Below are 138,186 nucleotides of genomic sequence, written 5' to 3'. Positions count from 1 at the left end.
AATCCAAGCAAACTTCTAGCATTCATAACTGCACATGACAAAGCTCCAGAGCTGAAACACATGCTGTGTGACAAGCCTGCTCCAGCTCATCTGCAAACCTGCCATTTCCAGGGCTCACTTGCTGCTCTGTAGTTCTTGGACTACAAGAGTGATCAGCTTTTCCCTATCCTCTTTCTCCAAGCAAGTCCTGACCCTACAGATCTCTTCCACACTCTTCCTACCATCCCCTCTTCCCACACCCACATCCAGAAGCTCAGTCCTCGTACTGGGGCTGTTTCAGACCTCTTGCCTGTGCTTGCTTAGTTTGGACTTTGTTCCACCAGCACCACAAAACTCAGGACTATGCAAATATAAGGCTGAATGAGAGGTATTTGCAAATCCACCTTCTTCTAACTGATCAGCTGGTAGCAACATAAACATTATTAATAATGTCCATTTCAATTAAAATAAACAAAAGAAAAAACATATCAATGGCAGATAGTCTGGGAAATTAATCTTCAGAAGGTCAGTGCCAAAGCAAGGTCACAGAACCAGAATGAAAGGCAAATCCACTGTGCTGTGGGTCAGGCTAAGAAAGGGGAGAGCACATTAAATACCAAAGTTGGCATATGATCAAGGAAAGCTGCTTAGTGAAATCTACTGACCCAAAGAGCAAAGGAAAAGCTTTGTCCAGAAGCCTGAGCATGTTCCTAAAACTGACAGGCATCCTAAATACATTTAGAAGCTTGCACAGTGATTTCAAAGAAAGACCATCCTTCCATTTAAACAGACAACTGAAGCTATTCCCATGTTGATTTCTTTTCTTCCAAAATCTCCATTTTACCAGCATTCCCATTTAAAATAAAGCTGGCTGTTTTTCCCCCAAGAAACATTCCAAATAAAAACCAAACCAAAACAAAACCCCAACTTAATTCAACACTACCACACAAACAAACAGCATCTGCCTTTTTCAGCAGCACTGCTCCTCTCCAGCACAGTGTGTGCATGTTCCTCCAGGCACCCCCAGGAGGTAACACACACCAGGGTTATTCCACTGCAATCTGATCACCATGGTCAGACTCCAGCTGTTTTTCTTCATTTTTCAAACCCCATCTCTGCAACAATCTTATTTCCAATGCCTGCTACACAAAGTCCCAGGCAAGCCCCATGTACCTGAAGGGGCCTGGCTGAGGCACAGGAATCCAGGTGGACACAGCAAAGAAACCAGGATCCTCACGGTGCTCTCCAGACAGGATGAGCCAGGGGAGCCAGAGGAGACAGCTCCTGGCTGTGCCTCTCTCTCCAGGACTGCTGCTGGCACAGCAGGGAAAAGGCAGGAAGTCCAAGGAGAAGAGGAGCAGTAGGGTTTCAGTCTCATGGCTGCCAATAAAACCATCTAGCATGGATCAGACCCAAGGAGTTACAAACAATATCCCAAACACCAAGCGTGAGCCAGCCCTCTGAAACAGGCCAGATGGAGGGGCTGAGGGCAGGCAGGGACAGGGAAGGTGTGACAGGCCACTCTTGGGGAAAGCTGTTAAGGGCACAGCAACATCCAAGCTTTGGCTGAGCCCACCACCACTGCCCACCCTAAGAAAATACCTGAGAAATTAAACAAAGCCCAGGGAGGGCCCGGGGCCATCTCCTGCTTTCCCAAGGCTGGCTGCTGAGCTGGGAAATGCTGCGAGGCTTTGCAGACCCACAAGCTGCCACAGCAGAAGCTGGGTGTGAGCAGTCCACGCAGCTCTGAGCAGCAGCCTGGCAGAGCTGTGCAGACACACTGCCCTTTGAGCCCTGCCCTGCAGGCAGCTGGCAGCACTGCCATTCCCACACACACCCCACTGTCCCTCTCACTGCTCTCTGCCATGCACGAGCTCTGCCTGAGTGCTGCTGGAGGCTGATGGCACTTCCAAGAGCCTGCACCAAATCACACAGGTAACAGCTCCTCAGGGCTCTGGCTTCTGAGAGCAAACCCATCTGCCAGCAAGCCCAGGGAGCAGGCTAGCTTTACTCCACTGAGCCACTACAAGGTGTTTTACCAGCACAAACTAACCCTAGTAAATTATTTCCTGTTGATCTGGCAGCCTGAAGAGGATCAGACAATTTCAGATAAGCCCTGTGCAACCCAGAGAGGAAGGGTAGGACCAGCTCTTCAGTGATGGCTCAGCATGACAGCAGCTCAGGTGAGACATCAAATACAGCCCTGAGCTGTCATCCCCTGCCTGTGTGAAACTGTCCTACTCCATTCCCACTGGGGATCTCACCATGAACCACTTCATGGAATTAGCTGAGAAATACCAGCTGAAACTGCCTGGTTTGGAAGAGGCCAGGCAGACCCCTAGACAGGAAATGGGAAGCTACATTGGGTCGGTATTTCATGCCAAGCCTTGCAGAGGGATGGTATTCAAAGAGGCACAGCAGGAGAGCAAAGCTTCAGCTGGGACCCACTGAATTTGGAAAAGGTTCAGCTGCATACACAGACAGAAGGTTTTAAGTACAGGTAATGAAAACATCCACCAGTGAAGTCTGAACCTATGTGAGCCAATCCCATGATCAAGAAAGGAGTCCTGATATCCCTTTGAACAACTGATTTTCTTGATTTTCAGAAAAACATGAAGGTTATCATGGAAATCAAACAAAAATTAGTTCCTACTTGAACACCAGCATTAAAAGCTTTCAGAGCAGATTCACCTGGGACCTGAAGGTGTGTTGCCCTCATATAGCAGAGAAAGGAAAAACAGGAAGCTCAAAAACCTCTTCTGATTTCTGTTAGTCCCCAGATCTGTAGTTGAACGCCTTCAAACACAGGTTAAAAGATGACCCCCAACTGCAACATGCAAACACTCACAAGCAACAGGCTGATCTTCAAGGTCCTTTTGTTGCAGCAGTCAAAGGGCAAAACAGTAACAAGAATTTGGAAACCAATGCTTAGAATTCAAGCTAAAAAGATGTCTTAAACACTTGAAAGAGATGCAAGCCAACAGAAGAAGCAGTGACCCAGCCCTGTGTGCTGCCCTCCTCCTCCTGCTGGCACCAGCATCCCCACAGCTGTTGGGTGATGCACACTGGGAACCGACCCACATGAGCTCAGCAGAGAAAACGGCTCGTTCCAGCCCCAGCTCCTTCCCACATGGCTCCACAAACACTTGTGCCAGCAGAAGGAGAAGACACAGGAACAAACGGAGCAGCTGGAGCCAGATGACTGGACTGCTTCTCAAGGCAATATAGTTTGAAGTGGTTGTTGAAAACATGGCCAAAACTCAGATTTGTAGCGCTGTGGGAAGCCAATAATTATCCCAGGGAGGTGGTGGCTTCAGCATCCCTAATCTTCTGAGAAGCACCCTCAGTGCAGGTGTTGAGCGCAACAGCAATAAAGCACTACTGTACCACCAGAGGCAGAGTGAATTTTTTCGTGGGGTCATCAGATGGAAAAATACCCAAACCATCCACAGATTGCTCCAGAGCTGACAGCCAAGCCTCACACCCGGGCAGCTTCCACAGAGGGGCTCCCAAGGGAGGAGCTTCCCCTGCTCACCCATGGCCTGGAGCACCCAGAAGGAAGCAGGTGAAGGGAGCCAAGCAGAGCAGGCTGGGCAGAGGGGCCTTTTCCATCTCCTCAGCACGTGTGGCCCAGATGACAGGGGCAGGGCTGCAGCACCCAGGTGATGAGCGATCTCCAACTCCACCTTCCAGAGCAAATCCAGCCCAGAGCCATCTACAGCCTACTGAGACACCAGTAAGGGCAACAGCCTGCACATAAACCAACCAACAACGAGGGGGGAGCAGTGGAAAAGCTTCTGGAGCCCTTTGGCTCTTCACCCTGTTTATGTTTCTGCGTGACACACCCTGCGGCTTTGCCACCACATCCAACAGCCACATTTCCAGCAGCCACATCCTAAAAGTCTGGTCACAGCCTGGCACTTGCAAGCTCCATCAGGGCACAGCATGATGAGATACCTGCCAACAGCTCCAGTGATGGCACAGCAAGCTCTGAGCAGCATTCCCATTCCTTAGGGAAGCCAGCAGAGCACTGCCTGGTCCTCCACAGGAGCTGTTTCCACCAAGAGATCCATTACCAGCTACCAGAGGAAGGATCATCTATGCAAGCCTTGTTCCTGCACCCTGGTTGAAGATAACCACAGCTGCCTGTTGGCTCAATGGTGCCTGGGCTGAGCCAGCAGAGCCCTTTGGGTCCCCAGCAGCCTCCAAGCACAGTTGTCTCAGTGCTCTGCATGGGTCTGCACCTTCTTCAGGAAAGAGTGATCACAGAAACTTTTGCAGTGCACATTTAACTCATTTAAACGATTCAATGGGACTTCAGAGGACCCTGTTCCAGACTTATTGCCATTACTAGTGAAACAGATGCCTGGTTAAGTTCTGGCTGACCCACAAGTACCATGGGCACAGTCACTGCCTCAATTATACAGCAAGGTGAGAGCCACAAAAAGGCTTTTGTCAGTGCAGCCATGACCCCACATTAGGAAACAAAAGACAAACCCAACAAAGGTTTTCTTTTCATTGAAATTTTGCATTTTGAAATTTTTTTTTCTACCAGCTCTCACATTCATCACAAGTACTGTAAGGGTCCAGGACACAAGGCAAGCTGGGATGACACTCAGGACAGAAGTAAACACTGGCTCCAGTTGATTTTGGAACAGCTGTCTGTGCACCCAGCTCAAGAGCAATTTTCTTGGTAAAGCAACGTGTCTTAGCGATTACAACATTGTTCATTTAGAAAATACAATATCAATAAACAATTGATGGAAAAGCAACTCCCCTAAAAAGATCACAATAAGCCAAACCAAAAACTGTTAGACCAAAAGCTACTCATCCTCTACAGCAAAGACTCTGGGTACTAAAAGCAGCTAAGAATCACTGTTTGTTGTGCTAAATAAAAACATTTCAATGGCAAAAGAGATCAAAACTGCCACAAATGACAACATTTCCTATGGAAAGTTACATAAAACCACTCTGAATAGCAACCTAAAAAAATCTTAGAGGAAATAACAATAACAAACGCTGGAGCCACCAGAAGACAGACTTTATATTCAGGAAGGATGGAAGTCACAGAGCCATTCAGAACAGCTTTCTTGGCATGTTCCTTTGAAACTCAGAGCATCCTCACTCCTCATCACACTTGCTTTCTCCAGCACCACCACTGTTCTGCTCACCTGGGCACAAGTGAGAGAATAAAAAATGCCCACAGCAGCCAAGGCCCGGGGGAGATCCTTGAAAGGACCAATTAAACAGCCAAGAATTCAGAGCACAGCTGGTTTGACTGCTGTCCCTCACAATCAGCTGATGTAGCCAAGGACACAGGAGAGCCACTCTGGCACTCTGATTTCTCCCCTGGCTCGTGCTTGATGGCCAGGCACTCGCCATCTCCTGCTGTGTCCAACTGGAAATAGCTGCAGGAAGAGCTTGTCTTGCTCTGCAGGTGTGTGCACACCTCTGCACATTCATCGTGTGCCCAGTGCAACAACTCATTCATAATGCAAATAGAAGTAATCATAATTCTAGCTTGGTTTAGCAAAAAAAATATTCAAATTCTAAGCGAACCACACTCCTTCAGTCTGAGTGAATGGCGCATTCTTGCTCACTGTTCTCCCTGAAATTATCCCAGAATAGCCAGGGAAAAGGAAGGTACACTCACACTTTTTGGCAAAACAACTCACAGTTTTCTAAAGTTCACTTCAAGGCTTTGAATTTAAGCAACAGAGTAACAAATCTGCCCTGTGCTGATTGCTACAGGGCAGTAACTCGCGAAATGCAGACGCTGCATTTGTCAACCCAGCCATCTGAGCCCTCCAGATTTTAAAATCCAAGCAGCTCTAACTTTCACTGAGCCAAAGCCAAGTAAGTGCCAGACCTGAAGGACTGTAAAGGCAGCGTCCTGTGCAGTTTCAGGATGACCTCATAGGGATTGTTCCTTTTTAAAGGAAAGCAAACCTTCAAAGCAGGGATTGCTGCTGACCAGCAGAGCAAGGGGCTGGCTCTGAAAAGAATGGAAACAGGAAGGGGAGGAGGTGGCAAAGGTAAGCTTTCCAGAAAAGGCAAGATCAGGCATGGCTTGCTATCTCTTCTCCCCCTGGGAAGGCTCTACCGCGCCAGGGAAGTATTGTGCAATGATACTTCAGACTTCACTGAGAAGAAATTGCATTTCCTTTAATAAACACTGTGCTTTAGAGATGCTCTGATTACTAAGGCAAGGTCTGTTTGTTGCTGAAGGCCCCAGAATTTACGAACATATCCGCTGCTCAGGTCTGCATCACCACACTTCCAACATTTCTTTGCTAGGCAAAAAGGAGTTGTAATTATATTTGAAATAAATTGTTTACCTAGCTAGTTGAAGAGTGCATCCAAAGGAAATTACAGTAAAAACAAGCCCTATGTCAATCTGACATTTGCTGTCTGTGCAGCAAGTAGAGCACACAAGCAATGAAATGTGCAATCTTACAGCTCTTGGAGATAGGACCACTAAGATAAATGTGAAGAATAAGCTCTCTGTCTTCACCCAGTGGGAAACAGACACTGTTACTCAGAAGGATTTGACTGTAGTTTGGATGATTTGGTCAAAAACTCAGCTGCTAATTTGCTCTTTGTTGCATCATCCCAACACACATGAAAAAAAAAAAAAACCCTCCTCATTCCTACAGCAGCATGGACTGAAACAAGGATGAGAGGTGTGAGCTGAAACTTCAACTGGTCAGGGACAGCAGCAAGATGGGTAGGACCAAAAAAAGGAGCAAACAGTCAGAAATCCCTGAAGTTCAACTAACAAGGATATGACAACAGGCAATCTCAGCACAGACGTATTTCCACCTCTCCCTGTGGAAACCTCACTGCCAGTGGCACAGACATTCTGCCTGGGAAAACAGAGAGGCTGCTGGCAGGCCAGCCCTGCCCAGCTCAGGGTGCACTGCAGGAAGGGTCTCCACAACTCCAAGCAAGCAGGCCTGGATGGTCTGAGCACACATCACACACCAAATCAGCTTGGGGTTCTTCGAGGACATGGAAACAGAGCTGCCAGCATGACCATGGGAAATGCTGCCAAACAGATCCATTTCCTTCCAAGGTTAAATCTTGCCTGTTGCCTGCCTAATCTCTTGGGACTAAGAGCTAATACTGTCCCTTTGACATGTTATTCTCTCAGAGGGCAGTTATTGAGCACTAGCAGAGTAAACAACCTGATGCCCATTCAGGTCTGAACAAGGCAAAAAATAAACAAACAAAAAGAAAACAAAACAAAAGAACCAACCACAAGGCTCAAAAAAACCCTACCACTGGGGAGAGAACTACCTGCACAACCCTGGACATCATGGCTTCCCCTGCTCTGTAGAAAGAAACCATCTTCATCCTACTTTCCAGCAGCATTAGGATGTTTTACCCATGACCCAGACAAAAACGCCATTAAATTCAGGCTGCAGCACCCACAGCACACACTGAGATGTTTTCACACAGCAGAGGATGCAACACAGCTCCCTGAGCAGGCAGGCAACACATGCATTCTATGGGTCCTTAAAACTCCAACATGTACATACCCAGCAGCTGGGAGTCAACCTCACAGCAACTGTGTGAGATCTGCACAGTTCTTGTTTCCTTCCAACTAGATGATGATAAATGTTAAACTTGGAGTCCAGCACCTCTTCAACTGAAAAGAAAGGAAACTAATCCACATCTGAGCTCAGGGAAAATGTTAAGGAAGGAATCCATCCTTGAGTTTTAAGTATTTCACTGAAATGTGTCATATACAGACGACAGGCTGGCGGCTGCAGGAACAGCAAGAGAGGTGTCATGTCAGGCCACAATTAATGCTGGAAACTCTGAGAAAGATGCATGTTCTCCACGGGGTGCCAAAGCCTCCAGAGATAGCTATGGAAGAAAGGCAGCAACCACAAGGGAAGAATCTTATCAAAAGACTGGTGTGCTGGATAAAAGCTGGAGAGTGACAGATAAAGCAATGTCAGGATCTTCAGCTCACAGCCAGTCCTGCTTGGCAGGCACATCCCCAGCAACACGGGGTTCACACAACACACGCTCTGCTCAGCTTCTTGCTGGACACACTGAATGGAAGAGGAAAACAAGCTGGTCATCCTGGCCATGTTTCCCATCTCAGGCCTTCAGCACTAACCAGGCTGTGTTTGCAATGCAGAGAGATCCAACACACTGAAGAGAATCAAACCTTTGCTAATTATATCTGAGCATGAGGGCTCTGCGCCCAGAATAAACTGTCCTATCATGCCACACTCAGCAGACCCTGCCTCTTTCAAGGGAACATGTTGGGACTTGCTGGCTACTTTCCGGGGCTGGATTCCAGAGGAACAGGACTGATGACCCCAAAAGGAATTCCTATTCCTGCCTGGCGACCTCGTGCAGCTGCAGCCCCGTCGCAGTCCCTGCCACGAAAGTGAAACGAGCTGTCTGCCAAGTCCAGTGACGAGGTGCTGGCCCTCTCTGAGGGACATAATTCCTGCCTGAGGTGACACATCGGGGCCACACGGTCTCAGTACCAAGACACAGAGAAGACAAGCTTGTGGGAGAAGAGGTTTCTGCTGTGCTCTGCAGGCCAGCAGCACTCTCCACATTCAAAGCTCATCCCCCTGGCTGAAGCCTACCCAGCACAGAGCAAGACATTCCCGAGACCAGGGCCAACCCATGGCTTTCCCCAGAACCTGAAAAGCCAGTTTGTAGGCAGATCTCTTGCAAGTGGATTGCTTAAAAAAAAAAAAAAAAAAAAAAAAAAAAGCCTGTCATGGGAAGTCCCAGAGCAGAACTAGTTTTGTGGGAGTTGCTTTTACACTGCACAGCATCAACCTCCTTTCATGGGAACACACAGAAGCAGGAACAGCACGGACACACGTCCACAATGCCAGAGCTGCTCCCTTCCTGGGGGCTCAGGACAAATGAGCACAGAGTCCAGCATAAAGCTGGGGACCTGTTCCAAATGCACAGCACCTCCTGGAAAGCTGGCAGTATCCCAGCTCAGAAATGGCACCGGTTCCCAAGAGCCTGCACACACAGGGGAGACCTGGGCTGAGCAGCAGCAGCAGCCATGAGGATTTAAGGACATGAGGGATGCAGTAGGAGGGAGAGATGATAGCTGTTATTCGAGCAACTGAGGGTTAAAAAAAAGGCAGACAAGCCCTTTCATAAAGTCCATTTAACAATCAAAGCTTAAAGGAAGTATCTAAAGTTCACCTCTTTCTTCCAACTATATCAACCAATCTAACACGAGTCATCATTGCCTCCTGCAAACCTGCACCACTGAGACAGAACAGCTGGAGAGCAACATCCTTCATACACTGGAGTGGAAATGCAATTCTTCCAAGGGTCTGCTCCCCAGCTTGTCCCAAGTGGGCCATTTTTATCCCCGTGGTCACAGCCCAGAGGCAGCTATTTGTCCTTGCTGCCCTATCAGCGCTACTGCAGTTAACACCCTGTGCTCCTTCCTTGTCCCATGCTTCATTCAGAAGCTTTGCTGCCTTGTCCCTTCCCGTTACGTGTGATTATTTTTTCCCTTTACTGCAGAATGCACTTTTCTTCCCAGAGGAAATTAGCAGGCATGGGGACAAAAACAGGAAGAAAGGAAACAACTTCCTGCTTGCTCCGAGACCCGGCTTGGAGACATCCCTGACCGGCACCGTGCACCCCGCCACGAAGCCAACCTGCAAGAGAAGCAGCAGCCACGGAACCGAGCCGGGCACCAGGACGAGCACGGGACAAAACTCATCTGTGCTGCCACTCACCTCTCCTGAGTTACACCGGCGAAAAACACAGGGCAAAATGTACACGTGGGGCACTTTGGCACCGCAGGGATGTGTGTGGCAGGATGGGGCTGCCGGCTGAGGAGCCCAAAAGGACTTGGCACTGAGGGTGCGATCCTGCAAAAGCTTTGGTCTTGCTCGCGTCAGGCTGCCGCGATCCCCTTGCTTCGTGCCAGCAGAGCACGGTGTGAGAACTCAGTTCAGGGACTCGATCCGGCAGGAAAACTAACCTCAACATGTAAAAAGTCATATCTTTTCCACCAGATCATCTCCCAGAGTCGCTGCCAAAGCGCGGGTGCCAGCATCAGGGGAGGGACGGGTGGGAAAGCGTGGAGATGGGGTGGACTCGGATCAGCCGAAACAAGCCGTGAACGCGCACCTCCACCTACAGCCGAAAGCACCGAGATCGCCAGGCTCCCGACATCCGAACGCGGGGGTCGGGGGCAGCACCTGCCTCCGGCCACGCTCGTACCCCGCGGGCCGCCGCGGGCCGCTCCCCGCCCGGCCGAGCGGCGCGGTGCCGGTCCCCCGGCGGGGCAGGAGCGGCCCCCGCGGGATGCCCCTCCCGGCCAGCCCCCCCTCGTCCCCCGGCCCCGCACTCACCGTGCAGGCGGGCGAAGCGCAGCGGCCGCTCGGCTCGAGCCGCCCCCCGGCGCGGCTTAAGGGACCGGCGCCGCCGAGCTCGGCCCGCGGAGGGCGCGGAGACTCCTCCCCCGTGCCAGGGGCCGCCCGGGCGGGCACGCCATTCACAGCCTCGGCATGCAAATAGCAGCCGGGAGCCGAGCGGCGCTCGGCTCTGAGAGTCCCGGCGGGGAGCTGCCAGCGCCCGGGGCCGCGGGACGCCGCATCCCGCCGCGCCGCCCTGACTCACGGGGTAGGAATGCGCCGCGCCGGGCGGAAGCCACCGGCCCGCCCGCGGCCCCCGCAGCCCCCGCCTTCCCCGCTGCCTCGGCGGTGGGCAGCGCCCTTTGGCCCCGCCGCTGCGCTGGGGTGGCGGGGTTGAGCGCCGGCTCCCGTTAGCATCGGCTCTGCGGGTGCTGGGATCGCTGCCGTGCCTGCGGCGAGCCGCGGCGATTCCCGTGCCGGGAATCCCCTTGGCTGGGCACCGCTGAGCTGCCAAGCCCTGGCCCCTCTGCCCCCCACGGGAGCCTTCCCCACTAAGCCTCCCGCGCACTGGGCTGCGATGCTCCCGGTCCCCTCACTCTTTCTCGCTGTTTCACTGTACTTCACCTTCTCCTCGCCCATTCCCCTACGCTTAGTACCGTGTTGCCACCAAGTCTTCACACCTCCTCTTCCAGCCATGTGGTTAGCGTATAATCCCTCCTCTTAAGCTGATTCTCTCCTCCCAGTTTAAACATTTTTCCCTTCTGTAGGGCATCCTCCCACCTCGATTGCTCAGCCATCCTCTCCTTTGTCCCGGGATTGCTGCAGAAGATTTCTCCATCCATCCTCCAAGGAGCATCAGTCAGCATGCATTGCTCACACAGAGCTTTGCTGGAGCTCCAGAGGCCTGCAGGGTGCACATCCCTCTTGAGCAGGTCCCCAAGCCACAGCTCCAGATGCTTTCAATGTTAGTAATAACTGGGGGGATGATGTTCCTTTCCCATGTCACTGCATCTTCCCCGCCGACCTGCGTGCTCCAGCCGAGCTGAGCTCATCGGTACCGCACCCAGCCCTGCGCGTGCCCACGGCAGCCTCACGTCGAAGGCAGCCCCCAGAGAGCCCTGCTAACGATATCATGTCTCGTTAGCTAATGAGCAAACGCAGAGCAGCCCCGGCTAGTCCTGGCTGAGGTGGAGAGCAAATCGCACGCAGAACCCTGACTGTCCGCAAAGCTTAACAGGCACAAATTATTTTCAGATGTTTCTACCACATAAACAAGGAAAAGAAGCATCCAGTAATGCACTCGCAGGGCCCTTCAGCATCTCCCGGGAGGAACGCTCTGGAGCTGGAGTAGGAATCTGACCCATCCCTGCTCGTTCTTTGCCTCCTGCCAATAGTATGTGCATTTTGCAAGAAAAGCAAAGCTCTTGTCACTGAAACGTGACTTCTTGCTCCTGTAGAAAACTCTTGCACACAGCGCTGCTAGCCCCATCCCACAAATTCCTGTTCCCCAGTGCTTCCCTGCCCAGCTCCCAGACTCTGGATTCTTTTACCCAAGCTGCAGGACCCTGAAGAGCTGGATAAAATCTACCCTGTTGGTAAAGCATACACCTCCCTCGCTGCCAGCACCAGCCAGAGTGGTTCTCCTTCAGTGCACTGGGTCCTCCTAGCCTAAAATAGATGGAATAAGGTGACTTAAGGCCAGGTTCTGACTGCTCAAGCACAAGATGGTGAATGGCAGCAGTTCAGTGTTGAGCACCCACCATTCCTGGCCTGGAGCAGCTCATCTAGCCCAAAAACCTTGTTTGTTTTCTCCCTCTTCAGGGAATACTTCTATTTGAAATGTGGACCAGCTGAAGGAGAGCTCTTTCCTGGTGCTTGTTATGTTTAAGGTGAACATGTGATTACATGAATTTGTTTCATTCTTCTCTGCTGGAAACTGGAATTTCCTCCCTACTTGAAACCCATGAGAAACTGTGATCTTGCCACAAGACGTGGTTAAAGACCCAATGAAATAGATATCCATCAGCATGTGAATGCAGCACTTTCACTGCTGCAGCTTGCTAAAACTGCTTCAAGGCCTGGTGAGCCACACACCTGCCTGCTTCCAGCCAGGCACTGCTGGGTCTGCACCAGCCAGGAGTGGTGCACAATGGCCCTCAGGTACTGGACAGAATTGTTCAACACCTCATCTCCTGCTGCATCCCCTCCTGCATGCACATTTGTACGCAACACTCCTTGCAGCACTGATCCTGTGTCATCAAGTGTTAAATTGTGGCTCCGCTGAATATGGATTATAAACCAAGCAGGGAAATGGTGGTGTTACAGCCTGTGTGCCTTGCCTTACAGATTTGTGAGGACAGCTAGGACACACCAGGAGTACAGAGGTCTGTTTTTATCAGGATCACCAGTTCCCTAGACAGATGATTCTATCCCAACTTGCTTTGTTCAGTGTTTGGGCCAAGAAGGCATCCCAGTACCTGGCAAGCACAGCAAAGAGCATCAGATTGCAGCCTTGACCAGTAGAAACAGAGCTCCCCTTGCCCTCTGGAAATGCATGGGCTTTGCAGTGCCTCCTGTGCTGACATGAAGCAGCAGCACAGCCCTGGCAGCTGTCCTAGCGAACAGGGAAGAGGTCCAGAAAGGCCTGGGATTTCTTCTGGGGAGGATTAATAACACAGAAACCCAAGCGAAGTCCCACGGAGTTTCAAACGCAGGTGGCCTGGCCAGGAGCCAGAGAGGGAAGTGCCAAGAGGGAAAGGAGAGGGATTCCCTTTGGGAAATGCCTTTCCAGGGTGGATGGCTGGACCTGCAGCCCCTTGCTGGGGAGCAAACCAGGTTCCTGGGTACCAGCAGCTGATCAGGTTTTCACCCCCAGCTGCACACGTGTGTGTGGGATCCTGTGAACAGGAGAAGTGGGGATGGTACAGCAGGATCTGTTCAGCAGAGCTGCCGCAGAAATATCTCCTGTTTCTCACTAACCTGCAGCTCCTGGTGTGCAGCTGGCCCAGGGAGAGCAGTGAGGGCTGTTCTGAGCAGTTCTGCCCCAGGGAGAGCAGCGAGGGCTGTTCTGAGCACCCAGCCTCAGCAGTGCCCTTCCTCACACACCGTGGGAGTGTTGTTTCAAAATGCTTGGAGTGCAGATGCCCCCAGAATGGATGCCAAACTGGGAATGGTGCTGCTGACCTGCAAAAAAAAATATTGACATTTTTTGGAGTGCAAACCTTTCACTTCCCAAAAAAAAAAAAAAACCCAAAGAACCAAACAATGTCTATTAACAAGCAGAGATGTTGCAACTTCCATTTCCTATAACCCACTCAATTTACATGAAGTTCAAAAACCTCAAACTGGGTGGAAGGTCTTTTGAAGCCTCAGTCGCCCTCAGGCAGCAGCAGACAGTGCAGACATTATTGTGTGGGATCACACCCGTGACAAGGAGGGACACAGAGGTGGCTTTGGCCTGGCGGTTCCATGCACCTGCTCAGGTGCAGGATGTGCCAGGGGCTGAGCAGGCAGCAGGCCTGCAGGGATTGGGGGTTTAAGCCCATGGAAGAGGTTCAAAAATAAAGCCAAGCCCCACCATCCTTGCCTGTAGGGTATTCAGCCCAAATCAGATAATTCCCTTCACAGACATCATCAATGAGTCCACCTGGGGCTGGGGAGCAGGAGACAAGCAGGGAGAGGAGCCAAAATGTTGATCTGAGAAGATGGTGGTACCCCAGACCACTGACAGCCACAGGAGCTGCTGCCCAGCAGAGCACAAGGAAATCACATCAAAACTCAGGCCCTTCATTTTCTGCCCAGATTAATTGCAATTGATCATTCCTGGCTCTAGCCACAGGGAATGTGTGTGCTTGCAGTGCCAGGAGGAGGTGGAGGAGTGGAAATGAGATACAACTAGGATTTCATGGCTAGCCCATAAAGAAGTATTTATTTCCAATTGTATTTTACCCAGAAAATCCACTCAGATCAAAATGGCAGTTTTCATTTAGGTGAACTCATTGAGGGAATTGGCCAAAAAAAAAGGGAAAAGAAAAATTAAAAAAAAGAAAAGAGCATGTGTAAAGCAAGCTATGATTCCCAAAATATTTAGGAAATGTCACTTAGCAAAATAGCTTCTTTCTCCCCAGTTTACTTCAACACAAAAAGGTGCTTTTAACATACATATACGTGTGTGTTTCATATGGAAGGAATAAAAATGTCATGGAAGAAGTAAGATAAAACTCCCAAAATATCTCTTATGCAGCCTGAAAGACTCTTATCATTTTCCAATCCGCTCTTGGCAAGAGATGAAATAATATTGCTTCAGAATTTCAAAACTGGGCAGATTTATTTCCAAGAGGCACACAAGGACTCTTATAAAGCAGTTAAATACAGAGAGCAGTGGCCAAGGGTGTGATCAAACCTTCCCTGTTGGAATGCAGGCCTGGGAGAGCCTGAATCCAAATTGCACAAATTACCTTTTAGTTGTTGATCTGTAATTCTGGGCTGCCTGGGTTTTGAGCAGGGACTTTCATTTAAATGTCCAGGTTCTACTAACAGGGGAGGGGTGCCAGAAGGAAAAAATGAGCCCCAAGGAATGTGAGCTGGATGTCATGGGGCCATTTGGGGTCTTTGTTTGTGTCCTACCCCCAAGGCTGGGTATCAGCTACTGGTGTCACATTTGATACCAGTACTAAGAGTCACTCCTGTTGATGAAGAAGAGGAGCACAAGAGGAGCATGAGAGGAACATGCCCATCAGCCTGCAGGTGCCAAAGAATCCCCAAAAGCACTGTGAGACATTGTCAGGTGGAGCAGCAAGGTTTGGTACCCTGCTGCCATTAAGGACATCCTCCAGGTTAGCCCGGGTGGCTTCTAACCTGCTGCATGGACAAGCCTTGAAGGAGAACATTCAAAATTGGCAGTAAGAGTGATCCAGTTCAGACAGAACACTGCAGAAAGGACTCAAACTTGGCATTAGGCACAGTGAAGCTCACCATCTCCTAAATTCCTTTATTAATTAAAAGGGAATTGAATTGAAAAAAAAAATTCCAGTTCAGTTATTCATAAATGAACTGAAGGAGTTCATAAAGGAGCTGAGGAGTTTTGGTTTGTCTATCAGCAATAAGCTACATTTTTGAAGAAAGAGCAGAGATATGCTATCTTGATAGCAGAGATATGGTCCCTGTAAAAATATGAACTCAGTAATAGGAGAAAAAATAATTCAGTTACTGACAACAAGCTTGTAAAGAACTTGCTCAGCTAAAATAACAAGGCTTTGTGTAAATCCAGCAAATCTTTACACAAATCTCTAAGAATAGTTTTGGCATAAGCAAGTAACAAAGTAAGAAGCTGAAATTTCAAAGTAAAATCAACTCTCTCTGGGAGTCAGTAACAGAGATCCTATCTGCAGCAAAAAATTAATTTAATCATGTCACCCTGCAGTTAGTTAGACTTAAAGAACAATAATATTTAGTGTAAAAACTATTCCAAACAATCTAATTTTATGGGTTTTGATCTAGACTTTGTCAATCCCCCTGTGCTGCCAGGAAATGGCTCCTCTTCCCAGTGTGTCACAGCTTTGCTGGTTGGTCCCTTCTGCACTATTCCTGATTTTTCAGGTTGAAACAGGAGCCATGGAAGAGGAGGGGGTTACCAGCTGCCAAAGGTGTTATGAGCTCTGTCTCTGGCATGTCTGGAGTGTGGCCTTGCTGTTGGATTTTGAAGGCCTCCAAGGACAGAGCTCCCACCACCTGTCTGGGTGCTGGGTCCTATCCCAGACCTGGGCCACTCTTTCAGGGACAGGTCCCATCCCAACGTTCCCCTGTCACTCCTGTGGCCCCCTGCCCTTGCAGGGCCCCTGGGTTTCAGCTCTCTCCACCTCATCCTGCAGTGGCCCTTCCTGGGCTCTCCAGTGCCTCTCCCCGTACAGAGGATGCGAGGCAGGATGCCATGGTGTGCACTGAAACACTGGTGCTATGCAAACAGGAACAGAAAGATTATTTGTACTTTAACCCCACCAGCAGCGAGCCTACAAACATCTGTCAAACACGCTGAGCTGTAAAGGCTCCCTGTTTTCCAGCAGGACTTTCAGAGCAGGAACTGAGGAAGCTGAAACTGACCTTAGATGAGGAAGTGCTGGTGGAGCTGTCTCTGCCTTTCCAGACCTTCTGCAGGACATGGCAGAAAGAGGAAGCTGCCAGCAAAGTTTTTAACAAATACTCTGTTTATGATTGTCATAAGATGCCGAACAGGAGGAAGGCAAGAAAGGAATGAAAGCCCAGAAGAAAGCAACTGTTAATCTTGACTCCTACCCAAGCCTACTGCATGTATTACATTTTATTACAAACATTTCTTACAAAAAGTCCACACGTGGATCAAATGATCCCAGTGCAATGACATGGTTTAGCGCTAGCCAACCTACTAATATCTGTCTTGGTTAGTTTTCCTTTTTCCTGGCACATGAAGCATTTTGAAATCATCTGGAACTTCCTACTGCTTCAGGACTTACAAGGTCCCAAAGCCAATGATTCAGAAGACTCCTAAGTCACCCTTTAGAAAACTTTTGGGTGTATGTGTGACCAAGCTTTTCCCTTGGAGCCTTGGCTAAAGCACACTGGCTGTCCCAGAGACCCATTCCCTATGTCACTGGATGTGACAATTGCACCAGTGAATACGGTCAAAGCTTCAGCTAGGCAGAAGGCAGGCAGCCAACATCCTGAAGGGTTTGATAAAACAGAGTGTGTCTTCATTCCAAATTACGACAGAGCCCCTGGATTTCAAGTTGTTCACAAAGGAAAGATCTGTATGAAATATCTAAGCCTTTCCAAAAATAAAAACAAACCAAATCCCGCAAATGCTTAGACACGGTCCATTTTTTCATGTAATATACAGAAACTTCTCAAAAACTGGGTGGGGAATTGTTTCAGAAAAGGGCAAAACCTTCCAAATTGCTTGCTTCCAAAAGCCCTCTGAGCCCTGTGGAGGAGGCAGTCAGATATTTTGCTGAAGTCCGACTGGAATCACCTCAGGGCGCACATGATTTGACAGAAAAGGGCAGATCTGGAGTTTTGCTGCCCCAGTCCAACTTCTTCCCAGCCAGGCTGCAGCAGGAGGGACCAGTGGGTCATCCCTGGGCTCTGCAGTTCCCTGGAGTGGGGTCTCTCCTGTGCTGCAGCATCGACAGTTTGGATCACAGCCCTCAGTGCCAGAAAGAGAAAGAAGCTGCTCACTGTCTCAGTCCTATTCTCCCCCGAATAAAGCCTTGCAGGAAAGGGAAGGGATCATTTCATTTCTTAAAGGGCAGCTGAATCCCCTCTAAATGGCCACATTCTTGTCCCTTTTGCAGAGCGTGACTGGTGCCAAACATGGTCACAAAGGCGTATTCACAGCTTTTTCCTTCCTACACATTCAGGAGTTGAAAGCCAGTTTGGTACAAACTCCCCAAAATGACTTATTCAGCAGCTGCTTGCCAGCTTCCTGTTTGCAGAGCAGGGGGGATGGAGCAGGGGCACAAGCCCCAACACCAGGCACGCTGCTGTGGGCACCCTGTGCCCCTGGAGCTCCCTGAGCCTGGCAGAGCATCAGCCACTATTGACCAGGCTTGGCTTGGGCAGAGACCCCATCACCAGACTGGCCTTTTCACCTCTGCTCTTGGTTTCACCAGCAAATTTGCTTTTTCTTGAGGTCACTGGTCCCTGGGATATGTTCCAGCTCTAATGAGGATCTTTTCCCTGGTAAATAATTCCTCCTCTCACCAAGGGAATGGAGCAAATGCTCAGCCTCAAGCTACTGAGCACGGAGGGCAGCCAGCTCCTACCCTTGCCAACAGCCATGGAAGTGATTATCCTCCCTGGGATCAAGAGCCTCAATGTCTTGTCTAAAAACCTACAGGAAGACATTGAGGGAACAGGGACAGGGACAAAGCTGTCCTTCAGCTCATAGGTTCACTTACAGCAGGGAAATCAGGAAAAATGGACAAACCTTGCTCACCACAATGCCACCTTCATACTGGCAGCCACAGATCCTTCCTCATAGCCTCTCAGCTCCATCATGCTTTGGAGAAGTGTAGGAAATACCAGGATAAGGATCATCCAGATGTTTTTTATCTGGGAGCTGAGCTCTCAGGAGTGCTCTGGGGTGGCAGGGTATCCCTGCTGGGCAGCCATGGGTTTGCCAAGGAGAAGGAACCCCTGGGTCTGTGCAAGCTCACAGAAAAAAGAGTGTCAGCTGTGAATGGCTCAGTGGTGACTCCTGCTTGCAGCGGGAGGTGATAAGGATGTTTTCTCAAGGCTGGCTTTTGGTTCTGTGGTTTTTTCACCATCTGTGACTGCCAGCAGTATGGTTTCCCTTCTCAGCCTCCTATATGGCCTTTTGCTGGAAAACACCCATGTAGTGTCTGCAGCCACGCTCACTGCTCAGCTCCCAGGGAAGAACCACAAACTTCTTCATGTCCATGACATCTCCAGTAACACAACTTGCCTCACGCAAGGGACAGCCTTCCCAAGAGCAGGCCACAGCCCATGGAGAAGGATCACTGTGCTGGTGGATAGAGGTGTATTTCTTCCACGGCGCCACCATCTCTCCAACTCAGGTGCTGTAACTGAGCTAGCTGGGACCTCGTGCCCTTTCCCAGCATACTGGTGGTATGAGCCAGCAGGATTTCACTCCAGTGGCCCCGTGCCCTTTCACAGGAGCACACACCACACTGGTAGCCAGGGAGGGGTTGGGCTATGCTCCCAGGCAGGACGAGAGGACACAGCAACCAGCAACCAGCAACAGGATGAGAGGACACGGTCTGAAGTGGCACCATGGTAGATTTATGTTGGACATTAGAAGGAATTTTTCACAGAAAATATGATTAGATTGCAATGGACTGTTCAGGTGGGTGGTGGAGTCACCATCCCTGGAGGTGTTTAAGGAAAAACTGGATGCGGCACTCGGTGTTCAGTGCTGGGTTACAAGGTGGTGCTTGGTCATAGACTGGACTCAATCTCAGAGGTCTTTTCCAACTAACTGATTCTGTGGTATGCTCAGGCTGTCTCAGCTGAGCTATTTAATCAGCATTGTGCTGATAAGCTGGCCACCAAAGCTGCTCAGTGATGATCATTAGTGGCAGGGCAGTGGTAAATGAGTTCAGATGTGCTTTCCTGGCAGCAAGGGACCCTTTCTGCTCACTGAGCGTTTGTTCTTTCAGCAGTGTCTATTTGTACATGCCAGCAGTGTTCACACCTGAGCCTGGCTGCAGACCATAAACACTGCCCTGCTGCAGCAGCGACAGAGGCAGAGGAGCCTGGGGCTGTCTGCACAGGGCTCCCGTGCCAGTCACAGGAGTGGGACAGGCACCTGGCCACAGGGCTGCATCCCACTCTGCCACGGTGTGCTCCTGAGGGGCAGGCATGTCCCTGGCAGGAACAGCAAGTACTGCTGAGGGTGGATTAGGTCAGGAATGTGGAAGGATTTGACAGCTCAGACACCAGAGATGAGGACAGGGGTGCTGCAGGCAGAGAGCCAAGGCATGTTGGTACTCACACCTCCTGGATCAGACCTCCTGCCCCAGCAGAGAGGAGCCACTCCAGCCTCATTTGTTTGGAAAGTGTGCATCCCTCCTTCCTGGAAATGGGCCTATCCCCACCATCAGCCCTTCTGTGTGTTGCCATGGAGAGAACAAATGTTTTTGTGTGTTTTCTGAGTTAAGTTTGGATCTAGCTGCAAGTGGAATTGATTAGCAAACATGACTTGATATATTGCTCGGTGGATCCAAGGGTAATGCTCCAAGTCCCAGGTGTGCACACATCCTCTGGGCTCACGGCATCAGCCCCATTGGCATTCCAACAGGAGCATGCCTAGGACATGTGGGAGGGATCCCAGGCTACTGGGACAGAGCTCCTGGATGGGACACATCTCCAGCATAAGCTCTTCAGCCTTGGTGCTGAGCTGAAATTCACCTGCAGCATCTTAAGCACTGATCCTGTATAAACCACTGGCTGAGATACACCCTATGCTGTGCACAGGAGCTGCTGCTTCTGATTCCAAATAGACATTTCCAAGGAAAAATCAGCATCCCCAGAAACAACAAAACCAAACACTTAAGAAACTCTTCCAGGAGAAGCATTTGAAAGACAGGAGAGTGCCAGCACAGCACTCTGGACATGTCAGGGACCAGGGAAGATGGAGAGACCACAGCATCCAGTGCTGCTGACTCAGAGTCAGCCCTCACTGCGTCTAATTTAATTTTGTTGCACATCATCACCCCCAAGGAGCCTCGGTAGGTGAGTGGTGGTGCAAGTGAGGCCAGGTTTTCATGGTATGTGCTGTATTACAGCTACTGATTCAGCTCTTCCGCCCTGGGGCTGGGCAATTACAAATTTAGCAGCTCTAGTTCTAGGTCCATAAATATCTTTGTGGTAACCTTTCTCATTGCATCTGGGAAGGGCCCAAACAGGAAATCTCAGGTAGAAATGGGAAACGAAATGTCATCATTTGAGTCATCAATCATACGGTAAAGTTAGGAGAGGAGTTAGCCTGAGTACAAAGGAGCTTGTCCCTGGCAGGGCTTCTAGAAATAGAAGCAGCAATTTCTTCTGCTTTCCTGGAAATCTTGTATCTGAACTTGCTCTTAATTTTCCTGCTGGAAAAGGACTAAAATCTGACCTACTTTTGAGCAAAAGAGCCATTGGGATCAGAGTCCCAAAATAGGCCTGGTCATAGATGCTCCCTTGGAGCCCACTGAGGTTGGTTGTTTACTGCAATGAGATAATGCTTCTCTGGAAGGATTTCACACAAAGAGATTCTGTAATCAAGGCTTCAAATAAAATTATCTGCCTTGTTGTTCAGGGCCAAAGAGTCCATCTTAATATTGAAAGGCATTTGTGTTTTCTGTCTTGAGCTTGAGTTTTGTCATAAATTTAAAAAAAAAAGCCTGACCCTGGTAACCAAACCGCTGAGGAGCCACTGCTCAAAGTGAGGTCAGACTCTGAAATCAGCCCTCACAAACAGTTGGTTTTGTGGCCTTTTGAAAATAACTCTTTTCAGATGTGCAATTGGGAATTTGCCAGGCTGCTCCAGATATTTCCCCAGAGGTCCAGATGGTACAAAAAGACATGGAAAATAAGATATGTCATTCTTAAATAAGATTAGTGACACTCTGCCTTGCTGTGCTCTCATTGTATCAGTGTGGGTTTGGGGCGCACGACCCAAAGCTCTGCAGCCCTTTGCAAAGTCGTGAGGGACTTGTGCAGGGCTCCATGAACACACCCCAAGCAGCCCAGTCTCACTGGAGAAGATGAGAAGCATCTTTCACACCAACACAGCAATATTTTTTTAGCTATAACACTCAAAAGACTGCTAGAGTGAAAAGCCAATCAGCCTCAGAGCACCCAGTGAGCCTCTGCCTCAGCCTCTCAGGGATATCCTGAGAGATGCCCTGGGACAAAATGCTTGAAATCTGCTCTTCTCTTTGGGTGAGAAATTCCAAGGAAGGGGGTTTGGAAAATGTTGCCATTCCACTTCACAATGAGGACCAGATTTTCAAGAATTCCTACTGAAAGAAAATTCCACCACATTTGGAAACTAATTTTGGACAACAGAAATATTTCCATCCGTTTGGGAGGAGGGAGGCAATGCATGTGCCACACAGAGCATAATCCCAGCACAGCTCTGAGCCCTGGGGTGTCATTCTGGAGGACAGGGGGTCCTGGCCAGCTGAGGACACTTCCCAGTGCCCTGGGAAGCACAGGGAGGAGATGTCCAAAAAACCTCTGCTAACTTGGTAGCATCTGCCTCGCATTTTTGTTTGTGTATCCGGTTTCAGTCTTGAATAAAAAAATGAAACAAGACTCAGCCCTGGAGAGCACTTGCTCAGGGTGTCTGGGCAAAGCCATGGTAAGCCCAGCTTGGCAGGCTTTGAGAGGGAAAGCTAAGCCACTCTCCAGCCTCCCCATTTCTCCAACAGAATGTTCTCCATGATCCCTAAGGATGTGGGATTGAGCAGGACTTCAGGAGCCACCTGTGGATTAGGAGCTGCCCAGCAGAGCCAGCAGCTCATCCAGACCTCTTAGACTTCATCACCTGCACCAGAGCTCCCCAAACCACAGTCCCTGATTGCTCTTTGGGAATTGTGGGAGGATCTGGACCATTCTCCAGCTACCAGAGTGGCAGAGCAGAGGGCCTGACTCATCTCCCTCTGCAGGATGGAGCCGCGATGGAGCTGGGGTGGTGGCCAGCCTAAAGGCCACTGCTGGCCTCAGCCCCCATGCCCCACTGCAGACACAGGAATGTTTCATGGGGTAATGATAGCCCAGTGGAATCTGACTGCCCACTGGACCGCTGCGTGCTGCTGCTTGCAAAATACTATTTCTGGCACCATCACCATCTCAAACCCCAAACTGTAACACTGCAGCCACAGTCTGCTTGATTCCCAGAAATTCCAGCAATGGATGAGGCAGGGGATTTTTCTCACACACCCACACAGGAACTTAGGGAAGGAAAAGCTAAATGTATATGCAGAAGCTGTTGATGATGGTCACCTACGTCCTACCTAAGCACCCAGCCACGAGACGCTGTGTCTCCTGAGATATGAAATGCTCCCAGGGCTTTCTCAGGAATTTTCTCCTGGCGTCTCTGACTGCAGCCTTTCCTCATCCAGGTTGATCCCCAGTCACTGACTGAAATGTGCCTGCCATGTTGTGAGGAGAACAACTCACAGTGCAATTAAAGAATCTGAGTTTTCTCCAGGGATTATTCTAATTAGACACCAACTATTTTTACCCCATATCATATGTTGGAAATACAACTTTAAAACCACACTGGAGCAGCCAAGTTAAATACTGTAATAACCTTGAAAATAGGGTTAGCGACTTTAATGGCTAACAACAACATATCCAGCAACAGCTCCAAAGCACAGGGAATAACTGCCATGCTTCTTGGCACAAGCTGGACTCTGGGAGAGTCAGGGATCAACCTGCAACCCTTGACAGGAGCTCAGGGCTATCTAAGTCCATCAGCAGAAGCTCTGTCATAACCACCGCAAATGATGGGTGCCTGAAGTGGCTCAGATAAAGAGTGTCAAATCCTAGAAACAAATTACATTTACAACAGCTTCTGTATTCATGAATATCACTACAGCAGGTCTCATAAATTTTCCAGCAACCCAGTGATTATGGCTAACGGGAAGGAGGCCAGTGGCTTAGTGCCCAGAGTAGCCTGGGAATCCTGGGCTCCCTCACAGCTCACGCTGGGACCAGAGCAGGAAGGAGCAGCACCGAGTCCTGCCTAACCACACTCCCGCAGTGCCATGGTGCTGGGCAGCTCAGCAAGCCTGGCAAAGCCATGGGCCTGCAACCATCCACCACCACTGGGCTTCATCCTGGTTTACTCTTCCTAGGCCACGTAGAGAGCTCCTGTACCAGGACCCTGCTGCCTAAGCTACATCCTCATGCTCAGAAACTGAGGTTTGGCAAAATCTCTGGGGAAAAAAATCCCTTCTTCTTCCCAAAATATCACACATGGTCTACAGTGGGCTAGTCTGGCAAATCTGCAATTACGTGGGCACAGGTTTAGAAAGACTGGAGTTAAACTTAGCTCCAAATATACACAGAGTGTACATCTTATTTTACAGCTGCAGGATGCCAGCTCAGTTTGAGTCACAAAGCCCTTTCACTGCCCCACACCCTGTCCCTTTTCAAGTGGGGGCCTGGTGGTCCCCAAGGGGCACAGAGATGCCCTGTCTCTACAGCCAGGTGAGTGATGGCACCCCACCAGCTGAAGGCCTGTGTCCAGTTTGGGATGCTGGATGAATTTTTTGGACAGATCATTGGGTATGGGCCCATTCTGTTTCCCCAGGGACACCCAGGATAGTTCCCTGGCACTGGGGATCACTTGCACATGGGTTTCCAGAGCTTCCCAGGCAGACAGGCTCCTTGAGAAAGCCCCTGGGATGCTCAGCTGCAAAAGCCCCCCGCACACAGCTTCCAGGGGATGCATTTCACCAGTGTTAAAACTTGTTTCACCTTGAGCACAGCCCTACACAGAAAACTGAGAATTGAAAAAACATATTGTCCAGGCAAATGACCCTCACCTGTGCAAGGTAACATCCTCCTGTGCTGCCCATTTTGCAAACCTCTTAGAAAATACCTGCTGGCTAATGCAAGAGCAGCCCTGGAAAGCCCCAGGCCTGGCCTGCTATGTGCACAGCTCATAACGGGTTCCAGACATAAGGGATTTTCCTGTGCATGGACCAAGCAATTTTGACAGCACTGAGATGGTTAAAAATAAAGCTTGGACTTTGGAGGGTTTTTGGTTTTTGTTTTGCTCAGTTTCCTGTGGTCTACAATGCCACTTCAGCACCTGCCTTTGGCTTTGGGAAGACCTATCCCATGGACACCAACTGGGTAAAATGTTGCTCAGCAGTTTCTTTAATGCCTCAGGTTTTTGGTCACTCCAGCCCACTTTGCCAATGGCTCACTTGTTTCTCATTGTGGAATATCTCCATACTCCAGGCTTGTGGCTGCAGTCCACATCACTGGTCCCACCCCCCTCTGCTGGCATCCTGCTCTTTCCCCATAGCTCTGAGACTCCATAGACATTCCTCCCTGCAGTCCTTAAAATAGTTTAACTCCTTTCCATTTTTAGAGGTCAGTCTCAAAATCTGTGGTGGATTCCAGCAGCAGAGACCCAGGTGCCAAAGTAGCCTCACTGGGAGCACCTCACCATGCCACGGCCAGGAGACCAGGGGAGAGGGTTGGCATGGAAGCTCAGCTTCTCTGGTTCCCACCCACAGCAAATCCCTGGAATATACATTATCCCAAAATAGTGGGATCAGCCACAAGGATGTACTTCTCCTGGGAAAGGGCAGACAAACAGCACGCTGTAGGGTGACAGGGCAGGACAGAGGAGTTACTCACAGAAGCATTTCCTTTCTCATGATCACTCCGTTTATCTCTGATTAGAGCAGGGGTTTTTTAAACTTCAATCAGTCAGCCTGGGAAAATAGGATGGCAGTTCCTCTAACTGTCCAGCAAACTGCTTGTGGAAAGCATTTGTGAGAGCTCAGCTAATCCACAGAAATTGCTCCAGACAGGCAGCACCGGCTCCAGAAATTTGTTATACAACATTTAACTTCTAAACCTCTTAGTCAAAAAACCTAAACTCAGTTCCAATAGGAGCTGGGTTGTAATGAATTTGGTGTGGATGCCAGTGTGAGGTGTGTAAATAGCATGTGTAAATAACACCTCAGCTATTTGGCTGTAGTCACTGCAGCAAATACATCAGGCTATTGTGCTTCCCTTCCAAACCTGCCATAACATGCACCACCCCAGCTGCCAAAGCTTCTCCCTTTTTTTTTCCTCCCCAGATGTTTCAATCTCCAGTTTGAAGCTGACATCTGGAGAAGTGATGTTGTAGAAAGGCTACACATCAGCAGGCCAAATGTGGGATATTCTATGGAAATGAAAATGACAGAAGTGACAGAACAAAATTAATGGGCATCCAGATGCAAGTCAATAAGTGATAAAGTGCCTGTCAGGAGCCTCCTAATGCAAAAACAGGCAAGAAACCTTGTTGTATGCAAGCCCTACTGCAAGCATCCTAGGAGGGATGTGACATCTGGCCAGTCACAGTTTCTGGAAAAAAGGCACACTCTGCAATCTGAGTCCCCCAAGTGACTCAACAATTCCAGGGCCCCTCTCTGCTCCTCACTCCCACATGCTTGTTAAGCCACCCTGGTCCCCTCCCGTCCTCTCACCCTTTGCAGCCATTTCTGCCAAGGCAAAAGGACCTCTGAAATACCTCCTCCATGGTGTTTTGGGGCCTTGAGCCATCTCAGGAGATGAGACTGCAGGCAGGAGACATGGGGCATGGAGGTAGGAAAACCTCCTTTAAGGAAGAGTTTCACAAAGAAGGGCTTAGAATAGTCCCTCAGGCAATAGGCAACTGTTCTTTGAGTTCCACTGTGGGCAGAAAGAGCAGATTTTCTGTGCATTCTTCGTAAGAAACCTGTACTCATCAGGCTTGTGAAAGATGAACATTTCTGCTGGAGCAGCAGCTGCCTTTTTGGTGAAATCAAGCAAACCACTACTGGTGGGATTCTTGCAGCAAAGGGCCTGCAAACTGCAAATTTGTGTGCTTTGAGTTGGGCAAAGTGGTGATTGTGGCTGACAGCAGTAATGACAGCAGCAATGGACTGCTCTGCAAAGCCAAAGTTGGTCAGTGCCTTGCCCAGTTGAGTTAAAATCTCCAGGGATGGAGGTCCCACCACCATTCCAGGCCCTGTCTGGTGCTGACAAGCAGAATTTCCTTGGTTACTACTAGTGGCTTCCTGCATTTATGAGGTCCCCGTAAGCTCCAGAAGCAGCTCAAGGTATGATTTGATCCCCCTCCCTCACCTCCTCCGGGGTGACCAAAACAACTCTCCCAGTGGCTACTGAACTCCTAATTTTGTCCTCCTCTCTCCAGTACTGGTTGGTTTACTGTTCAGAAAGGTGAAGAGAAAAGTGAAACAAATGTGTTGACTGCACTAAGGCAGTTTTAAATTTTTCTTTTCCTCTGTAGACATGCTGAAGAATTCTCCAGCAGTTCAGACCAAAAAAGAAAACCCCAAACCCCAACTCTGGTCATTTTATATACACAAGGAGGAATGCAGGAATTCTAACTTACTCCAAAGTATTTCTGGTTACTGTGTGTCACTACAAATTTGTTAGGAGTAGAACTAACCCACAATCCCACTAAAGACACAACTTCAAGTTTTGATTTAAATGGCTACTGCAGCCCACAAAAGTAGCAAGTCACAGCTCTTGTTGCACTTTCTGAAACACATCAGCAGAGAGAAAACAGGTAAGTAGGAAAAAGCCATGAGCTAGGCAAGTGTGATAAATTTTCAGGAAGCAGGAAGAAATAAATTGGGAGTTTAGCTCTTTTGAAAGTAATTCCTATTTTTTCAGTGAATATTTATATTGGCTCTGTGTTCCTATCTTTCCAGTCAAAATTCTATTTCTCACCATGTGATGATGTATTTTAACATGAGGCCAAAAGGGATTCATATTCCAGCTAAAGTAACATGGATGTGCACATTGTACCCACATGATCTGCCTTCAGTGAGGCTGCCCAGAGAACGGCAAGAAAGTTTCAGATCATTGCAAGCAGATGTGGTGTCGATCTCAATCAGCTCCTGGACCAAAAAGGGAAACCAAGCTCTGATGGGCAGCAATGTGCAGTAGGGGAAAGGGATTCCTGCTTGGAAAGAGAGCACAGTTTACATCCCATATGGAAATTCACATATTCAGCTATGGGAATAAAACCTGCTTCTGATGCCAGTTCTTACATATCCTCTTTGGCCCCCCCGACACTGGAAGGACAAGCAGATGGGGAAGCAGCAGATTCAGCAACACTGGTTAAATTGGCTGCTTCACGCATTTCAAGACCTCTGGTTAGGGTAGATATGCCCCAGGGAATTGATGATTCCAGTATAATCACCCCAAACTGCACAGGAATGCCAGGAGAGGCTGCCTTAGCCTTAGCTTTGCTTGGCAGAGAAGGTGTCTTGGGTTTAATCTTGGTAACCTAGACAAGGTCATCTGAAAGTTGATTGCAGAGAGGCTTGGATGGCCCTCAAGAGCTGGAGCCCAGTCACTATCTCTGCCCAATATCAGGAGAAATCTCATCAGAGATTATTCCTTAGGCACTTGATTTACCTCCGAAGCTGGATAAAATCCACTTACACAGAGATCAGGCTTATACTGCCAAGAAGCATTCCTGGTTACTTTGGAGGAATTAGTACCTCAAAGACAGTAAAATCCCTTGGCAAAGGACTCATTTTTCATTATCAATTACATTTATGCTGGGGCTTTACCAACACAGTTTTATTGGTAAGGATATGATATTTTCTTTCTTGTTTTTTTAATTTATTTTTTACATTTCTTAAGTAAAAGACAGCTTTGCTGTCTTGCAAAGCCACAACACAGACCCATCGTGACTGAAGCAGCGGGTGAGGATGGAGATGTTAAGAATGAGTGAGCACTGCAGAAAGTATTAGTGATTTACATGCAAAAGCAAACTTTACCTATATTGTATTTATGTCCCTAGACCCTTTTTTTTTTCCCTGGGAATATGTGAGTTCCCATCTCTTCAAAAGGAGGAGTTTGTTTTCTGTGGCAGTTCTTGGAACTGGAACATTAAGTCTGATGCCAACTGAAAAATTGATATGCAGAGGGTGCACCCTGCTGCTTTCCAGTTACTTGAATTCTTACCCTGGAGCCCTGGCTGCCTGTCCTTTTCTGGGAAACAAATAATCACATCAAACCTAAGGGATTTGTTTGAAGACAGATTTGAGGGTTCAAGAACCCTTTTGTTTAAATGAGGCCTCAGACAGAAACTGGAGATCCTTCATGTTTAAATTGCTCTTTGAGCAATGGAACAAAGTACAGTTTCCTAGGCTCCTCTGTCCCATTTCCTCTCCCTTCCTTTCCACAATAACCTCTGTCTCCTCTTGCTTTCCTGAGGACCTGGTGATGCTGACAGGTCCCCTGTCCCCAGCCCTCCCACACCATCCACCTCCTGTGTCCCACAGGCTGCATGCCAATGCATGCACTGGCTGGCCAGTTCTGATCACCCAGAACACTTCAAACAGCGCAGGGAACTGCTGAGCACGTTCTTGTTTCTTTTTGGAAGGAGGGTGTGATTCCAGATCTTTTCCCTCTTACCCAGAAACCCGGTTTTATTACAGAAACTACAGGAACTTAACCTACAGATTTATGAGAGAAGGAGATAGACAAGGTGAGTGTGTAAATTCTCTTACCCTGAGAAATAAGGTTGACAGGGAAATGTAGCAGCAATTTAAGTTACAACAACTGGACTTGAATGCAGACCCCAAGAGAAGGGTTCTCTGTCTTTTGCTCTGCCTTGTGAGTTTAGATGAGCTTGTCTCTTGCGGCATTTTAATTTTTCTTTTAACCTAAGAGGACAAGCAGGATGGAGTTACAAATTACTCTAACTATAATTAACTTGCAGTGTATGCAGAGCTAATCTTTGCGTTGCCAGTATGGACACAGGCAGGAAAGCCTTTCTCAGACCAGGTCCTGTGTGCCAACAGTTCTGGTCAATGATTATCCCTTGCAAAAAGCCTGTGACATACTCCCTCCAGTCACCTGTTTACATCCCAAATGTTCTCAAGTTCTGCTATTTCAAGCTTAACTCTTGTGACCTTACTCAATGATATTCAATCCAAGTCTCTTTACCATATCCTGCAAGGCAAACAACTTCAGGTCAGTTTTAGTAACCAGTGCTATGTCATGCCTGTGGTCAATGACTCTAAGTATGCCCACGCCCATGTGTTTCCTAAATTTGGATGTCTGTGATAGCAAACACCAGGGGCTGGGGGGGGCAGTCCTGTTTCACCAAAGAAGAATTTGGGGCGTTTTCGCTCTTTGAGCATTCTCTTTCACCTTCTGAGCATTTCCTGAATGAATTCAGATTTACTAGAAGATATCAGCTAAGCAGATGAGCAAACCAATTGTGACTCCTGCAAAATGTTTCTAAGAGGTGGATGAGTCAGATAACAGATCCACAGAGCAGAAGATATCCACCCCCTACAGCAGTCAACTGTCAAAGCTTACAGACAGTATGAAAACAGATCATGTACGGAGTAATATTTCTCCTAAATACTCCACCAGACCCAGTGGTTTGTGGCTCAGGGACTTCCTGAAGCAGAGATGCTATGTCTGTGTGTAATAGCCTGGACAGACTTTTCCTCCTGGTATTTCTTCAGTAGGTTCTTGAACCCAAACATTTTAGTACTCACAGCGTCCTGTTGAAATAAGCTTCTCAGTCTATGTGTAAATTGTCCCTTTCTTTTTGATCCTGGCACTTTCTAGGCCACTTTCTTTCCTTTTCAGTCTTTGCCCACTCTCCATGAAAAATTTTGTAATGAACCTCTGAGACAGAGAGTGAGCACTCACTACTTAACTTCTGGTCTCCTTTGGAAAATGCTCTGATGTTTTATCCCAGGGGAGCCAGTAAGTACGTGACCAATTTTTATCCCAGTACACTCATACACATAAGCATCATCTTTCAAAATTCCCTCCCAGCAGCATTTCTGTATTTCAAAAGGTACAGGATTACTCCTGTAAAAAGAAATGATCACCATCAGCTGAACTGCATCCTAATTTGCACAATTTTTCTTCTGTTATGAGACACTGGTGGAGCTTATCTGCACTGCTGCTATCTGCTGCCATGCTGACATTGCACAGGATGCAGAAAAATGGTGATTCCTCAGTGTATTACCCTGACCTCAGGTTTACACCCCATTTATGCCTGTTTCTGCTCTTACTGCTCCAGGCCATCCATGTCAAAGGCGAGGTGTTGCTCAGTCCAGAGGGCACAGACGCGGCAGCAGCAGCACAGAGAAGGGATGTGAACCTCCTCCAGCTCAGGGACCTGGTTTAAGCACAGCTCTGCACAACATTACTGGACTGGTAAACTGGAGAGGAAACTGTTCTGAAGGAGAAGCAAGAATAAGTAGTTGAGGACAAGGAGCCAGAGGAATTCCTTTAATTGGCTTTTTCCCTGCATCCAGCACATTCTGAGCACCGTCAGTAGAAGGGCAGAGCTGGAGATGGCAAACAGCTCTGAGGCTTGCAATGCTCTGACTGGACAGACATTTACATATTTCTCCACAAACCCCTCCAACACTCTCATGTATACCCTTTCTCTGTTCTGACTGATTTATAAGCATGATTGCATCTTGAGCTAGAAAATACTGAATGAACTGTCTTTAACCCTTTCAGAACAGGAAACTACCATGTTTTAAAAAGCTTGGTAGATTGTTGGTACAGCTTCCTCACCTCAGCTAGTTTAGCTGAACCTTTGGTCTCACTCTGCAGCTTCTCATTGCTCCTGTGCAGTTAGGAGAGGCTCCCAGGCATGGCTGTGCTATGTAAGCTGTCAGTCCTACAGACACAGGGAGCAGAGCCCAGCAGCCCAGCAGTTTGCCCCGCTCACTTGGGTTTTTAGCTTTTGTTCTTTTTTGATGGTTTAGGTTGGAAGGAACCTTACAGCCCATCCAGTTCCACCTCTGCCATGGGCAGGAACACCTTCCACTGTCCCAGGGTGCTCCAAGCCCCGTCCAACCTGGCCTTGGACATTTCCAGGGACAGGACAGCCACAGCTTCTCTGGGCAACCTGTGCCAGGGCCTCCTCACCCTCAGAGGGAAGAATTTCTTCCTAATATCTAACCTATTTGTTTCTCTGCATTGAGCAATCTTGTGAAGCCAACCATTTCTGTCTTGTCAGAGAACAAAAATGTCTTTCACACATAGCAAACAAACAAATAAGACTGAGTAGAATCCATTAATAGGTTACTGAATAGGACTTGCTTGCCCTCTCTGGTCCAGAGCTGATGCTCCCAGAAGCTGTGTTGCTTTACTGGGTTTCCCATTGCTTGCAGTGCACTTGGAAGAATTCCCTGCACACTGAGTGCAAAGCAGATGGACCGGTACCTACCATGGATATCCCCAAATTTAGGATAATACACACACATCTGCTTACATAACGAATTGAATGGGCTCAGTTTACAGAACCGGACATTTGATCTGTGGCTCAGCTTGGGTGTGGGAGATACCAAAGTAGCCACAAGCACCTCTCCCGCCTAGCACCGGGTTTTGGAGTGCTGTATGACCTCAGACGCTGGTTGGAAATAGCTCTGGATAAGACACACTGGCAGTTGCGGATAAGTAGGAAGCAGCAGCCAAGACTGGATGTCAGGAGAGGCCAGGAGGGGATGTCATAAAAACCCTGTGCTGTTTGGAGTGCTTTCATCCACGGGAATTCTTCAAGAGTTGGCTCATGAAGAGTTGCAGCTGTCCCGTGCTGCTGGCAAGAGCAGCGTGGCCACGTGAAGTGTCCAGGCGATGGCCGGTGGGGAATTCCGTGTCTCTTCCTAACGGGACAGAGGAGGCTTTCAGCAGACACCGCTGAAGCTTCATTTGGCACCATACAAAGAGAAAACTTGAAAATCTGCCCCTACTGCTTTGTCCTGCTTCCATGCTGCTCTGCTGTCCTGGCTGTAAAAGGATGATAAGTCAGGGCTCTGCACAGCCTGGGAGCTGTAGGGAACCACTCTGCAAACAGTTTTTGCTCCAAGAAAAGCCTGGCGCGCTGTATGCAGCCATTGTGCCACAGACCCCAGGGTCTCCACCAGCCAGATTTTCTAACCGCAGATTCCAAGTCATTCCTCTCACATTAAAAAGTTTTTGCCGCACAGGGAGAGGAACTTTAATCTTCTCAAACAGATCTGCTTTTACAGGAGGCTATTTTAGGCGTTGATTCTGTAACAGTGAAGTTATTGGACAAATGAAGAACATGGCATATGCTGTCGCTTGGAGCAATTTGCATTCCTCAGGTGCTAAAAGCTTTAAATACTTCCTTTGGGCATGAAATAGATCTGCTGCCAAAGAAGCCAGCATCCTGAGAGTGCCTGTCCCACAGACTCCCACAGGGGAAATGTCTGCAGAGCTGAACTAGTCTGACCCCAGGAAATCCTCCCCACAGCTCCCGTTATTGCTCAGTTTCTCCTTTAAGTTTCATAATTCGCTGAAAGATCAGTTTGGTGTTTGATTATCTTCCTTTTCACGCACTTTCATGGTCTTCCTCTTTTATATTAATACCACATTAAAGCTGGGATGTGAACCATGCAAGTCAGGAAGTCCGAGATGCTCATTCAAAGACACTCAGTCAACATTGTTAATCATTTTTAAATGATTGTTTTCTTTGCTAATACACAAACGGCTCATTTCAGACTAGAGCTAAACACATCTGTGCAGCCAGCAGGTAATATCCCTCCAGGGGTTTCTCACTCTTGTGAGCTTATTTTTATCTATTTTAACTAAAACATCATACAGAGATCTCTAGTATCAATACCTTTAAGATTTATTCATGTTTCCTTCCCTTTTTTGTTTTTTTTTTATGCCATTACACTAGCAGTGCTATCGTGCTTTACAATGATTTAAGGGCTTTTCAGTGCATTCTTGAAGTTGCTTTGGGTTGCAAAGTATATCAGTTGCTTTTTCAGAGTCAAAAAGAATGAATATTGTGTAACAGACTCTGTGTTTGTTCCACTCATGGTTTGTTTGGGTATTTTTTTACACCTTCTTTTTTCCCCTGGCCTGCTCACATTTGAGCATGACTCCATGCTCAAAGTACCTGGTGTCTGTTTCTGCCTTCGTAAGAACCCTTAGCTACTCATACTCCTGCCTGCACCTCCAAAGCTGTCAATATCCCCTAAAATTATAGTCAGTAATTTATTCTTTTCCCTTCCAAATTCGCAAAAGGGGTAGACAGTGAATGCCTATTCTCTGCATCACTGGATCCTAGCTGGTGCTATCGTGGTATGAGTATTTTATTACAAAAATGGGAATAAACCCACTTGGATTCATCAGACGTTCCCTCATACCCTTTCTGCAAACTCTTGTTTATGAATCAATGGCCCCAGCTTCATGTCCCCAGAATGTTGTGAGGAAAAATCGTATTTTGCCCCCATTTTTACCATATGCTCCATCTGGATAAAAGCTGAAGCCAAGAATTTTTTCTGCAGGCCAGATACTTGTTATTTGGGGAACTGAGGGAGTAATTAATGTAGCTCTCTGTCAAGCCAGCTTGTGACCATGCATGCTCATTGGAATGCATGTTCATGCCTTTTTGGAGTAGAACTACTAAAAAATTTGGGTCGGAAAGAACCTTAAAGATCACTCAGTTCCACCCCCTGAAATGGGTAGGGACATCTCCCATTACTCCAGGTCCTGTCCAACCTGCCCTGGAACACTTCCAGAGACGGGGCAGCCACAGCAGCTTTAGGCACCCTGTGCCACTGCCTCTCCAGCCTCACAGGGAAGAATTCCTTCCCAATACCCCCTCAGTCAGATTGAAGCCATTTCCCCCCGTCCTGTCACTCCAGGCCCTTATCTAAAGTCTCTCTCCAGCTCTCCTGAAGGCCCTTTAGCCACTGGAAGGGGCTCTAAGGTCTCGGCACACCTTCTCTAACCCAGGCCCAACACCCCCAATTCTCTCAGCCTTTGCACTGACGAATTAATGATTCACATGAAAAATCGCGGATTGGATGCCGAAAACCAGCGAGAGTTCAAACGCTGTTTTACAGAGGGTCTGTGCTCCAGAAAGCAACACCCACGAGGAGACACCCCTGAAGACGAAGAATCTTTACACCGGGGCCGCAGCGATCCCCGCGCTGCCAGCGGCTCTTCCCCCTCACGGCCGCGCCTGCGCCCCTGGCCCGCCCCTCACGGCAGCTGCGGGGCTTCCGCGGGGCCGCGGCAGGGGCTGCGCGCGCCCCGCCCGCGGCGGGAACGGGCCCGGCAGGTGCGTGAGGGGCAGCCCGGGAGCGACCGGGAACGACCGGGAACGGCCGGGAACGGCCGGGAACCACCGGGAACGACCGGGGCGGGCGGAGGAGGGAGCTCGGGTTCCTGGGGCTCGGCCGCGGCCACGGCAGCGCCCGAACGGGCCCGGCCGGCCTTGCCCAGCACTGCCGGGCGCGCCGTCCGCTGCAGCCCTGGGTTCCGCTCCAAATCACGAGTGTCCTCAACCAAAATGTAATTCTGCTGAGAAGGCTTTTTTTAAAAAATTTATTTATTTGGTTTTTTGTCATTGCTCGTTGTTACCTTCTTTATTCTTTAGAGAAGGATGAGTTAGGTTTCATCCCAAAAAAGCTTAAGATGCCCGGTAGGGAGTAGGAGCGAGGACTTGAATTGCAAGGAAATAAGATCCCCAGCACTTAGTAAGGTGAATAAAAGCATCCCTTTTGGGTTATTTTTGCGGTATTAGGATTGCACGTGCTGTCAGAATCTTGCTGGAGAAATTGACTCTATATTTACGGTTATATTAGCTCATGCCTGCACTCTTTTTCAGTGGGTTTTTGGGGTTTTTTTCCTGCTTCTCACACTGTTGTCCAGAAAACTATACGTTATTCACTTACTTCTGGTTACTAATAGGGTCGACTAGACAGGAAAGGCAGAGAGACATCATTCATGCTGAGAACTCATTGAAGGATCTGCCTTAAAATGTCTGTTTAAGAGGTTATGGAACAAAAAAGACAGGAATAACTGGCAGGAATAAGTTGCTAAACTGGCAGAAACAGGCAGGAATAAACCACCAAACCAGATGTAGCCCCCAAGGACAGTGTTGCTAGTGATGGTTTCAGCAGCAAATGTGTCACTAGTTTTTAAAGAGGGTTCTAGGGGAAATCCGAGGACTGCAGACCTGGAAGTTTGACCACCAACAAGTGAATTAATAGCAAATGTAGCAAACAAGGATTATTGGACAGCTGCATAAGTATATAGTGGGGGAAAATCAATGTGGCTTAAAAATCATGCCTCAGAAAAATGCTGGAATTTTCTGCAGGTCTAAATAAGCATGTTGAGGTCTGGCTCACAGTCTGTACTCAGATTTCAGGAAGATTTTAAACAGGAACCCTTTACCTGGACATAATAAGGGAGTTCCCCTGTCATAAACACACAGCCGTTGCCAAGATAGCAAAGAGGATGTGAGTAAATGGGCAGCTCTCCTGGTGCCTGCAGGTCACCGCTGGGGTGCTGCAGGGATGGTTTGTAGATGACATGGAAAATCAGTGTTTCCAGCTGGCTTTGCCTTATTGAAGGTGGTAAAGAGGGCTGAGGGGGGTGAAGTGCGTGTGTAAACTGATTCCTGTGGGTGAGGAGCAGTGCAAATTCCCCACACAAAGTGAGGGAGTTTTTGGAGCAGTAATAAGTAATTCTGTGAAGTTTTCTTTCTTGGTCAAGTCTCCCTTTGGCTGGTGTTGCAGAGGTTCAGGGAAAACTGTGCCTGGATCAGAAGGTTCCAGGCCAGAGTTGTGGAGGATGTGTGGAGGACCACTGGATGTTTGTTCTGTTCTTCCCCAGGCTCCTGCTCTTGACCTGAAGAGCAGGATAAGGGACAGGGATCCTTTGGTCTGACCCAGCGCTGACCTAGCATCTGTTCCCACTTAAAATCTGTACAATTGGGAATTGCCGTGAGGAATTGTCTCTCTGGAACTGGCAGTGTTTTATGTACTCTTCATTATTGTGTCAGAAAAAGTGATGTACCTGAGGAAGGTTGTGCAGGTATCTGAACCTGGGAGCCAAAAGTACATGCAAATTGCCAGAGGGATATATATACACATGGGGTTTTTTCCCTTCTTTTCATGAAAACTCATTAAATACCTAAGGAAATGCCTGCAAATGCAGTCTTGTTAGAAGGATTAAAGAATCCTCTGTAGACTCTGTTGTGCCTTGAGTACAGGGTGTATCTGCAGCTGAGCTGGGTTTTGCATGTATTTGCAGTGCTCTCCAATTCGGGCTTGCAGGCTTCTGAACCACTTGCCTGAGATGAGCCCAGCAGCCCTGAACACTCCAGGCACTTGTGCTGATTCTGCTCTTGATCTTCTTTTTCTGACTTCCATACCCTTTTTTTTCTGTTTTTTTTGGATGTTTTTCCCAGATGTGCTCAACAACTTGTAGTTAATTTGGTTACCACAGGATTAGTAAAAAGTGATTAAACCCGTGGCTCATTATTTGAGGCCCAGGAGTTGGATTTGTTTATTATACAAGCAGGAAAATCTAGATAGAAATGAAGAGCTGCAGAATTTGTATGTATTCTTAGAGAAGTTGTTGAGCCTCTTGCTTCCCAAATGCAGGGGGCTTGGATCCGTGGTGTGTGTTGCCTTCTACAGTGTGGTTTTTCTTGGGCAAGAAGAGCTTTGTATTTACAAGCAACATCCTTTCCAGAAAGTGTAGATAGGCTTTGAGGCACAGAGCTTTGTGTTTCAGATCTTGCTATGAGCGAGCAGGGGGACAGAGCATAGAATGTGGGTTTTTTTCTGGGTTCCTGAGCTGGTGTTGCAGCCCCTCACTCTGCGCTCGTGTTCTGTCCTGACCCATTTCTCCTGGCTGCGAGGCAATTTGCTGCTGCTGTTTCTATTGAAGATGCTGGGCTGTGTCAAGGATCAGCCCGTAGCAATGAAGTTGCGAGTGCCCTGAGGCAGCTGCTAGAACGTGTCAGTAAGAGCCCTTGGAGATTTAGGAATGATTTAATTGGAAGTGCAGTAGGTGCCAGGCAGCTCAGATCCTGTTTCTGATGTCGCATTCCATAAGAGCACAAATTACCAAATGAGTTAATGCTCCACTCGAGTCAGCCATGTTTGCAGCATGTCTTTATGTGTGGCTGATGAGCTGGAAGTTCCAGTTAATACTGTCAGAGAAGTCTGGAGGTGTTGTCTTCAGTGGGAAGTACTGCCTTGTCTGAGTGTTTCAGAGGGTCAGTCTGAAATGGCGAGGTGTTCCTCCTCTGGCCCTTCCTTCCTGCAGCTCTTTCTCCTAGACAGGACTCATTTGCCCAGGCCACCAGACACTTCTGTCTAAAGCAGGCTGGTGAGTTCTGACAAAATTTTTAAGAATTCCCGCCAGCTAAAAGCCACAGTTCAGAGCAGGGTACCTGGCATGGAGCTGGTGGTTCTGTGGCAAGTCTCTAACACCACTGAATTATTGCAATAAAGAATTAGGTGTTCAGAAAAAAATAGAACCATCCTACCTCTCTGCCAGTCATGCCAGTGGGATTTGATTTTTTTCCTCCCTATTTTTATGTTTGTGTCTGGATTCTTCTGAAGTGAAACGTAACACTGTTGGACAATTGGCGCTGGTGATTCAGATTGTAGCAATGCTGAATTTGTTTCACTGTAGTGAAAATAAACTGTTGCTGGTGGAACTTCATTGTGAGAATCATCAGATCAAGATAAAGATTGCTTTTGATGTTGAAAATTTTTGTAGTAATTTATAAATGCTGATGATCTGGTGAAAAATGAGTGGCAACAGTTAAGTACTTGTGTATGTACTTGCTTGCAGGTTCAGCTATAGGATTCTTTCTCCATTTCTAAATCTGTATGATGATGGACCCTTACATCTACATGGGGATCAATTTAGAGTTGATGTCTTTGCATTCTCTTGTAAAAGTCCTTTTTTTGAGGATGACACTTTCCAAATTTAGTGCCAGTGGGGGCATTTTAAAAGTTTGGTTTCAGCTTTCTGTGTATTCAGTACAGGAAAAGCGTATTCCCCACTGAATAACAAAGGCTTAAGAGCCTCTCCAGCACTGCCCATCTGGGAAATGGGCTTTTACTGGACCAACAGAAAACTGCAAATTATTCAGGAGTTTGATCTAATGGTGTGCTCTTGGTATCAGATCTCCAGAATCTCTTGGCCTGTTTCAAAGCACTTTATCCAGTGAATAAATGCTTGTACCTGTTCAGCAGGTGTAAGGACTGCAGCACTGAAAAGGAAACACCAGCTCTGTGGAGCTCATGTGGAAAGTGGTGACAGACCAGGAGAACACTTGCACGATTGTGATGTAGCTGCCTCAGGTCCATGCTGTTGGCTGGAACAGTAGGTTGAATCTTTCTGGTGAGTTGAATCATTTTGGGGAGATTCTAACACAGACACTTCTACAGCACGATAAACAAGTTTGTGACTGTGAATAGGGCATCTCTGAATTTCCTGTGGAGGTTTAGATTCTGATCCAGTTACATTACCTTTGAAAATGATTGATATACAGCTTCTGTGAGCTTTCTGATGCAGCACAATTTTTGAAGTGCTTGTTTTCTGTTTTTTCTTTCTGCTTAAAAGATTTTGTTAGCTTTAGGTAAAAAGTACGGAGTGCTGGTTCATCTTTGCTTTTACTTTCTGAATTTTCTAACTGAACAGCAAACTTATTTTCGATGCTTGGTGGAGCAGAGTTGCTTTTATCTGCAGTCCTTAAAAGATGGATACTCAAACTGCTGTTTGCTGTTTGCTCATCAGTAGAGCCCAATATTTGCCCAGCCTGGTGCAAACAGAGCTAAATCTGTCACCTGCTGCTGCAGTTTGCATAGGCTGTCCATGTAGTCATAGCTTTCAGATCCATTGTTGTGGAGAGATGTGTAAAAACAGAAGTTTGTGGAAATGAGTTGCTTTTAAATAAGCTTTATAATCCTAATGATACTTATATCCATCTTTTAGAACTATGCCAAGAAAAAGAAAGTTGTTGGCTCAATTAAGTGCTCTTCAAAACACCAGCAGCTTCCCTCAGATCAATGCCGTGGAGCAGCTGAACACTACACCTGGAGCAGATTCTTCTCCAAAAAGCAGCAAATATTTTATGATAGAGAAAAAAAATTCTCCTCAGCTACAAGAAGATTTTTTCAACCAGCCCTGTGTTAGTCTGGCCAAGTCCTTTCTGGGACAGGTAAGGCATGAGCACTGAGATTCTTGTACTGCATTATGTGCTAGCTAATGCATTATGTGCTACCTAATAACATAGTGTAAAAGGATGGAATTCTTTTTCTGCCATTTGACTCCTAGGCTTGGCTATTTTAGGGATACAGCTCTCATTCCTTCTCTTGCTAAGTGCAGTGGAATTTAAAGACCAGTAGCTGAATCTATTCTAGATGAAGTCAGAGGAGTAATTTTTCAGATTTTTTTAGTCTGTCACATTTTTAATTGGGGTTTTTCTGGTGGAGTTTTCCTTCCTTTTTTCTGTTTACTAAAATGTTCTTAGCTGCTTGTGGTTTGAAGGCTGTTTCAGGCCCATTATCTTCCTTTCAGCAATTGCTTTACTTGTTTTTGTTTCTTGCTTAGCCCAGTGGAAAGCAATGCTCTGCAGTCAGCAACATCTTCTTTGCCTCCATTTTACTGTCTTGTTATGCTAAGGATTGCACAGTCCCACAGTCAGGCTCTTTTCACTCCAAATATTGCTATTCCTATCTTTTGTTTCTGAGTTTCCAAGTCATTACCTGTTCATGCAAGGACTTCTCCCTTAGCCCATTGCATAAACTTTGAGGAGTCTTTGGACCTTGCTGAAAGCCTTTGGAAATCAGAGTGGTGGGGATAGACTCTTCTGCTTAGTGAGTCCTTCAGAAAGCTCTCTGGCTGTTTCCAGGGGAGGGAGTTCCCTTAGCATTTTCCCTATAAAAAGTTCCAGTCCTGGACCTTCTAAACTCAGCTGCAAAATGTGTGTTCAGTTTCACTGCTATGGTCTTATCTCCTCTGAGTCTTTTTTATACCTTTATTGTCTGCGGGGTGAGCAGACTCTCTGGGTTCTCATGGCTTTAGATAACTCCAGGAATTTGTTCCACAAACTGTTGGTTTTGGCCTGTTTTGCTGCATCCAGCCTTTTTTATTTTCTAAGGATATCTTGCTTGTAAGTGACGCCTTTGCTCTGCCTTTTAGCCCTGCTGGGTTTCTTTCTGGTCTGCCTTCACCTCTTTGTGATACTCCACATGTGTTGCTATCTTTGCAGACATCCTGCTAGAGACTTGCCTTTCAGGCCCTAACCTTTGGCTGCCTCTAAAGTTCTTCCCAACAAGCTCCCTCACTTTACGTAGTTTCCTCTTTGGGCTGCTAGGCAGGACTCTGGTAGATTATTTTTGGACTTTAATGCTTGTGAAAAGACACTGAACTTTATCCTTCACGGTCATGGTACTGAGTTGTTTTTCAGGAGTAAATCTTTGGAAAAGACTTTTGTTTTGCTCCAGATCTGAGAACTGAGTCTTTTGCTCATGAGGTTCCTGATTCCTTGCTCTGCACAACATTTGATGGTGTCTAAGCAAACATTGCACATGTCCTGCTCTGTCTGAGGATGTCTCCCTTTACTGATACATTTTTGTTGTCTTCATGGCTCCATCCCCCTCATGTGCTCAGTTACTCAGGGCAGATGATTTTTGAGTCCTAATTCTGTATTTTTCCTGTTTAGGCCTAGTATTCCAAACCACGTGATTTCTATCTTAATTTTACCTTTTCTTTAAAGTATAACCCCCGTTTCCCATGACCCAGCCTGTTCTCTTATAAAGGTAATTTAGTGTTTCCTTCATTACACCAAGATTTTGGAGGCACCTGGTATATTAATCCTGCTTATCTTCATGATACCTGAGTTCTTGGAAACAAAAAAGGTACATGCAGTGAATGGCCTTTGACAGGGAACTGCCAAAACATCAACATACATCCTCAATGAGAAAAATAACCTTTATGAAATGGCTTACTGTGAGGTGTTGGGAATTATCACCATTTTTAAACTTTTTTTTATTCAACAGAATATTTGGTGTGTCTGAAGAAAGAGAAGTGCCTGGATGCTTTTAAACCCATAACCTAACCATTGCATTTCATCATACTGAGGGAGAAATGAGGCCACATGGGTCTGATTTTGGGATGTTCCCAGGCACTTCTGAGCACCAGTGCTTTATTTTTCATAAAAAATAATAAACAGATTATTTTCAACAATTTGACAAGTGCTGTAGGGAAACTGTGGTATACTGGAGCTGCAGCTTTGGAAACCAACTCCTGGAGCATCCGTTATGGATCAGATCAATATCTGCATTAGCAATACAGCACAAACATCTGTTAGGAATTAAGCTTTGTTTTCTGAAGGTCATTTTTGAACAGCTGCATAATTAAAGTGTTATAATTAAACTGATTGCTGGTGCCCAAAAGAGACTGTGCTGCAGCATTTGATACACGTTAAGTAAAGCACGAAGTTCAGAAATCAGGTCAAACCACAAATTCCTTTGTACAAAGTCTAGTGGTTGTTTTATTTTTAAAGAGAATCTTTTGACTGTCATGTTTCGTTTCCCCTGCATCTGCTTTGTTTTACTTAAGGAGGTACCAGCAGCAAGAACACACTGTAATAACAAAGATCTGTTGTTGTCTGCCTGAAGCCAATTTCCATCTCTCCTGCACTGCCCTTCTCTGTGGTGCAGAAAATACTGAAATAGCATTGATGCCCTCTCTAGAGCTGATTATCTCTGTGATTTGGGCCTGGGACTTGTTTGAAACATCTCTAGGGAGGGAAACTGTCTAATCACAGCCGTTATTTAATTGTGCCACTGTCGTATTTCTTCTGGTGTAAGGATTATACAGTCATGATGCTTCAAAGTTGATATCAGCAGTGCTTTTTGCCTTAAACCGGATGGATTGGAGTGGAGAATACAGAAAATAACCTCAAAAGCACCTCCATGGGCTTTAGTATATTAGGGTCATAGATTGGTTCTGTTCCATACTGCCTCATCTAGACACTCCAGGCTTTAGTGGGGTGAGGGACAGGTGGGAACTCCTTGTACTGGGCTGTGGAAGCTGAAAAAGTTGTTGTTAGCTTATAGACTGCTCACTAGAGAGGATTTAGTACCATCAGGTCCTTTCTTTCCAACTTCTCTGTTTCCACAGCTCTCGCTGTGGTTATTTTGTACTGAGGGCTGGTAACTGATGCACTCTGACCTCTCTTTCAGATTTTAGTTCGCAAACTTCCTGATGGCAGAGAGCTCTGGGGCAGGATTGTTGAAACAGAAGCTTATCTGGGTGGGGAAGATGAAGCTTCCCACTCGAAAGGTGGGAAGCAAACACAACGGAACGCAGCAATGTTCATGAAACCAGGAACTCTGTACGTGTATCAGATCTACGGGATTTATTTCTGCATGAATGTTTCCAGCCAAGGTAAGCTGAGGCTGAAAGAGATGGAATGCCAGCAGGATGGGGCTGACATTTCAAGCTACAGTCGTGCTGCAAGTCACTTGTGAGCTCTCTGGGGGCTCTCTGATGGCAGTGATTGCTGTCACCATCCTCCCTTGGGACCTGGGCTTTGCCATGGTGATCAGGGTGTACCTGTGGACAGGCAGCACAGCAAGCAGGGCTCATCTCCAGCTGCCCCGTTTGTCCCAGCTGGGAGCTGTGGGAGCTGTTCAGGCACACAAAGATTGAGAAATTAGGGAGAATCTGGGTAGGATTCTCTGGAGCTTTCAGTTTTGATGACCTGGGCTGCTGTCTCAGTCATAAGATTCAGTGAACCTTGTTCCTCAAAAGTGGTGATGTAGAGAAAAATTGTTGCCTGAAACTCCTCTGTCTCCTGCCTTTATCTTCAGGGGCTGAATGAAGTGTTGGGGAAAACAAAAAGTCTGAGATGTCCTAAGTATAAACAAGGAGTCAGTAGAAGCATTTTAGCTATCTAGCTGTATCTAAAAGCCAAAAACATCCACCCAAATCAAAATACCCAGATGTTACAGAATCTCCAATCTTCTTTCATTATTATCAAGAAAAAATAATCAAGCTCTAATTAAATTATTCTGTAATTCACTGAAACTGTCCTTCACATTTCAAGACTCTTAACAAGCGTTCCTGAAAACTTCCTTCTTTTTCCTGTCCTGTAAGAATGACAGTATTTGCCTTGCAGTGAATCTCTTGTTTAATTAGACACCTTGAAATGGCAGCAGGTGTTTCCTAGGTAACTACTCTGTTGGAAAAAATCTCAAACCCAGTTTACTTTCTTTTTCACTATTTCAATGCTAAAGGTTAAAAAGCTTGTGTATTCCTAAGTGGAAAGCAAATGTAACTGTGACCATTAATGCTCAGGTTTTGGCCCTTGGACAGAAGCCAGACAGAGAAGTAGTGCCACGTAATAGTGTGGGGAAGAGCCTGACATTCCAACTGGGGCTGTGAGTCTGGTGGATGAACACATGTGAACTTCATTACATTGGCTCTGCCACATCTGTTCAGATTATGAAAGCACATGGTTCACTTGTCAGGATGGGATTCTTGTTGATTAAAATATTAAGAATAATACTTTTTATTAAAAAAGATGTTTAGCCTTTGAATTCTAGAAAGATTTCTTTGAAATACACACTTTAGGAAATTTTTCCTTATATACCTGTTTTTAGTTTTGTAGCAAAGCAGTGAGAGGGCTCCCTGTGGTGATGGAATTCATTGCATTTTTTGTTACAAGCTCCCTCCCCATCATCCTGTCCCACAGGAGTGACAGCAGGCTGAGCTGTCACTGCCAGCTTTGTCCGAGCACTGCAGTCAGCACCGTGGCTGTGCACGTTGTGCACCACCGATGCAGCTGCACAAACTGGAGCTGCCCCTCCTGTGTATTTGCCCACGTGCAGAAGTGTTGAAAGAGAGAATCTGGGGAGGAATCACACCCGAGATGTTTTTCTCCAGTTAGGGGAAGAAGGAGTTGTTTATTGTGCTGTGGTTTAGTCTGAGGGAAGGATTGAGGAAGTCATCTTCATGGTGGCACCTGGGTAGAGGGCAAAAGCATTTCATTCTCTGGGTATGGGATAGATCTTCAAAACTTTTGTTTTGACTCTGGCTGTGAAAAAACACAAAGAAACCCTGACAAAAAAAAAAAAAAAAAAACCAAATAAAAAACATCTCTTGTGGCATAGCTTGGTCCTTCTTCATAGCATGCTCTGAAGGCAAACAGCTCCAAGAGACAAGTGTATCCTCTGAAGCAGTGGAGCTGTGACTCTTTAGGGATCACTTGTTTTGATACACAGCCTCACCACCTCTGGCTCCAGGTGGAATAAACCTTCTCTGTTCATTGGTTTATGCTGAGGTTCAGGTTCCAGTATCACTCAGGGATGGGAAGACTGTGTCACCCACAGCCTTGTGTTCATAAAAGCAGAATGCGATGAGGGGGGAGGATCCACTGTTCTTTGTCAGTGAGGAAGGGGAAATCTTCATGCACATCACTGAGATAAAGCTACATTGTGGGGAATTTTACTGTGAGGGGTCCTCCCATCAGTGAGTGAAATACTGCAACTGCCTGAAGCCACAGCTGGCATCACTACATTTGGAGAAATCATGGGTGGTAGAGGAGAAGAGCTTATAGAAAACATATAGCCAAAGTCTTTTACTGTGCATGAATCCTACAGTGTGTCCTGAGCTGCACAATAATCTCAGTCCTAAGAGCTTTCCCTAGAGTTAAGAGAGATGTGGGGCTTCCCTTGCCTCAGGAAGAGGATAGATGCCAGTCATGCCTCTCTTTGATTTAGCTGTGATCTGTTTCTCTGGAATTTGCCAAGGTCTGTATTTTGCTGCCAGATCTGAAAGAACAGCTTGTAAAATCAAGAGCCTGGTGATGCACAGCCCAGGGTCACACTGCAGGGACTTCTCCCTAACTGTCAGCTCCTAGACTAGGATTTTGGAGGAAGTATTGGGGAGCACTGAGTCAGGTGGGTGAATGGAGGAGAAAATTCTCTTCTCTGCAGTGGCCAAGAGCTGTTTCCGAGCCTGGGAGCTGGAGCTGTTTCGGGGAAGGAGCAGGAAGCTGCGCTGTGGGGGTGTGGGACTCCTCTGTCACGTTATGATTTCTAGCTGCTCAGGGGGAGAATTGGCCTCTGCAGTGTTGTTAGATCCCAGCTTTTAGCCCTGAATGCTGCTCATTATATAGAGTAACTCTTAACAGGAGAGATAAATACTCAGCATCCCCAGCTGGCCCTGCTGCTGCTGGTGTGTGCACATTGATGCTGAACTCAGGTGACCCTTGAGAGTGAAATGCTGCAGGCTGGGAGGGGGAAGAAGCCAAGCTGAAGCACTCTGGAGTTGACTCAGCCACTCTTTGGAAATTGAAATTAAATTTCTAATGTGGAGGTTTGCTCAGGAGGAACTAGAGGTGTGAGGGGAAGAAGGCAGTAGCCCATCATGGTAACCCTGCACTCGTGTCCTGCCTGCCGTCTCCACCTCTTCGCAAGGCTGTTCTCTGGGCACAGTGGAGTGTGTGTTGCACACGGCTAGAAAGAACCTGGAAACTTCCAGCTGGAAATGCAGAAAGAGCAGCCAGAGACAGAAATTGTCAGTACCCCCTGGCTGGGCTCTGTGCTGCTCTGGGAGCACCTGCAGATTTCCAAGGGCTCGTCTCTCTTCATGTGAACTCCCAAGGACTCGGTTCAATTCAAGTGTGACCACCATTTCCACTTGTGGTTGAGATGGGTGAAAGCAAGCAGTGTAATGAGAGATTGCTCAGAACCCTGCAGTTGTTCCTGGCGAGGGAGGCAGCAGCATGATGGGGAAGGATGTTTCTTTGTGCATTGATAAAAAGCAGAATTAGGACATGGAACATGTTCTTAAAAATCTGAAATGACCTTTGAGCGCTAAATCACTGTTAGGCCAGGGAAGCGGCTTTTGGCTGCCAGATTAGCATCAACCCCCCTCCTTGGAGAAGGGAGTGCCTGGGAACAGATTGCTGACAGCTGTTGGAATTCGGGCTGTTGGCTTCACCGAGCTGTAGTCAGGGCAGCAGGGGTTCCGAGATGGTTCAGGACAGCAGGCACACCTCAGAGAGCCAGGAACCCGGACCTCACTGGGAGCCCAGAGGCGCAATTTAGTGTGGGATTTGTATAAAACATGAGAGGGATTCTATTTTGGGAAATGACAGGTCCTTAGGGATCTGCCAGTGCCTACAAAAAAAGCCTTTGCCAGGCATGAGTGTGGCTCCAGATGTTCGAGGCTGGAGAGGGAGAGGGGACTCTGGGGAGCAGCACTGTGCAGATGCTGGTGGGAGGAAAGCTGTGGGTGGCCAGCGCAGGGGGAGCTGTGTAGGGCTGCACACAGGCCCTGTGCCAGTGCTCTCCTCACCCACTTAGGGGCAGGAGGAGACCTGGGCCCCTGCTGACCACTGGAAAACACCAGGGAAATGTTTCTGTCCCATTTAGGCTGGAGATCCTTGTCTGACAGGGAATGTCTGCTCAGAGCTCCATCTTTGCTTCGCCGTCACCTGGCTGCAACAGCTGGGAGGGCAGGAGACCCAAGGCTTCTGACAAGGTGGCAAATCACATTTGAGAAAAGAATTTTTCCATTTTGTTCAGTTTTTGTCATAGAAAGGTCTCCTCTGCTAAGTGCTGCTCCCAGAGCTGTGCATCCCACAGCCAGACTGTGCAGCCCTGTCCTGCCTCAGGTCCCTGCCTTGGGAGAGCTTCCCTGGCACATGTGTCCAGATCACACTCTGCTGGAGCTGTGCAGTGACCCAAGGTTGTGCTCCTCCCAGCTGTTACACCTCCAGAGGGAGTTTGGATTGGTTCCCTCAGCTCCCTGGCTCCCTCAGCAGTGTCTGCTCCCAGTGCCTGCAGCTCCATCCCAGGTTTCTCTTTGTGCAGCCTCCCTCTGCAAGCTGCCTCTTCCTGCTGGCAGCATCCAGACTCATTCCTCCTTGCCTTTGTTAGCTGGAGTTCTTGTAATCAGAGTTTATTAGAAATCCCCTGGGTTTGGGAGCTGAGCTTTGGATACCTCTGCCAAAACTGAACCAGATGTATGTTTATTCCTGTACATTGTGCTGACATAAGACAAAGCTCTTGCCCTCTGGCAAGCCTTGGAGCAGCAGCCAGACTTGGCAACATCAGGTGGAGCTGGGAAGAGCAAGTCAGCACTGCAGAATGAAGGGCACAGAGCTACAGGAGGACATTGGAGGAGGAAGGGAGTGCCCTTGGAGCAAAGGACAGGCCCCGTGGTTGGATGCACCAGGCCAGTCTCTCTTCCACTGGGCTGAGCCACAGGCTCAGAGCTGAAGTGCTGCTGGAGGTGGGCTGAAAGGTGAGGCATTCCCCAAAACCAGCCCCTTACTAACACCCAGCTCTTGTTCTGCACAGGAGAAGGGGCTGCAGTGCTGCTGCGATCCTTGGAGCCTCTGCAGGGCTTGGATGCCATGAGGGAGCTGCGCAGCGCCTCCAGGAAAGCTCCCAGCAGGCTGCTCAAGGACTGGCAGCTCTGCAATGGGCCCTCCAAGCTCTGCCAGGCATTTGGCATCGACAAGGCTTTTGACCAAAGGGACCTGACTCAGGATGCTGCCATCTGGATGGTGCCTGGACAGGACCCGCCGGGGGAGCAGGACGTGGTGGCCACCACCAGGATTGGCATTGGCAACAGGGGAGAGTGGGCACAGAAACCACTCAGGTTTTATTTACGAGGAAACAGATTTGTGAGTGTTGTAGACAAGAAAATAGAGAGAGAGATGGCAGCAAGGGCACACTCCCCTGGCAGCTGACAAGTGTTGCAGGCGTCGCAGGGACCTGGACTTGAGCTGTGCTCTGCACAATGGCCTCAAGCTGCATCATGGCAGATAGAGGGGCTTGGGGGGTTTTTAACAATAAATGTACTTTGTCACAATGAATGGGGCAAGGTGGAGCTTTATTTGCAGGAGACTGGCATGGGCCTCCCAGCCAGAACTGAGGCTGGTTTTGGACACTTGGGCCACTGAAGGCCACTTGCTCCCTTGCCAGCGGATCTAGGCTTAATTAGGGTGGGTGAGAGGAGGGGTCACAGCTCTGGGCTGCTGCCATCACTTCAGCCCCCAGCAGAGGCCGGTGCTTGTTTGCTGCAGGGAAATAGTTAAAAAATTGGGTGGCAGCAGAGCAGACTGAAAGGATGGGAGCTGGGAGAGAAGGATGTAAAGGGAGGATCTTACTGTTGTCTGCAGCTACCTCAGGGGAGGGGATAGAGAAGACAGCCAGGCTGCTCTCAGACAGGATGAGAGGCAACAGGCCCCCAGCTGGAAAACAGGAAGTTCTCATTAGCTCTGTGGAAAAAAATTTCCCCATGGGGGTGGTCAAACACTGGAACAGGGGCCCAGAGAAAGCTGTGGGCCATTCACACCTCCACAGACAGGGTCCTGAGTGACCTGAGCTAACACCTTTCATTTGAGCAGAGTCCCCTTCCAACCTCTACCTACCTCTAATGTCCAGCTCAGAGAACAAGAATGGGTTTTTCTTCATTTTCCCAGCTGATTTTGAAACCAGTTCAGAACTTAGCACTGTGTGAACTCACCCAGTTGGTGTGGGCAAGTGAAGCTGCTCCTGAGAGCTCTGGGAAAAGGTCCAGCCTCACACAGGCAGGGGTGAGCTGGCACAAGCTCCTGCTGTCCCCAGGCCCTGGCATGGCTGGAGGAGCAGTCCCAAACCAGAGCAGGAAATGTATCCCTGTTTCTCACTTTCCTGCTGGATAGCTTTAACCCAGGCCAGGATCCCTGTCTGGTTCCCTGCAGCCACAGCCATGCTTGTGGGAGAGGGACTGGAGGGACAAAACAAGCCCTGGAGGACAAGCCTGAGCCTGAGTGCCCCCAGCACCAGGCTCTGGGTGGAACAGGTCCTGAACTTGCAGCTTGGCCAGCACCTTTCAGTCCTGCTCAACAAGCAAGGTCCCACTCCCAGGCACAAAATGGAAACATGGAAAGCCAGGAACACAGAGGCTGCTCGGTGCCAGCCCTGCTCCAACAGACACTTGGGAATAAGGATATTGGGGCGAGGAAGGAATGAGCTGTGACACAGTGACTGAGTCATTCATTCATGGTTTCATGTTTATTTGTGATACTTTGCCTTCCCACCTGTCCTCGCTGCTGTGAGACCAAACAGAATTCCTGGTGCCCAGGGTCCTTTCCCTAGGAGCCAGGCCAGCTCCCTCGTGCCCTGGAGCAGGGCCATGCATGCTGTGCCATGGGGACAGGCTCTCGTGGCCGAGTGTCCCAGCAGCCAGGCTGGAGAGCACAGGAAGCGCTCCCAGTGTCCCCCCCAAAGTTCTGCCAGCAGTGCCACAGCAGAACGCTCCTGTCCCACTCTGAGGATCCCTGGGGAGTAGCAGGGCCAGGGAAGGGCTGTGAGCTGGCAGGGCAGGAATCCAGGCTGAGCAAGCACGTGCTGTCCTGCAGCAGCCCTGGAGCCTCGGGGAGCAGCTGGGACATCGAGGCACGGACAGGGACAACCTGCTGTGTGTCACGTGGCGAGAAGGAACTAAACCGCCTCCTGCAGATTTTAGGCATCCTTTAGACTCTCAGCATGGAGAGCGTGGCAGGCTCCTCCCTCCCCTGTGCCAGCAGAGTCACTTGAGGAGCGACTGGAAGACGGAGATGACGGGGTCCTCGTGGCTGGTGACCACCAGCACGCTGCGGAACTTGTCAAACAGCATCAGCAGCTGCGAGCGCCGCATGTTCTCGTTGTACATGATCTCCTCCAAGTGGTGCCGGCCTCGGAAGTAGTGCAGCAGCCTGCAGGGAGCAGAGCAAGGGAGCACGTGGGCCAAAAGCAGCTCAAACTCATACTGCACCCCCAAGGTCTCCTCTCCCATGAGATGCAAATCACAAGGTTGTTTGGGTTATGTCCCTCATTTGCATGACAAGGGAATTAAATCATGCCTAGCACAGAAATCCCCTGGAAAAGGATGGGACTCGCCTGCTGTGGGGCTTTGCCAAGGTTCTCCTTGGATCAAGAGGTTTGCTGGTCTGGGGCACGTCCCAAGACTGTCAATTTTCCACTTAGTTATAATTCCAGAAGGTGAACAAACACAAGCAAAAAAGAGCCTTGAGAAGTCGGGACATGGCAGATTTATTCTGCGCTCTCTTAGCTAAGCCTACAACTGCCCTTTGTCACAGCTCTGCATCAGGGGCCTGGGTACCTGCACTGCCTTTTAGAATTAAGAGCTATTTCCCTCACAGCAGCCCAAGGGGCTTTGTAACTACAGGTCCTGCACTCTGGGTTTGGGCAGCTTGGGTTGGGTGGAGCAGTCACAACAGGGAGATGGAGATTTTGGTGCTAGGCACCACAGAGAAGCTGTGGGAGTTACAAATCCCCTGAAGCCCAAGCTCAAACCATGTTGGCTTCTTAAATTCCCTGTTCTCTTTAAACAAAGACAGCAGAGATACCCCTTTGCTGGCCACCAACATGCTACAGCCATCAGAAAATCTTGACCCTGTACAGTCAGTCACAGCAGGGTCCACAACAAACAGCAGAAGTCCCCAGTGGCTGAGGACTCCTCCCCAGAGTTCCCTCTGAGCCATAACACCAAGGCAGCCCCCCACATGAAGCCTGAGTTTGCGGCTCAGTCTCTTGTCTCAACACCCTCCCAAATGTCACAGCCGTGCTGTGACTCAAATACTCCCCACCCCATGAGGGCCCAAAGGCCAGAGTCCCTTCCCAGCTCCACAGCCAGCTGTGCCTGCACATGTGTTCCACATCACCCTCTGTGCTCCAGCAGCCTTTGCTCATGTTCCATTACCCATCTGCAGCTTCGTGCCAACTGACTGTAAAAAGAGTGGAGATTACACGATCTGTTTTCCAATCCATTCATACAGCCCCCGTGCAGGAACAGCCCTCAAAATATACCCAATATCCACTGGAACACTCCAGCCTGTTCTGGAGGATGGGGTGGCTCCTGCTTTCCCTGCAGGACCAACACCTGCCTGGCTGCCTCCTGCTGCTCAGGCTGGGCACTCCTGACACCCACCACCCTCACAGGTGACTGGAAAGGAGTCACCATGCAACAAGTGTCCCTCCATCACATGTCCCACTGCAGAGTTTTCACCTCTAGCCCGGTGCCACATGTGTTTCTCTGCTTTCCAGCTGGCCACATCCCTCCTCTCCCCCACGAGCTGTCTGTGGGCTCAGAGCAGGATCCTCACTGGCAGCCTGGGCTGGGCAGCCCCAGCTCCCTGCCTGCTCCTCCTGCTGTTCCTCTGCCAGCTCTCAAGCTGGCACCAGGATGGAGCAGGTCACTGCTGCCTCTCTGTACCTGCAGCACGAGCAAACAGAGACAAGCTCCAGTCTTTGCCATATCTGGGCTGTGCCTTTTGCACTGTCTCCCCCTGGGTACTGACAGGAGGCTCGCTGGCCACCTCCCCCGGGCCAATGGCAACTGTGTGCACTAAAAAGTGGTCACTCACAGGGACAGTGTCAGTTCTGGGTGTGTCAAAGCCAGACTGTTCCCGCAGGTGTGAACAGAAACCTTTGTATTTTACAACTCATCTCACAGTTCACAAAGTGACTTTGGGGATCCCCTCCCCTGTGCCAGGTTCTTGTGCCCATGTGCTCACACCCTGGCTCAGCTCCCTCCTGTGCAAATGGCACGACCTGGCTTTCCACAGCAGCACAGACTGAGCAGTTTGCCAATAAATAAATCCATCTTTTATATTCAGAAAGAGTCTGGATTTGTAACTGGTCAAGACTAAATACTTTCCACTCCAATAAAAGCTAGAGAGGATATTAAAGAATATCACAAAAATGCCAGCTGGAAGACACCCCCAAAGTCTAGCCCAGCATCCTGCTCCAGGAGGACTATTGCTAATGCTGCAGAGCTTTTTCAAACCCTTCCAAGATGGAAATCCCTCCACATGCTTGGGCAATCTGTCCTGGGCTACAGCATGCTCCCAGGGAGGAGGTTCCCCCAAAAGTCCAGCTAGAATCACAAGGCTGTCCTTGGGGCTCACAGCTCCAGAGAAGGTGGGCACTGCCTTCACCTTTTTGGGGAATGAACACTTATGGGACACAGTCTGCATGAGATGGCGCTTCTTGGGGCACTAGCCCTGTGTCTGAGTCCCTGTGAAGCTGCACAGGTGTGTCTGCTGACAGATGTACACATCCAGATGCAGTGATGGAAGATTATTGCTTTCCATTGCTCGTCACTGTTTTCCCCTCCTCAAGTTGCAAGAGTTGCCCCTCTAACAGCACCGGAGTGTTCCTACACACTAAAAAGAGAATTCTCTCAGACTAGCAATTCAAATAGAATTAGCTTGTTTCTGGCCAAGGAGATGTCCCTGCCACAACTGCCTGCAACCAGAGCAGAAGTGTCCACAGCTCAGTGCTGCCATTGAGCATTCCTCAGTGAAGGGAAGGATCTCACCTCCCAATCTCAGAGCAAGACAAATAAGCTCTGAAAGCAACTCCACACCCATGGCTTGGGAGAGAAGCCATGAGTAAAGCCTCCAGCTTCTTCAGGCTTCAAAAGCACTGCCTAATGTGCAGTGAGGAAGGCTTGGTGTACATTACTGAGGATTTAGCTCAAAAAGAACTTGTCTCCTTCTCAAGCTTCCTCCTGGATGGACATTGCCAGCCCTCCTGCAATTGCACCTTAGGAAAGAACTTGGATTTCAATTCCCATTCAATGTTATGAGAGTTAATACAGCCAACGCTGGAGCCAAGCTTTAGTAATTCCTTATTTCCCCTTAAGGTTTCTGCCTCCAAACACGGGCTGTGCACAGCCCTGGACAGGCACCAGCACTCTGGGCTGTCTGTGTAACAAGGGACAGGCACGCAGAGGCACCAGCACAGGAAAATGTGCCAGGCTGAGCTTTATTGCTGTGCTGGAAATAGCCCGTCCCTCTGTGTGCACACACAGCATCCTGGGAAGGGCAAACACCACAGGATATTTGGGACACCAGTTGTGCTTTTATAGCACTATGCTCTGGAGGCAGCTGTGAGAGCAGAGCTGTTGGCCAGGGCTGGAGCAGTACCTGCATGAGGGTAATGAGGGAGATCAGCTCCTCCAGGCAGCTTCACCATGGCTTTTCTCTTTCATTGGGAGCAACAGATTTACTCACTCATCTCTGATGGTTATGACACAAAAAGAGAAAACACACCTACAAGTTGTGGTGTGTAAAACCAGCAGTAACCAAGAGGGTCTGGCATGAACATTCCTACATGTGCACTGCAGCATCTGCCCACAGGACCCATCTGTTTATTGTTTATTTATTGTTTGATCTGTTTGTTCCTCACTGTTGCCTCAGAGCACTCTGCACTTGTCAATTCAATCTGTAGTAGACTGGAAATTCTGACCTGGTAGGCCTGGGGATCTGCAGAAGAACCTGGGGCAGGAGCAAACTGCACAATAAACATCACTCAGCTGGTTTCACAAAGAAAATGCAGGTGCAAAATTGCATCTGCAATTCCCAAGCTTCCAAATGGCTCTTTTACCCAGCTGAGGGTATGAGAGGGGAGCAATCACCACATCCTTTCCTCTCACTAGGATAACTAAGAATCTGCATCGCCACTGAACTGCTCCAAGGAGTCCCCCACAAATTCTGTCCTAAGATATTATATATGATTTTGTTGTTACTTTCCTTCCTCAGTGGTTTTGTAATGACTTAGCTGGTAATAAGGAGAAAAACACTTCAGAGTTCTCAAGAGGCCAGTGTTGCCTCCCAGTCAGGGCATATTCTCTGAAGAGTTACAGAAGATGAAGGAGATGAATAATTCAGAGAGCAGTAACTACCCACAAGTTTTGAGAGCTCTGTCAAAGTCCCTCAGCTGTACTCTGCCACAGACAAGGAAAGCATCTTCCTGCTATTACAATTTCCCTGGGCTACCTGCCTGTACCCATCGTAGGGCAAGAACCAGGGTATCACCAACTGAATCCAAAATATGGAACAGCTGCAGTCCTTGCCTCAGGTGGTTTTCTGCTCCACAAGTTTGAAAATCAGTGGAAGTTGCATTCCAGTGATGCCACTGAGTTTTGAAATCCTTTGGAAGAAAAAGTATTTCCCTCCCTCCCTGCTTCCCAGATGGCTGCTTAGGAAGTCATTCTGCTTTTACCACGTGCAGAACCACACAGTGCCTGGTTTTGTTGAGTGCAAATGTGTAACAACAAAATGTGTGCTACTGATCACACATCCTAATGCCTTTAGCTTAACGAAGCTGAGCAGTGAGCTCTCATCACTGCTAAACGCACCTTGGGACACTCTGTAAAAGTATTCAGGCTGGCTCGTGTCTCATGTTTCCATGGAGTTTACAAACCATAAAATTAAGGAGAGCTGGCTTGGAAATACCAATGGACACAAAATGGCAGCATCAGCATCACTGGTCTCTGCTCTGCCTGCTTAGATGGGCTTTTTAGGCCGTGCAGTTTTGTGTCTGCCATGTGTGGACAAGGAAAACTGGCAGGACAGTGAAGTGCCCCCATACTCCCTGGTGCTCCCTCACACACCCAGGACTCTTGGTTACCAAGTGTTCTTGTGCCACAAGTATTAGTTTGTATTACAGATGAAATACAGGAGCAACCCCAAAAGAATTTCTCCTCCAAATCCCCAGGGTACCAGGATTTGCTCAGACTCCACACCAATCCTTCCATAAAGCAGGGAGGATAAGGAACAGTGATTGCATCCTGCCCTGCTCACCTTGCAAACATGCGGAGATCCTCGGGATTCTGGGCAGCTGGGACATTCAGGATGGCTTCTCGCTCGTGTTCCAACAGGCTTGCCAGGAGATTCTCTGTCATCCTCTTATTTAGGGGTGAGTCCCCACCAGGTATCAGCTCAGCACTGGAATTATCCATGCTAGGGCTTGTCAGAGTCATGTCATCACTACTGGCTATCAGGACAAGAGAGAGACACACATACACACTAAATTTTTGTATTCCTCAGCAAAAAGATGCAAAGTTTATCAATTCAGGCTGTTTTGTGCAGCCTTTCCAACTAATCCCTCTTCTCTGGAGAGCAGAGAAAGTGGCTCTCCAAGTGCTCCATGAATCTGCAATTAGTCATATGACAACACAGCGATTTTCTCAATGGGAAATTCAAATGTTTCAACAGAGTCATCAATTTGTGTGGAAAACTGTACTTCTGGAGACCATAAACAGTCCATAAAAAAACATTTGAAAAGAGAATTCCCAGACAGCTGTGCTGGAATACCGTGAAGTGGTAACATGAAAAGCCTAACAGCACAGAAGGTGGGAGCAGGCAGAGAGGCCAAGAAGCAATATCCTCTTGAGAGGGAGCCAGAAAAAGCAGATCACAGACTCATCTGACTCACGTTCCAAGATTTCTGCCCCAATTCATGACTCCTGTAAAGCTCAGAGTTGTACAGAGGATGTCTCCCCATATCCAAGCCCAGTGGTGTTCTGAGAAGGCTGCTCAGAACAGCCCAAGCAGGAAAGTTTGGTGATTTCAGCATTATATCTGACTCATCCTCTTGAAAGAATGCTTTCCTGGAATCACCCTGAGAAGAATGGCACTGGGGAGATTACAGAAATCAGGGGACACAAACAGCAATCAATCATGTGTGAGAACAAAGCCAGCTCTGTGTCTCCTCAGGTGGCTCTAATGGCTCTACAGCCCACAGGAACCAATGCTGCTTGAACAAATTCTTTCATTTTCTTTCTGTTCTGAAAACCAAAATCTGCCAGAGGAACACAGGGGATACTTCTGAGTGCAGCAAGGGAAGACAAAGCTGCTTTTAAAAAGAAGTACCTCTCATAAAAATCTTTTACACGACCAGATGAGAATTTGGCAAATTACACAGCATTACTTCTTTCTAAAAAGAAGTCTGATAGCCCCTAGAATTTCACCAGTGCCCAGCTCTAAATTTAGGAAAAGCTGGACCTAAGTAGCAAGAGGAGATGTCTCACTACCAAGGCCTGATGACCCTTGGCAGCACTAAGGGAAGCTCTAGAAGTGAGGTGGAGTCTGAACAGCAGAGAAAAGTGTGCTCATACTTGGGGAGCCAAAGCTGAGAGCGTTGGGGGTGCTCAAACTTCGTCCCCCAACCCTGGCAGTGAAGGGCATGTCCTCATCCTGGGCTCGGAACTCCTCCTCGTTCGGGGGCACCATCAGGCACACGTAGGTGTGCAGCTGGATCAGCAGCCGGTGCTGGAGCATCCAGATCACCATCTGGATGAGCTGGGTCTGCAGGGGGAGAAAAGAGGGGTTAAACGGCTGGGAAATGAGATGCAGGAGGAAAACAACACACAAAGGGTACACTTGGTGAGTAATGAGTCACATGGAAAATGCTTGTAGCCCCACACAAGAGTTTATCTCTTTCCCAGTCACAAAAAAAAGTGGCCAGACATAAAACTTCTTCACACCCAGAGCCTCTGTGGGTGCTTAGGCTGCAGTGGAGCCTTTCATGATTCACATCTTTATGCAACACTGCCCAGCTCAGCCTGAAGGAACCTGCCCTGCCCCTGCCTCAGCTCCAGACCACTTTGCTGGTTTCTACACAAGCACCACTAAAATAAATCACCAAAGGGTTGATCCCACATGGTCAGGTTGAAGTGCAGGCTCCTTTAGAGAGCCAGAGAGAGGGTAAGGTGATGGGGCAGAGCTGAAGCAACCAGGGGATGTGCCAGGAGCCCTTTGCTGTCAGGTGGGAAACTGCTGATTAGCCATGGGAGAGCCTCGAGATCAGAGCCTGACAGGGCTGGGCAATACAGAAGCAGCAGCAGCACAAGCCCTGGCAGGGGACAGCAGCCTGAGCTGCCAAGGAGTCCCCTCTCCATGCAGAGTCACCATCCCTCATTTCACCTCCCTCTGCTACGTAGGGCCAAGCTAATAAAGGCATCTGGGTTTTCAGGCAGGCAAGAGACTCAAAAGCAATGAGATGTATTAAACATTGTCCAACACCTGCTGGAGACCTGCACCATGGGCAGAGCGAGGGGCAAGTGTTTGTAGGGTCTGCTTTCAGAAAGCTGGGAGGAGCCTTCAAAACGCATCACTGTGTCTTGATTTCTGCATAAAAAGCCTTTTCATATCACTGCAGGCAACTCTCGTAGCAAAGGGCTCAGAACACAATCCCTGACAAGGCTGCTTGGGGATTTCATAGCAACCACCACTGTTTTGGTGAGACAAACACATGCAGCATGAGCTCAGGCTCAGAAGGAAGCTCACTCTGCTGCATTAATCATCAGGGTAGCCCGCCAAATTGCAATAAAAGCCCCAAACCCAAGTTCATCAGCCCACATAATTTTCCTTTTTCCATAAATCTGGTAATTCTCAGTTCCTCCTCTGCTATCAAATCACAAAAGAAACCTCTCTGTTTGCAGCCAGACCCACACCCTGTCTTTTCAGCGATTACCACTTCTGGGGGCTCAGTGGATTTTAATCTTAAAACTTTTTATCTGGGATCACCTTCAAACATCTATTTTTTGGAAAAGCCATAATTCATTTTACATGTTTAACAGAAAATCTACAGAAGAGGAAGGTTGGCAAGAGACACCAAAGACATAATGCTTTGCTAACATCTGAAGCCAGCCTGGAAGAGTGAGGTTTACTCCAGCAATTATGTTGCTGAAATCCTTCCTTCCAGATGCAGGCCTGGATGGAACGATGGCTCATTTATTTTACTTAAATTTCCAACCTGTTGGCACTCAGCGACATCTGATTAGCAAATGAAAGAGGTCTGCACGTTTCAGAGCACAGAACAACCGTGGAAAAATCCAAGGAGACAGGAAGATGGGCTCTACCAGACCTACAGAAGCAGTGGGGAGGGCCTGACCCAGACCAGCCTCCCCTGGGCACTCTGGTGCTTCCATGAATTACAAAAATAGCCAATTCCTTTTGTTACAGCTCCATGTGCATGGAGAGTCTAATCCTGCACGTGCACCATCACCTCCACACCCTCGTGGAAATACCTAGAAAGCCACCCTGAGCCAGCAGCTACGGGCCAGTGGAACAAGAAGCCAGGCAGCAGTGGTGTTACAGCTTTACAGCCACGACCTCGTGCAGACAACCCCTGCCAAACACCTTTGTGCCATCTCTGGGTGGGAGAGCTGGAGATCTGGGACTACCCTGAGAACTAGAGGGAACTCTTCTTCCATCCTGAAGTAAACTTGAACAATCATCCCTAGACCAGAGATTGACGAGCCCTGACATTTTCTGTACAAGCCAATCTTCAGCAGGAATTTGGTACCTCTCAAAACCCAGTCCTAGAAAAAGCCCAGGTGCTGCAGCATCCTGCACTGGCCCCATCCATGTGATGAGCTTTGTGCCACCACTGCAAGCGCCTCACAGCATTCCCACTTCCTCCAGGTTTAGACCCATTTCTTACCAAAGGCAGAAGTGTTTCCACAGATCAGCTCTAGCAGAGGCTTTGCTAACACATTCTGCTGCCTGTGCTTCTGGACACCAGCACTGCATTTCCATCCATTCTCCATCTGCTGCTCCCAAGCTCCCATGGAGCTCACCCAGGGCTGCAGGAGCAGAGGCTTCCCTGCACCATATGTGCTGTGCTGGCTGGAAATGCTGCTCTTCCCCAGAGGTGCAGGGTTCTCCCTGTGCCTGCTCTCAGGGCACTTCATTAGAGCTGGGCTCCTTGCTGAAGCCACATGGGCTGGGAGCAGCTTTCCAGGCAGGGATATACTTCATCACAGGCCTGCCTGCCTCAGTTGTGCTCTGGCACAGCAGGAATCCAGAGCCAGCCTTTTTTGGCTGAAACATCAGGACTGTGATGGAAATATAAAGTGAAACATTTTCTGTTGCTTAATTTAACTACCAATTCAATCTAAATTTTATCCATGTTCCTTTCATGCTTCCTGTCTGCCCGTGCTGCCTCTTTCCAGCCTGCTCAGAGGGGGTCCTGTCTGCTGCAGCAGCCACATCTGGCTTGTTCCTGCTGGCACAGAGTAGCCCAGGGCTATTCCTAGAGCAGTGCCAGGGTGTTGTCATGCAAGGCACTGGTACAATGCCCTGCTCTGTGCTCACTGGCACAAGCAGAGATGCTGCCCTGGCTTCCAAAAACACAGCGCTGCACATCAGCCCAGCTGGGCACTTCAGGATGGCCAGAGGAAAGCTCAGCCCCAAGTCTTGGAGGAACAAGATCCAGCATTCCTTATTCTCTGGGACCATTTGTAAAACTCTTGAGAAATGTTTTAAATTTCCTGCAAGGATTTTTTAAGGCTGTTTTCTTTCCCCAGCCTAAAAAGTGAAGGATAACTGGGAGCAGCAGCAGGTTCAGGAAAGGGAAGGGAAAACAGCAGCCTAGAAGCACTCAATCCCACTTTGTTTCTCACTGTGTGAGGAGACAGTGAAAATACAGCTTGTTTTGCCTACTGAAGCACACAAGCCCCCTTTCTCCAGCCTGGATTATCCAGTTATTTGATATAAATCCTCTTCAAGGTCTGACTGCAGAACTGAGAGCTGCCTTGGCTCAGGGTGATGACACCTTCAAAGCCACTGGGGTGCAGGGATGTTTGCTGAAATGTATTACCTTCCTTCAGCATTCAAACCATGCTGTTTCATGGAAAACACATAAGCTATGAAAACTTCTCCCTGTTTTACAGGAAACAGACTCTGCAAACTCCTCCTGATGTAGGATGAAACATTTACTGTCTAATATTGCCATTTTAATCATTAGTTACCAGCTCTGAATTCTGAGCTTAACCATTCCCTCCATTCAGGCGTAGCATGACATATTCTTTAACTTACTGCGCTAAACCCCTGATTTTATACCCAGTCCAACTGACTAGAAATGCATCTTAATCCCACTTCCCTAGTTCTGCCAACAAAAGCTCCCTAATGTCTTGCAGCAGAGCAGCCCCATGTGCAGCGTGGCTCCCTGAAGACACAGCTGCTCATTCAGGGTGTGCAGGCAGCTCAGCTCCCCTCCCACTCCATCCCCTGACACATTTTCCTGCCTCATTTTCCATCAGCCCTGCACAAAGCTCGACATGTTTTCTGCAGGCACAAGGCAAAGGCCTCATCTCCCTGTGCCTGGCTCCCAGCAGGATGGCCCAGACTGAAACAAAAGTGAAAAGTTAAACAGATTTTGTTCAGCAGCAGCTGTCCTGCTTTCCCATCTGTTGGGTATTTTTTTTTTCTGCAGTTATCCACATCCTATCAAGAGAGAATTAAAGAACCAAAATAGTAATGACAACGTGCATTATGATAAAGGAGATGCAGGAAGGAAATGGGATGCCTAATTCACCTAGGAACATTGCTTACAGGCGAGAAGATCCCTCCTGCTAGTCCATGTTTGCTCAAGGCAGGGCAGAGAGGTGTTACAGCTTCTGAAGCAGATGAATTGGCTGAGGTTACAGTGCAGAGGAGGGGAAGCCACAATCATCATCCCTAACTCTGGTTTGCAAAGCACCTTCGCGCAGAGTAGCTGGGTAAAGAAATCCGAGGCTGGACAAAGAAATCCTAATCCTGAACTGCAGGTCAAAGCCTACCCCTGCACCAGCAGCAGTGCCTGGTACAGATCCTGCCAGTGAACACGTGCTGGCCTGAAGGCTTTGGGTCACCAGGTGCTCCTGTGCTTTCCCAGGAGGTTTGGAAGGGGTGTGCAACCCCAGAGCTCCAGCCCAGCGTGCCCTGCACTCACAGCAAGGCCCCTCAGAGCAGGAGATGAGCACAGGGGCACAAGCCAACAGCCACAGGCAGCAGAACAAGGACAGCTTCTTTGGGCTCGGGGTAGAGGAGATGCAAACTGCTTCTCTTCCAGCAAAAACACCAAAAGGCAAGGTGAGTTCCCTTTGGTGTGAGCTCACAGGATCTCCCCACCCTGTGGCTGCACCCTGGTGAGATCCAGGACAAACCCAGGCACTGCAGCAAGTCCTGGTGACATGACAAGTCACAGTGGAGCTAAGGGACAGCTCACTGTGAAATGGGGAGAACAGCTTCTGCTTCCCTCAGCCCCCAGCTGCACAAGCTCTGCAGAAATCACCTCCCTCACTCTGTGCCAGCCCTGGAGCTCTCTGATCTCCCCAAGTGAATTCCACCTGCTCACCTGGCAGAACACTTCTGCAGCTGAAACAGGTTAAATGAACGGAGTCAGGCTGGACAGGGTCAGAGCTCTAGGAAAGGGAAGAGGGAAGGGAGGAAGGCTCACATGTGCACACACCTGGGAGGGGGAGGGAAAAGCAGGACCTCAGCTCAACAGCACTGAGATCTCTTGAGGTCAGCTGAGCTGAGGGCATGGGCTCATCCTCACCCTGCTGCTGTCCCAGGGAACCCAAGGGAAACACAGGGAAAGGAAAGCAGCAGGGAGCACTGCAAGGATACCAAAATCAGGTATACACACTGACCAGGGTTCCACTGCAATACACTGCTCCTCACCTCAGGCAAGAAAAGAGATCAAGATGACCCAATGAAGACTCAGTCTGTGGCAGAGGGCATAGCTGAGAGCACTGGCAGGCCTGGCACACACCCCTCACCTCACACCTCCTACCTGCTTGACAGGCAGACAGCAAAAGCAGCACACAGCCAAGCACTCCCAAGGCAGTCCTGTGCTTGCTCAGGTTGTTCATATCTCCTACCAGCCACAAAATACCACAGCACCAAGTGAAAAAATGAGTGTCACTTTTTTTTTCATCTACCCAAAGGGATAAAGGAATTCCACTCATGTAACGGTAACTGAACAAAAATAACTTCGTCCCCTTTCAAATCAAGCAATATTTTTGTATAAAAACAGGAAGGGCTCTGAGAGCTCTCCTATTTCCTATGGAGGGCTTTGTTAATGCCTTCTGTATTCTTTACCCATCCAGAAGCACGTGCCAAAAGCAGGGAGCCAAGCCCGTGCTTAAGAGAAGACTCAAATGGGATGGATGCCATGAGGCCACGGCAGTTTCTGCAGAAGATACACCCCCTGCCACAGTGCTGACCCTCAGCACAGTGACCTTCAGCAGCACAAACAGTGCCCTCAGCCCGGTGAAAAGCACGAGGTAACAGAAAACCACTGGAAATCTTTAAAGGTAAAAAACCTCACATCCCCTCCTGCGCACACCAAGAACAAAACTACAGAGACAAGTCCCACCTTTGCTATTTTTTTTCAAAGGCAAAGCGAATACATTTTGACAATATTTACAGTTCAGAGTACAACATCTTTTATCACAGCACAGTGGAACAAAAACCCACCCACATTTCATTAGATTAATTGCTGTATTGATTAGATCTTTTGTAATTACAACTGGAGCCTGACCACTTCAGGACAGGGACTGGAGTCACATCTCTTAAAAGACTGAAAAATTAAAAAACAATACAAGAAGTCCTACATAGGTAAATCAGAGTATAAGAAAATGTACTGATACGAAAATACATAAAAACTGGCCCTCATCTAAACTCCCCTAAGAACTGTCACACTTTGCTTTATCAAAAAGCCACAACTTTTTACAGCATCATCCTCCACCCTTCCAATAAGGCTGAAAGGAGGATGAAAGCAAGCTGTGCTGGTGATCCTCAGGGCTCCACCACAGAGAGGTGAGCAGCAGAGGGAAAGTACACACTCTAAAAACACTTGAGCACTCCATCAGCTCTGGTAAGCATTTACTGCGCCCTTGTTTCAAGGCACAACTGCAGCAGCGAGTGACAGACACTTATTTATGTATTTTAAACAAAAGTAGGACGTCTGAGAACAACCAGAACTATTGAAGGAGAAGTATTAAGGCAAGTAATTAATTTTAAAAGGATTACTGAGAATGTCTCCTGAAGCTACTGCAGCTATAATAAAATTAATGCTATGACTTCAGCTTCAATTTTCAGGATACTTATTTGTCTGTAACTAGAGTGGAGTCCTGCTCTTCCCCTGCCTCCCAAGGTTGCAGCTGACCAGTACATGCTACTGGAATTAGACCTACATCATCACTTATTTTTATCTCTGATCATCATCTCTGTGAACCTGTAATTGCAGCCAGTTCTTCCCTCCCAGCTGTGCTGGAGTGCACAGGTGATGGTAATCTCTAGATCTGAGCAGGGCTAAAGCCATGGAGCCACCAAGGCACCCAAGTGTGAAGGCCAGAAACAAACACCAGGAGAAGGCAGCCACAGAACTCTGCCTGGGCTTCCTTTGCCACACTGAGCCACAGCCAGAGGTCCAGGCTCCTCCACCAGGGAACAGAGCAGAGTCAGCCAGGAGACCTCACGTTACTGAGCTCCTTCCTGTGTTCCAGCAGTTCCCAGAAATGCCACAAGCCATGATCGATGCACAAGCAAAACAGCTTACAAATCCCAAATCCATATTTTATTAGCACAGTTCTTTACTCTCAGAAGCTAATGCAGTGACACGTGGACTTCTGCTGACCCCATGCTGAGCCTACTTCCTCCAAAAGCCTTTTAACAATTCCAGTTTTACAGCAAAACCAAGTGAACAGACAGATTGCTTTTAAAAACAGATTGTGAGCTTGGAGCAGATGGAATAGAATAAAATCAAATGTGATTGTGAGGAATCCACAAACTTGATTCAGCCCTACCAATTGGTAACAGCTTGGAACAGACCAAATGGAGTTTCAGTTTTCCCTACTACTTCACACCATGAAAAGACACACTCTAATACTTCTTTTAGGACTGTGCTTTTCCAGCACAGAGCATCCTCTCACCTTGAACATCCCCACAGCTTTTTGGCACGAGGACATGAAACAATAAATCACAAGGCTGGAAACACAGTAACTGGGATCTCCTAAATGTGCAACAGCAGGTTCCAGAGCCAGTGCTCCGGGAGCAGCACCATCCCCAGGGAGCAGCAGAACAAGGAGCCCAGGGCAGTGCCCAGCTCACCTCCTGCACAGGCGGTGCCAGCGGGTTCTTGAACTCGGACAGGGACACCGGGAGGGAGAACTTGGCCAGCATGGAGGGCAGGTTGTGACCCCGGAACTGACAGGAGAAGGCATCTGCCAGGGGAGAGTACCTGCAGCAGAGAGGCAAAGGCACAGATCAGCCCTGTAGTGCTGCTCAGGGTAACTGGGATCCAATTAAGCGGTGCAGAAGTGCCAGTTCCCAAATGTAATATTCCCTGTGATCTAGAAAACCCCAAGCATAGTTGATGGCATGTTGTGTCCTGCAGAAGCCAGCCAGGAGCTCATGCACTTTCACCTCAGCCTTACATTCAGCTCCAGCCTTTCATTCAAGGTGTGGAGGGAATCCAGAGGAGAAAAATGAAAGTGATAATAAGTCCAGACCTGTGCAGCCTCTGGTGAAAGGGACAGAGCTCAGGCAGGGCTGGGCAGGATACACACACAACCTCTGAATGTGCCAACTGCAGCTGCAGATGTGGCTGTGCCCCTTCCCCATGCCGACAGGTCAAGAAATGACTGAGCAGAAGTGAAGGATAGACAAGTCAAATATCAGGAAAACTGTCTGTTCCATCTCCAAAAGTCTTTAGGAACAGCATTGCCATATTTGATACAGGCACAGTTGTTGCTGAATGACCTCAAGGTCCCTTCCAGCCCTATTTTTATACTTCCATCACCAAAGTTTTGATTTAAAACTATTTTCCTATAACTGAGTTCCAACACAGAGTCTAAAGCAATCTCAAAATCCAACAGAGGAAGGGTTGCCAATCTTCAGCAGAGCAAAAATACCCACCCCTGCCTCCACATCTTCCTTGAAGTGGCTCTGCCTGCTCTCCAAATGGCCATGGTGCCTTCTGTCTGTGACAAGGCACACAGCATGTGAAACAACAGAATGGCAACTTCTGCTACTTTTGATTCATGTCAGAGAGCCCTATAAACCACTCCTTTAACTTCATCATAAAGTATTTTAGTTTGTAAATGTTCCCATATTGGACATTCAGTGAGCAGCACAACCTATAATACTGACAGCAGCTCCACAGGGTAAATATTGCTTCCAGGACACCACAGAGGAATATTGATCTGCTCTGCTGCTCCTCCCTGCCCACACTGGCTGTGCAAGTTCAGGCTCATGTCATGGTTTGTGTTTAGCACAGTCTCTACACATTCATGAAGAAAGATCCCACTCTGTATCCAGTCAGGGAAGGAAAGTGCATCTGCACTCCTCAGCCCTGTGCTGCCACCAACACATTTTCCTTCTACTTACAGGCAGACACTGGCATTTGGAGAAAGCATGTAGACATTGTTTTCACAAAGAGGATAAATAATAATTGCTTTGCCCCAGTAAACAAGATGTGCTGCAAGCTGGAAAACCTGTATTGAGAAAACAGAAAATTAGGGGAGCAAAATCAATATACAACCTCTCACCAAGCGTTGCATACAACAACAAAAAAGTCTCATTTGAGTTGAAATGAAAGAGAAATGTTCCATCCTTTCACCCAGCCTTCAGAATAAAGTCATGGTTTAATATAACATGTGGCAGATCAAAAAGCATTTGACAAGGTTATGAATTTCCAGAGATTCGCTTCACATTTCTAAGCGACTTAGTATTTCCTGCCTCAAAGGAATTCCTCCAAACTGTATCAATACACATTAAGTTTCTTTTCATGCCTCCAAAAACTATTTTTCTTTATGCACAAAATGCATTGTGTTATACATGAAAAATAAAACAAAAGAATTAGCTTCTACTATGACAGAAACATAAAGGAAACCAAACACTGCCTTTTTACTGCACGGAGGTATTTCAGTAATGAGCTACATAAAGTATTTTAATGTGTTAAACAAGTCAGTGGTTGCTAATGGCTCTGGAAAAGCCACATAAATAGTGTCTACAAGACATAAAATCCAGCCTGTATCATTAGATGCATTTAACTGTGCTTTTTTGTGGAGAACAAAACTACAGAAGCAGTAGGGAATTTCCAGAGTTCATCCCATAGCCAAGTAACACCACAGACCACTGCAGGCAGACCTGGAGTTTTATTACAAAGCAGGACCTTTCCCTTGGAACAGGAGAAGGCACTGACCTATGACCAGGAGAACATGTGATGGTGAGCTGTGTTTCCCCTCTGTGTCACACAGGGCACAGGCTGTGTGCCCGGGTCTGGACTGACCCTTGGGAGCACGGAGCAGCCCTTCCCTCTCTGGGATCATCTCATGTAATCATCCCAAATGATCACAGTCATCCACAGGGGTCTCTCAGTGGCCTCACAACTCACGTGAGAGCCAAAGTCTCATCCCTCCCCTGGCACAAACCTCCCTTTCCAAGGGCTCATCACATCACCTCCAGCAATTCATTTGAGAGCTGGCTGTCACTACTGGAAGGGCATTTGGAAAGAGCTGCTGGCTTGGGGAGACTGGCTCAAAATCTTTGCCCAAGCCTAAAATAAATCTTCTTCCCATGACTGCCCAGTCTGTGCACTAATGGACTAAGGGAAATGGATGGGAAGGTTTGTACAGGCATTCACAATCTTCAGTAGAGAGGATCTTGGCAGCTCCAGGGGTATTTGGCCATGGCAGCTGTAAACCTGCACTTGCATTTTGGGTGCTTCATTTCCATGTAGACATCAACATGGCAGAACCAAGACAGGCCACGGTGGTGTCAGTCAGGAGCACAACCTGCTCTGGTTTTAACTACCAAACAGGAGGCACAGAGCAGACAGGGCCACTCTCCTCACAGGGACACAGGGACAGGTCCTGAGGCAACATACACAAGGAGAACAATAGGAAATTCCTATTAGATAAGGGAAAAGGTTTCACTCTGATGCTGGTCAGGTGCTGGACCAGAGAGGCTGGGGGAGCCAGCCCTACAATGAGGTGCTCAGAACTTGAAGAGAAGTTTTTCATCAGCCTGCTTTAATGGACTTGTCCTGAGCAGTGGTGAGGACTAGAGAGCACTGGGATGGGGACCAGAGACCCCTGGGATGGGGACCAGAGAGAGACCCCTGGGATGGGGACTAGAGAGCACTGGGATGGGGACCAGAGACCCCTGGGATCAGGACCAGAGAGCGCCAGGATGGGAACTAGAGACCCCTGGGATGGGGACCAGAGACACCCAGGATGGAGACTAGAGACCTCTGGAATGGGGACTAGATACCCCTGGAATGGCGACCAGAGAGCCCTGGGATGGGGACCAGAGACCCCTGGGATGGGGACTAGAGAACCCTGGGACGGGGACCAGAGAGCCCTGGGACGGGGACCAGAGAGCCCTGGGACGGGGACTAGAGAGCCCTGGGACGGGGACCAGAGACCCCTGGGATGGGGACCAGAGACCCCTGGGATGGGGACCAGAGACCCCTGGGATGGGGACTCCCATCTGAGACAGGATGTGGCTGCAGGGCACCCCTGCCCTTTGTTTCTCCAGCCTTTCCCCAGGCTCCAGGGCTGGCACCTTCTCCCTGCTCTCTGCTCACACCGAGGGAGCTGCCATGCTCCTGCCCCACACAAGCCCACAGGCACACAGGAGAAAACACCTCGTGATTTAAAAAGCTCTCAGCAGCTGCTGACAGCTCCTCATACCTGCAGCAATGCCAAGTCAGCATCTTGAGCCAGTTGCTGCAAATTCTTCACAGCAGAGGTAGTTTTAATTACTCTCACCAGGGCAGGAGAACAGTCCAACGGGAGCTCATTAAGCAATGACTTCTCATCATTTAAAAGTAATAAGGCATGGTAAGGCCTGCAGAAAAATAGAATACATTTGCACAGTAAACTGCACCTTTTCCTGAAGGCTTTGTTATTCCTACACCACAATACCTGGGGTCAAAGTAATGGTAAAAAAAGAATTTCTAATATCATTCTTTTGCTCTAACCGGGTTCAAAATCAGCTTATTTTTATGTTATGGCATAAGAGGCTCCCTGTGAAAAGGAGACAGAGGCTTATATGGTAACTGGATACCCTAGTGACAAGGAAAAAAGACTGCACTGCATTGGCACACAATTGAGAACAAGTCTGAAAACTGCTCATCTGCATTGCTGAAATACAGAATGGAGTAGAGGAAAGGAAGAAAGCAGAAGTTAATTACTTTTGCAGGTAAACAAACACAGGAAATAAGGTACTGCAGGACCTGGGCTCTCTTTCTTCCAAAAGCAGAATTACTTTTGGGCCAAGAGATTAAAATGAACACACAATTCCTGGCTGCAAACAGTCAGGCCACTCTTGCAGCATCCCCTCAGTAGAACCATCTAAAGTGAACACCAAGGCTGTGGTTTCCAAGCACCATGAATCCAGCAGCACCACAGAGCCACAGCAGCAGCTCCAGGGAGTCCTGTCTGAGCCCAGGGCCCCCCTCCTGCACTGCCCAGCCACACCATCCCCCTGCCTGAGCCACCTCAGACCTCTGCAGCATCACCCTTGGAACAGGAGCAGGACTGGCCACACTCTGAGGGGCAGAGCTTGCTCTTACCTGATGGATTTCAGACTTCTCTCAATTGCTTCTGGGGGTATGAAGTTGGTGGCAACATAGTGGATTTTGTGAGGAAGGCAGAAGCTCACTTCCAGCCAGTTGTTGATGTGTAAACGAACCACCCCTGTGGTGCAGAGACTAAAACAGGAAGGCAATCAATCCATACAGCATTTACCCTGAATCACAAATGAAAACAGTGCTCCAGGGTCACCCCTGCACAGAAATCAGATCAGGAAAAGACTGAATGAACCCTGTCTGTCCCCAGGCTGGCTGAGGACCAGCTGACTGCTAACTGCAAGGGCCCCACACAGCTGGACATACACAGCACCATCCCCTGGAGCATTCTGAGGGAGATTTGAAAGACTTCACCACTGACCTTCTGCTCCTTCTGCCCTTAACACTGCAGCAGTGTCTCAAAGTTTATTCAAGATCTACTGCAAGGCAAAGGAAAATGCTCTAGGCCAAAGCTGCAAAGGGCAAAGATGAACTGGGCACACTGTTTTCACCTCCAATTTCCATCTTCTCCTCCAAGCAAAAAGAAAAGAGGATGTCTGTACTGGGCAAGGGCTCTCCCAAGCAGCACATTTCCACAATAACAGCCTCCTTGGGTTCTGCTTAGGTTGTTTGTTTCCTTACTAACCTGTTCCTGCTTGTCACATGAAATCACAAACGTGCCTGTTACATGGTTTCTTCACTCTAGGAAACCACAGGGACTGAGCTAAGCCCTTCAGCTGACTGCAGACAACAGGACTGGAGTGGAAGCAATGGATGTCCCAGGAATAATAAGGACAATAAAGTCAGACCCTGGCGCTCAGCCTGAAAGCAACAATAAGCCTCTTTTACTGAAAGAAAAAACAAAAAAGCTGGAGATTAGAGCCAGGATCATAATTCAGGTGCTGTTACAGAAGTCTGCAAATCTAGACAAGAGGTGGAATCCACCTCAGGAGGGAACTATACTTACTTAAAATGGGGAATGTACCATAAGGAGCTAAGCCAGCATCACCCTGCAAATCCTCAACAATATTCCCATTCCACAGGCAGGGGATGCTGGCCTGGGAACAGCTGTGCTGGGAGGAAGCAGCAAGGCCCACCACACATTTTCATGAGTTGGGAACACATGAACTTATCAATCTCAAGCCCTACACCTGAGAACTGAATTTGTCAATGCCCTTCGATTTTAAACTTTCTTCCCTAAGAACGCTTTTTGGCTTAAAATCAAATTTCAAAATTTGCACTCTGAAAATTCCAGCCTGAATTTTAAATTCAAAGTGTGTTGAGACTCGCAATTTGACTTTTGTGTCAATAACTGCCATAAATTTCCCCCTCTACACAAAACAGATTAAAACACATGCCAGGAACAGGCCAGGAGCAAATACACTTCTGGAAAAGTCTTTATGTGGTGAGTTAACCATTTATAACCAGCATTCAACAAGGTCACAAACTAACATGCTCTTTTTCAAGCTCATCTGGCTGTGTAGAGGGTTTGGAGAGAGCAGAAATTTCAGCTTTAAACAAAAACACTGGGTAGTTTTGGCTGCTGGTGCAACTACTCACCAAACCACAACAGAGTGGTGAGAGAGCAAACAGCATCCCCTCCCACCTCGCACATGATCAGACTCATTGGCAACATCTCACTGCAGACAACACTGCTCAAAAGGTTTTGTTCTCAAATCTTGCATGGAACTCTGGAAAATGCTGATTTTTCAAGCTGCAAATGGAGTTTTCCTCCTTTTAAAAGGCACTGGGAGGGTGAATCCAGTGTCTCTCTGGCCCCACCAGCTCTGATGTGCTCAGAGGCTCCCAGCCCTGGAGGAACATGCAAAGCACAAACACCTCTGGTTTAGTTCATGAAATGCTGCAGCTCCAGTAACACTGCTTATCCCACCACAAACAACTGACAGATAAAGCTGGATTCCTCAAAATACATCAGGGAAAAGGGCTGAGGCTGTGGTTATCCACACCATCTCCCAGGCCAAACCCTCACAAGGGGAAACGTGGCAATACAGGAATGGGACAAGAGGGTTCAGAGACCACCTGAAAGCTCTAGGGTTGTAAAAACGGGTTACCCCAGAGCAGCAGAGATACATGAAAGCATGAAACACTTGCAGGGACATTTTCCCTGCAGAGTTTAACATTCAAAGATCCAGTTGGTTGCTTTCATTGTTTGGTCCAAGTGCACTAAGGCAAAAGCTTTCATTACATAATTACACTTTCCACAGCATAATTTTGTCTACGGTGCACTGTACAACAAGAGCCTAGAATTAAATACAAGAAGAAAACCAGATTTTCAGTCCTGATCTGGATCTTAATTTTATTCTTCTGCATTTGCATTCAGCTGTGCAATTTCCAGCCTTCATTATAGCTTTATACACAATTTCTCCTTCACCTGCCCCTCCTTGGGTGGAAAATAATTAAGTGTCTGTAATTTGACAGGGAACAAGCTGCACCCTCCAGCAGCAACACTTTCAACTGCCCTTAGCCAGACAGCAGAGCCAAATAATGTCCTTAGTATAGACACAAACATTCAGGCAATAGGATATTGAACCCTCCAAGACATTTTATTCCATAAAAACTTTGTTCCAACACTTTTTTTTTAATCTCTGGTTGGTAACACCTGATGAGTGATCTGAAGGATACATGGCCAAGGATCAGGATGATCAGATAACAGAGTTTAAAACTGAGACAGGGAGAGGCAAACAGGAAAAAGCTGTTTAATGTCTCTCCATCATAAGGCCCATGAGACATCTCATGATACAAGAAGGAGCAAAGTTCAGAAGAAACAGAAAGAAACACAAAAAGTAGTTAAAACCATGGACCTCCTTATCAGAGGATGCTGTGGTTGTTCAATATTTGCTCTGGCTCACAGGACTGTAGGCTAATTCTGGGAAGTGAGAGCAGCTGAAAGCTGCTGAATGTACAGACACCCCCCCAGAGCTGCAGGAAGCTGGGGAATATTTTAGGGACTATCACTGCTCTTTTGCTCTATTGTGCTGTGTCCTGAACTGTGAGCTACTGCCCCAAAATGAGAACACAAAAGTTTGCCAGCATCTCCCAGAACTGCAGCCTTTTCCATACCTATTGGCAAAACAAAGAAATCCCACTTCACATTTGTAAAAGAATTATGAATGTTTACATATCCACACCTCATATCACATCCATCCCATTTATGTCAGAAATTAGCCCCATGTTTTTGAGCGTGGTGGAGGTGAGCTTGGAGCTTTGGAGTTTGTTTTTCCTAGAGATTGTGACTACTCAGAGCTTTGAAATGATTTCACATTTCCTTATGAAGGACAAAGGGCTGTGCTTTGATAAATAACTGTAGTTGGATTCTATTTTACAGCATAGCCACAGAAATAACATTAAGTCTCACAGAATTATTTCCTGAGCTGAGATGGGTTAGATCTACCACACAATAGAGTCCCACTGGCTAAAAATTTATAAAGGCTCTTTCTGTACTAAAACGAAGATACAGACAATCCAAACCTCCCCAAAAGCTTCTCCATACTTTCACTTTCATTCCAATGCAAAGCTAAGAGAAATTTGCTAGAACCAGACAGGCAGTTAGTAACTATCAAGCTCACATATTATCTACAGTTGCAGATAAAACTATGTGAAAGCTCCTCAAAAGAGACACATATTGCAACACCAGTAAGTTTTTCAGCACTGGAAGTCCTGAAAACTTTCTTGAGCCTAAAAACCATTGCTTTCTGTTCCACACCAATGCTTCAGTTTTGGGAGGAGATGGATGAAGACTCTCCATTTTCTGAATTAATCAAAAAGAAACATTCTAGTTCTCTCCATTAGAGACAAAATGTACGTGGAAGTAGAAGCTGGAAAACCTCTGAGCTGTCAGTGTAATACCACTCCATTGCTAGTCAAGATGTCCTGGGCACTGATCCTGCCTTATGGAACACAGGCATCTCATTCAAAACCAAGGAAGACTTCGAATGACAGAAATATTCCTCTACTTGTGGTTTTGCACAAACCAACTTGCTCGGGGACGTGCTGGGTCTTGCCTGAAATACCTCAGCACCATCTACAGGAAGCCAAGGGCTCGACAGCACCTCTGGAGCAACCCTGGAAACTGGGGTGGAATTGCAGAAATCAGCAGGCACTTGGAAATGCTGGTTGGAGCAAATCTCAAAAGGAGAGCTGGGCTCCATCTGCAATTCAAAGTGCTCCCTCCACTCCTCTGGCTGTTCTCCTACAGCCAAAGGCTATGCCAGAAGTCTCTGTAAATTCAGAACAGCACTTTGTCACTGCATGCATCTGAAGGTTTACCCTTCCCAGCACTCCCTTCTCCTTCAAAAGCAACAGAGCAAATCTTTCCATCTTCCCTCTGAGGTCATTCACACTCCTCCACACTCTCTAGGTGGCCTAAATCCCTCTTGAAATGTGGTGTCCAAACTGGATAAAATATTCATTACAGCAGGAGTTTTACAACTGTGAGCAGGATTGGTGCCTATCATACAGACAAGATTTATTTTATGCATTCTTGTCTATCTGGTTTTTTTGTAAACCCATGTCACTTATGAATAACCCTCACATCACAGAAGACCACCCAGACTTCACTCCAGAGCTGCTGCCACACAGGAATAATTAATTCATCCTGGAGAAAATCGTATTTCCAGAACCCTTTTTCTACCTTACTAAAAAATAATTTTAAATCCATGCCTGCCTGGCAAGGTGCTGCAGCTCCTCTCAGCTGATCTGACTGCAGGTATAACAAGCATATTTCCTGTGCTTTCATATGAAGTATTAATAGAAAAACCCTGCAGAACATCTCCTTATCACCCAACAACACTGTCAGCTCCTTTTCAAGTACAACTTTCCAATCAAGCACACAGGCACTTCAGATTTTTGCCAACACCTTATTTCTTACATTTGCTTTTGACAGTGTCATACAAAAGTGTCAAAATCCAACTTGCACCACTTCTTCCCCACTCACAATGCCTAAATGAGGGAGAAGCTGCCTTGTTTTACAGCTGGGGGCAGCACAAGTGCATTTCTCCATGGTCTGTCTGTTCCTCCTTATCTCTGGGAAGGCTCGCATCAGCACAGTCCATGAGCTCGGGCTCTGTGTTGCTACAGTCACAGCTAAATGCCACAAGATGTCACTGTGTCCCTAAAATATTTGGAAACATGATTAGGGTTTGCCCAGTCATAAATACATAGCCCTAGAGGAACAGAAAAATATAATTGGAATATTAGAATTACGGGCTGCATAAAAACTGCCTTGCTTAAAAGTTTAAGACTTAAACTTTAGTACTCAGGTTTTGCACAAGGTGTGTGGAACCACATACCACATTTCTTCAAACAAGATGAAATTCACAGCTCTTGAACACAAAGAGCAGCTTAGCAGAAGTTTTCTGATGCTCTTTGCAGCCACTATATCATTTAGGCTCCCAGTGCCTTCCCTTACAGAGCTCTGATCCCCTTTGTACCTGAGAAGCCACAACCCAGGGAGGACAAAGGGTTCCTGAGGAACTCCAGCCTGATTCCCTGAATCCCTGACAAACACCCCAAGCAAGGGCCACAGCATCTCACCCCCCACACAGAGGTGCTGTGTCCCTCTGTCCAGGGCTGCAGGAGCCTCTGGGCCCCAGGAAGCAGCACTGACAGGCACAGGCTCCTGCTAAAGTGCAGCAACAGCCCCACACTGCTTTGAAACCTTTGCCACAACTTCTGACCCAGTCAAGAAACAGCATGTTACACTTTCCATTCTGCTGGAAGTCTCAGCATCTCATCCAAATTTGCTGTCCAGACATGCACAAATGGGGCAGGGCAGTACCTGACTTGCCATCAGTGCTCCTGCAGCACTTTCCCCTTAGCTGCAGGTTTAGAGCACTTCCCCAGGGCTGTGATGCCCCTGGTATGACACTTGTCAGTCCTACACTTCACTTGTCAATAGGTGGCCCTGTGCTAAGGAAGAAAATAATAATTCTTAAAGCTGTGACAGAAATCATCAGCTTCTAAGAACAAGACACCAAAGACAGACCAAGGTAATGATTAGGATAGCAGTTCTACAAACATTTCACCTGACTTCCAGGCTTCACATTGCTCTGCCTGGTTTAAAACCCAAATCCCAATGATTAACAGCACGAGGAAGTGGATAATATTCTTAGGAGCAAAGCCAAGAGATTTCAATGAGAAACAGCACACTATGAGCTAAGACTAAAATCCAACTTACCTGTCATATGTCTCTTTGAGATCTCTGGCCAGTTTGCACTTGGGTAGGATGTGATGAAAAGGTGACTGGGGCCCTTCTGTGGCTATAGAAAGATTCAAAACAAGAAAGTAAATAACTGACTTCAAATCAAAGAGTTTCCTCTTCCCCCACTGGATATCAACCTGTATCTTAGGGACAGAATTTGTATCATTTTAATCTACAATTATCTTTCAAATCTTTTACAATAACTCAAGTTACACGTTAAAATGATAATAGTGAATTATTGCCAGCTTCTACTAAACCTCAACTCAGTTAAGCACATGTAACCAAATTTGACAAATGATGACTTTAAATGCTTTGTTTTTCTAGATGTTAGCTTTAATTTTTAATGCTTGCAGCAAGGTAATGCATCACTGTCAGAGTTCACCTTAAATAGCACATGTTGTTATGAGCATTACAGTTACAGAGCATTTTCCAAGTACAGGCTATAAAAATGCTCTGTACCTGTTTGCTAACCAGGTAACAGCACATAAGAGTGAAGCTTCCACATAAGGAGTCTGGTGACTCAGCAGACAGATTAAAGCATGTAAAACTTGCTCTAGGTTGGGTGAAGCAGGCCACACAGGAGCTCTTCCATGTCAGCCTAACAGGGAGAGGCAAACATGATGGCTCGGTGCACAGTCTCCAGGGATTGTGCTGAATCTAACTAGCAAAGAAAGCAAAGAAACCACTTCACCACTAAAACTCACATCTCTGCATAGGGATAGTGAACTTGGCTGAGGCAAAATGCGGGGAAAAGCTGTCAGAATGCTACAGAGCACCAAAACTTGTTCACAGTGATCCCAGGCACAAGAGAAGCACGAAGCACGACCTGCACCTCTCTGGAAGAGTGTTCGGGTTCAGAGCCCCTGCTGCTGGAAGGACTCACTCTCTGACATGGCAGACACCTCGTCCTGGATGGCCAGGATGAGCTTGGCCTCGCGGGTGAGGTACTGGCAGCGGCGCTCCTCGTGCTGCAGGACGATGGCGATCCTGCGCGACAGGTTGTGCAGGCAGCTGATCACGGACGGGTCCGCGTTGGCCTGCGGGGAGCACGAGCAGCCACTGAGCCACGGGCACCTGCAACTACAGGCACCATGGGGAACAGGCAAATGGCTTCCCATTGAGACTGAAACTCAGCCTCTTGACTGGAAAATGAACTGAATTCTGCAACCAAGCAGAAGCTCAGAGGTGTCCAAATGTAATTTGGATTTCTAAGCTCATCAAAGTGCATGAAAGGAACACCACACCTGAGAGGGATAGCTCTGTCTGGTTTGTTTTTCCAGTTGTTAACAGGCCTTCTACCAGCAGAGAGCAAAGACATCAACTTCACACGGTGGGACAAGAAAGTGTCAAGGTTTATGAAAAGGCAGAATATCCCAATGTTCAGGTTAAACTCACGGGCAGCACAAGGGCTGCAGTGCCTTTAACATGTCCCACTAACTCCATGTTGCCACACTGGTGTTTGTCCCACATCCTGACAAGGCAGTAACTAGGTGACAACTACCAGCTCATGACCAATATTTTCATCCCAAGTCTGTATTAATTTGGATCTATGCTCCCAAAAAATTCACAAATATAGCTTATTACTAACACTGCATTTAGGAAAGTCCCAGAAAGAAAGTGCTGGAAAAATCTATCACATCAGTACAGCTGCCAAGGGGGGTGAGGGGGAATTCACCAGTTCCAGCATGAGTCAGCAGCTGCTTCATGTTTGTTAAGACATTTAAAGGAATTTAAAGTTCTGGCAAGTGACCACTTGGCACGGAAAGCAGCAAACCGTGACTCATCAGTTTTTTGACTCTGCTGTTCTTGCTGAGTCACGCCACGCTGGTAGCCCTGAAGCTCAAACACAGCAGGATCAGTGCTGATTATCACACTTGGGCCTTTGCCTGCTCTGTCTGCCCACTGCAGATGGACACTCATCTTTATCTCTGAGGGCCTCCACCCACCTGCTGCACTGCACTGCTCCATCCTAGGAAAAAATTTCCCCTTGCTTCTTGCCCAACACTTTCCAGAAACTGACTGCTCCCTGTGAACTAAGAGTGTCTCATTTGGCAAATGGATTTTGTGCTGCATCACACACACAATTACATCAGTATCATCACATGGCTGAAGGGCAAAGAAAGCAAGTTTTCCTAGAAGCACTAGAAATTAGATTCCAGAAAAATGTGGGCTATTCTTCCCTGTGAATGAAAGAGCATTGGTTTCCACACTTCTGCTGCCACATGGCTCAGTGTACATCAGTGTGTGTTTCCAGGTGCATCTACACACACTTCCCTGCAAACAAAGCACAGGGCTTTAACAAATCACCAAAACAACATCTCTTAACATGTGAAATCTAAAATCAACTCCTCCATTGCAAATTCAGCACTCCCTGACCCAGGAGCATCCTAAAGCACAGGAACATTGGATTCCCAGCAGAGATCTGTAAACAATTTCTGTCTTGATTCAGGTACTTGCCCTGTGTGAAACCTTGCTCCTCATCTGAGGACAAGCCATGCAGGCTGGGGCCACATCCATGTCACCACTGCAAAGCCAGTGGTAAGAAAAGTACTAGTGCTAAAAAGAAAAAAAAAAGTTCCCTTCATAAGCAGGGAGCTGGAGGTTTTTAAATCATGCCATTACATCCAGTTGAGCACAAATCAACCATTTCCACAAAGACGACTATTCCAGCTCCCTCTTTTATTTTTAAACAATCTGTGGGCTGGGAAAAGAAAGCCAGAGCTCAGAAATCAAGTAATGCTTGAACATAATGAAATTTCTAGGGCTTTATACACCTAATTAGCCAAGCCAGGATCCCTTAACACCAGCACCTAGTTAATAGAGGAAGCCTGAAAAAAATTCCAGGCAGAAACTATGTATTTGTTCCAGGTTTTTGCTGAGCATTGAAACCTCTTTATTCTTCACTTGTACCTTCTTCTCATTTAGCTGCTCAGCTGCTGCTCCCTGGCACTCTCCCTTTACAGTGACCTCACTGCTGAGAGGAGGCAGCTTTCAAACACTGGCCATTAATCATAAAACAAGCCTGGAGTGTGAGCCTACAGCATTGTCTCATGCATCCAAGGCACATCCCACTGTCAGATGGAATGGAGACAGTCCTTACCCTTAGTGCAAACACCACGTTGAACAGAATCATGGTGGGCATCTCTCTCTTTGGTGAGGGGTCAGTTTTGGATACCTGAAAAATATTTTTTAGAAAATTCCATCAGCTAGTGTCAGCTGGAGACAGTAACAAAGGGAAAGTAATAATTTATTTTTTTTTAAGTTAAATAAGCTGAGAAAAAAGAGCGGACAAATCAATATGTAACATCAAACATGATGGGCAAAAAATAGAACTATGCTTTTGTTTTTAATTGGTGTGTCACAGTTACTCTACAACACTGCCTTTGCTGAGCAGCTGTGAAGACTTAAACCAAAGCCTTTTAGTCACAAGCATGGAAATGAGAAATGAGTGCCAGTTAAGACAGCACCCTTACTTAGTGTCTCTGTTATTACATTTAGCATCATTAGGACCTTAGGTTTCAATTCTTTAGCACCACTGTCAGATATATTGTCAACACAATTCCACAGATCTCAGGCCACACCTATTCCTTCCTTTCCTAAAATCCCCATTCAAATTTCATCTTGTTACAAGCTGCTGCTTTTATCACACAAAACATGCTCTAGAACAGCAGTACTAAAATAAAAGGTTTGATTTTTCCCTTCCTGCAGGATTTCAAACACATTATCCAGCCCCTCTATTCTCTTTGTAGCAGAGAGCTCCATTTCTAAGGCAGATTCAAACTTTCCAGTGAGAAGAAACAACTGGAGCTGAGACAGGCAAGTGGAATTCGCACAGGCAGATCAGCTCCAAAGGGAGCACGTGTCGCCACAAGATGGAGCACAAAATGCAGAGGACATTCCCACCTCCCCTGCTCAACACCCACCCAATCCCGAGTGCAAACAGCTGGAACCTGCCAGGCCAAACAATAGCTGGTCTCTGCCCAAAGTATGTGCAGCACCTGAGCCAGGGCAAACACAGAGCAGCATCTGCCCTTCCCCACAGGTTCCAAGCACCAGCAGTGAACTGCTCGGGGCCGAACGCCAAAACCTGGCTGCTTTCACTCAGGGGTCTCAACATTTAGAAAACTAAGAGGTGATACACATTTTGGGTTTTTTTTGTCCTGAAGTGAAAATTATATTCTGTCAGAAAGGCAGTGATGGGAGAGTGGTAAAGGCAGTTTACTGTGTTTATCTGTTCTGGAGTTACAGGTTCCAGGACATCTTGTGAATTTCCAAGTGTAAGGAGTGATCCTGTTCCTTCCTTAAAATCAGAGAAACTACCACCACTAACATCAGTTGGGATGCAGGCTAGATTTCATATCAACTCATGTCCAGAAAAAAAGAAGACTGAGCTGGGAAAGAAAATGCTGAAGGAATTTGAAGAATTCAGAACATTGCTACATAAAAAGCAACTTGGCACCCAGGATTAAATGTTTGTGCTCTCGTAACTCCTGAATCTCACTGGAGTAAAAATTTGCTGAGCTGTCCTGTGGATTAATTTCCTGCAGTATGAACTCTGAGGAAACTCAAAGCAGAGGCTGCTGGGTTACTCCAGACACTGCCTGAGCTCCATGGAAAAGCAGCTCCATCTGGCTTCCTCCTAACTGCAGGAGGGTCCCAGATTTAGACCGACACAAACCAGCAGAGATGGCTGCCACATCTAGAAGATTCTGGACTCTAGAAAGTTCTGGGCGCCTCCTAGGGTGGTAAGACACGCCCAAAAAGAAGCTCCTTCAGAAGTAACAAAAAAGTGTTTACAGCTCCTTATAACTTTATTTGCCCAGATGCAATTTTATTTAGAGAAATTGAAATGAAGTGACATTTCATGCAATTAGGATTAAACTGATTGCAAAGAATGTACAGTAATAAGTGGTGAAAAAAATGCAAATTTTCAACCTCGTTTAGAGCACATTTAGGAAGTTGAACCTTTCAGATGAGATTAATAAAATAAAGAAAAATTATCTGAGGGAGAACAGGCCGTTGCTGTCAGAGCCTTGAGGGCACCAAAAGATCTTAATGGCCCTGGCCAGGACCTGTTCCCACACAACTTCCCCCAAGAGTCCATGACCTGGGAACCCCATCGGAGCGCAGCCCAGGACCTGGAGCTGTGCCTGTGCCCAGGATGGACCTTGGATCTGTGCCTGTCTCTGGGACAGACCCTTGGTCAAGTACATCCCACCCTTGTCCTATCCCCTTCTGCTCCTGGCTGGGGTCCCAATACAGACCCTGGGCCTGGTTCCCCACTTGCCTTGGCTGGAGCTGCTGATGGGTTTGCACAGCTTGGGCACACTTGAATCCTGCCTTCCAAGACAGTTTAACATTTCAGGACTGAGTCTTGGTGATCCTCCGTGACATTTCCTGCAGACTCACAACTGAGTTCCCAAAGTAGCATCTTTTGATGCTTTAGGGCAGCTCCTCACTGGGATTAAAGCAGTCTGGTCCTCTAAATATCATCCAACAGTTACCAACAAGCTGTTTCCACCTCTAATTATAGCCAGAAAGCAGGATAGAACTGGCAAGCAAACTTCTTTTTCCCCTGAAAAAGGAATGACTTAGCGAATTTGATGAAACATGAGACCAAAGCAGTTCAGTGACAGGGATCAGTGTTGGATTCAGAAATTACCAAAACCTAGGTCATTCCTACAGTTGAGCAGGAAGAAGGAACAGGACAGGGAACATTAGGAACACAGAAGCAGGTGAATTCTTTCCTGGATTTAAGCAGGGCCTTTTACATAACCGAGGTAGCAAACTGCTCTCATTCTAAGCACCTAAAACAGAGGCCATGGAGGAAGGTCTCAATGTGAACAGCAGCCTGATTTGGTCCACAAGAAAATTTCAGATCTCTCTCAACATCCTATATATTCCATCTAAGTCTTGTGGATCATCTTCAGCCTCAGGAAAAGTTAAAAGCCAAACAAGGCTGACGCAGCTTTTAGCATTTGTGAAGGGTTTTGGTGGTGTTTTTTAACTGCCACGCTAATTAGAGGTGCTAAAAGCTAACTTGCAGTAACTAAAATAGTGAGAAACAGCTTTTTGAGTTGGAGTGCCCAGTTTTACTTCTCTTTACTCACACTGCTTCCCTACAGTAACCAGAAGAGTTTCTGTGATCACTGACAGCTCCCTCAGTCTGCCGCTCACTCCACTGACCCAGAAGTAAGTAAAAGACAGCTTGGAGCATCAGGAAGTAAAAGCAGGGTCAAAAGCCAACATGCCCATTCTGAATTGCAGGTTTCCTCACTAAAGCCAGGCAGTTTGTGAAGAAGGCAGGTCCCCAGAGGGGATCTCATACCTACCTGCCCGAGGGCATGCTGGAGCAAGGTGGGATGGCCGACAAAGCGAACATTATCAATCTTCAGTTCAAACTTTTTGCCACACATATCTGACTTGGTAGCCAAAATCGTTGCCAGGATGACATCTGAAAACCTTGAAGAGCAGAAAGAGAAGTTATTACAGTTTTCAAAAAGCACACCCCTAAAATATTCCTCCAAATACAGATATATTTAACTCTGAAGTTTTTAAGGCATTGTAAATTGTGACTAGATTGCTGTACCTGGAGTACCACCAATTATGTAAAATTAAGGACCCCTAAATTACATCCCTCAGATCATCACAATTATAAAACAGGAAGCGTTCACAACAAAGACTGCAGGGTCATGCTCATTTAATTACATGCTCAGCAAAATACATTGAAAAGATTAGATGCAGTTTGCTTAAATATAAAAAGAGCTGGAGTTAGCCATTGCCTGGATTTAGCAGGTTAATGAACTTACTAAGCAATTACATATTGACACAGCCTGTCACTCAAGCACAACAGAGATCTTTAAGCCACCCGGTATGGCAGAGGGGAAGGCAAGAAAGAGCTGATTCAATTAAAAGAAACACAGCCAATGCTTGTCCTTCCTTTCCCAAAGCTCATCAGTGACATTCCAAGTTCCTCATTTAACAGATCTCAACCTGTGCTAAGCAGACCACTGGCACCTTCCAAGAGCTGCCTGGCCTCACCTGGGCTTTCCCATTTGATAAATCACATTCATGACAGGCCAGGCCCTTCCCAGGGCCCAGCCATGGGGTTACTGAATTGCTCTGGACAGGTGAGGGCAAGGCAGCAGCTCTGAGACTGGAGGACAAGTATCCACGAGGGGTCTGCCCTGTGAAACACAGCCACTGCTACAAAACCAGCTAAAAATCCTCTGGGACAAGGGAAGAATTCCACAACTGCTCTTTCTGATGGCCTCACAGCATTGGTCTGGTCTCTACCAACACTTGTTTTCCTCAAGGTGTCCCCTGGGACAGTGAAGCCCAAACCCACAGGGAAGAGGACCTCAGCTGCTAGAGTAAACTTGTTGCTCTAGAATAGGAGCAGTGCAAGGCTTGTTATTGACAAGTTCTCTCCTCATTTGTTTTACAGAAGCTCCAACTTGGCCAAATGAATTTCAGACCACTTTCTGATGAGAGCTGGTTTTTAAGAATGAAAATGTTTATTGCATTTTGTGTATTTACACCCAAGGATGTGTGTCCCTGCCACACCATCCCCCTAGAGCAGGCAGGTATCCCAGATAACCCAGTATCACTCAGAGAGGAGGGCAGGCATGGGTGTGTGCTGTGCTCACCTTATCTCTTAGCCACAAGTGAGCCCTCCATGCCCAGAGAAGCAATTAATGCAGCTTAGTCCTGCTTCCCTCTGAGTCATGGACTACTACAGAAATTATGACAAATGCACTCAAGGACACAGGGGGAATTCCTTTTATTTACAAATACTGGAGATGAAGGACCACACAGGTCCAAACTGCCAAAGCCCCTGGTGCTTGTACAAACAGGTCACTCCGACCACAGCACAATGCTTATGTTTGGTTTGTGGAAGGAGCAGCTGTGTACAAACTTCCAAATCCCTGGCTGCTCTGCTCCAAACTCCAAGCTAAGGGCAAGCAAAGACTAGCCAGAGACTCCTGGGGCCACTGAACCCACACTCCTCAGCCATTGGGCTGCTCAACTTGGGAAGTCTGGGAGGAAAGGGCAAAGCACTGGAACAGGACCTGGACTGACAGTCCCTGGAGATCACATCCAAAACAGGAAAAAAAGTCACCGTGACAGCAGTGAGCTTCTCCTCCTCTTCTTGCCCTGTTCAGCAGCTTACTGATAGGCTCATCACGGAGCCAGGAAGATGGGAACAGCAGTGGATCCAAAAGGAGCATATGTTTTGGGGGGTGAAGGGAGAAGGAGGGCAAACTAGAAAATGTTGCCTTCCTGGTAAGAAATTAGTTACCTTTCCCTCCTCCAGCCTTGGCAAAGGATACCTGGGAGCTGATAAACTGATCATTCTGATAACTTCCACAAGGAATTACACCAGCAGATCCTTTAACAGATAAATGTGGTGCTAAAGGTGGGAATTCAGCAGTTTCCCAGGGGAGCTCTTGACACCAACAGCCCTGACTGCCCTACCTCACATGTGGCTCTTTGGGGAGGAAGAGATTAAAAGGCTGATTTTGGAAAGTCCTCAGGATCTTCTCACTAGCAGGGTCTTCTGTGTCTGAGAGTACTGAATTGCAGCCAGAGGACATGCTCAGGGACAGAATCCTGACACAGGTGCACCTCCTATCAGCACAGGCTCTCCCCAGAGTCACCTGGAATCCAGCCCCATTCTCCTCCTCTGACAGCCTGGATTTATAGTTTTGCTGTCTGGGTTTTTTTAACTCTCAGTGCTCTACACAATTTTGACATTTCTTAGGCCTCGGGATAATAGGGAAATCAAGGAACAGCAGATTCAGCGTTATTCCCATTCCTTCAGTTAGTCACCTCATCTTCAAAAATGACACTTCAACTTTAAATGTTTCAGCACACATTTTCCCATCTTTGGGGTATGTAAAGATGACCTAAAAACACTGACTTCTCAGAGCCCAAGAGTTTGTTAGAAGCAGATTAGGTTTTACAGTTGGGCAGTAACCTTTCTCCTTTTATGAGATTAATCTGAGCATTGTGAATTCCAGGGGGAAGCAAACCTCTTCTGTACTAAGGAATTCAGCAGGCAGAAAGAATATACAATAAACAAAAGCTTTGATTTGCCCAAAATATTCTACCACTCCTCTCCAGAGCACAACATAGCAACAGCACATTGAAAAGAAGGGGGGGAGGATTCCAACATGAATTCATTTTTTTCCCCCAAGAATGGATCATAACTTTTTACATGCCACAGGAATTCAAAGCAAGGCTTTTATTAAGAATTTTTCTTTGAAGTAGTTCAGAACAGGATCTGAGTATGTAGGTGAGGTTTATGTTAAGCAGGGACTAGGGATGCTTTTTTTTTTTTTTGCCTTCTGGGGCCCTGAGTTAAGCACTTTTCCCTCTATGTGTGTAATCACCCCATTCAGCTGATTGGGGCACCAAGAACAAGCAGCCAGCACAGCTGCTCAGACCTGGGCCCTCTAAAGAGCTCTCCATCGTCACCCTGGGATTAAATAGATTACTCACTGATCTGTACTTTCAAGCCATTTCTGCTCAGAAAACAATCTGATTTAGGGCTCCTTGTTGGAATAACTACAATGCCAAGGCTATAGTTGCTGCATTCCCAGAGCCCCCCAGCTTTTCCCCATTCACAGAAGTGCCACACCCATTCTGGATTCCCAACAGGAAGCACAGAAATGTTAGTAGGACCTTGGTAATTATCCTGGCACAAACTTTTAGCAATACATTTCCTACAAACACTGTGATTTAGCATATGATTTTCTCATCATTCAGTGTAAAACAGAAACCAGAAACAAAAGCACAATTAAAAGGATGGTGAGAAAAGAAAGCCATTCTAGACAAAGGTGATTGTTCAGAATGTTTGGTCTTACCCTGAAACCAATTGCTCATCAGTTAGAGGACATTGGTCTCTGAAATGGGAACATGGCCATAAACACAAAACAAAACACAACAAAAGAAAATAAACGAGGCAAGTACACAAAATACAAAGGAAAAAAAAGAGATAATATTAAAAACCAGGATGAACTATTAAGGGTTAAATTCCTGTAAAGGAAATATAACTGCTGAGGAGAGTCTAAGGTTAATGGAAGGTGAATTCCAGGGATACGTTGCAGGCTGTTTGACAACATGGAGAAAACAGGCTAAGGTAATTTAGTCCTTGCACTAGCAGTGGCTGCCGTGTGTTTTCCCACAGTACACAGCATTTATGGAGCTGATTTCCATGACACTTTTTAATTCATGCTTACCTTAAGAGAAACAGAAGAGGCTGATTTAGAGCAGATTCTAAACCTCAGTTTCTTTCCTAGACTATTGCTATCATTCCCACCAAAAAACCTTCCATGCAGCCCCAAACAACCCACAGCTCTTCCCAGTTGGTTCTAGTGCTTCTATACCCATGAGACTTAAGAAAAGAGGATGCCAAGCCTTGTGGTTGCAGGATTCTGTGAAGGGCCTGGCACACACAGGCACCACTGCTCCTGCAGGGATCCACACGGCAGGCACAAGGCTGGCCAGACTCATAGTACACTGAAATCCCACTGAAATCCTTCTCTGCCCCTCTCTGTGCCCCAGGCAACAAGCACAGCTTAGGAAAAGGAGACTGAAAAAGCTTTCAAGGCAAAGAATCCTGAACCCTCATTTACAAGAGGTGTACAGAGCAGGACTGAGTTAGCACCTGCACTCGCTTCCACATCAGAAACACCTGTTTCCATTTTAACACCCAACTGCCACTTTTTCCCCAATCAAGATTACAAAAGGACTTGTTTCCTGAAACAACTTCATAAACGTACTGAAAAATGAATCTGATAAAAGCTTTATACTAACCCACACGAGAAAGGGGAGGCAAACTGAAAAACTCCAACAATTACTTAATACAAAACACAGCAGATTTCTGCCAGTGATGATGAAAAGAGAACCTAGAGAGCCCAAATGACAATCTACACAATGGGGTGACATTACAGGAAGGGTGTTTCAAGGAATGGGTGGATGAATGGAAAAGCACAGGCTTACAGAAAGGAAGCCTTTCAGAACAAATACAAGGAAGAACACTGGAGTCCAGTGAAAGAGGGACAGAGGAAACAAACGTTATCACACGAGAACTGCTGTTTGTTAGAAAGGGACATTCAAACCCTTGTTTGTCAGTAACTTGGGGTTTTTGTAACAGAAGCCTTTGCTAAATTTGCTGAAACTCCTTCAGTTAGTCAGCTCTGCTACTAAAAATGCAAAGTCTGCTGTAACATATGCTACCATAGATGTGCCTCCTCATTGGAATATTTGCTTGCTGGCTATACCACCTTCAGAAAAACTACAAAAAAAGCTATTGCAAACCAATTTAACATAGCATTATTTTATGGCTTCAAAGGAGTAATTGCCTCATATTTTTTTTCAGGGGAAAGAAAGAAGATTGGCAGGCATCTCCATAAACATTGGGAGGGGGCGTATTCCTGGTAAAACACTCAGAAACTGAAGGATGTTTTTGAAAAGTGCAAATGATGAAAGGCTGAGAAGAAGCCAACAAAGAGAGACACTTGACAAGCAATTTGTTTTGACAGTGACAGTCTTCTGAATACCTTTTTGTTGCATGGCCACCATCAACACACCTCAAACACTTTTGCTGCTCAACTTGCTTTCAGCAGGAAATAAAATATGTACTCTGAGGACCCAAACACAGCTCCACTGAGCAGAAATTAATACAAGCAAACACAGCCCAGTAACCTGGAGGAAGGATTATCATGAATAGGCTGCCATTGTCTATTAAAAAAACCCAAAAAAGCATAACAATGATCAGGAAATTGAGCCTGGAGGCTAAAAGAAATCCAATTATCTACACAAATATGCTACATGGAAATGGAGTTAAGGCACCCAAACTGATCTAATTTTGTCCCTCCTGAGAGCATTAAGAAATACATGCACCTCAAGCTCTAGGAAAGGTCGGTTCCAAAGTAATTTATCTGGGTTCCAATAGCTCAGGGGAAAAAGCAACAGTAAACCTTACCTAGGACACAAGTGGTGCTAGATTAATAATAAATTAAAGACAGCCATTCAGTATAAAAAAGGATGACTCCAACCCTCTTAGGAACTATTGCGGCTACAAGATAAATCTGAAATAACCTTTGTAGTGAGCATACAGTGGGAAAACCCCAACCCTACATTATCAAGCTTGCCATACATCACCAACTCAACCTAGCAGTCTGCCCACTCCACAGCCTCAGTTTGTGCCACCAAAAATACCTGTGGGTGCTCCTGACATGCAGGGATTGAAAAGAAGCTTTTCCCAACTCTTCCTCGATGAAGTCTTCCAAAAATAACAATACAGAACCACTTCATAAATTACTTTAATTGTGGACAATTTCAGACAGAAACTCATCACCACCAGAACACCGACTGGACTCCATGCTGATGAACTCTCTCCATGGACTGAGTGCACCGAGTGTCCCGGAAGGGAACTGCTGCACTGCAAAAGAAGGATCTTACAGGGATGGAGCTGCCTCTGAAGGAATGGCTCTCACAAAACCAGCTGCTCCATTCCTGGTCTCTACAACCTGATCTTCAATGGAAACACACATCCTGAAGCAAAAATTCATAATGTTGGTGAGGAAAAAATCAATTATGATATTGGTTCCATGGCATATGAAAGTTAAACTCCTTTCCTTTCCCAGCTCACAAAGCAGGTGCATTTCCCTCCCTCCCTCCAGGGGATCTGCACTTCTCTGCCTCCACTCTCCCCTTGGAATCTCTTCTATTCCAAGGCACCAACCTCTGTTACTTCTAAAATTGCCTGATACAAATCAAAGTTGGACCAGTCCGTTCCAGTTTTGAAGATGCCTTTTTGTCTTCTGCTGGAAGAAGCACCTGGGTACTTAAAACTTGTGTATTTTTTCCACCTCATCAGTCAGTGAAAAATAGGAATTTTGCCAACAAAGCCCTTCTTGTCCAATTTAAATTAACAGCACTCGGTATATAAAGAGCATCAGCATGTTCTTCTACTAGCAGGTCCCACTGAAGAGGACACATTTAACTGCTACATCAGTTGTGTGGGATGCAGGGGACTTAAGAGTGATGATTACACTGCTGCTGGGAAAAAGTTTTCAGTAATCAAACTGGAAACAAACACAATTTTGAAAGGGCCTTTGAATTTCAGAAAGCAGGTGCCCAGCCATATAAGCAGGACCAGCAGTGTGCCAGACTCCAATACCCAGCACCTAGAAGAAATAAACTTTCAGAGCAACAGAAATGCTGCTGCTCTTCTATTTCCCTTTTCATATGCATGAGAGATACAGACAGATCTGAAAAAATTCTTTGATTAGTAACAAATACCTGACCAGGAGATTAAGCATGAACTTTCATGCCCAGTGTTTGGACATCACTACAATGAAGCAATCTAAATATTTGTTTAGTGTAGGTTACATGCCAGCACACTCCATTTAAAAATCTGCTTCAGGAAAACACCAGCAGTTTTCTCACCTGACCATCTTTGGAATGATAAAAGCTTTTCCTACATGACTGCAATAACCACATGTTGTCTCACACTAACTCAGCAACACAGGCAACATACAAGAAACACAGCCACACGTTAAGGGCTTTGCCCAACCTGCCAAAACAGCAGAGGCAACAAGAATCAGTGTCAGACTGAAGTTGGTATCATTCCAACACCTTCTTCATCTACACAGGGAAATTCTAGAGCCAGGGGTTTGAACAGCCACCAACAAAACCCCTGGGATAACCAGCAGACATGAGCACTGGGCTCTCCTGCTGTCCACAGCCCAGCCTGAAAAGCCAGTCACCAGTTCCCAATCATACAAATGGTTTGCTCCCCCTGCAGCTGTGCCCTGTCCACGCTGCACTCACTGGACACACAGCCAAAGGTTGTGTTTGAAGGTTTCAAAGCATCAGAAGAGGCAGCAGATACAAATTACCTCAAGCAAAATGTGTTTGCATAAGATCCCAGTCCTGCAAAACGAAATTAAGTGATGATGTTTACAGTAATGTGGGTGATTTTAATTTCAGCTAAACCATTCTCTGTCATAAAGTTAACAACAATCTTACATTTTTTGGGGGTGGGAAAGTGATGATTACTTCCTTAGTACTCTTATAAAAGAGAAGAGCAGCAAATACCTCTTTTTTATTAATACTGGAAATTAAAATACAGATCACAGAAAAGATCTGCAAGTGAACTGTGGGCCAACAGACAAAAATACTTTTTCTCTCCCAGATTTCTCTCACATCTACTAGTGATAAATTTAGAACTATGCAGCAGATTTCAAATGTTCAACAAAAACTAATTAGAGGGTCCATCCATACACGCTGAACATCACACTGGCTATTTTCAGTGCGTTTGTTACTCTCTGATTTCCTGTGCTTAAAAAACTCTTCAAGTGTCAGTTTCCTTTTGAGCCACTGTGTCACTCCACTGACACAACAGCAGCTCTGTCTGGAGAAACAAAATTAGTTATTCATCAGTGCACAGCAATTCCAATAGACCATTACATGAGCTGGGGAAGAAGTTGAGGCAACTGAAAAATTTATCCAGTTAGAAGTAGGAACGTAAAGAAACGTGGGATTTTGCCAGAGGATTAATGCTCCGAGTTTTGAAAGGGCAATATTGCCTTTCTAACAAGCACAGAATAGCTGACCTTGCCCAGGAAACAACAGATTCAGCAGCACTCCCTGGTGAGACAGTCCTCTTTACTAAGCATGAAGGTTCTTCATAACTTGATATTAAAGCATTTTTTTTGCCAGGCTGTCTTCTATAGATTCCAAAAGAATGTGCCTAGGAACTAGGAGGCAAGAGAGCAGGAGGCTGTCTCTCCTCCATTTCAACCTCTTAGGCAGAAGAAATGTTTTCCCTCCTACCTGGAGTCCCCATCTTGATCTTCTGTGGTGTCACCAGAGCCATTCACAGCATATCGACTCCTTGGTTTGTCTGAAGCAAAGAATAAAGATAAATTTACCCAGAAACAATCTGCTTAATTTGTGTTTGTACATTTTTCTATTCTCACTCAAAAGAACATTTAAAAAATAGGAGAAAATTTTTATCCTTTAGGGGATGAAGAGGAGAAAGTGAAACATTCACAGAAACTGACACAGGTAACAGTCTGCATTTCAAGAGTGAAAGGTAAAAGTCTGACCAATGCAATTTCCCTCCTTGTTGCTCAGGTTTTGGGACAATTATAATGCTCCCACTGTCACAGGAAGGGAAATCCTTTATCAACAAAAAGCAGGAGGGGGGTGGCAGGGAAACAGTCAGCAAAAACAAAAAAAAAAAAACTACTTTTCATATTTCACCTATAAAAATGGAAAGGGAATTGGAGATGATTCCCTCTTCATAAATTGACTCACAGCCTAAGCAGGGGAGTTAAACTTCTCCCGACACACAGCCACTAGCACACAACCAGATCACACAGCTCCATCACCCCACAGCACCTTTAGGCCCTGCACTGATACTGCTCCCAGTCCAGCCACAGGCACTGTCCCAAATCATGTGCCTCAAAGCAAGAGATGCAAGCAGTGCTGGCACCTGAACAGTCCCATGCTCCTGTTTTCCAGGAGAAATTAACCCTCCTCCAGCACACTATTCGAGACCACAGACTAAAATTTTGTAATTCCTACCCATTATTGGTTAAAGCTTATAGTGGTTACTGAATCACTTCTTCCAAATAGGTGCCTTCCTTCTCATCCTGCCTCCTCGTTCCCCTGAAGCTCCCAAAACCCAGGGGATTCACCTGCCCCCAGACAGAGGTAAGGTAGCAGGTGGACAGTGACACCTGGCACTAATGTGGTTCAACTGATGGATGAGAGGGGTCCCAGGGCACCTGGGGGGAGTGAGGGCACTGCAGGGCTAGGGCTGAGAGGTGCAGAGTCCCATGGGGAGATGTGAGAGGGGCCAGGTCCTCATGGACAGGGAGAGTGAGGGGAGCCAGGTACCTACAGAGGGTGTGAGGGGTGTGTGTAGGGGGGATGACAGGTACCCAGAGAGTGTGAGGGGTGTCTGGGGGGATGACAGGTACCCAGGGGGGGGGGTGTGTCTGGGGGGATGACAGGTACCCAGAGAGTGTGAGGGGTGTCTGGGGGGGATGACAGGTACCCAGAGAGTGTGAGGGGTGTCTGGGGGGATGACAGGTACCCAGAGAGTGTGAGGGGTGTGGGGGGATGACAGATACACACAGACAGTGTGAGGGGTGTCTGGGGGGGTGACAGGTACCCAGAGAGTGTGAGGGGTGTGTGTAGGGGGGATGACAGGTACCCAGACAGTGTGAGGGGTGTGGGGGGATGACAGGTACCCAGAGAGTGTGAGGGGAGTGTCTGGGGGGGGATGACAGGTACCCAGAGAGTGTGAGGGGTGTCTGGGGGGATGACAGGTACCCAGAGAGCGTGATGTCTGATGGGGTGTGAGGGGGATGACAGGTACCCAGAGTGTGAGGGGTGTATGTGAGGGGTGTGGGGGGATGACAGGTACCCACAGACAGTGTGAGGGGTGTGTGGGGGATGACAGGTACCCACAGACAGTGTGAGGGGTGCAGAGTGCCAGGTGAGGGGTGCCAGGCCCCCACGGACAATGTGAAGGATGTGAGGGGGACTCCGGGTCCCCACGGGGGGTGTGAGGGGTCCGTGTGGGGTACCAGCCCCCCACGGGAGGATGCCAGGCCCGCGGAGGCCGCTGCGGGCGCGGGGCAGCCGCAGCTCCCGGCGTCGGCACTTACTGTCCTGCGCGGCGGGGTGCTCGGCGCCGCGCTGGAACGGGAAGCGGAACAGCAGCTTGTTGCCGCGGCTGCCCGAGCTCACCAGGATCACGCTGATGGGGCTGGTGCTCTCGCCCATGCCGGCTCGGGCTTCCCGCAGGAAGGGCTCGGCCGCTGCGCCTTCCGCTTCCGCCGACACACGCTGCGGCCGCCGCCGCCGCCACCGGCACCGCCACCGGCACCGCCACCGGCACCGGCACCGGCACCGGCACCGGCACCGGCGGGACTGCGCGGCCCGGGCGGCTCTACCCGGGCTGCCTGTGCCGGGCCGCCTGTGCCGGGCCGCCTGTGCCCCGCGGCCCGTGCCCATGCAGCCCAGTGCCCCCAGTTCTGACCAGCATCTCATACCCCCATTGCCCGTTCCCAGCATAGCCCAGTGCCCCCAGTTCTCACCAGCATCTCATACCTCCATTGCCCGTTCCCAGCATAGCCCAGTGCCCCCAGTTCTGACCAGCACCTCACACACAGCCCCATCTCCAGTATAGGCAAGTGCCCCCAGTTCTGTCCAGCATCTGATGGCCCCACAGCTCGTTCCCAGTACAGCCCAGTGCTCCCAGTTACGACCAGTGGGTTCATACCCGCAGCCACGTCCTCAGTTATGACCAGCACCTCACACACAGCCCTGTTCCCAGTACAGGCCAGTGCCTCCAGTTCAGACTGCCAATTCACACACAGCCCTGTTCCCAGTACAGCCCAGTGCCTCCAGTTCAGACCACCAATTCACACACAGCCCTGTTCCCAGTATACCACCATGCCTCCAGTTCAGAGCCCCAACTCACACACAGCCCTGTTCCCAGTAGAGGCCAGTGCCCCCAGTTCAGACCATCACCTGACACTTTCTCCCAATCATCCCAGTGTCCCATGGACACCACTCCCTGTTCCACACACTCCCAGTTTATTCCAGTGCTCCACATGCCTGCAGCCAGCACCTTCCAGCTCAGCCCAGTGGCCCCAGCATAGCTCAGCATCCCCAGCTCAGCCCTGTACCCAGACAGCGCATGGTGGCCCCAGCCCTGGATCCTTCCACAGGGGCTGCTGGATCCTGAACCACCCAATGCTGTTATTTGGCCACTTTGGGTCATTGTGAGCTTTCAGACAGTTCAGTCATTTACTCCAGAACTTTCCTGAGAGCTGGTAACAAAGAGCAGTTAGGGCTCATCATCCCCCCACGCCCAGACCCACCCTGGGTTGTCATCCTCATGAATAAGGGGAAAGGCACTGGAACTGCCCAGGGCAGGGGTGGAATCACAAGCCCCCTTGGAAGTCTTCAAAAAACATGTGGGTGTGGCACTTTGGGACACGGTTTAGTGGAGGGCTTGACAGTGCTAGTTTAACCTAACACCTTGGAGAGTGTGTGTGAATAGGGATTTTTCAAAGTGCGCTCAGTCTGCCATGACTCTTCTCATGACACTTTCCCTCTTTTTTTTTTTTCCACATCAGCAACTTTCTAGTAGCAACAGGGAAGAAAAGAAGAGCTCCATAACACAGTATTAAATAGGGAGGCTCATTGGTAATTAGATTGGAAATGGAAATAAAGGAATGCTGGTTAAAGCCTACTGCAATGCCTCTTTGGGACATTTCAAACAGTTTTTTGAAATAACATTTCTGCCTTTCTGGAGCTAATCACACATGTGCCGCACACTGAGCAGAAGGGTAAATTAATTGGGAGAACAAAGGTAATTTGTTGTGGGTTGGAATGAGGCCATGGATGCTTTTTCCTTAGTGGGAGAGGAACTGATGACCTCTCCTAGGTTTGCCATGGACAAAAGATGGGATGCAGAAGGTGAATGTGCATCTCCACCCTCCCTGTACCAGCCTGGGTGCCACTGAGGGTGTATTTGCAGGTGGAGAATCTCTCTGTCTTCCCTTCCAGTCCCTCTCCGTTCTTCCACCATCTGGCAGTGGATTGCTTCCATCAGAGCTGCCAAATCCAGTGTGTCAGTATTGCAGATGAATGACTGCACTGGGCTTTTCCAGCCCTAACGATTCCATGACACCAGGGTGCCTGCAGGGGGGCAGCTGTGGAAGTCAGACCTGTGGGCTCCCCGTGCTCATGGAAAGGCTGGCTTGGGCTTGTTGCTCATGTTCACTTCACAGCCCTGATACACCCTGCCTCATGGTTCCTGTGCTTTTACTCCTGCCTCCCGATTAGGAAGGGTGACCTTTACTCCCCTGGCAACAGTCTCGGTGCCTTCATATTTTTTTGTGCTTAACCGAGATCAGAAGTTATCAGCAATTATATTTGAGGATGCCCTGGGGTTTTATGCAAATTCTTCTGTATTTCATTGCATTACTTAGATGCTTGGACATGGTGAGATATCCCCACTCTGGGTTTTGCTCTGCAGTCCTCCCAGGGACACAGGACAGAGGTGGGTGGCTGAAGAGGGAGATGAGCAGCTCCAGCAGGGTATAATCTGCTGGGCCATTCTGCACAAGGCCAGCGATAACAATTGAGCAAGAGAAGGTGATGCTGAGGGGAGAGAGTTGTCCTGGGGTGATTAAAGACCAGTCGTGTTATCACAGCAGAGCACTCCTTGTACACCAGCACTGGGCTGTCATGTTAAAATTTCAGTGTGCCTGCTTCAAAATATAATTTTACTTTCTCAAATAATAAATTATAGGTCTGTCTATCATTCCCAGTTCTTGGACATTTAGTTGTAGTTAGCCTTGTCATTTAAAGCAATGGTTGCAGGTTCTTCAAACCCTGGTAGGAAATTAAAGAGTAAAGCCAGGATTTAGATTCCACTTTTCAGACTTTCAAAATGTAATGTGCCTCAAATATTTCAGAGTTAGAGCAGATATATGTCCCTCTCCTTATCCACAGCATTCTCCTTGAGGGAAGGCAATTCCTGTGGATAATACAGGCCCATGGGGAAAGTTATCCTTGATCTCACAGTGATGCCATTCAATTGGATTTACAATCAGGGCTGCTAGAAATTAGAATCCCACTTTTATGATTAGCTAATAGGTCTGTTGCTTGCTTCTACTGTTTAAAATGAGAAACTCTGGTAGCCAGCTTTTGGAACAGATTTTGGATTTTAAAAGACCTACATTAATTTTAAAAACAAAAATCCCCTTTGGTGATTTTCTGACAAAGATTCATGACCTGCCCAAAGGATGACCTTCTGCGGTGGAGCTGTGGATCATCATGAGAAGCAGCAGCAAGAGAGGAAGGCAGGTTTGCTCGGGTTTCCCAGAGGACATGTCTTCACCACTGGCCCTGTGACAGAGGAACAGCAGCAATCATGTTGTCCAGCTCCGGATTCCTGAGGCCAGGACCCCCTAGCCTCACTACCCCATGGGTAGCTGGAGCACTGGAATGAGGAATTTGGCTGAGAGGTTCATGCAAAGCCAGGTCATTTTCCATGTCACGTTGTGTTGAGGAGCAGACTTCTCCCACCAGGCTTGCTCCCACAACAATCCCCAGCACAGCCCTGATCCTGAGTGAGCAATGAGCTCCTTCTAGCAAACCACTGCCACATTTTGGCTGCTCTGGCATTTGAGATAGTGCAGAAGGAGTAACTCTCAGAAAAATAATTCAAATTCCATAATGATTTCAGTGATGATGAATCCTCCTGTGCAGACATCACTTTGTGTGCACACAAACTATAATCCTGCAGTCAGAGAAGCAATGCCCAGGTTACACAGAACAGGAAGGAGTCCTGATGGTCTGTGCCTTATCCCTGTGTTTATCTGGGTCACAGCTTGGTTGAGTAACCCCTGATTAAAAGCATTCTCACTGAGGAGAGCTTGGAGCACTGCCATGCAACACGACGCATAAGAGGCAGCACTTTGGGGAGGAGACAAAAACATTATGTAAATGGATATTTCACAACAGCATCTATATTTTCAAAGTAAATTTTCTATGGGAAAAGTGCAGGTTTTGGAAATGTGTGTAGCAAGGGATGATGAATACAGCCTCTCTTGGTACTGCTATCCATTTAAGTTGTGTAAACTGAATACCATGTTGTCCGTGCCTTGGCTCTGCCTATCCTGCCAGTGGCACTTTGACCTGGAGACTGTGCTGCTCTGCACCTGTGTGGCCAGAGTGGGCTCTGGGTTTTCAGGGGATGTGTGTGGTATACAAAGGTATACAAAGAGCCCTCTGATAATATTCCCTGTAGTAAAACAATTGTCCTCCTTGTGTCTCAGATGAGTCCATTTTTATATCCCCTCTTAAAGTGGGTGAATTACCCAGCCCGTGGTCAGGAGGACTGTGTCCTCCAGTTGTGCTGGACACAGGGAGGAGCTGTGGCACTGAACACAATCTGAAATTAAATCCCAGAGGAGTTGTTGGCCTCCACGGTGGGGATGATAATCCAAGATCCCCAAACCCAGCCAGGCTTGCAGACTCAGAGGCCCCAAGTGCTTTGTGCCTGCCTTTTGGGAAAGCCCAAGGTTTTTTCTAATTAGTGTGACAGATGGCATGCAGAGAAGCTTAAATTAGAGCCCAGCTCAGAGTACAAGGGGTGGGCCAGAGTCCTCCTGCAAGTGCCACTTGCCCCAGCAAAGTGGGGACACCAGAGGATACAGAAGTTGCTGTCTGACCCCATGCCTGGTTCTGACCCTACCCCTGGTTCATTCCCAGCTGAGCCCAGGATGCAGTGGCAGAGGCACAGCCCCAGGAAAGTGGGGTCTCTTTGTAGTGTAGGGATCAACTCCTCCAGGCTATGGAGTCTACCCAGAGAGGAGAGACCTATGCCCATGTGACAGCACAGAAGAGATCCCTGCCATACCCAACACACACAGGTGCCACCTCAAACCCAGCACCTTTCCAGCAGCACAGCCCAGCTCCCTGTAGCTCCTGAGGGGCTCCAGTGCACGCTCCTGTGTGACACCTGTGCTTTGGTACAGGTATCCATAGGCTGGACATGCCCCAGCCCATGCACCACCCAAGGATCATTATCCCTAGAAGGGCTTTCCCTTTAGCAGGATGACCATGGCTGGGGAACAGCCTCTGTGGCAGTGGGTAGTGCTGCTGTCAAATGCAGACACACCAACCTTCTCCACACAAGTGTGCAGGGCTGCTTGGGCAGAGAACATTATCTGACCCCTCTGGCTGTACCAGCCAGTGCTCTTTGCACAGCTGCCAGCTCTCAGTGGTGATGTCTGAGGCTGCTGTAGTTTATCAGCATGGCAAAGAGATTTACCTCTGCTTTATGTGCTGGCAGGATATTTACTCCCAGAGGTTCTGCAGCAACCATCTCCAGTAGGGTATTTCTTTGACACTGTGCCCACTTATCTGTGATTACAGACTTGTGCTGGTCTTTGTTTTGCTTATTTGGTCCTTCACCCAGCCAGGGCCCGTGCCCTGATGGTACCAGCCATCTGCTGTGGGACCAGGAGCTCTTGTGCATGTCCAGCACACAGCACAACACAGGGAGCACTAACTGCACTGCTGAGGGCTATTTTACATTGCAGGGAACAACTAACAGTAAGATCACACAGTTAGAAATCAAAGATGTGCAGTTTGAGGAGTATAAAAAAAGAAATCTGACTGGGCTTTCTCTCTCACACACACTTTTTTCTAGCACTGTTCTCAATTTCACAAACTCTCTATTCCTGTGTCCAAAGTAATCCTTACTACCAGTGTTACCACAGGCAGCAATTGTAAAGTGAGATTGCAAGAGGCTGGCAAATTGAAGTCCTGAAGCAAATGGTAAAATCTGCACTTACTCTTAAAAAATCAGGATTTCATTTCTCCTCTGAACTGCACTACAGATCTCCCAGCCTGCCCCTACCACTACCTACAAAGCATTTTATGTGAAATATTGCACGTGTTGCAGCCACATATGCTGCAAGTGGCTGGGTCAGGAAGGCCCAGAGCCTTGTGTTCCCACCTGTGAACCAAGGGAGGAAATGCAGATTCCTCTCAGGCTCCTTAGTGTGCTGGAGCCCACACGCTCCTCAGCCTAGAGATGTGTCCTAATGCTTCATCTATGGAATTCTGCAGCATTATCTCTCTGTTCATGTATCAACACGTGTCCAGACAATTTCTTTGGACCACACAGCCGCTAGGTTAAGGAGCAAGAAGCTGATAAGGCCAGCAGGCAAGGAGCACAGTGTGCTGACCCTTGCCAGGGTAGCCCTTGCTTCTCGGGAGATAAGTGTCCCCCAGTCTGTAGTGGGCCTCTGGAGTGACCAATGAGTGTGGACAGGCACCAAGGCCCGCTCCCCCTTCCCCTTTATAACCAGGGCTGCCCGGGGGGTGAGCCCAAACCTGCTCTGAGCAGTCACTGCAAGGGGACAGAGCCAGCATCCCTGCACAATGACGCTGACCCACGCCGAGAAAGCCGCCGTGGTCACCATCTGGGCCAAGGTGGCCGCCCAAGCTGATGCCATTGGGGCAGAATCACTGGAGAGGTAAGGCCCCAGCAGGCCTCCAAAGAGGGCTTTGCTGTTGGGATGCATCTCCCGTAGAACTTGGGGGAGTGACAGCAGGCTAGGACCAGGGAGACTTGATGAAGAGTTGTGCTGTTCGATATGTAATCTTCAGGAGTTATGTCTGTGCTACTAAATGCTTCACAGTCTAGCAGTAAACCATGGGGGTTTTTTTAGCGATTTAATAGGGTTGTTTTTTTTCTCCTTATATCCATAGAGAAGAATTCATAGCCAGAAGCACTGGTGAGGAATTCAAAGCCATTCATACTCGGTGTCCTAAACACCATTATCCCTGTTAGGGGATAAACTTGAAGTGGTTTATTGTACAAGTGATGCACTTTCTCTTACAGTTTTTATGCATTAAGAGAATAGCTGTCCACTAAGTTCACTGGATGCTCAGGTTTCATTGCTCCAGTTGTTAAGTAACAAACTGTTAGGACACAAGACAGCTGGACCCCCTGCATGAAGCATGGCACAGTAATTCAAAGTCCATACCAATTAAGCAAGCTGGCATAAAAGAGTCTGGAAATTATCAGAAATTTTTATGTGATTCAAAGTGATTTAAATGCTATTTACAGCTCAGTATAAAGTACTGTGATCCTCCTTTCAGGATTCTGCATACCATCCATATCAATTCTGGTTTTTTTCATTTTCATTTGAAGGTCCTGGAAACTTCGGTATAATATAATACAAGAAATTTGGTGTCAAGTTGTGGCTTTTATTTATTGAAAACAAAACCAAACCCAAAACTACATTAAGTTTTTAATAATTTTTAACACTTAATTCTTCTCTAGCACATACAGATGAAGCTGCTGTCTAATCTGCATGTGCTGCAGAAGGTTTACACTGCACTTGTTCTGAGGTTTTACCACCTCATACCATTTCTGCTGCTGACCCTCTTCCTCATGTTCTCCTCCAGGCTTTTCTTCAGCTACCCCCAGACAAAAACCTACTTCCCTCACTTCGATCTGAGCCAAGGCTCAGCTCAGCTCCGCGGCCACGGCTCCAAGGTCATGAGTGCCATCGGGGAAGCTGTGAAGAACATTGATGACATCCGAAGGGCCTTGGTCAAGCTCAGCGAGCTGCATGCTTACATCCTCAGGGTGGACCCCGTGAACTTCAAGGTGAGTGAGCACAGGAGTGGAAACTGCCATCACAAAATTAAAGACCACAGGTCATGTGGGCTAATGGCAGCTTGATCCCTGAGCCAGTTTCTCATATGATTTTTACCCTGAGATTTGGTCTTTCAGTGGAAGTTCTGGCCCAGTGCACAGAGCTCCTGTGGTTTGTGTTAGACAGACTCAAATCTCTGCTGGTTTTGCTGTAATTCATCAATCTGCTTCACACATCAAGCTATATCACCTGTCTTGAGCAAAGTTTTAAGACATTATAAACAGTCCCACTTTGTTGCACTTGAGGAAGGAAAGGACACATGGAAGAGGGAGTGGGATCAAACAGTGCCTTTTGCCCTGTAAAAAAGACAACTGTGCTTTTTCACTCCCATCTCAGGCACCAGCACTGCCTGGTTGGGACACGTAGCTGTCATCCCCAGCACACTGGGCCTAGGGTCCATTGCAGACCCCTACACTGATACCTGGTACTCATTGTGATGGATTTCATGCTGCTTTCCCTTACAGCTGCTTTCCCACTGTATCCTGTGCTCTGTGGCTGCCCACTATCCCAGTGACTTCACCCCAGAAGTTCATGCTGCGTGGGACAAGTTCCTGTCCAGTATTTCCTCTATTCTGACGGAGAAGTACAGATAAATTACCTCAACGAGGGTGAAGGAGGCCCATCCACAGCCCAGCCCTGCCGCCAGGCTCTGGGATATCACCCCTTCCTGGGCAGCTCTTTAAATCCTCCTCCAGGGGCTCAGTCATCTGCAAAACCCAATAAATAATTCAAATGTGAGCTACGGTCTCTGTGCTTTCCTCTCAATGTGTTCTGCCCGCACCAGACTGTTCGGGCAGGGGTGTTCTGAAATGTCTACACAATATGGAGGGGGAAATATTAAACTTTATAAACTCCTGTACTAATTCATATACTAATGAACTCATACTAATTCATGTCCCAATTCAGTGGGGATAACATAACATTCAGTGGGAGCAACATGGCATTGAGCAGAAGCCCAGAATGGGCTGGAGCCCTGTGAGTGCAGCTGCTCACCAAGGTATATCCACCATAGCCTGTCTCCAGGCTGACCAGGAAAGAGTCTTTTATCCTTCTAGGACCTATCCAAAACCCATCCCAGCCTGCTGGGAACCAAACCTGCATTGCAGTGCAGGGCACTGTCCTCTCATTGTGCTTCTCTCCATGGGGTAGGGATGCGGTATCTGATGTGTTTCTTCTGTGGGTTATCCCACTGTGCAGCCACTGCACCCCAGCTGCTCAATCATCTCCCTCCCCCCACAACGGGATGAGGTGAAGGGCAAAGGAAGATAAAAGCAAGAAAAAGTGGGGGTCAGGATCAAACAAACAAACAGAAATAATTGTTTAATAAGTGAAGACTAAGTGGAAGCACAAGGAAGAAAATAAAACAGGGGTGCAAAGGCAATCCCTCATCACATGCCATGGGTAGGCTGATGTTCATGAGCAAAAACCATAAATAACCCCCCCTAAAGCTCCCTCAGACCCCTTCTTTGCCCTTTGATTGCTGAGCACGGTGTTATAAGGTATGAAATACCTCTTTGATTAGTTGGGCCTATCTGCCTGGCTGTGTCCTCTCCCAGCACCTCAAAATCTATTCCCTGGGTGGGGGCAGAGTGAGAAGCAGAGACGGTCCTGATGCTCTGCAAATGCTGTTCAACAAAATCAGGAACATCAGCCTTTCACTGGGGCAGTTTGGCCAAAACCTGAAGCACAGGACCATGTCAGCTGCTGTCTCAGAGAGTTCTGGCATGAAACAGTGGGTGCAAAGCCATCAGCCTGCTCTGATGGCCACCCTGAGCCAGCACTGCAAGCGGCAGTCCTCACCTCATCCATGGAATTTAGGGACTGTGTTTGGACAAGGGGGTGTGGAAGCTCTCAGGCCATCAAATGGCTCTAAATATCTAAATGTCACCACAGCAGCTTTTAAAGCATTCTGCATCCATTGGTGTCAGGTAACCTGGAGGTTTAAATCCATTACTTACATGCCAGGTCAGCATCTGTCCCTTTCCCTGTGTTTGCACCAACTCCTTCCTGCAGAGGCTGAGAGAAGGATGTGAGAGTCAGAGGAAATGGCCTCAAGTTGTGGCAGGAGAGGTTTAGGTTGGATATTATGAAAAATTTCTTCACAGAAAGCCTTGTCAGGCACTGGCACAGGCTGTCCAGGGCAGTGGTGGAGTCCCTGTCCCTGGAGGATTTAGCAGATGTGTAGATGTGGCTTCTGGGGACCTGGTTTGGTGTTGGCCTTGGCAGTTCGGGGGGAATGGTTGGGCTCGAGGATCCTAGACACCTTTTCCAACATTAATAATTTGATTATTCTAAAATTCTGTTACTGTATGACCAGACACCATGGTGCCTGAGGGATTTCCCAGCATTTATGGGGAGAGGCAGGAGCACACATGGGGGTGGGAAGAAGGGAAGGAGTCCAAGACTGACAGGCATCACAGGATGGACTTTGGCAAGACCGTGAACCCAAAGAGGAGGCTGATCCCTGCCTGGGTTTCTCTGGGAGGGCTTGTCCATGGCTCCTACTCAGAGGCCATGGGGCTCTTGGGGCAGAGAGGGGCTGGATGTGCCAGTCTGGAGGGGACATGGGACATTTGTGGGAACTACCTCCACACCCTCAGAGCCAAGGAGGACCCTGGCCCATCCGTGGAGAATGATGGATCACAACAGCAGGTTTGAGGACGTGCCAGCCAGGGTGGACAAGGCTGAGGCACCCGTGGGACATGTCCAAGGGGCAGCCTGGGGAGGTGCTGCCCCCTGCCCCATTCTGGTGTTGGGCTGGTGCAGCAAGGCAGGACAGGCAGCTGGGCCCCCCAAGGGCCCCCTTAGGGCAGGGCCCCCCTGAGGCATCTGGGGCCCCCACGGCAGCGCTGCAGCCGCTCCCAGGGCCCGGCCATCCCCTCACCCCTCAGTGTGATAAGATAAGGCTGGGTGGAGGTGCCAGCAGCTATAAGAGGAGTCCCTGCAGTGCTGCTGCCACCAACCCCTGCCTACTGTTCCAGCCGCCACCATGCTGACCGCCGAGGACAAGAAGCTGATCCAGCAGATCTGGGGAAAGCTGGGTGGCGCCGAGGAGGAAGTCGGAGCCGATGCCCTGAACAGGTGCAGGCCTGGGGACTCCATGGGAGAGGGGGACGAGGGGGTGGGAGCCCCACGGAGGGGCCAGTGTGGTGGGTCCGGCTGGGGTCAGCACCACTGACTGTCCCACTCCTCCAGGATGTTCCACTCCTACCCCCCAACCAAGACCTACTTCCCCCACTTCGACCTGTCACCAGGCTCTGACCAGGTCCGTGGCCATGGCAAGAAAGTGGTGGCTGCCCTGAGCAATGCCATCAAGAACATGGACAACCTCAGCCAGGCTCTGTCTGAGCTCAGCAACCTGCACGCCTACAACCTGCGTGTGGACCCCGTCAACTTCAAGGCAGGCAGGGGATGGGCATGGGGAATGGGGATGGAGTTTGGGGACAGGCATCAGAATGGGGGGACAGGGAGCAGGGATGGGGAATGGAGACTGAGGGACAGGGAATGGGGGACAGGGATCACGATGGGAGCCGGGGGGTGGAGGACAGGGGATGGGGGAGGGGGATCAGGGAGGACAGCAGGGGATGGGGTACAGGGGGTGTGTGACTGGGACCGGGATGGGGACACGGGGGCTGGAGTGGCGGTGCTAAGCCCCGTTTTTCCTTGCAGTTCCTGTCTCAGTGCTTGCAGGTGTCGCTGGCCACCCGCCTGGGTAAGGAGTACACCCCCGAGGTGCACTCTGCCGTCGACAAGTTCATGTCGGCCGTGGCCAGCGTGCTGGCTGAGAAGTACAGATGAGCTGTCAGCCGTGCCTGTGTACCATCAATAAAAAAAGATTCTTTTGCTGCAGCAACACGTCTGTTTGTGCCGGGGCCGGGGGCTGGGGTGGGCTGGAGTGTGGCCGTGTTCCTGCTGGAGGGAGGGGGCTGCGGGTGTGACGGATGTGGCACGGGAGGGGCAGCACCAGCCCTGGGCTCCCTGGGTGTCCCCCAGGGCCCTGATTGCTTCCAACCCTCCCCAGCACGGGATGCAGCTGATGGCGGGACCCAGGGAATGAAGCTGTGCCTGCATCCCTCCAGGGAGCAGGGCGAAGGCTGCACCAAGACAAATGTGATCCTTGCATTCCCTTGAAGGATTCCTGGGGGGTGATGGGGTGTAGGATAAATCCTCCTGTCTCCATCTATCAAGATGGCTTTTTAAGACATTATTAGGAGTGCTGCAGGAGCTAAGTGCTTGCACAAGCTCCAGAAGCAATCTGAGAATTCATGGAGTGAAGAAAGTCCACCGCAGACCATTAAGCACAAAGACTGTTCAGGGACTCAAGCTCCTGAACCACAAATCCCAGTCAACTGCAAGGGAAGAATCTCCACACTTGCCCCAGGTGTCTGCTCTTCCCCTGGGACCTGGGCAGGGTGGGAATGGAATGGGCAAATCTGCAGTCCAGTATAGGGACACTGGTTTCAGGGCTTTGGGGCCTGAATTTTAAAAGAATCAGTGATCAGAGCTGGTGGGCTACAATATACTAAATTAGCCCCGGGTTTTCTCTGTGCTGTGACACCAGAGGGAGGAGATGAGATCCTGCAGGAGAGAGGTGCCTGAGTGTCCAGGTGCAGGCAGGAGGCAGGTGGGGGCATGCAGGGACCCTGCCTGCTCACAAACAGGCCTGGCAGTCCCTGAGTGTGGCAGCCCCTGCTCCTGCAGGTGACCCCACAGTGCTTGTGCTCCATCCTCAAACACATCCCAGTCCACATCCCAGTGTGCTCATGTGCATTTACACCCGTTTGTTTTTGTGCCACCAGTCTGAAGGGCTCTGCTGCCTTGGCAGCTCTCCCCATGCACAGACATGCAGCAGACGCTGCCCTGCTGCTGCTGCTTCCCAGAAAATCAGCCCCCCCGGCCCTCCCTCCCCACTCTGAAGTGGTGCCAGACCGAGCTAATCTCCCCCAAACACAAATGATAAGAACCTCGGCCATGGAAGAAACACGGTGTGAACTGTCCCTGCTGGTCTGCGCCACCTGCCGAAACTACTGTGAGCTCTGCAAGCCCCCTCACCCTCGTCTTCCTCACCACCCTCATCTTCCTTGCCCTTGTTACATTCCTCACCTTCATCGCATCATTTGGAGCACACAGGGCTCAGCACAGTCCACTGTGGTCCCTCGTGTCTTCCCAAAGCACTTGCAGCAGTGCTGATCCCGTGGCTCTGCCCAGTGTCCTCCCTGCCCAGAAGTCAGGGTCCCCCAGTGCCCCAGGGCCCCAGGGCCAGCACACACAGGGCAGGAGAAGGGGCTGGGGCAGGGCAGCCCCGGGCTCTGCTGGCAAACAGACGTGACTGTGGCTCAGGGAGCAGGGGCTGAAGAGGACACACACTGTGGGGTGTGCTGAGGAACGAGAGCAGGGAGTGCAGTGGGGCAGCCTTGCACAGGGATGTGTTGGATGGCAGAGGGCTGAACAGGGACAGCATGTGCGTGTGCGAGGACGTGTAGGTGGCAGCTGGCAGTGCGTGTAGGGGCAGTGTGCGTCCTGGGGCAGCTCGGGGGGTGTGTGCAGGCTGTTGGGTGGTCAGTCTGTACATGCAGGTGCACACGGAGCTCTGTGGGGGCGTGGGATACAGTCTCCCCCACGCTGCTGTCGCCACACCTGGCCAGAACACATCCAGGCTGTGTCAGGAGCACCCAGACAGTGTCCCACCCCACGCCAGGGGACACACACGGGCTCCGCTGCCAGTGCCAGTGCCAGTGCCGACCCTGAGGACAACCCTCGCCAGCCCAGGCACTGCAGCTAAACCTAAACCGCTCCCTAACCCCAAGCCTAACCTTCAGCCTAACCGCGCTGCTGTGTCAGCCCGTGTCGGCGGGGCAGAGACCACCCCCGCTCTGGAGCAAGCCCTGACCTTAACCCGACACGACGCCCCCGAGGCAGAGCCGCCCCGCCGGCGCGGTGCCGGTGCGCTGCCGGCGCGGCGCCGGTGCCGGTGCGGTGCCGGTGCCGGTGCGGTGCCGGTGCCGGTGCGGTGCCGGTGCCCGGGCGGAGCGGAGCGGGGCGGGGCGGGGGGGGACGGGCGGCGGCCCCGCCTGGCCGGGGTCCAGCACCCCCGGGCCGGGCCGGGGCCGGGCGGGGGCGGGCGGAGCCCCGGCACCGCATATAAGGGCGGCGGCGGGCAGCGGGGACACCCGTGCTGGGGCTGCCGACTCGGAGGTGACATCATGGTGCTGTCCGCCGCCGACAAGTCCAACGTTAAGGGCGTTTTCGCCAAAATCGGCGGCCAGGCCGAGGAATATGGCGCCGACGCTCTGGAGAGGTATCGTGGATGTCCCCGGCGTGACCCCCTCTCGCCTCTCCAGCCCCGACTCCCTCGCATCTGTCCCCTCTTCTCCCCATCCGCAGCTGTCTCTGTCCTTTGCCACCCTGCCCCTGTCTCACCTGTCTCTGAACCCCTCTGTTTTGCAGGATGTTCGTCACCTACCCCCAGACCAAGACCTACTTCCCCCACTTCGACCTAGGAAAGGGCTCTGCTCAGGTCAAGGGTCACGGCAAGAAGGTGGCGGCCGCACTGGTCGAAGCCGTCAACAACATCGATGACCTTGCCGGTGCCCTCTCCAAGCTCAGCGACCTCCACGCCCAGAAACTCCGTGTGGACCCCGTCAACTTCAAAGTGAGTGTCTGGGAAGGGGTGACCAGCCCAGCTTCCCTCCTGCACCTCTTGGCTTCTCCCTTGCCTCATTCCCTTGCTCACCGCATCCTTTTGCCTTTCAGCTGCTGGGCCAGTGCTTCCTGGTGGTGGTGGCCACCCGCAACCCCTCTCTGCTGACCCCAGAGGTCCACGCTTCCCTGGACAAGTTCCTGTGCGCCGTGGGCACCGTGCTGACCGCCAAGTACCGTTAAGACGCGTACTGTGGCCAGAGCTGGAGCCAACACCCCACCAGCCCTCCGACAGCAAGCAGTCAAATGTTCTGAAATAAAATCTCTTCATTTGTGCTGCAGCTCTGGTGTCCTGCTCTGTGTGCTGCCGGCGGGAAGGGAGCGGGAGGGATGTGCTCTGGGGGTCTGAACTGGAGGTCTCCCCATCAGGTGGGTACGTGGAGGAAATGGGCTCTGGTTTTGCTGTCCCTGAGAAGAGGCAGCATCTGGGGCCAGCAGGCAGACGCTGCTTTGCTGCCGTGGGGCTCTGGGAGGAAACAGTGCATTTCTAGGCACCAGTGGAGGGGAGAGACTCATGGAAGATGTGGGGCTCCCTGCAGCCCCGGGCTGTCCCACCAGAATTCCATGCTGGGATCCCCTCTTGCACCACCAGCTCTGAGCACCCTTGCTCAGGACAGAGCCGGGGGACATCTCCTCCTGAGAATTTTGCAGGTGACACAGCAGTACAGGGGTCCTGGCCCCTGTGACCCTCTGCCTGGTAGCAGAGTGGCAATAGCCTGAGGACCTCCCTGTGCCAGGACATCTTTCCTTGCACACCCAGCACACAGGGCTGCGCAGGGGTGTAAGACTTCTTCTGTCTTCACCAAATGGCCCATTGCTGGGTGTCACTGCGGAGGGGTCCTGGGGAGCTGCAAGGGGAGCAGACGGGGCTCAGCTCCAGATCCAGCAGCTGGGGGCGGTGTCAGGGCACAAAAAGTAGCCCAGGAGTTGTGCTGGTGTCTGCACCCCCCAGCCCTTATCGCAGCCCACAGCAGGGTGGCCGTGGTGGGGGCTGATAAAGGAATGTGTGGGCTCTCCTCCAGCTGTGGGCGTGGGGGGAGACTGGCAACAGATAGTCCCAGGAGGCTACAACCTGCCAGCTGCTGAGTAAGGGCTGGGAGGTCCTTAGTGAGGAGGGGAAGATTCAAGGAAGCCCCAGGGGGGCTCACGAAGCCAGCAAGGTTGCCACCGGCTCCTTTGATCCTTGGCACTGGCAGTGATGGCCTCTTCCATAGTGCCATGGCCCCAGGCACTATCAGTGAATGCACAGAGCCAGGAGAGACTCCAGTAACTCCAAAGAGAGAAGGAGGCCCTTCAGGGTCTCTTCTGCAAAGCACCACAGGCGTCATGAGCTCACACCCCCACTGTTCCTGGGCACAATGAGGAAAGGAGGAGAAAGCCAGGCAGGGCATCACTGGCCAATCTGATCTACCTTTGTATGGAGCAGATGTTGGAGCAGGTTCCACCCTTCCAGCCAGGAACATCACCCAGGCAGAGCTGCAGGCACAACTTCCTGGGGATCTGGTGGAGAACCAGGATATGGTGGGGGCTCAGGGCACACAGGTGTGCAAGGAGGTATGAACTGGTGTGGAAAGCATTGGCAAGAGCCAGCATCAAATCCAGCATGGACTTGGACTCCTCCAAACCCAACCACTGAGGGCCCTCATGGTCCCCAGCATGGTGGGTACAGGAGAGAAGGTTTAAGAGCAATGTGGGGACAATGCGTATGTGAGGGGTGAGAGTTGTTCCCAGCTTCCTTTAGCTTCTGACTGCTCCCGAGCCGTGCTGTGACCTCAGGCAGGACACGTCGGGTGGCAGCGGGCAGTGTCCTGCCTCTGCAGCACTTTGCCTGGGCTCTGCCTGGCCGGAGAACCGCTGAGCTCGTGTTGTCCCAGCCGTTTGTCCCTGCTGCCACAAGATGGGGACCTCAAGCCGTGGTGCTTTATCGGGGCCAGGCAGAGGCTGTGAGGGCTGGGAGAAGCAGGGCTTCCAGCCAGGGCTTCCAGCCAGCCCCGGATCCCGAGTGCTTTGGGGACGCTGGTGCCAGCTCGGAGGGGGGTGCAGGACCCCTCCCCATCAACCCGTGTGCCCTGCTGAGAGTTCCAGCCCCGAGCCCCCCGTGCCTCTGGCTCAGAGCACAGGGGTCCCTTCACTGGGCATCCCTCGGTGGCCGTGGCTGTGTGTGCCCCAGAGCCCCGTGGGACAGACACACTGGCCACAGCTTGGCACGCCCTGACCTGGCATCCCTGCCCAGCTGCCACGGGACCCACCAGCACCACAGCAGCCATGCTCTGGAGCAGAGCAGGTCAAATATTTGCCCCAGTGCTGGCCCAGGCTGGCTTTGCAGCTGGCATTGCTGCAGCTCCAGTGCTGAGGAGAGAGCTGGAGGCAACTTCTGCATTGCCACAGCAGCAGCAGCCTGAAACAGCCCCAGGTGACACTGAGGAGGTGGATTGGACACAAAGCCCTCTGATCCAGGCATGGCAGTGCTCAGGAAGCCAAATCACACCAGGCAGTTTCAGCAGAAGAAAGAAGATGAGTATCTCCAGGTCATGCCTGTTTTGATGTCTCCACTCTCTGCAGGCCTTCCTCAGCTCTCGTTTATTCTTGATGGACAAAGAACCCAGGGTTCAAAGATGCCCCCAGAACAGCACGGTGTTCTGTTCTGTGGTGACACCAAGGCAAGTGGCATGTCAGAGCTCGTTTTTATTGAAAGAGAAGTTAAACAACATCAGGAAATGAGCTTGATGGTAATGGCTCACCCAATCACCAGCCTCTTGAGGGGCTGCAAACAGCCTTGTCCAGATAGGCTGGATTCTAATCTTATGATGTTGGCTAGATAGTCATGTCCCTAGAGAGTGTGTCCTGGAGAGGGACACAGAAACATGTACTTCTGGAGAAGGGCAAGCATCCTAGGGGAGTTCAACAGGAATTCTCCATGAATTTTCTATCTTCCCAGCAGCAAGAGGATCTAGCAAACAAGCAATGGGAAGATGGAGAATTAATTCCTCACTGGAAGCTGATCTTAGGGGACCAGTTGAGAGATCCTCTTGCTGGAATGAGGAGGAAAAACATCATGTGTTTTACAGGCTGTTCTTGTTTATACATCCCATATTGGAATTCAATATGCCAATAGTGTAACCCATGAGTGGTCCAGCCAATAGGTCTTCTGCTTCTTTGCTGTGTGTTTGGACAGCCACTCTTTCCTAAATGTCAGATTTTTCCTGCTGAAATTATCTCCCTGATTTGTCTGAATCCTTTTGAATTTTAAGCCAGTGCTTGCAGCCCCTCCAGCTCAGGAACATCTGAGAACTTAATAAGGACATTCCCCACTACAAAACAAGTTATTCACGACAGAACAGTAAATAATAATGGTAAACAAAGAACTGGAATCTGTCACGGAAGGAAAACAGACTCATCTGAAAGGATTCATTCTTGGCAAAGGCCATGATTATTACTCATCTCTTTCTTTGATTAAAAGTCCCACTGTTTGTTTGTTTGCGGGTTGTTGTTTTTTGGTTGTTTTTTTGTTGTTGTTGTTGGTTTTTTTTCTTGAACCCAACTGGTTTGTAGTTCCCTGGTTTCCTCCTTTTACCCTGCTAATGATAAGAGACACGATGGTCTGGTTTCTGTGACCCCATCCCCCTCCCTCTTTTCCCAGAGGTATTGAATGTTTGGAGGTGGCTTCCATCAGTTTTTGAGGTAGAGGGGATTTTTTCCTCAGGCAAGCAGTCTGAAAATAAGGAATGATTGAAATATACTTTAATTCAAACTTTTTGGAGCCCTCCCACCTCCTCCGCTGGCTGTTTTGCCAGTGGAAAAAGGAAAAGTGGTAGAAGACAGAAATGAGCATTGATTAGATTTTCACTACAAAGATGGAAATTGAATAGAAATGCAAAATCTTTCTTCCTGCTGGTTGCTCTGTCTTCCTTCCACACAGCAACCACCTGGGAGATCCGATTTTGCTTGGAGCTGAGATGGTAGGCAGTGCTCTGCTGGTGACATCAGTGCTTCCTCTCTCCCTGTGTTGTTTTTCTGCATTTTTGAGCAGCAGGAGATGCCATCTGGGGAGGGCCCAGCTTTGGTTGAGTTCCTCCAGCTCCCACACAAGCAGTAACAGCAATTCCAGAGGCTACATTCCTGCCTGTTACCTTCAGCATCTGTCTGTTGACCTGCTGCTGCTCATGAATTTGCTGTACCTTTTATAAACCTGCTGATTCTGTTTGTTTCCACAACCTCCTGTGGCACTGAGTTCCAGAAGTTCATTCTCCCACCTGCTCCAAATAAAGTCCTTTTTATCCATTTTAAATCAATCTACCAGACTGATTGATGCCTCTAACTCTCCTCATGCACCAGGTCCACGTTCTCTTTATGATTTTGTAGGGCTGGCATGTTTTGCTCCCTATTCTCCAGAGAAAAACCCCAGCCTCCCCAGAACCCCTTTGTATTGCAGCTGCCCCATCCCCTTGATCCCAGTTGCCTGCTCAGGGCTGTAAATCCACAATGTTCTTACATCCTGAGATGTCCTGTTGCCATAGGACAAGGAGTGATGGTTTCAGACAAAGAGGTTTGATTTAGATTAGATGTAAGGAAGAAGTTTTTCACAGTGGAGGTGGTAAAGATTGGGTTACTCAGAGAGGCTGGGATGCCCCATCCCTGGAAACTTTCAAGACCAGGGTTGGATGGGGCTATGAGCAACGTGACCTAGTGGAAGCCATCCCTGTCCATGGCAGAGGTGGTGAACTGGACAACCTTTAAATGTCCATTCCAACCCAAATTATGCCATGATTATAGGATCCCATGATCAGAGGCCAGACCTGCACAGGTGTGGGTGCACCAGGCTGTTACACAACAGGCAGGAGATGCTCTCTTTCTTATTTTGCAAGCCCTTCCTGATGACACCACTGTATTTTTTTTCCCCCTGCACATCAAGGCTACAATTTTGGCAAACCATCAGTGAGGACTCCAGCATCTTTTTCCTGAGCTGTAATAGCCAGTTTAAGTTCAGCCCCCCTTTTTTAGATTATATTTCCCTATACAGGTCACCCTCTTTATCCACACTGAAAGGACTGACCTTCTGTTTTTCCTTTTGTGAGTAACACTGAGAGCTGCACATAGCAAAGTTCCACAGAGTACATCAAATATCCTTTCAGCAGCCTCCTGCAGTGATGCAGCATCATTTGACTTTTCTGTCTAAAGCTAAAACTGTGCAGCTCTAACAGCAGAGTTTTGGTCCCTAATCCTGGGGTACAGTTCCTCGTTATTCTCTTCCTTCCCCTGTCACAGTGACTCCAAGTCAAGCTGCTGGGTGGACACAATTCAGTGAAGATCTAGCTGAAAATAGTGAAACAGAGTTTTCCAGTCAGTGACACTTTTTTTACTCCTTGCACTAGGATCAAACAGAGATAGGGGAGCAGACTGTGCCAGTTCTGTGCTCTCCAGAGACCTTTGCACATGGCCAGGAGGATCCCAGCTATGGATTTATGGAAGGCAATACAGCAAAATGTGCATTGCAGCTGCTCATCCAGAAAGCTTTTAGACATCCCTCAATAGTTGAGCAGCTCAGTGCCTTTATTAATAGTAGAAATGTATTTATCAAAAGTCATGGGTCAGCACTGTTAAAGCTCCATAAATCCAATTTGCACAGGCCATCATTATTTATTTTTCCAGGTTGTTGCCTCAAAGAGGGATACTTCCATTATATATGCCAGACTTCTCCACAGGCCTGTGTGAAACACTGTAGGAAATACACTCTCCAGAGCAGGGTCTTCCTCTTTTGTCTGACTTCCTGATGTGAAGGGCTGTGTTCAGGACTCATGGACCAAAGAGCAGGAAGCAGAAGTGGTCAGCCCTGACCATCACAGGGACACCGACACCACTTTCAGAGTGTCACTGACTCAGGCAGAAGCCGTGGCCTCAGCACAGCCATGGTCCCTGAGGCTTCAGCACAAACACAACCCTCCCATGTGGTTTTCTGAATCCTCTGGGCTCTTGATGCCACACAGGATGAGGCAGATGCCACTGCAGCTGTATCTTCTGCCTGGCTGCAGGTCTTTTTGACTGGGCACGTGGAGGAAGCTTCAGCTTCTCCAGCTCCAGCTTCAGCCCCAACTCCAGCTCTGCAGCCAAAAGGAGACCCTCCCTGGCCCAAACTCACCCCTTCTGAGGCTGCCAGGCTGCTCAGGCAAAGGGAAAAGGAGCAGCCCAGACAGTCACTAAGCCAATGACAACATTTGCATGTCCCCATGTGTTTGGAGCAGCTGTCAGTCTGGAGGTGGCATGTCCTACAGCATCCATCCACCCAGTTACAGTGAACACTGCAATGCTTTTCTTGGGAACAAGCAGCTCCAAAGGACCCAAGCTGTGAAAAAAAATAGGTCTTGTAACACGTTCTGGATCTGACTCTGCATTGTGTTAGATAAACTTAATTTATGCTCAGGCCTTTGACTTTTTTTTTTCTCTTTTAAGAGGAAAATAACTAGAAATGGCATTTCAAGAAAGTAATTCATAAGGGCTGATTGGAGATGAGCTGATATCTTTAACAGTGGAGTTGAAGGCTAAATTAATGTAGAATGAGGACAGAAGGGTTTATTTGTTTTCCTCTTAGAAGGAGAGCTCTGAAAATTCAAGGATAGTATTGCACGGGGGCAAGGGGAAATGAACAAGCAGTGAACAAATTGAAGCTGGAAATTAGCCGAATAGTCTTTTCCCATCCCTTGAGCTTTATGTGCTCAAGCTTCTGCGCTGACTTCAGGGAAGTCTTCTCCTAAATCAGATGAGGACATTGCCAGCTTTGAGCACACAGCCTGCTCTGACTGGGATTTTGGTGATGTCAGAGCTCCTGGAAAATGACAGGCACTTCCCAAGGGGATTTCCTTCCCATGCCCCAAGAATTTATTACAAAGAGTAACATCTTGTGAGAGGAAGCAGCAAAGATTTTGAGCTCCAGGAGTAGAAAGCAGAAGTTGAAACTCCATCTCCAGGGAGCTTGTGGTTGACTGGAAACAGGTCTGGAGTCCTCAGCTAAGGAGGACTTGACCAGTCAGGGAGTGGTGGTATTTTTGCCAGAGCAAGGACTCTGAGACTGTCCCCAAGATGCATTATTTCTGCTGGGGAACACATCAGAGGTATCCCAAGGAAAACGCAGGTAAAAGAAAACCCTTGACTCTTTTGAGATCAGCTGGAAAATCAGAGAATGACTTGACCGTGCCTATGAAAGCCACATCTCCTGCGAGTCCTATGAACACGGCAGATAGGTGAGAGCAGAGAAAGCAATGGGCTTTGCAGGAACGAGCATTAAATCACCCATCAGCTGAAGGGCTGAGCCTCCGCAGTGATTTCCCGTCTGAGCGGGGACGCGGTGGACTGTCCGGTTATGACGGAGGGATGTGCATGTTTGTGCTTTCAGCTTCAACTGATCTCCAACTACCACCTTCCTCGGCCTTCACACCCGGGAGCACCACCGGCACCACGCCAAGGCTCTGTGCCCCGTGCCCGGGATGCTCCGACCCGCCAGGCGCATCCCGGGGGCGAGCGGGGCGGAGCGGGGCGGAGCGCCCCGGCGGCAGCGGCGGCCCCGCCGAGCTCGGCGGGCAGCGCCGCTTCTTCCCTCCCGCTCCGTGCCTCCCGGGCCGTCGCTGCCGGTGCCGCGGGGGGCGGGCCCGGGGCGGGCCGGGGCGGGGCGGGCGGCGGAAGCGGCGGCGGCGGCGGCGGCGCTGCGGGGCGGGCGGCGGGCCCGGGGCAGCGGCGGGCGGCCATGGCCGGGGCAGCCGGGCCGCCCCTGCCGCGGCTGCTGCTGCTGCTGCTGCAGCTCCTGGCGCTGCCCGCCGGCCGCGCCGGCCCCGGTGAGTCCCGGCGGGGCGGAGAGGGGCGATCCGCGGGGCCGGGGCACGGCGGGGTCTCGGGGGACAGGGGCGGCGGTGGCAAAGCGGAGGGTGCTGTTGAGGGGAGCCCCGGGAGGCGCCCCGGGTGTCGCAGCTGCTGCCGGGGTGGATCTGCGGTGACTTTGGGGCGGCTTCGCGCTTTCCCGAGGGAGTCGGGGGCTCTTGAGCATCCCCGGGGAGCCGCGCTCGTGCCGGCCCTGCGGAGCAGCGGGAGGGCAGGCCACTCGCAGAGGGTTCCGCTGTGTTTGCCGCGGTCGTTTTCCTTGGGTTTGCCTTGTTTGCGGGTTACTTTTCTTCCAGTGCATGCAGGCGGATGGATGGGAGCGGGGCTTTTGCGAGAGCGGTGGGTCTGGGGTCCCGCGGGGATCGTGCCCCCTCTCCGGAGCCGCTCTGGGGCGCAGAGGTCTGGGGAGGTGAGGTCGTTCACCTGCTCGCTCCGTCCCGGAGGTCGGCCCGTTCTGCCCGGGGTTGTCCTGTTGATGGTGCTTATCGCTTCCCCACGGTCCGCAGAGCGTGAGGCTCTCGGGGAGCCGCGGGGGACATGGCCCCGTGCCCCAGGCCCACCCTGCTCTGGCATCCTGCTCGCTGGGTTCCCAGCCCTGCAGAGCTCCCCTGCCTCAGGTGTGGTGCTGGGTTTGTCCCGGCGCCGTCCTGCCGGCTGTGGGAATGCCTCTGTAGGGAATACCTCCGGAGGGTGATGGCTGGGCGCTGGCAAAGATCTGCTGCTCCCCAGGGGAGCGAGGGTCCTTGCTCTGCAACATTTGCCGGTGGATTTTAGACCCGGGATAAAGGAACGGGAATTCTTTTACACTGTAAGTGGGAAAACATCCTGCAACATAGCCCAGTCTTTTTTCGAGTCAGGCTCGTCAACTCTGTGGCTTTAGACGGTGTCTGCTTTGAAATGAGGGCTTCATCCCTTTGATGGGGCGCCCTGTGAAACCCGCAGTCAAGGTATTATGTCCTAAAACTACCATGAGATCATCTTTGGACAAACAAACCCAGGCTGTGGCAGGTGACTCTTTACTCTGAAATTGAAATAATGTGTCTCCTCTGTGCATCAGGGATTCTACCGCGTTCTGTTCCTTGTCTTAAAACACTTCTGGTTTTCACACAATACCTTTGAAATCTGCTTATGCGAGATCTGTATGGAAGAGGATGGAAAACAGCATCCACTGGACGGGTCTCTCGTTCAGTTTAAAGCTTGTTTCACATCATGGAACAGTCAAGTGGGACTTTCCAGGTGTTGCCACACTGGTGTCGAGCAGACTGAATAGATGGGGATGGACACAAACAGAGCACAGCACATGCCAGAGAACTCTCTCTTGATGCAATGGGCTGCCGGAGCACACATTCGGCTGCAGTGACCTGTCTTTCAGGCTTTTCTGTGCTGATGTCCCGCTTATCTGTGGTATTTCCTTGTCACCCTGGGTGGAGGAAGTCACATACCAGGCTGCTGGTGCGGCTCGGGGTGCCCAGCACAGCCTGTGAGCAGGGGCTCAGCCCTTGTCACCACAAGAAGCTGTTTGTCAGCGGACTTTGTCCACAGCCCCAGCTGGTGCTTACCTGGTGACAGGCAGTGCGTGGGCAGGGCAGGTCTGCCTGCTCCGACCTGGTAATGCTCTTGAGCTCGCTCCACATAATTGACCAGTCCTTAATAAAGAGCACTGCTGATTGCTGGAGTTTTTAATTTTGCAGTTGGCCTGCCCTGTCCTCCCCCAAACCCACACAAAGGGAGCTTTGGCTTGGCGAGGACGTGCAGGATGGATGGTGGCCGTGGCTGACAGCTGAGGGGCTTGGGGCAGCTTGTAGGTGTCTGATGGGACGGGGGCTCTCCCAGCTCTAATCACGCTTTGTGTCCCTGCCTGCCCTCCTCCTGTGCCCAAATGTCTCCGTGGGCTGCCAGAAACGAGTGTGCCAAGCGTGTGTGTGTGTGCTGGGGGTACAGACACCCCTGATGAAAGCCTGCTCCTTTCCGTAGCCCCGGTGTGGGAAGTGTCCCTGGGCCTGCAGGGATCACAGCCAGCTCTTGTCCACAGTACCCACGCACTGTGCTGGCGTTTCAGCACTGGTTTGAAAAGCCCCTTTTGTGGTCTCTGCTCCTTGCTGGCTGGAGAGCAGTGTGACCCCGGCCTGGGGACTGCAGTGGGACAGCTCTGCCCAGGGGCTGTGGTCTCTTGGCTGTCCTGCCCAAGGCTCATTTTTCCCTATGGCCTTTCCTGCCTGTGTGCATGAAGGTGCTGCCAGCTCTGCTCCCTCGGCTGTCCCCCGTGGCTGCGTGGCCGGGACAGCCCCTGCGGCAAGGTCAGAGCCACGCTGTTCCTCCAGGAGCAAATCCTCCTTGTGTGGCTGGTATTTCTGGCTTTCCTGTTTCCTCCTTTCCCTGCTGGGCTCGCAGGATGCCCGCAGGCTCTGGCTTGGTAAGTTGCCAAGGAGTTAAACCCATGATTATCGTTCCTGTCTCCTTGTCGTGCAGTGGGTGCAGGCCGGCCAGCTCCTCCTTTGGGGCATGAATCGTAGTTCCTGCTAGGATTAGATTCCTCCTGGCAGGAGCTCCATCCCAAGGATCTGCTCCTGCATAAGGATTGTTTTCCTCTTTCTTTGCTGTCCTTCTTATACACAGTTGGGTCCTCTGTGTTTGCAGCACGACCCTGTGCAGCTTTGAGGGAAGGCCAAGTTAACTCACCCTCACTGCTATTCTATGATAGAAACGAGGAATCTGCCTCTGAAAGGTGCCACAGTTTCTCCCCATTCTGGGAATTCCAAAGTAGGAAAGGAGCATCAGGAAGCACTCCACAGACACACGAAGACATGACCTTCTTCCCTTTTGCTGAGAGTTACAAACTTTGGTTTTGGATGGCCTTGACTCCGCTGTCTCTGTGCAGTTTATTCCTTTCTCAGCTGGTGTGATGCTTCTTTTCCAGCCCTGAGCTGCAGTCTGGCTGGTTTGGTAATGTGTATTTTGCTGGGGGTGATCTGTAGGTGTGTAGCTGGGCAGAGGATGGAGGATCTAGTTCATCCTGATGGCACTTTGACTGAGTAGCTGTTGACCTCTTGCACACCCTTTCAGCCTACCCTGGGGCTGTTCTCACTGTCCCAGCAGCCTTTCTTCCAGCTAGGAAAATCACTAGGCCTTAGAAGGTAAGTCTGAAAGAGTTACATTTGCAGCACATGAATTTGCATAGTGTTATGTGTCACAGGAAGGCAGCGCCTTGTGTCCTGAGCTGGGTAAATGGATAACCCCAGAATGGTTTGGGTTGGAAGGACCTTTACAGATCATCTCACGGGTAGAGACACCTTCCACCAGACCACGTTTCTCTGAGCTCCATCCAGCCTTGGAGACTTCCAGGGATGGGGCAGCCACAGCTTCTCTGGGGACCCTGTGCCTCCTCACCCTCGCAGGGAAGAATTTCCTCCTGACATCCAATCTAAATCTCCCCTCCTTTAGTTTAAAATCATCCCCCATCCTTTCACTTTCTGCCCATGTAAAACATCAGCCCGTGTGCTCAGCAGGAGACAAGGGCACAGCTCTTGCCTCTTGGCACCCAAACTGCTGCTGGGACAGAGGGCACACCCATGCTGCCTGCACCCGTCTGCTCTGTGCCGTGCCCAGGGCTTCCTGCTGCCTATTCCATCACCTTTCCTTCTGCCATCAACCTTTCCTCCTGACCTTTTCCTCCTCCTTGGTGTCTCTGGTGATCCCTTACCTTCAGGGCACGTTTCTCAGAGTGAAGTTTAGGCATCTGTTAGTGCTCTCTGGTTCAGGGTGATGGTTTTATAGTAGGCATGTGGGTGGTTCTGGCTGGAGGTGCATGGATCACCACATATCTAATGGGACTGGAATGAGAAATCAGGGACACAGAGTGCACTGTTCCAAGAAACATTAAACCTCCTGTGTGCTTCTGTGGGTGGATCAAGCCCTGCAGCCTGCCCCCAGCAGCTCCCCCACCAACTGCTGTGCTCTCTCCCTTCCAGACTCCCTGTATGTCTCCGAATACTTCTCTCAGAGTGCACAGAAGCTCTCCTTCTACAGCTGGTATGGGAACGCCAAGCTCTTCCACTTCCACGTGCCAGAGGACACTGTGCTGCTCCGCTGGCTGCTGCAGGCGTCCCGGGGGAAAGGCCCCGAGTGCACCAGCATGGAGATCACTGTGTATGTATGTCCCCGTGCCAGGGCTTGTCCTTTGGCCTTCTTGTCCCCTTGTCCTGGTCGCTCGTGGCTGGTTGGTTGTGGGGCCTGGGCAGTTCCTCAGCTGCAGGAGCTGTAGTTTCTTCAATCAGCAGCAGCGTGTGTTTAAACACAGCAGAGTCTGTGTTTAAACCTGTGGGAGTGTTTTGTGTTCATGTTGCCAGCAGATCTGGGGCTGCCTGTCAGGTGTGGTGTCCAAGAGACCCCTTAGGACACTGGCAAGAGCTTCACAGTGAGGCAGGTGTGCTGCTCAGAGGTGTTCCTGGCCTGGCAGAACCTGCACACGGTGCCAAACGATGTGGCAGGACTACAAGGGACTTGAGCAGACCCAGAGTGGCTGGAGATGGGCAAACTGCCCAGTGCAGAAGAACTGAGGAGATTTGGGGGCTCTTTGTGAGCGTGGAGCAGAGATAGGAGAGGAATGTGGTGTGGTGTGGATACAGGGGCATGAGGAGATTGCAAACTCAATGTCAGGCTGCTTTTGAAACAGTGCTTGACTTGTTGAAGGATTTGAGGTCCAAAACTTGCCAGATTTTGAGCTTTATCTTTGGAGGACACCAAGCTTCCTCAGCAAGTCGCGTCCATGGAGTCGCATGGGTCTCTGGCACCCATTCCACAGGGTGCTGGGAGTGACTGAAGCTGCTTGGCTTATGCTTCCCTGGTCTGTCCTGGGGAGACTGGCACTCTTAGTTGCTCCTGAGCAGCCTGGCACAGATGATCTGCCTGCTTTCAACTTCCAAGAAAGGTTTCCAGCAGTCTGGAGATGAGAGGGACATGGCAGCAGCTAAACAATAATCCAAGAATTGATGGCTAACCCAGATAAGCTCCAAGGGGTACATATCACCTGTCATGTCTGCTTGCTGGACCTGTTGCAGTGCAGTCCAAAAGCAAACAAATTAAATGCCAAATTGACTGGGTAAATATCTCCCACGTTCCTCAGCTGTGTGTGTTTCTGCTACTTCAAATGCTGGGCTTATCTAGAAAGCAGAAGTGCTGCTGTACTGAAGTCTGTAATATGGGCCTTCCTTGGAAAGTGTCTTTTTAGTCTGTCTGCTTGCCTTCCTTAAAAGAGGAAATGGGAAGATGCAGATCTGAGCTAGAAAATTAAAGTTCTTCGTGGATGATTTTCCCTATATGAGGAATTTGCTGGTGGTTATAAAGCAGTAGTCTGTGGGTGGGGCTTAGCCTTAGCAAGTGTTGGAAATTTGCTCCCAGGCTTGATGGAACCATGTAAATCTTAATAACATGGCAAGTTAAACCAATCTCTAAATAAATCCTAGATAAGCCAATAGCAGCCAATCCTCACCAGATGAAAATGATGGCTGCACTAGAAAAGGTGGGGTTTTCCAGCCTGCTCCCTTCCCAGTCCCAGGCCAGTTTGTATCCCAGTTTATCTTGCCAGTGTCTGTACCTCGCCGGCTTTGCTCTCACCGAGGTTTCTCTCGCAGGCACTTTCGCCACGGAGCCCCTCCCGTCATTAACCCTTTGGGCACTCGCTTCCCTGCCAACGCCACCGTCCGGCCCTCCTACAACATCAGCATCACCCTGGGCAGTGCTGTGCAGAACACCACCTTCGTGAACGTCACCACCCCCGCCGCTGGGGACTGGTTCATCGCTGCCCACCTGCCCCAGGCTGCGGGCAGGATCGAGGTCAAGGTGAGCGCCTGCCCAGTGCCCTGCCCCGCCTGTCTCATCACAACCACAGCTGACCCCTGTGCTCTCCCCTCCTGCAGGGTTTCTCCACTCCATGCCCCTATATGTTCCAGGCAGATATGTTTGTGCTCAGACTCACTGATATGCCTGTCCTGGAGCCTGGTGTCCCCATGCCACACACCGTTGTCTCGCCTGCTAAGCCACTGCATGTCAAGTGAGTGGGAGCAGCGGGTGGGCAACTGAGGGCATGGCAGGGTGGGATTTCCCACATGAGCTGCTTAGGGGAAGCCAGTGTTGTTCCCACGTGGGGCTGGAGCCGGGGGGTCTGCGAGCCTGTTGCTGAGCTCCCTGCAGCAGTGGTAGGGTCTGCACGGGGAGCACACGAGCACCCTTCTCCAGCTCTTCCTAGGTGGTCACAGATTCAACTGCAGGAGTTTTAGTTCTTCCAGGTGTTTGCCTTGGGAAGGATTTTCACAGCACCAACCAGGGCAGTTTAGCTCTTGTCACAAAGCCCTGGGGACCTGGCTTGTGTTGAGAGTACAAGCTCTGCACACTGCTGCTCCCTCCCCTGCAGGGTCTTCGTTCCCAAGCACGCCGCAGGGATGCGGCTCCAGCTGAGCAGCTGCGTCACCAGCGAGCAGAGAGCCTGCACTGTGCGGGTGCTGCTGGGCTCCATCACCCTGCCCCAGTCCTTCCAGAGGAGCCTCACCTGCACAGGGAGCACCAACTGCAGCCTGGCCCTGGAGTCACCCCCCTGGGAGAAGTGGCTGCAGATCATGGTGGAGAGTCTCGGCACTGCCAATGCCAGCGTGTCGGTGGAGATGCTGGCTTCTTTCACAGGTGGGATTCCATGTTCTTTAGCCATAAGAGAAGGACCAGAGAGAGCTCTGTGTGTGCTGTGTCCCCCTTGGGTCTTTGGGTGCCTGGCTATGCTGGCCCATGCTCCCCATCATGCTGGTTGCCTCCCCTTGGATTCCCTAGTTTTTGCTTTGGGGACAAAATTGAAAATTCCAGTGTTCACCCCAGAGAGGCTTTTGCTAGGGCTGCCTGTTTGGAAACACCTGAAAAGTTCAGTGTTATTTTTCTAAAGGTTGTTTGGGAAGCAGTGGCTTAAAATTTGGTGGGGAAAATAGTTTTCTGTGGTACACCAGACTAAGGCTATATTGGCTACTAATTGGCCAAGAGCAGGCTACAGGCAGGAAACAAGCTCACAGAGGTTTACTTGGGGAAATGTCTGGAGTTGTTGTGAGGGGTTGTCACCATATCCAGTGACACCGTGTGGCTCAGGTGGTCACAAGGTCCTTGTGGCTGTGATAGCCACGTTTGCACCTATTATGTGACCATAATGCCTGTTTGACTGCTGGAAGCTCACCAACTAGGTACATTTTTGAAGTTTTCTTCTGCTGGGGGTTCTGCCACCTCCTCTTCAAAGCAGAGCCTCATCCTGTGTGCCCAGCTCCTCTGGGTTGGCTTCTCCCTCCTGCTCAGCTTTGTTTGCTCACATATGGGGAGCTGGGAGAGTTTTGTGCAGCCTGTGGCTGTGGGACAGCTGAGTGCTGAGCTCTGCTGGTGGTGGGTGATCACTCCCTGGGCACCTTGATGGTGCCGTGTTATCCCTTCTTCTCTTCCCCCTTCCCTGCAGCTCCAGAGTGCTTCCATCCACTGTACCACTGCCTGGCTCCCAGTAGTGTCCCAGCTTGTGGATGCTCCTCCTGCAAAGATGGCACCTCAGGGACAGTTTATGCAGGGCGTGAACCACCTGAAACCCCCCATTTTGTGCTGCCCCTTGGAGCACTGGATCTGCTGGGGCCCTGCCTGGGTGAGGTGCTAGACCTGGCTGTGCTGATTCCTCTCCTTTTTGGCTCTAGTTTGCAGACCAGGAAGCACCAGTTCCTTCCTTAACTTCATCAGCCTAAACCAGAGCCAGGCTGGTGCCAGCCCAGGAGCAGCAGGCAGCTCTGCTGCAGCCACAGGGGAGGCTCCACGCAACGCGTCCGGCCAGCGCGGCTCCTGCCTGCAGAGCCAGCCCGTGGTGAGGGAGGACCTGGACGTGGTGTCCGTGCGCTACCGGCTCCTGAACGGCCCCAGCGTGCCCGTGAGCGCCCTGTCCCCCACCCTGCTCCTGCTCAACCTCAACACGGGCATGGACAGCGGGGGATCCCTCGTGGTCAGCCTGCTGCTCAACAAGGTGAGCCGCCTGATGGGTGGGATTGTGTCCCCTCGGCAGGGCTTGTCCCTGCTCCTGCATGCTCCAGAGGTTGTAGGCACCAGTGGGACTATTTCTCTTTTTGTTGTTACAAAATACTCCGAGCCTTTTTTTAGCTGCTTCCAGCGTGTCCCACCCGCCAGCTCCAATTCAAATGGCATAGCCTGCGGCATGTGGTGGCAGTGACGCAGAGGAGACAAAATGGAAAGCAGCTGCAGTGCCATCTTCTCCACGGAAGCCTGGCACCTTGCCACCAGGAGAGGAGGCTGAGCAGGGGAACCCAGGGATGTTCTTGTCCAAGTCACTGATTCCCAGGCTCCTTCGGTGATACCCCACCACCACCACCAAAATCAGCCCCTGAAATTCCATTAAGCTTCTTGCAGACTGGCCCAGGGCTCAGCCCTGATGTTCTGCAGACTCTGACTTGTGTCCCCCCTGTGCTGGTGCTGAAATGATGAGTGGGTGTCCCAGCTTTGGGGCAGAGTCACCCAAGAAGTTCTCTTGCCTCTCAGCCATGACACAACACAGTGGTAGCACAAGGTCCAGTGAAACAGAAACCTTCTGAATTGATGGGTGACTTGATCTGAAGGATTTATTGTCCCTGGGCACTGTGGGAAAGGAATGGTGCAGGGGGATGGCATCAGGGCACTCTAACGTGGGACACTGCTCTGTTTGCACAGACATCTGTGAGCCTGGCCAACGCCACCGTGGCAGCCTGTGTGAGTGCTGCTTCTCCAGTGCTGTCCCTCAATGCCACACAGAACTGCAGCACAGGTAGGAGAGATGCTGGCACTGCCACCAGCTCAGCTGTGTCATCCCAGGGCTCTGCTTTTAGACCTGGCAAGCGTTTAACCGACTCAGGACTTCATGGTGTATCCCAAAGAATCCAATTTTTGCACAAACCCTCATGAGGTCTTTGTGCTGGCACATTCCCAGGGTGCTGGGGTGCAGGTGGTGGTCTTGGCACCACGAGATAGCCTCCACCAAAGGAAGGTCTGGTTACCAGCTGGGGCTCTTCCAGCCTTGTTGGCAGGAGGTTTGGGGATGGTGAAGGTACTGCTGGTGTGCAAAGCAGTTAAGCTGTGCACTGGAGGATCAGCCAAGACAACAGGCTGTTCCAGGTGCCCTGTGCTGCCCAGATATGTTCCAGGAACTGCGATGACAGAAAAAACAGATCTCAAGAAAAAGGGTCTTGAGAGCAGGGGTCCTCTCCATGGCCCTGGTGCCTCCTGAACATGGGAGCAAGGAGCCAGAGGAGGCGGCTGATTCCTGTGTGGTCAGTCTCAGCCTGGGATTGCTGTGGGCCCTTCTCCTCAAGCCCTGGCACATCACAGCACCCTCCTTTTTTCAGCTTTTTCCCAGGGCTACCCTCTGAGTGTGAGCACGTCCTCTGCAGAAGCCACGCTGATTGTCCTGTACCCACAGACCGATGACTGGTTCCTGTCCCTGCAGCTCCTCTGCCCCAAGGGACAGGGGTGAGTCTGGATGTCATCTCACTACCTCCCACTGCCCTTGTGTGAGCAAACCTGACCCCCTGTCCGGGCTGTGGGCTCCTCTCACCTGGTGGCAGTTGCGCTGTGGCTGCAGAGGGACAGGGAGGTGGGTGGCCCTGCTCACTTGCTCTCTTGTGAGCACCCAGGCAGCTTGTTTGATGCTGAGCTGGCACAGCTCACGTCGACTGCAGATGGCAGAGCCTGCCTAGGTGAGCTTCCCCTTCCCCAGGTGGATTCAGAAGTGATAAATTGGGAAATAATTGCTGCTGTTGCCCTTCTGGGAGGTCTCTAAGGTGCAGAATTCCTGCAGTTTGCCTTCCTGCTGGTTTCCTGCGTAATGAGCCAAATGCATGATGCAAAACAGCACTGGTTACACTCGTCCTGAGGACAGTCGTGGGCACTGGGGTGTGCCATGGGGGTCTGGGGAGAGCTGACACCCAACTGGACGTCAGTTTGGCAGCCCAAGTGGCGAGGGGGCAGGCTCTGCTCCTGGCTCTTGGGAGGGATGGAGCAGATCCCGAAATAGCAGGGAGCTTGCAGCCAGGAGCACGGCCTGGCCATCGGGAGCAGGGCAGGGGGCTGTCCCAAGGCCTGTGGCAGCAAGGGGACGTGCTGTCCTTGCAGGGAATGTGCCAGTGCTGAAGGCAGAGTGACGGTGTTCGCGTACCTCACCCCCTGCTTCAACGACTGCGGGCCCTACGGGCAGTGCAGCCTCCTGCGCAGACACGGCTACCTCTACGCCGGCTGCAGCTGCAAGGCTGGTGAGTGCCTCCTCCTGGGAAGCTTTGCCATCCTCCCCGAGGGGACAGCACAGGTTAGAGGGTGGTGTCGGAGTGGGGGAGCCTGGGGTTTGCTGTGGCTGGCAGTGTCAGTACCTGGGGAAGCAAAGTTCTGGGAAGCGCCCAGGGATGATGGGGAATTGTGATGAGGACAGCTTGGAGCCCCCCAGGGCTTGGAGCAGTGCTGCTGAGCATCTCCAGGGAGATCAGGGTGCCTGAAAATGCCTGTGTCAGAGCCTGTGCCTGTCAGGGTTTGCTGTGTAGGCTCCTGGTACGAGATGTGATGAGGCTGGGCTGCAGTCCCTGTGTCTCCTGCCAAGAGCCTTAGACTCAGAGGTGCCCCTGGAGGAGGAATATCTGTGTCAGCTCCTAATTATCCTAATGGCCTGGGAAGTCTGTGGTGTGGGGAAGATGAGCTCTCTGCTGTGCTTGCGTGGGTCTGTGCACCTGTTCTCAGCAGAAGGACAAGGCAAAATGTGGTTCCCCACTGCTCTGGGCCTGAGCCAGGACCTCCCTGCTGCAGTGCTGCTGATGGGTGAGGAGCGAGATGGAGAGCAGCATCCCAATTTCCCCAAGGGCTGCCAGGTTCTGGGAAGCACAGAGCACCTTAAGGGAACTGGAGAATCAGACTGAGGACAGCTTTCTGCTGAATCATTCCAAGGAAAGTGCCCCATCTGCATATTGGTGACCCAGAAATAAACCAGAGAGAGTAGGTTCCCTGGGCTCTGCCCGGCAGGGAGCCAGCACCTGGGACAGAGCTGCTGCTGTGGGTTCCAGTCACTCTGGAATGGGATGGATGCTACTGTTAACTCTGCTTCTTGACCATGGAGTACCTGCACGTACCCCCCCTGCCCTGTGGCTGACCTCCTTTCTTCTAAAGGAGGGCATGGGCATCCTAATCTTTAATTAAAATAATTTAAATAATTTTTAAAAAGAAGGGGCAGATTTCTGTTTGTAGAGATTGCCTCAGTTCAGTCCTTGGTATCCAGTCAGGGGGTGAGAGTTGTGTTTTTTGTCAGGCACTGTCCTTTAGGAAATTTTCACTCCCAGGCTCCTGTGCAGCCCTGGATGTCACCATGGGCTGAGGCAGTGGGTTTGTTCAGCCAGTGGGAGAGGAGCTGGAGTGGGAACAGTCACACTTTCTGCTGCCCAGAGGTTACAGGGACCATGGAGCCAGCTATGCAGGGTGAGCACAGGGAAAAGGCAAGAGGCCACAGACATTGGCTGCAGCAAGGAAATTGTCCCCTAAATTGAAAAATACACATTTTTTCCCCCTTCAGAGCTGTTTGTTTTCACACAGGTTCCAGGTCTCCATCCTTGGAGATCTTCAAAAGTCAGTTGGGGAAGGTCCAGACCAGCCTGACCTGGTTTTGGGTCTGCCCTGCTATTACAGCGGGTAGGAGAGGAGCCCAGTGGCTTCCTCAGTTCTCCATCTGATTCCTGAGATCTGCAGGGATCTTGCACCCAACTTACACCATCACATAAAGCATCTGAACCTTGAGTGCTTGATGTTCCACCAGCAAGTAGCACGTGTGTTGAGTTACTGCAGGGATGGAAAGTACCAGTCTGGAGGTAGGATGGCCTCTGCTACGTGGGGACAACCTGGGGAATGTCCTCAGGGCAGCCACGGGGCTCTGCTGGGCCTCCCCAGCTTCCCACAGCAGAGTGTGTGACGAGTAATGAGACACCCTGAGAGCAGGAGTGTGAGAGGCTGATGGAGAGGAAGCTCAGGGACAGTCTGGGTGTGGGATTGCTCCTTCTCAGGCACCCCAGCTCCTGCTGGTTGCTGTGGGAGGACAAGGCAGGGCCTTTGAGATCCACAGAAGCCTCTCTGTCCACAGGCTGGGGTGGCTGGAGCTGCACAGATGACACCAAGGCCCAGACCGTGGGCACACAGAACTTGGCCACGCTCCTGCTCACCCTGAGCAACCTCATGTTCCTGCCCGCCATTGCAGTCGCTGTCTATCGCTTCTACCTGGTGGAGGCCTCTGTCTACACGTACACCATGTTCTTCTCCACGGTAGGGACTGCCTTGTGTCCCCGGACACCTCCCCCTGAGCTCTGGGAATGCTGTGCCAGAATGAAGTCCTTGGTGGAGGAGCCCATCCTGGAGCTCCACAAGGAGCTCCTGGGATCATTGGACAAGCACCTCCATGGGCACACTGTAGTATCCAGGAATGTTAAAGGGTTGGAATGGACCTTAAAAATCACCTAGTTCCATGGACAGGTACACCCTCACTAGACCTGGTGGCTCAAGGCCTTATCCAACCTGGCTTTGAATACTTACAGGGCTAGGGGAACCTGTTTCAGTGTCTAACCATGCTCACAGTAAAAAATTTCTCCCTAATATCTAACCTAAATTTCCCCTCTTTCAATTTGTACCCGTTAGTCCTTGTCCCATCACTCCAGTTCCTGAGAAGAATCCCTCTCCAGCTTCCCTGTAGCCCCCTTCAGATGCTGTGAGCCCCCTTCCATGCAGCCTTCTCTTCTCCAGGCTGAACAGCCCCAGCTTTCTCGGCCTGTCTTCATGAAGCAGGTGCTTCAGTCCCCTTATCAGCTGCATGTCCCTCCTCTGGCCCTGCCCCAGCTCTGTGTCCTGCCTTTCAGAGCTGCTGGGATGGTGCAGGCTGCCTGCTCTCACCTGCTTTCCATAATGCCACAGCGGTTTGGTGGAGCTTCCTGGAGCCACTGCAGGAGGGATCCTCCCCTTCCCAGAGCCATGTGGTGCTGCTGGCTCCATGCTGACCTTTGCTTTTGTCCCCGGCCCAGTTCTACCACGCGTGTGACCAGCCGGGCGTGGCCGTGATGTGCATCATGGACTACGACACCCTGCAGTACTGCGACTTCCTGGGCTCCGTGGTGTCCATCTGGGTCACCATCCTCTGCATGGCCCGCCTGAAGAAGATCCTGAAATACGTGAGTGTCAGGTGGCCCCACATGGCCCAGTCAAGCCATGAGTGGCCACACTGAGCCCTCTCACCTCTCTATTTTAATGACACACCTGGGTGACAAAGCCTATTTGTCACCCAGTGCCACCCTGGCTTTGTTTTGTCCCAGCAGTTTGGCTTGTGAGCCTGTGAGCTTGTAGGGGCTGGGCCTGAAAATTTCCCCTGAGATTTGGGGTAAAGGTTTGTGGCTTCTGTGGTTTCTCCTTCTTGAAGGTGTTTTTCCTGACTCTTGGTGGATGCAGAGCTGGGAAGCCAGAAGAAGAGGTTCTCCTTGCCTGTGGCATGTCTGGCTGTGCTCTCTCAACAGATGAGCTCCTGCCAGTCATGGTGGTGTCTCTTTTCCAGGTCCTTTTCGTCTTGGGGACCCTGTTAATTGCCATGTCCCTGCAGCTGGACCGCAGAGGGGTGTGGAACATGATGGGTCCCTGCCTCTTCGCCCTCCTCATCATGATTACAGCGTGGGTAAGTGAGGGCAGCCAGGCAGGACCTGCTGCCCTTTGCTCCCCATGGGGAATGGTGGTGGTAAAGCAGACCCAAGGCTCCAGCCCAACCAGAGGCATGGCTTGAAACCCTGAAACACCCAGGTGGAGGGAGCAGGGCAAGAGATTCACCTTCCAGCCCTGCGGTAGCTGAGAAACCCCTGGTTCTGGGTTTCAGACCTGGAGCTGCAGTGCTGTCCCAAAACACAGGCTGTGGCTTGGCCCTGGGCAGGAGCTGTAGCATCTGTGCCAGGCTCTGGTGCCATAGCTCTTGGGGGACTTTTGCAGAGCAGAGATGGGCCCAGGCAGCGGGAGGGCTGAGCTCCTCAGGGACAGCAAGCACCCTGGGAGGCTGGCAGATGCTCTGGAGTCTGTTTCCCCCCTGCCCCAGCCTCTGCTGGGCTGCTGAAGCCCCGTGTGCTCTGACCCCCCAGGTTCACCACGGAGCAAAGCGCAGGCACTGCTACCCCTCCTCGTGGAAGCGCTGGGTTTTCTACCTCCTCCCAGGGATCACCTTGGCTTTCATTGCCATCTCGGTGTACGCCTTCATGGAAACCAATGAGAACTACTACTACACCCACAGCATCTGGCACGTGCTGGTGGCTTGCAGCGTCGCTTTCTTGCTCCCTCCTCGGGACAAGCATAAGAAGCCCTGGGCCTGGTCCCAGAAGCTCACGTGTCGCTATCAGATCTGCCAGAACGACCGAGAGGAGCTCTATGCTGTGACCTGACCTGGCCTGGCCGCAGGGGTGGAGGGTTGGGGAGGCTGCTCCTGCCCGTGGCTGCGCCTCGCTCGTTGTCAGTCCTCTCATGTGCTCGTTCCCTGGACAGGAGGGCACAGTGTGGACTGGGTTTAAAGGTGAAGATGGTCTGGGCCGGTCTTGTGGAGGCAACTTTGAGGCCACCTCTGCTTTTCTGCTGGGGTGGGGCAGGCTCTTCATGGTTCCAGATCAAGGAATAGCTTGTCCCCCACCTCCCCATAGCCCTGGGGGAGATCGCCAACCCTTCTTCCCCGCTGCTGCATCCATGAGGCTCGGGCTTAGCCCACACTGAGCTGGAGCCAAGGCTTTGGCTGCTGGGCTCTTCTCTGCACCCCATCCTAGTAGAGGATGTGGGACAGGGACCTCCCCTGCCATCCTGCAGTCAGCACTTGAACCCAAGAGAAGAACACGTTTCTTCTGCTCTGGGGAGCAAATGCTGCCGAGTGCCCTTGGTGCTGATGGGGAGGGAGAGAGGGAGCTGATCCCAACACGTGCTGGGCCCTTGGCTGCCATCTCCTGGGGGTCTGGAGCCTCTCTCCCTCTGAAACAGGTGCTGCTGCTCTTACCTGGTCCTGATTCTGTGCGGGAAGAATGAGGCTGGGACTTGGGCCCTGGATTCAGGATCAGACCTGGCAGGAATGTGAAAACCCCCGTGTGGGGACATGCAGGAGACAGCAGCAGCATGTGAAACCCACAGCAGTGCAGGGTTTAGACTGAGTTTAACTTCAGCTCTGGAAGGAGCCAGGCTGATGGTGTTCAGGGGTTCACTGTTTTCCTCCTTTTGGGGGGTTTGGCACGGGCAGGGCTCTCTCTGGGGCAGCACAGGTGGTTTGGGGTGGTGCCTGATCTGCTCCTCCAGCCTGCTGTGCCTCGGAGCCTGGATGTGCTGCAGGCTCCTGAGGCCTCAGCAGTCCCAGCCCACCAGGAGCATCACCAGGGGCTCCCCAGGTGGCCACGATCTCCTTTGCAGCGTGTCTCACCTTAGCCTTACTCCAGGGCACGCAGAAAGCAAGGGCAGAACTTGGCAACCAGGGAAGTTGTCTTTGCCCATCCTTCTTCTACAGATAAGGGCTCAACTCCATCCTTCCAGCTGTGTCAGCCTGCTGTGTGCTGCTGGGAGCCACTCCTCAGGAGGCTTTGGGGAGGAAAGAGCTTTTCATGAAGGATTTGCCTCCTCGGGGTTCCTTCTCTGCTTTGAAGAGCACCCAGCTCAGCTGTGCACTTTATCCCTCTGCCTCCCCTTCCTCTGCAAAGTCCCCCTTTTTAAGCAGGCTCAGGACAAGTGACGGCCACTTGTCCACACCCAGCAGTGTCATCCCCCCGCCACCCATGTCCCCTGTCTTTCCTTGTGCTGCTGCCATCCAGGGCAGCACGGTGGGAAGGGGGACATGGGGCCCTCAGGGCTTCCTCCAACTTTTACCACTTTTAGGCACTTTTTTTGTCCCCTGTCTCGGTTTGCACAGCGGTGCTGAGGCCTCAGCACCGAGGCAGGGGACCACTGCTCCTTCACAGCCATGCCGTCCATGCCGGGCCACCAGTGGGACCTGGGGGCCACCAGACTGGTCTGGGTGCTGCCAGCGTGGCCCAGGTGCTGCCAGTGGGACCTGGGTGCCACCAGGGGGACCTGACTGCTGCCAGTGTGACTTGGGTGCCACTGGTGTCACCTGGGTACTGCCAAGGTGACCCGAGTGCTTCCAGTGTGACCCAGGTGCTCTTGGTGTGACTCAGGTGCTGCCGGTGTGGCCCAGGTGCCACCAGTGTGACTTGACTGCTGCCAATGTGACCTGGGTGCTGCTAGTATGACCCAGGTGTCCCCAGTGTGACCTGGGTGCCACCAGTGTGACCTGATGCCACTGCTATGGCTGGGTATTGCTGGTTATCATAGAAAGCAATAATCCTCATCGAGCTTTTCCCTTCAGGGATTTCTGTGCTGGAAGCAGGAGAAGCTTTGGGGCAAGAAATCCCACTGACATGATTGTTTATTTTATGTTTGATCATTCATTTTTGCTTTACCCCCTCCCTGCTGATTCGGCCTTAGTGCCTGCAGGAGGGAGGCTTAATTATTTTGGGTAAAATCTGAGCAAATTCCTGTGTCTGGGGGAAAAAAAAAAAGAAAAAAGGGTTATTTTTTTTCTTTGCTGTTAATACCTGTGATTATTTTATACGGTAAATTTTAAAGCTTACGGTTTTATAATTTAATAAAGGTGACGGTATTTGCGGGCAGACGCCTGGTGGCTGCAGTCACACGATCACAGGGCTGGAAGGGGCCTCAGCTCATGTCCCCCCTTGCCCAGGCAGCGTCACCTGGGGCCACAGGACGTGTCCGGGTGGGTTTGGGATGGCCCCGAGAGGGAGAGCCCAGGGCTGCCCTGGCCGGCTGCTGCGGGGCTCTGCTCCCTCCGTGTGTTCTTCCTCGCAGGATAACGGGATACCCTGAGTGGGAAGGCACCCCCAGGGATCATCCAGCCCGACCCCCGGCCCTGCTCAGACCCCCCAGCAATCCCACCCTGTGCCTGAGCATTGCCCAAGCTCTCCTGGAGCTCTGGCAGCCTCTGGCCGTGCCCATTCCCTGGGCAGCCTGGGCAGTGCCAGCACCCTCTGGGGATGAACCTTTCCCAAAATCCAGCCTGGCTCCAGCCGTGCCCCCGAGCCCATTGGGGTGGAACCCCAGCGGTCCCGTCCGTGCCCGTCCCGCTCCGGTCCCCGCCGGGAGGAGCCGGCACCGCCCTGCAACGCCCTCAGGGCTGGCCGGGGCGAAACGCGGGCGCGGCGCGGCCCCTCCCGGCCCCCGTCGCGCTCCGTCCGCGCCAGCCAGTGAGCGGCGGGCGCGGCGCCGTGCGCGGCGGGGCGGAGCGGGGCCGGGCCGGGAGCGGGGCCGGGAGCGGGGCCGGGCCGGGGCGATGCCGCTGCACCGCTTCCCGCCGCGCCTCTGGGCCGCCATGCGGATGCGGGAGGGCATCTGCGCCCGGCTGCCGCAGCACTACCTGGCCTCGCTGCAGGACGACACGCCGCCCACCCCCGTGCACTGGGAGCCGCACGGGCTGCGCTACCGGCGGAACCCGCGCACCGGGGAGCGCGAGCGCGTGCAGGACGTGCCGGTGCCCGTGTACTTCCCGCCCGCCGCCAACGAGGGGCTCTGGGGCGGCGAGGGATGGGTCCGCGGCTTCCGCTACGCGCGCAACGACAAGGTGAGCGTGCGCCCCTCCCCGGGCCGGGCCGGTGTCACCGGGGCCCGCCGGCAGCGGCCACCGCCTGCCCCGGGGCAGCCCCTGACGGCCGGGCCGTGCCCAGCTCTCCACCAGGCTGCCCAAGACGTGGAAGCCGCAGCTGTTCAAGCGGCAGTTCTACAGCGAGATCCTGGACGCCACGCTGACCATCACCGTCACCATGCGCACGCTCGACCTCATCGACGCCGCCTTCGGCTTCGACTTCTACATCCTCAAGGTAGCGCCCGGCGGGCCGGGCTCGCTGCCCCCAGCCTCGGCTGGCAGCACGGAGTCCTGGAACTGGGCACAGAGAATCCCAGCTCGGAATAGACCCCCAGGGAGCATCCAGTCCCACCCCTGGCCCTGCACAGACCCCCCAGCAATCCCACCCTGTGCCTGAGCATTGCCCAAGCTCTCCTGGAGCTGTGGCAGCCTCGGGCCGTGCCCATTCCCTGGGGAGCCTGGGCAGTGCCAGCACCCTTTGAACCTTTCCCAAAACCCTTCCGTGCCCTGTCCCTGTCACAGGGAGCACAGATCGGAGCTGCCCTCGGGAGGAGCTGCAGCCCCTGCTGAGCTCTGCCCTCCGTGTCCTCTCCTCCAGGCTGAACAACTGCTGCTGTTAATGCTTTAGCCCAGGTCTAATGCTCCCAGCCTTTAATTCCCTCTTGACTGGAGCCCTTGATATAAAAACTCGGAGCTGTGATCAAATTGTCAGAACAAATCCAACAGATCTTTCCCCACACGTGTCCCGAGAGCCTGGGCTGGGTGTGGATGAGCTGCCAGTGCTGGCAGTGTGCTGGGGCACTGCTGTGCCCCTGGCAGCTGTCCCAGCCCTGTGGGAACCCGAGGCACAGGGAATATTTCTGTCTGCTCTGAGGGCTTCTGACCCCCAGAGAAACGCTACTTTTAATCTTCACCCATAGAGAGGGCTTGCAAGACTTTGAGATAGCCTGGAGTCTACCAAAGTGTGAAATAGATAATAGAGAGTAGAGTTTGTCACTGGGCGAGACATTTGGGTGTTGAGATTTTTAGTATAGATGTAGACCAAAGCAGAATGGGAGATCCTGGGTGTTGTCTATGTCTTCTTCTTTTTCATCTACTCCATTTTCCACAGTGTTAGTAGCACAAAAGTAATGAGGTGAGGAAAGCCACAATGCAAAAGTTACATAAGCAGACAAGAGATGAGGTATTAGTAGAAAAGTAAAAATAAAGTACGTCTTAAGAGTTAATTAGATGAAACAACTTTAAAAGACCTTGAAGCTGTACATCTAATAAGCACTTTGCAGTGCTTTCCCTGTGTGCTGGGTCTGGCACAGACGGTGTGCCACAGCTTTAGATAAGATAATAAACAACAAGCTGAAGACCAAAAAAGTCCCGTGGGTCTCTCTTTCTTCCCACCAAACTGTTCCAAGAGGGTTTCCCTCCATCCAAGGAGGGGGTACACGTGTCTAACCCGGGCTGCCCTTGCAGACGCCCAGAGCTGACATGTGCTCCAAGCTGGGCATGGACCTGAAGAGGACGATGCTGCTGCGGCTGGCCCGGCGGGACCCCGCGCTGCACCCCCGGGACCCCGCCCGGAGACACGCCATCTATGACAAGTACAAGGTGGGTTCAGCCCCCCGGGGACATTCCTCCTGTGTTCCTGGTCAAAAGAGAGGGGGAAATGTAAAAAATGCATTTATAAGATATTCTCAAAGCCTAACACAAATAATATACATCTATATACAGACCTTAAAAATACCATGGAATAAGAAACATTGTTAAGAGAAATAGAACTAAAAATAACTTCCAAAAGATAGGTGAGACTAAATACTTCAGAAAAATAAAACTATAAAAAATATATTAAAAGACCCACAAAGAGTAATTTTAAATAATTAGCTTTAAAGCATTTACAACATAATGTAACAAAAACTGATAAACCAAAAAACACATAATAATTATAATAATATTCATAATAATAGGGTTTATAAAATAATATAATTTATAATTGATAATATATTATCATAAACATTTATAATAACATAATGTTTCTGTTTATATAAATATTATGATATATTTATATAACTATAATAATATGTTGTTTGTTTTTATAAAATATTTTTTATAATATTATGTATATATAATTCTTGGTATTGTTTAATTTTAAAATAATTAACTTCTGATTTCAGTAGCATAATTTATGACACCTATATTGTCTCACCCTTAACATGGAACTGAAAATAGAATAAAAGTTTTTAAAACACCTCTCAGTTACCCCATCTCTGGGTCAGAAAAGGCTTAATCCAACATCCTGTCCTGGTGGTTTTTGTTTGGATGGTTACTTATCACTGGTGTTGGTGCTCCTGTGCTGAGGGACAGGAAGATATAAATATCATCAGGTGGGGGTTTTTTTGTCTCTCTGTGGGCTTCTAATTTTTGTACTCATCATTTAGGGACACAAAAAGCAGTATGTTTGCTGTGATTGCTGTCAGTGAGAGTCTGCAATAAGAAACAGTAAGAATCTGTGCTGCCCCTGGAGGCAGGAGCCCAGAGTGCCCATTTTGTGTCATTCTGTGCAGCTGCTGGTGGTTGCCAGCCTGGAAGCACCACCTGCACCCACAGTCCCTAAAGCTGTGCTGAGAAACAGCCCCAGAACTACATCAGAGAACTGCAGGAGCAGACACAGCTGATCAGAGAGCAGGACCCTGCTAAGCAGAAAGAAGGGAAGTGGATCTTCCTTATTGGAAATGAGGGATCAGGGCTCTCAGATTTGTCCATAGTAATGTTCCCACTGATCTCATGTTTGTGTCCTGGGCTGAGGGAGTTTTAGTTTGTTTTGTTTTTTTTGTTAGGGTTGGGATTAAATGTGTGAGATGATATTTTTGTTTGTACTTAGATGTTTATTATTTATTTATAATAAATAATAAACATCTAAGCTCTTATTTATATTATATTATTTTATATATTATATATTTATATTCTTATAAACTGTGAGTTTTACAGTACTTTTATTTTAACAAACTAAAAACTGAGCTGTATTTCTCTATAAGATTTTTAAAGGATAAATTGTTTAATTAAGAAATGACACCTAAACTATTTTTACTTCTAACTTAATAACTAACCACTTGTGGTCCGTAATGGGGGCTTTTTTATCTAATTATACAATACCACCTAAACCTATGAAGAAGAAGGACTAGCTTCTGTTCTAAAACTTCTATATTGTTTTATATATATTACTATAATCTAAAACTTCAAATGCTAAGTTTTTTACTATGTGATATTATAGACTTCTATTTAAACTACACACTTAAAATTTTAGTTCTGTCATTCAATTTTGGAAATTTTCTCCACAGCCTCAGGTCAATGCAGTGTTCTCTTGGGGGTCAGTGCCTGTCAGCACAGAAAGTCTAAAATTCTCAGTAACCAGGGCTCCAACACTGGGCACAGAGAGGATTTGTATCTTGGTCACCTGCAAAGACTGTGCTACCTTCTCCTCCTTTTATCACAGGAATTTGTGATCCCAGAGGAAGAAGCTGAATGGGTTGGCTTGAGTTTGGAAGAAGCCATAGAAAAACAGAGGCTCCTGGAAAAAAAGGTGATTTCCTGAGGCAGGGCTCAGCACTGAGGTGCTGTGGCTGCACACGCAGCTTCTCCATGGGGTGTGTTCAGCCACGTGCTCCAGGACACACTGATGGCAGGCAGTGTGAGGAGGAGGGAAAGGAAAAGAGAGGAAGGAAGGAAAGGGATCCTTGGGAGCTACTGATGATCCTCATCTGCTGTCAGAACTGGGGAAGCTGCTGAATGCCCCACACAGTGCCTGCCCTCTCTGAGGGAGGGTTACAGAGCTGAGCAGCAGCTGTGGCACAGCGGGTTGCCTTGTTCAGCCCCTGTATAAAACCCAGTCACATCTTCCCCTGGTTTTAGCTGCCATTGCACTTCCCCTTGCTGCTGCTCAGGTTCACTCCTTTCACATGGTTTATCCTCTGCTTTGTTGCAGGACCCTGTCCCTCTCTTCAAGGTGTACGCTGAAGAGCTTGTCAGCCAGCTGAGAGAACAGCAACAGGCAGTGCAGAAGCAGTAGAAGGAAGAAACCTTGGCAGCAAAGCCCCTGCTGCAGAGAAAGCTGTGGGCTTCAGGAGCTCTGCTGCTTGAACATGCTGCTGGAAGGGGCCACATGAAAACCACATTGCTGAATTGTCATGACAGCCTAAATTCAGTGAGGACCTGTTCCCGTGGGCTGAGGAAAGAGTTTCTGTGCTGTGGCTCTGAGAATTCTTGTCAGACTGACTCGGTGTGGATCTTGTGCCTGTACAAACAGTTGGCTGCTGTTGAGAGCCCACTTGTGATAAAAAATACACATTTCGGTATTAATAGCAGTAAACTTCTCTCTGATACTTGTTTTATTAGTGTTTTGTAGCAGGGGCTGTGAGACACAATGTAACTTAGATCAATCCCCAGCTTCTTCCACCCCAGATGGTTGTGCCCCAAAAGTATAACCCCAAACCCCGCAGCTGAGCTCCCAGCACAGCTCACTAACCCCTGGGTTACAGCCCTGTTTGTGTTGTAAGTTGATGACTTTTAAATCTCATTTTGTAAAGATGGAGGTGAAGTGGGTGTTGAAGTCTTTGCTGCTGTCTGGCAGCAAGGGACTGCACAGCACTTGCCATAATTACAGCCTGATGAGCAGCACTGGGAGTCCCTGGCGTTGTCTGGAAGCTTTGTGGTGGTGCAGTGAGTTTCTGGGTGGATCGAAATCAGCCTCTGCCCTTTTCCCCTCAGCTCTGAGGTGAGGGGCAAGCACAGAGCCTGCAGGCTGAACCTTGTGTGGGTCATCTCTGCGGAAGAGACTTTGCCTTACCCCTGTCTTGGGCTTCCCCCTCTCTGGCTCATCAGGGCAAGTGCACTGCCTTAGTTTGTGATAAGGACTGATAAGAGAGAAACTGGGCTTGTAGAGCAGAGTGTGGCTCTGCCCCTCTGCTGGAATGGAGCAGGACCCCAGGGGAGTGGAGACTGGCAGTGCCTGGACGGTTTGGGGGTGGTGCAGAAGCAGCCACTGGGTGAGCACAGAGCCTCACAGGGCACTGCTGGGGCTTGGGTGAGGGAGATGCTGGAGTTGAATGGGATCTAAACAACAGCATTTCATGAAAACCAGACTTCTCTGCTGCCCTTTAGGACAAAGAAGGGGCTGGAGTCCCCATAAGGGTATTTGAGCCTGCAGAGGAGCCTGGCACAGGCCGGTAGGGCTGGCTGGGGCTGCCAGGCAGGGCTGTGCTGTTCTTGCAGTGGCACAGGGGGAGCAGGCTGGGTGGCAGAAGCTGGGATGTTTCCAGCCTGCCTGTGTATTCCATCCCCAGCAAGTCCAGGTTCTCAAGAGCAAACTGGCACAGAAGGTCATATTTGCCTAATTAATGACAGTGCAGCTAGGCCAGCACAATGACATTTGGTTATCTTCTTTCTCTGCTGCAACTGAGCTGAGTGGGAAGCTGCTGCCCAGCTCCTCGGGGACCCTGACACTCTGCCCTCGTTAGAGATAATTAGCTGGGACAAGCTCCTTGTTTGACAGCTCTGCTCATCATTAGGGCCGGCTCAGCTCATGCATTTTAATGCAGCTCCCAGCAAAGCTCCAGCCCGTGCCTCTGTCCTGGCCTCCCTGCACTGGAACGTGCCCGGCCCCTGCGCCCACCTGGCGCCTGCCCGGATCCTGCCCGGCCCCCTGGGGGTCCCCGGGTGCCTCAGAGCTCCTGGGCACTGAGGGGGCTGCTGGAAGTGGCTGAGGGGACAATGAGCAGCTGCTGCTCTGTCCCAGGGCTGGGAGGTTCTGGTTCTGTGGAGCTGAGGCTCTGCTTGTGTGTCCTGCTACAGCTGGAACCGCCCAGCCTGGACCCTGCCTGAGCTGCAGAGCTGCTCACTGGGCATCTGCAGGATCTGCTGCCTCGGGAGGGCTTGGTGGGTGACAAGGGGTAGCAGGAGCTTTTGGGGAGAGCTCCTGTCCTGCTGGGGGTGAGGGTTCTAAGGGGGGCACTGCATGAGCACAGCTGAAGCTGCAAGAGGTTCTCTGGGGGAATCCATTTGGGATATGGTGAATCCTGATTTTCTGTCATCCTGCCTTTGTGGAGAAACCTTCCCCAAGCTCCTTTCCTTATACCCATGTTGCATGTGGCCCCGAGATGTACTCATGGATTACTCTGCTGCCTTGAGGGAAGCTGCAAACTGTGGGCCAGGGGTGCTGCAGCCTCAGACGAAGCAGAGTTGGAGCACACAGGGCTGCTGGGCACAGCAGCAGATGTCTCAAGGTGGACAGGGAACCCCTGTGCAGTATTTGGGGCAGTTTGGGCTACAAATCCCCCAGCCAGGTGGCCTTGAAGAGGTAGAGGAACAGCTCAGGGCTCAGTGTTACTCCTGTCCTGCTTTTACAGCGCTGGCTGCAGCTGAGAGTTTGGTGCTGCTTGAGGGATGGTTTTCCCTGTTTGGGTGGGCTCAGTCTGGCAGATAATGGTTCCCTTGCTGCCCTGACAGGGGGGGTCAGAGGAGCTGGTAGTTTGCCATGACAACATGTTCCCAGGAAGCCACAGATGCCACAAACCCACGGGTGCTGTCAGCTTGAAGTTGAAAATCCACCCCAGGACAGGGGAAGGGCCTCTCTGCCAGGCACTGCTCAGACCCCAGCACTGCCTCAGGCTTCTGCAAAGGTCACCAGGCTCCTGCTCCTGGCCCAGAGCCAGACACAGGCATGTGGAGCGTGGGGAGGATCCAGCACCAGGCTGGCAAGGATGTGACAGCCCCCAACAAACGGCCAGAGAGCCCTGCCAGGGTCACCTTGGATCTGGCAGCGTTA

At 49.7% G+C, this 138,186-nt stretch overlaps 7 protein-coding genes and 2 long non-coding RNA genes across 43 annotated transcripts in view; 6 read left to right on the top strand and 3 right to left on the bottom strand.

Moving 5' to 3' along the window:
- The window catches only part of RHBDF1 (rhomboid 5 homolog 1), a 35,623-nt gene extending 24,789 nt beyond the window's left edge, over positions 1–10,834 (bottom strand). For 2 of the 5 annotated variants that reach the window (XM_038150709.1, XM_038150710.1), the window contains exon 1: positions 9,974–10,316. In XM_038150709.1, the coding sequence (XP_038006637.1) occupies positions 9,974–9,993 (20 nt within the window). In that variant the 5' untranslated portion in view covers positions 9,994–10,316. The other 3 variants (XM_038150711.1, XM_038150713.1, XM_038150712.1) reach the window with 3 other exon arrangements.
- An 18,107-nt stretch (positions 10,835–28,941) lies between these two features.
- MPG (N-methylpurine DNA glycosylase) lies at positions 28,942–49,290 on the top strand. 14 transcript variants are annotated; one of them, XM_038151723.1, is made up of 6 exons: positions 34,489–34,686; positions 35,007–35,109; positions 38,630–38,777; positions 39,372–39,597; positions 42,629–42,833; positions 47,759–49,290. In XM_038151723.1, exons 4-6 carry the CDS (start codon positions 39,376–39,378, stop codon positions 48,151–48,153), a joined length of 822 nt encoding a protein of 273 aa, XP_038007651.1. In that variant the 5' UTR covers positions 34,489–34,686; positions 35,007–35,109; positions 38,630–38,777; positions 39,372–39,375; the 3' UTR covers positions 48,154–49,290. The 14 variants fall into 14 exon arrangements, with proteins under 14 accessions (XP_038007645.1, XP_038007644.1, XP_038007647.1 ...); XM_038151721.1 differs by having other exon boundaries at positions 38,627–38,777; XM_038151725.1 differs by lacking the exon at positions 34,489–34,686 and adding an exon at positions 34,702–34,919.
- A 150-nt stretch (positions 49,291–49,440) lies between these two features.
- Positions 49,441–91,770, bottom strand: NPRL3 (NPR3 like, GATOR1 complex subunit). Of its 11 annotated transcripts, none has more exons than XM_038151706.1 (14): positions 91,508–91,761; positions 89,661–89,730; positions 84,680–84,718; positions 81,143–81,272; positions 77,911–77,985; positions 75,694–75,847; positions 74,787–74,868; positions 68,597–68,734; positions 67,713–67,869; positions 65,404–65,510; positions 64,126–64,255; positions 56,358–56,547; positions 55,042–55,234; positions 49,441–50,145 (listed from the first exon to the last, which is right to left on the bottom strand). In XM_038151706.1, exons 1-14 carry the CDS (start codon positions 91,623–91,625, stop codon positions 49,980–49,982), a joined length of 1,749 nt encoding a protein of 582 aa, XP_038007634.1. In that variant the 5' UTR covers positions 91,626–91,761; the 3' UTR covers positions 49,441–49,979. The 11 variants fall into 11 exon arrangements, 9 of the variants coding, with proteins under 9 accessions (XP_038007634.1, XP_038007636.1, XP_038007642.1 ...); XR_005258695.1 differs by lacking the exon at positions 49,441–50,145 and adding an exon at positions 55,676–55,876 and having other exon boundaries at positions 55,096–55,234; positions 91,508–91,770; XM_038151707.1 differs by lacking the exon at positions 84,680–84,718 and having other exon boundaries at positions 49,980–50,145; positions 91,508–91,762.
- Positions 77,131–84,672, top strand: LOC119707161. Of its 2 annotated transcripts, none has more exons than XR_005258696.1 (3): positions 77,131–77,259; positions 78,519–79,555; positions 82,258–84,672. It is a non-coding gene; the product is annotated as an uncharacterized LOC119707161 (long non-coding RNA). The 2 variants fall into 2 exon arrangements; XR_005258697.1 differs by lacking the exon at positions 77,131–77,259 and having other exon boundaries at positions 77,996–78,942; positions 79,059–79,555.
- Positions 91,771–97,707: 5,937 nt separating the features above from the next.
- On the top strand, positions 97,708–99,807 carry LOC119707159 (hemoglobin subunit pi). 2 transcript variants are annotated; one of them, XM_038151734.1, is made up of 3 exons: positions 97,708–97,909; positions 98,847–99,051; positions 99,565–99,807. In XM_038151734.1, the coding sequence occupies exons 1-3, from the start codon at positions 97,815–97,817 to the stop codon at positions 99,691–99,693; spliced, it is 429 nt and encodes a 142-aa protein (XP_038007662.1). In that variant the 5' UTR covers positions 97,708–97,814; the 3' UTR covers positions 99,694–99,807. The 2 variants fall into 2 exon arrangements, with proteins under 2 accessions (XP_038007662.1, XP_038007660.1); XM_038151732.1 differs by lacking the exon at positions 97,708–97,909 and having other exon boundaries at positions 98,637–99,051.
- Positions 98,913–105,105, bottom strand: LOC119707162. Its single transcript, XR_005258698.1, has 4 exons — positions 104,204–105,105; positions 101,059–101,116; positions 99,699–99,807; positions 98,913–99,074 (listed from the first exon to the last, which is right to left on the bottom strand). It is a non-coding gene; the product is annotated as an uncharacterized LOC119707162 (long non-coding RNA).
- Positions 102,021–106,080, top strand: LOC119707160 (hemoglobin subunit alpha-A). 3 transcript variants are annotated; one of them, XM_038151737.1, is made up of 4 exons: positions 102,075–102,158; positions 105,373–105,398; positions 105,548–105,752; positions 105,854–106,080. In XM_038151737.1, exons 1-4 carry the CDS (start codon positions 102,090–102,092, stop codon positions 105,980–105,982), a joined length of 429 nt encoding a protein of 142 aa, XP_038007665.1. In that variant the 5' UTR covers positions 102,075–102,089; the 3' UTR covers positions 105,983–106,080. The 3 variants fall into 3 exon arrangements, with proteins under 3 accessions (XP_038007664.1, XP_038007665.1, XP_038007663.1); XM_038151736.1 differs by lacking the exons at positions 105,373–105,398; positions 105,548–105,752; positions 105,854–106,080 and adding exons at positions 102,296–102,500; positions 102,770–102,950 and having other exon boundaries at positions 102,021–102,181; XM_038151735.1 differs by lacking the exon at positions 102,075–102,158 and having other exon boundaries at positions 105,232–105,398.
- Positions 106,032–130,389, top strand: PGAP6 (post-glycosylphosphatidylinositol attachment to proteins 6). Of its 4 annotated transcripts, none has more exons than XM_038151705.1 (13): positions 106,032–106,168; positions 117,634–117,815; positions 119,296–119,503; positions 119,581–119,714; positions 120,075–120,340; positions 121,369–121,688; positions 122,387–122,480; positions 123,058–123,181; positions 123,824–123,960; positions 125,820–125,998; positions 126,748–126,894; positions 127,272–127,388; positions 127,840–130,389. In XM_038151705.1, the coding sequence occupies exons 1-13, from the start codon at positions 106,130–106,132 to the stop codon at positions 128,134–128,136; spliced, it is 2,244 nt and encodes a 747-aa protein (XP_038007633.1). In that variant the 5' UTR covers positions 106,032–106,129; the 3' UTR covers positions 128,137–130,389. The 4 variants fall into 4 exon arrangements, with proteins under 4 accessions (XP_038007633.1, XP_038007631.1, XP_038007630.1 ...); XM_038151703.1 differs by lacking the exon at positions 106,032–106,168 and adding an exon at positions 110,465–113,622 and having other exon boundaries at positions 117,634–117,811; positions 119,614–119,714; XM_038151702.1 differs by lacking the exon at positions 106,032–106,168 and adding an exon at positions 110,469–113,622 and having other exon boundaries at positions 117,634–117,811.
- Positions 130,390–131,048: 659 nt separating this feature from the next.
- Positions 131,049–135,745, top strand: MRPL28 (mitochondrial ribosomal protein L28). The gene is made up of 5 exons (XM_038151731.1): positions 131,049–131,354; positions 131,458–131,610; positions 132,843–132,977; positions 134,860–134,946; positions 135,349–135,745. The coding sequence occupies exons 1-5, from the start codon at positions 131,067–131,069 to the stop codon at positions 135,430–135,432; spliced, it is 747 nt and encodes a 248-aa protein (XP_038007659.1). The 5' UTR covers positions 131,049–131,066; the 3' UTR covers positions 135,433–135,745.
- The last annotated feature ends 2,441 nt before the right edge of the window (positions 135,746–138,186 follow it).

Source organism: Motacilla alba, chromosome 14 (assembly GCF_015832195.1).
Source record: "Motacilla alba alba isolate MOTALB_02 chromosome 14, Motacilla_alba_V1.0_pri, whole genome shotgun sequence".
In the NCBI taxonomy this organism is placed as follows: domain Eukaryota; kingdom Metazoa; phylum Chordata; class Aves; order Passeriformes; family Motacillidae; genus Motacilla; species Motacilla alba.
The sequence above is the reverse complement of the archived record's forward strand: the minus strand, read 5'-3'. Positions and strand labels throughout refer to the sequence as shown.

What these genes read in the sequence shown, in the direction of transcription:
- MPG (XM_038151716.1), top strand. Translation starts at nt 29,073, where the DNA reads ATGAGAGAAGGAGATAGACAAG. An exon ending in GAGAGAAGGAGATAGACAAG is followed by an intron (nt 29,095 to 38,626) that starts GTGAGTGTGTAA and finishes GTACCTGTTCAG; the next exon opens with CAGGTGTAAGGACTGCAGCA. An exon ending in CCAAGTCCTTTCTGGGACAG is followed by an intron (nt 39,598 to 42,628) that starts GTAAGGCATGAG and finishes CCTCTCTTTCAG; the next exon opens with ATTTTAGTTCGCAAACTTCC.
- NPRL3 (XM_038151706.1), bottom strand. Translation starts at nt 91,625, where the DNA reads ATGGGCGAGAGCACCAGCCCCATCAGCGTGATCCTGGTGAGCTCGGGC. An exon ending in CTCAAAGAGACATATGACAG is followed by an intron (nt 68,735 to 74,786) that starts GTAAGTTGGATT and finishes TTCCTGTTTTAG; the next exon opens with TCTCTGCACCACAGGGGTGG. An exon ending in TGGCACCGCCTGTGCAGGAG is followed by an intron (nt 56,548 to 64,125) that starts GTGAGCTGGGCA and finishes CTCCCCCTGCAG; the next exon opens with ACCCAGCTCATCCAGATGGT.
- LOC119707159 (XM_038151732.1), top strand. Translation starts at nt 98,731, where the DNA reads ATGAAGCTGCTGTCTAATCTGCATGTGCTGCAGAAGGTTTACACTGCA. An exon ending in TGGACCCCGTGAACTTCAAG is followed by an intron (nt 99,052 to 99,564) that starts GTGAGTGAGCAC and finishes TTTCCCTTACAG; the next exon opens with CTGCTTTCCCACTGTATCCT.
- LOC119707160 (XM_038151737.1), top strand. Translation starts at nt 102,090, where the DNA reads ATGCTGACCGCCGAGGACAAGAAGCTGATCCAGCAGATCTGGGGAAAG. An exon ending in TGGGTGGCGCCGAGGAGGAA is followed by an intron (nt 102,159 to 105,372) that starts GTCGGAGCCGAT and finishes GGCCAGGCCGAG; the next exon opens with GAATATGGCGCCGACGCTCT. An exon ending in GGCGCCGACGCTCTGGAGAG is followed by an intron (nt 105,399 to 105,547) that starts GTATCGTGGATG and finishes TCTGTTTTGCAG; the next exon opens with GATGTTCGTCACCTACCCCC.
- PGAP6 (XM_038151702.1), top strand. Translation starts at nt 113,154, where the DNA reads ATGACGGAGGGATGTGCATGTTTGTGCTTTCAGCTTCAACTGATCTCC. An exon ending in CGGCTGCAGCTGCAAGGCTG is followed by an intron (nt 123,961 to 125,819) that starts GTGAGTGCCTCC and finishes CTCTGTCCACAG; the next exon opens with GCTGGGGTGGCTGGAGCTGC. An exon ending in ACACCATGTTCTTCTCCACG is followed by an intron (nt 125,999 to 126,747) that starts GTAGGGACTGCC and finishes TCCCCGGCCCAG; the next exon opens with TTCTACCACGCGTGTGACCA.
- MRPL28 (XM_038151731.1), top strand. Translation starts at nt 131,067, where the DNA reads ATGCCGCTGCACCGCTTCCCGCCGCGCCTCTGGGCCGCCATGCGGATG. An exon ending in GCTACGCGCGCAACGACAAG is followed by an intron (nt 131,355 to 131,457) that starts GTGAGCGTGCGC and finishes GGCCGTGCCCAG; the next exon opens with CTCTCCACCAGGCTGCCCAA. An exon ending in CCATCTATGACAAGTACAAG is followed by an intron (nt 132,978 to 134,859) that starts GTGGGTTCAGCC and finishes CTTTTATCACAG; the next exon opens with GAATTTGTGATCCCAGAGGA.